The sequence below is a fragment of the Oreochromis aureus genome, linkage group 6 (genome assembly GCF_013358895.1).
Source record: "Oreochromis aureus strain Israel breed Guangdong linkage group 6, ZZ_aureus, whole genome shotgun sequence".
NCBI lineage: Eukaryota > Metazoa > Chordata > Actinopteri > Cichliformes > Cichlidae > Oreochromis > Oreochromis aureus.
The window spans coordinates 4859969-5004147 of NC_052947.1; the positions used below are offsets into that span (position 1 = coordinate 4859969).

The 144179-nt window shown below is 39.0% G+C and overlaps 5 protein-coding genes and 1 pseudogene across 13 annotated transcripts in view; 2 read left to right on the forward strand and 4 right to left on the reverse strand.

Annotated features, from left to right (window-relative positions):
• The window catches only part of LOC116321324 (equilibrative nucleoside transporter 2-like), an 8024-nt gene extending 6700 nt beyond the window's left edge, over positions 1–1324 (reverse strand). The window contains exon 1 of one of the 2 annotated variants that reach the window (XM_039612975.1): positions 1045–1324. The gene's annotated coding sequence lies outside the window, so the exon portion shown is untranslated. The remainder of the gene's footprint in view (positions 1–1044) is intronic. The other variant, XM_039612974.1, reaches the window with a different exon arrangement.
• Positions 1325–4582: 3258 nt separating this feature from the next.
• LOC116324284 (E3 ubiquitin-protein ligase pellino homolog 1-like) lies at positions 4583–42068 on the forward strand. 2 transcript variants are annotated; one of them, XM_031745230.2, is made up of 7 exons: positions 4583–4787; positions 31206–31366; positions 36866–36995; positions 37567–37668; positions 40176–40373; positions 40456–40644; positions 40999–42068. In XM_031745230.2, the coding sequence occupies exons 2-7, from the start codon at positions 31281–31283 to the stop codon at positions 41575–41577; spliced, it is 1284 nt and encodes a 427-aa protein (XP_031601090.1). In that variant the 5' UTR covers positions 4583–4787; positions 31206–31280; the 3' UTR covers positions 41578–42068. The 2 variants fall into 2 exon arrangements, with proteins under 2 accessions (XP_031601090.1, XP_039469793.1); XM_039613859.1 differs by lacking the exon at positions 4583–4787 and adding an exon at positions 22076–22128.
• On the reverse strand, positions 30478–30596 carry LOC116330659 (annotated as a pseudogene).
• A 9574-nt stretch (positions 42069–51642) lies between the features above and the next one.
• vps54 (VPS54 subunit of GARP complex) lies at positions 51643–76544 on the forward strand. Of its 5 annotated transcripts, none has more exons than XR_005613416.1 (24): positions 52277–52483; positions 56320–56494; positions 57054–57295; positions 60244–60328; positions 62033–62067; positions 62897–63028; positions 67653–68038; positions 68176–68302; positions 68845–68952; positions 69071–69126; positions 69281–69377; positions 69556–69911; positions 70713–70842; positions 70938–71119; positions 71372–71484; positions 72243–72306; positions 72483–72588; positions 72799–72886; positions 73000–73121; positions 73287–73367; positions 73848–73955; positions 74032–74126; positions 74691–75979; positions 76214–76544. XR_005613416.1 is itself a non-coding variant. In XM_031747891.2 (23 exons), the coding sequence occupies exons 2-23, from the start codon at positions 56350–56352 to the stop codon at positions 74794–74796; spliced, it is 2964 nt and encodes a 987-aa protein (XP_031603751.1). In that variant the 5' UTR covers positions 51643–51776; positions 56320–56349; the 3' UTR covers positions 74797–76544. The 5 variants fall into 5 exon arrangements, 3 of the variants coding, with proteins under 3 accessions (XP_031603751.1, XP_031605228.1, XP_031602963.1); XR_004200000.2 differs by having other exon boundaries at positions 74691–74977; positions 75795–76544; XM_031747891.2 differs by lacking the exon at positions 52277–52483 and adding an exon at positions 51643–51776 and having other exon boundaries at positions 74691–76544.
• A 1596-nt stretch (positions 76545–78140) lies between these two features.
• On the reverse strand, positions 78141–103599 carry LOC116328329 (UTP--glucose-1-phosphate uridylyltransferase-like). 3 transcript variants are annotated; one of them, XM_031751208.2, is made up of 10 exons: positions 103393–103599; positions 100446–100561; positions 98684–98791; positions 88692–88877; positions 88422–88555; positions 87176–87473; positions 86891–87088; positions 85674–85916; positions 85168–85272; positions 78141–78520 (listed from the first exon to the last, which is right to left on the reverse strand). In XM_031751208.2, exons 2-10 carry the CDS (start codon positions 100542–100544, stop codon positions 78413–78415), a joined length of 1479 nt encoding a protein of 492 aa, XP_031607068.1. In that variant the 5' UTR covers positions 100545–100561; positions 103393–103599; the 3' UTR covers positions 78141–78412. The 3 variants fall into 3 exon arrangements, with proteins under 3 accessions (XP_031607068.1, XP_031606321.1, XP_039469612.1); XM_031750461.2 differs by lacking the exon at positions 103393–103599 and adding an exon at positions 101253–101423; XM_039613678.1 differs by lacking the exons at positions 100446–100561; positions 103393–103599 and adding an exon at positions 99655–99741.
• A 1287-nt stretch (positions 103600–104886) lies between these two features.
• LOC116329828 (malate dehydrogenase, cytoplasmic) lies at positions 104887–114733 on the reverse strand. The gene is made up of 9 exons (XM_031752307.2): positions 114579–114733; positions 113412–113510; positions 111926–112022; positions 110132–110307; positions 109196–109318; positions 108329–108505; positions 108132–108245; positions 106243–106332; positions 104887–105319 (listed from the first exon to the last, which is right to left on the reverse strand). The coding sequence occupies exons 1-9, from the start codon at positions 114579–114581 to the stop codon at positions 105197–105199; spliced, it is 1002 nt and encodes a 333-aa protein (XP_031608167.1). The 5' UTR covers positions 114582–114733; the 3' UTR covers positions 104887–105196.
• Positions 114734–144179: the final 29446 nt, after the last annotated feature.

The window sequence follows — 144179 nt, forward strand, 5'->3', positions numbered from 1 at the left end:
AGTTTTTTGCAGTGACTTTTATATATCCTTTATTTATCCAGTTAAAAAAAATCTCGTTGACATTAAAAATGTATTTTTTTAAGAGTAATCTGGCCAAGAGTACAGCAACAAATATAACAATAGTTCTGTAAACATATTTTAAGTGGACAAAAAGGACGGGATTGGTTAAGTACAATAAGACAGAGTTATAAGGATACTTGAAAAACAGGTAATTTATAAATTTTATATATAACCCTCTCGTAAACCCTGTTCACCGAAGTCTATTTACCAACATACGTTAAGATATTACACATAAAAAAAACACACGGAAACATTGGAAATCAGTTTTTGGCAGGCGAACACTTTTTGGCACGACACCTGTCCGCGCTAGGGGCTGAACCATTTGTTAATGATGGAGGGGTGGGGGATAACACTATGCAATATATTTAGTTTTAGAATTTATATTTAGTGTTAACTGTAGTTAATGCTATCTTATTTTAATAAACAACACTGTCATATGCAAAACTAGGGTGGCAAGACATCATTTTTGTGTGGCACATGCCACCCCATGCCGCAGGGTTTGTACTCAACTATCTGAGACTGGCTGTGAGTCATCGACCTGCATCATTAATAAGCATTAACGTCACATCTCCACATGTTGTCTTATCACGTTATTCTACTGTATTTCTTAATCTACGGCAAGGAACATAATACATGTTCAACGGATTAAAGCATATTGCTGTTTTTAAAAACAACTGCCTGACTAAAGACTCAAACCGTGAAACTTCAGAGGATGGAACATTAAAGTGATATTAACTTTAAATAAATATATATGTGTCTCGTTATTCTAGCGACGGAAGTTGTGTTTGAGTTTAATTAATCCAAATTTTAATTGTTTCGATGAATTTAAATTTACCCAGCAAGTTGAACGACGAGTAAATGATACATTAAGTAATAAAAAGTACACGTGTTCCGATTCTTTATGCGATATAAACCACACCGACAATTAACATCCAAACGCCATAAGCAAGCTAATAAAAACAAAGCACTCGAGTCTGAGCTGACCTGCGAGTCGAAAAACGTCTTCTTCTGGTTATCCCTGGATGAATGAATGAAAACGCGGTCAAGAAGCTGGGTGTGGGAAAACGTGCCGCCAAAAGCGTTAGAACAAGGAAATGCGGAAACATGATGTGTCGGAACTGAAGAATCATATTGTCGCATTATGACTTGAAACGTCGAATTAGTTCGAGTGCTTCCCCCGCTTCCAACCCACTCAAGGATTGTGCTAATTAGTCTAAGGATTGTAACATGCAGTCCTATTAAGCATTCTCATTAAGTTCTTCTTCTTTTAACGAGAACTTGGCAGAGATGATGAGCCCCTTAGATTGGTGAGAAACCAGAAGATACAAATATGGAATGACATTTAGGTTATAACAAATGCGCGAGCAAAATAATAATAATAATAATAATGATCTGAGCAAATAATTTCATTTCACAGGCGCAATTAAATTCCTCGCGCCTAAATTCAACAACGTATGAAGTTATGTGGAGGCGGAGCCCAAAGTAAGACGGGGTCCTTATGTGATTGCTTACTTTGATGGACACTTTTGGTTATTGGCTTAATCTGAGTTACTCTTATGCAGCAAAAGAAGCGCTGTTTTAAACCGTACTTGTTTACAATTTGAAAAATAAAGTTTGCCAAATTAATTATCAACAGTTATTGCTTGCTGTGCAGCAGTGGAAATACACATAACTGTCACTGGATTACTTTAATGCTGAAGAACCAGAGGCATGTTTTATAGGATCTGCAGTGCTGTCCCATTAATCTGCTGTACAGTATTGCACAGCTTCTATGATTTAAAAGAAGAACTCATAACGAGGACCAGGAAAGGAAGAGTGCATCAGAATCTGGCAATTATACATTTGGCCAAAATCCAGACAGTTAAACCAGCCAGTAGAAAGTTGCTCAGTCTGCATCAACAGTGAATTTTGGAGGTGGGAACATGATGGTGTGTGTCTGTTTTTCAGCATATGGTACTGGCACACTTCAAATAATTGAAGGAAGGATGAATGGAAAAACGTACCAAAACATTCTTGATAAAAATCTGCTGCCAGATGATGCCATGGTGCATTTCTTTCAAGTTCATCCCAAAATGTGTTATATTTTTAAAGGAAGTACTGTCAAGAGAAATTGAACCACACACTTGAGTTGGTTAGAAATATGGTGTAGTATAATATTATATAATAAGCTCAAGTCATTCATATCCAGTTATTTACAAAGCAATAGCTATTATTCATTTCCTACTCCTGCATGAGGTTTTTGTAATCAAAGAAAACATCAGTCATGCTATCCTTATGTGATTTTCACAGCACCACAATGTTTTAAGGATGCTTAAAAAGAGCAAAAGAAATAAAAATGTTATTACAATTATCTGTCAGTTGTTTAAATAGAAGTGGAAAAAGCAGAAGAAGACGAAAGTAAAGATCAAAGCTGCTAATGACACCCACCACAGTCATGTCATCAGTGAACTTGATGATGTGGTTCTAACTGTGCATTGCTGCACAGTCGTGAGTCAGCAGAGTGAACAGCAGTGGGCTGAGCACACAGCCCTGAGGGGCTCCAGTGCTCAGTGTGGTGGTGTTGAGATGCTGTTACCGATCTGGACTGTCTGAGGTCTCGCCGTCAGAAAGTCCAGGAGTGGGGGTGGACTTCCTCACCAACACATCATTCTGAGCGTCAAACCGTGGATAGAAGTTGTTCAGTGCATCTGGTAGGGAGGCGTCACCCTGGCAGGCAGGTGTCGTCTTTCTGTAGTTGGTGATGGCATGGATGCCATGCCACATGCGCTGCATGTTGCCAGGTTGAGTTGAGCATATAGCATATAAAAATGTATAGCATATAAAATTCATATCTAAAGATTATCAGCCTTGTCTTCAATCAGATGATTTAGACCTTGACAGGCTGAACTGTGACGTCAGAGTTTAATCTTCCTCCATAGACTAAACATTGAATTCAGTCTCCTGCAATTCAGTGTTTAGTCTACACAGTGGCACACTGCAGTTAGTAATGTCTGACATGACTGTTAGTGTATGCTATTGTTCCCGTTGTTTGGGAAACGCTTTCCACCTTGGGATCCTAAATACAAATAAAAAAAAAAGGCTGTAAAAATCAGATCAAATACTCTCAGTAAAGGAACATGACTCATTTTCCAGGAACTAAGATCACTTCAAAGTTGGACAGTGCTCTTCTTCCATTACCAGCACAGCACAGCGTTTTACCTTAACCGGAAATAACGCTTCTAGGCAAGAGCCTTGTTACAGCTGTTCTGTTTATCCAGTACTTGTTATTTTTGTCTGTTATCTGTCTCTATGTGTTAGCCTGCCTCAAACTGGCATAAGAAAATAGACGGGTCGATGTTTTACATATAATATCTGATTTAAATTGTGTTGTGACATGACTGGAAAAAAAAAAAAAAAATCAACACTATTTACATAAAAAAAACTACCAAGCTAACTTTTTGAAGTACATTTAAGAACAGGATGAAGCTTGGACCTCTACATCTTTGGGGACGGTTAATCAAAATGAACCAGTTGGTAACTCACTCTTGTCTTTCAAAAGTCTGAGCAGCAGCCTAATGTACCAAAATGCATAACAGACACGTCGGGGTTTAAACAGACATTATTAACATTTTACATACATATTATCCGCCTAGCTTACTCATTTCCGGCGATTAAGGACCCTGGAATGTACTTGACACGTATTTTGCTCACTACCGACTTCTTGGCTTTAAATATATTATCTCATGCGCAGGATGTTTTATGCTTGTGTGCTGTCATCTGTGCTATGTGGTTTACATTCTTCTATAGTTACATTTCCTGTCTTTCATATTTATATTTTAATTGATTGTTACTAAACCATTGCCCCCAGGATTAATAAGTATTCAGATTCTGATTCAGATTTTGATTTGAATTTAGCTGAAAGACCTAATGTGAGGAAACTTTTGACTAACTAAAGAGAATGTCTTATTGGGGTAACAGCTGCAGCAAGTCATAAACTTAGGTTTATGACAATCATAGTTGTTTGTGCACGGCTACACACGCAGACCACAGAGAAAACTGGAAGTACAGGTTTTGTATTTTCATAGTAAAACAAGTGTTAATGGTGCAAACATTTCAGCATCTCAAATAACCAGGTTCTCTTAAGTAACTATGAGGAAAAACTAAAAACTAAAAGTAGACATGAAAATCATTTTAGTTAACTAAAATAAAAATAAAAACTGGAAAAAAAATCTATGCGTTAGCCCTGCGACAGTCTGGCGAACTGTTCAGGGTGTACCCCGCTTCTTGCCTAAGAGAGCTGGAATAGCAACCCTTAATAACAGAATGGATGGATGGACAAAAACTGAATCAATTTAATAAACTTAGAAAACTAAAGAAATGTATATGTATATGTAATTTCGAGTTTATAAGACAAACTAATGGCATTTACTTCAGCTTGAAAACAATTTGGTATTTGAGTAAGTATTGAGTATTTTGGTATTCAAGTAAGTTACGTTGTTTTACTCTGAAATGTGAACCGGAAATCAGTAGCCTTGATCGCTAAGAGGCACAGTTGAGTTTGAAAACGGAGAAGCCAGCGTTCGCTCAGTGTGGGTTTGTTAGGAACTATATCGATAAAACGTCGCCGAACACCTGGTAAAAACTGAAGTAACTTTGACATTTTATGGTCTGAAACGGCTAACAGCGTTTGTTCCCTGGAACAAAGACATCCGGGACATTCGACTGCTTTAAGACGAACAGTAACTTCGGTGAGTTAATTGTCTAAGGAGTTGATTCTTTTCGTCATTGTTACCGCCACTAACGCCGACTAAGTCTTCTGCAGTCAGTGTTAACCTTATGCTAAATAAGTACCTAATGAACTAACACATTATCTCCTTTTTCTCAAGTTTTACGATCGAAAAATGCTAACTAGCTACGAGTTACCGTAATGACGTTATATAGGGCAACAACAGTGTACCCAATTTCTTAAGCCATTCAAGGTTTAGGTTTAGGTGTAAGCGCTAAATAACCATATACGCGTTTATTTTTTCACTGACAAAATCCCAAACACAATTTTTTTGGGGGGGTTTCTCGTGAAAATGTGTGAGTTTGGGTTAACGTAAATCAAATTTTATCGACGCTTTTTTATGGTCGTATATGGTATTAAATTTCGTAATAAATTACGGTGACACGTCTTTTTCGTAGTGACTTGTAAAGTGGAGTTGTTCTATGCATGTCATAAACGACTCTGAAGTGTCTGCAGACTCCAGTTACATAGCTTCTTTTCTTTAATAGTGTGTCGTACTGATTTGTCCACAATAGAGTGGCCACAAATAGAACTCCAGATATTTAATTAAAATGTACACACAACACTGCTATATTCTACAGCTCATTGAATTCAGGATTTGAAGTTATTATTTACATCAGGTAAAAAAGGTAGTGTGTGTATATTTAGTGTCTTAAACAGGGCTCTGTCCGTGGTGGTACTCCGTCCTGTCCTGTAGCCCAGCTGGCCTCCTTTGTCCTGGCCACACAGACTGATTAGCATTCACCATCCTACCAGAGCATCTGTCTCCACAGACACTGCTTTTGTTCCCCATTTAAATTTTGAAACTTTGTCCTTTTTGTCCAACTGTCCCCTCATATTAAAAGCCTACAGATGTGTCAGCCCATCTTCAAAGACGAATGTTGATCTAAAGCCTGGAAAGTTTTGAGTTCTACACTGTAAAATCTAATTAGTTCCCAGAACTCAAAAAAATTATGGAAACTCATTGCCTCAAAAAAATTGAGTAAAGCTTAGCTAAAAATGACTAAGTTAGGACAACTTATTTACTTTGAGTACTGTGTACAAGCTCATTTGTTCCCAGAACTCAAAAAAATTGGATCAAGTTTACGTAAGATGACCAAGTTAGGGCAACTTACTCATTTTGAGTACACTGTACAGCCTTGTTAGTTCCCAGAACTCAAAAAAATTATGGAAACTTGTTGCCTCAAAAAAACTAAGTAAAGCTTACTTAAGATGACTGTTAGGACAACTTATACATTGCAAGTCTGCAGTATTAACAATAACTTGATATTTCTGACTGTACAATACTAATTGTTTACCTACTGACAAACATGTTAAGTTCAACTAAATGAAAAAACAATTTGTGGTAACCTGAATATGATTAAAAATAATTAACAACAATTTTTGTAATGATGTTAAAATCAGCCCAACTTTTATTTTCAAACACAACAAAGTACAACAGCCAACATACTCAAGGCTCGCAAAATTTCAAAATCTCTGGTAGCCCTTCGGGCAGGCCCTCTTCAGTTTTTGGTAGCCCAAAATAAATTTAAGTAGCCCGAATAAAAAAGAGAGCAATTTTTTAATGTTTTGTTTCCTTTACAATATTATACATTAAAGTATAATATTGTAAAGGAAACAAAAATTAATCAGAAAGTTGTTAAAATACAAATCACAACTGTATAAAAATCACAGTCATCAACTCAAATACTTTGTTCTAATTGAACAGAAATTTCTATGAACTTGTAAGAACTGTGTAGAACATGAATCAGTCTGTGTCAGATCCTGAATCTGAAATTTCCACTGAAGTCAAGGGTAAGGGGTAAGTGGAACCAAGATCTAGGCCATTTGCTTTTTGAAGTTTGCAAAGACTGCTAAATTTTGACAATGGTAGTTCACTCTTTGCAACATAGTACGCTTTTGAAAGATTTTTCAGGACTTCTGCTTGTGCTTGGTTTATTTTTAGTATGTTTTTTGCAATTGCTGTTTGTTCTGGGAAAGATATTGCAGACTGAGCAATAATGCATTTCTTGCATTTCTCATGGGTTCTGATGGGGTCTTTCTTAAAATTACTGGTCCCAGTTACAAAGGCGCTTGTCGACTCAAATGAAATGAAACTCACAACACACCTGGCAGAACATCATGTTATTTAGCTCGTCATATTCCAGCCACAGAAATTCTTTTGTCCATGAAACCAAAAAAGCTGAGCTTTCTTTTTGCCTCATAGTCTGATTTGTCATAACTTTTCCGTTTTGTGGTCGGCTTTTATTTGGCTGCCCCTCTTCACCCTGACCTGTCTTATTTGGCTCAGCAGAACTAAAATACCGGCGTAAATCCTGCTGCTTTTACACACGTACTTACATAACGGTCAGCGATTCTCTGCGCAATCAACCTCTCACATGTTTAAGCTTGCTGTGGGAGATTTCACTTGTCACGTTTGAATAGTAGCTAATAAGTGATAAGACGATGTCAGAGGAATTGGTGCGCAATTAATCGTCACTCACCAATCAGTGCTGCCGCTCTCTATACACCGTTCGCGCGATCGCAAAGTGAAAGTGAAAGCAAAAAACAAGCACAAATTCAAACGCGATTTCAATATGTCACATATTGGCAGTGGCTCATCGATGCCGATGACATAATTACTCAGCTACATTTTCGAAAGAATGCAAAAGCATTGACACATATTTTCCCTTCCTATGATAGCCCGACGGGCAGGGCTGAGATAGATTTTGGTAGCCCGACTGGAAAAATCGCTAGCCCCGGGACGTCGGGCTAGCGATTTTGCGAGCCCTGATACTGGACACTGTTCTGCTGAACAACAAACAATTATATTGCCATCACTGTTATAATCTTACGATGAAACAAAGTCTCAGATGTAATTATTCTGAAAATAAGTTTAGGTCTACCACAGTTTGTTTTGTACTTACATTACTTATATAATCAAAATAAAATATTTATTGTTCTGTCACAAGTGCAGTCTCTAATTTAAACAACACATTTGTTTTCCATTCCAACACATGAGCTGGAATGCTGTATTATTTTAAGGATGCTTGTTTCCAGTCCAGGCATTACTGCCTGAATGACTGTCATGGATCGAGGTGATCCAAATGTAGGTGCAGAAGAAAGTCTTTAACTTCCCTTAAGTACAGTGGCAGTGGATGTGGGTTGGAGATGCAATGAGCTTGAACCTCCAGGCGACCATCTTCACTGACCACACCATCTGTGACGGAGGACTCATCTCTCCTGTTGTCCTGCAAGCAAACAATCATATTTTTGGAACATGAACTTAATTGCTTTCTTAAAACATTTTTTTTCTGCATTTGGTATAAAACAGACTCCAATTTAGACAATCTCAGGCTCCCTCCCACCGGAGAGGTGACATTCAATGTCCCAAATTGTCAGTCTGGATAGCCCTGACCACCACCCAACACACAATAATGTCATGAAAGCATCATTTTAAAAAAGGGCTATGCAAACATGGCAAATAACTTTCATTCTAATGATGTGCAAAATGATTTTGGGCACAAAACAGATTTTGCTGTTAGAAAACTTGCAGACTTCACTATATACAGTGTAGACCCTCTAAACTAAGTTTGGGGGATGTGATCTTTCAAGAAATGCAGACCAAACTGTTGTTGTTTGTTTACTTACACAGCATGTCTTGTAGAATTAACTGTGGTCACCAGCAACAGCATAGTGCAGTCATATCTCAAGTCTAATAACAGAAGACAGGAAAAGATCAGTAAAGAAACAACTTCCCAAACCAAAGCACAAATAAAACAATAAGTAAAACAGGCTGATCTAAAGTATGATTAAAGTTCAGCCTGATTAATATAAATGTCACTGACAGTTGCTAATATATTGGAAAACCAAAACACTTACCACTGAGTTGATGTCTTTCTGTCCAACAACAGGAGTGCTGGTCCCGAGCCTCAAAGACAGTAAGAAGCAAGCAGAGGGAGAAAAAACAGAACATTTTTCAGAAACTGATTTGATCTTTAATGGCTGTGCAATCATTGTAACATAGAGTTTGCTTATGTTGTTAAATAAAGGCTAGATTTGACATTAATAGATGCCACAGATGTTCTAAACCTGCCACAAAGCATGAAAAAAAAAAAAAATAGACGTCTCCGAAAACGTCGGAGCATTTTTGCAAATATGTGATGTCTTGATAAATCGAGCAGATATTTGAAATTTACACAGCTACATTCTCGCCTGAAAATATCTTAAAAGTTTATTTTGTGACCCAGAAAAAGTAATAAGTTTTTCAGCGGCGCCTCCGCCATTGCAGCGCTTACAAAGTGCGCACAGGCTCCGACAACCGTGGCCGACAAATGCGATCCTCCTTTTCCCCAGATTACCCTTTCTGGGTCACAAAATAACCTTTTTAAGATATTTTCAGGCGACAATGTAGCTATGTAATGCTCAAATATCTACTTAATTTATCAAAATATCACATATTTGCAAAAGTGCTTCCACGCTGGAGAGCTCTGTTATCCACCCCCACATCCCACACCTACCCCACCCCTAACGGCTGCACCTCCCGAAGAATTTTGTCTGGGCTCTTATCTCACTGATTTATTTCAAACAATCAACAGAAAATTTCACCACATAGTTTTATGTAAGGTTTTTAAGGCTGTGGTGTTAATTTTTGAGTAACATGAGCCCAGCGGCAGCAGCAACGCTAGGCTAACACTAACTACCTAGCAAGATTTTAAACCTGGTGCTAAACTAAGAGAAGCCACAAAATCAGTTTGAATAACAGTAAACATTTACTCACCAAGTCAGTGTATCAGGTAAAGATCCACAGCAATGACAACAATAATATCTTGAACTGACGCTTCTCCAGGTTTGCTCAACATATTCCATAAAAAATGCACCGTGAACATGCGGACTGATCCGCGAGGGAGGAGGACGGTAGTCACGTGACATTTTCAAAACACATCTTTCATCCTTCCGCCCTGACAAGCAAAACTTCCAGCTTACTTAGTTTTTCTAAGTTAAGACAACTCAAATAAATGGAGTTTATCAGCGTTTTTGCATTAAAAGTACTGGTAACTTATTTAAATTGAGTTCTAATAACAAATTGATAAAATTGAGTCCAGCCTATTTAATATTTTTAATTAAACACAATATTACATTTTACAGTGTAGGTGAGAGTTGCACAAGAGGATAAACAGAAGTGATGCTTACAGTTTATGTAAATTGAGATATTTTATTATCAGAATATCACCATTTATAGCTGATTTACATACTTTAACGTTTCTGTGGCTGTTGTTCAAACTGGTATTCACAAACAAAAGAGCAGAAAAATTATGATATTAATCCTGAGGACGAATCTGTGAGAGAACTCTGAAATGCTAAGGATGGTAGTTGTCCCAACTTTGTCACCAGAGAGCCAATCAACACCCAGATAATGAAACAGAAAAGCCATGTCTTTGACTTTCTACCACTAGAGTGAGGAGATCTCTGAAAATGTTGACTTTATTTTTGGCCAGTCCCCACTTTTTCACACCCCTCTTAGGTATATGCAGAACATGCCTGCTCGTGTTCTGGAGGCACCTCTGCGGTATGTGTGTGGAGTGGGAGGTATTTCTTCTTCAGAGGTTATGTGGAATCATTACAGGGTGTTATAGGTCTTGTACCTTGTAGCTGGTCTGGTTTGGTAAAAATCCAACACCTCCGCCCTCCTGTTATTTCTTTAACATTACTGTACATCAGAGCTTATCCTGTTGTGTCCATCTTTTGCTAACTAACTTGTATAGTACCCACAAGTCTTGGCTGACATTTCCTTTGAGCTTTAGGTTAGGATAACTTAATCTTTCATTTCAGCTCAATAATAGTTACAGATCTCAGAGGTTTAGAAATACTGGTTGGATGTTTCTTTCTGAATTTTAACATAGATCTATATCTTCAACTTTTTTCCAAGTAAACTCATAATTTTCTAGCATAGTTCAAAATTTCAAATAGATTTATTTTTAGAGTTTCATCATATACATGTAAGCCATAGAAGGGCTCCAACTCTCATAGCCATGATAGTTCTTTGCACTTTAGGATTGTCTTAATCCTAATAAAGGTTTTATCCCATGCTGGCATTCTGGCCTGGCTAAATAAGTGTGAGCCATCTGTGATTGGTGAATATTCTGCAGTTTTGTGGACTGTAAACACCTTACTTTCACAGTTCACAGTAATGAAACAATATAGTGGTCAGATAGAGGTACCCGTTTGTGTCAGGTGTTATTCTGTTGTCTTCTGTTTTTTTTCATAGTGGATAATGAAAAAAAGTGACTAACAGCTCAATGTACAGTGCTGTGGAAAAGTATTTTCCCTGTTTATGATGTCTTTCTTTTTTATTTTTGGACTTTTTGGCACATGATGTAAAATAATAAACAAAGATGGCATGAGAATTACAAATTGCAATTTGTAAATCATGATTTTATTTATTAATGGTCAGAGGGCCCGGTGGCGCCAGTGTTCGGCAGCCTCGCCTCTGTCAGTGCGCCCCAGGGTGGCTGTGGCTACAATGTAGCTTGCCATCACCAGTGTGTGAATGTGTGTGTGAATGGGTGGATGTCTGGATATGTAAAGCGCTTTGGGGTCCATAGGGACTAGTAAGGCGCTATATAAATACAGGCCATTTACCATTTACCATTCAATGGGGGGAAAAAAGGCTGTTTAGACATACCTGGCCCGATTTGAAAATGAATTTCCACCTGAACCTGCTGGTGTGGCACTTTTGAAACCAAGAACTGCAAATGTTTGCATGGGTCTTTCACATCACTGTAGAGGAAGTGTTGTTAGTTCAAACCCAGTTGAAATGGAATGTTAACTTTCCAAAAAGTTCACCTTCTGCCTCCTCAGTCTACAGGCTATTTTCTGCTTTGGTTATCATTAAGATGTTTTTTTGGCAAATGTGACATGACCCTTTTGTACTTGTACTCTCCTATAGATTAGGGCTGTTCGATATAACGATATATATCGGATGACGATATAAAAACGTCGATCGTTTAATTTTACGCAATCGTTTGTTTTGTGGTGACGCAAAATAAACTGTTTACGGCAATATTTTTTCATCGTTTTGATGGTCACTGTAGTGGCTATATTAATTTCTTAAAGTTCTCTCGTTCTCCTATATTTTATATAACCACACTATGGACGGACAAGCGCCTGTTTTTATGCGTTGTCGTTAGCAACAACGACGGTAACAGCATCGCGTGTTCGCTTGTTTGTGTTCCACATAAACCTTTCACAATAAAGTTCAAGATCCTGTTGAGACTTTTCAAAATAAACTGAATCACGTGAAAGAGCAGATTATTTACGGATGAGAAGTAAAAAAGAGCCGCCAGGTGTTAAAAAAGAAACCTTAGACTCAAACGTTAGAACAGGCTTTTCCCCGCAGCACGCCGTGTAATAAATATTCACAAAGAAAACGGCGGCCGTTACAACCTATGTCTAAAAATGTATCGTTTCATGCATCGATTAAAACACTCGACTCCAGCTACATGATGCGCAGCTGGAAACACTTCCCGCAAGACGAGCTGCCCGAGATTCACAGAATTTACAGAAAATGTTACGTTTTTGTGATTTATATCGTTATCGGACGATAGAATTCTTATATCGGGATATGAGATTTTGGTCATTTCGCACAGCCCTACTATAGATGTTATTTTTTTGTTGCCTGCATTTCTTTAGATGATGTTCTGGTTTCTTCTTTGACCTCCTGGGATGAGTTGTCAATGAATGTTTTGAGTGTTTTTGGTAGGCCCGGTACTCCTGGGAAGGTTCCCCACTGTTGGAAGTTTTCTCTGTTTGTGGGAAATGGCTTACACCATGGATCAATGGAATCTTAAAGCCTTAGAAATAGTTGGTAAACCTTTTCTGGCTGGTGGATGTCAGTGACTGTGTTTGTTTCTTTAGACTGTGAGATGTTGCTTTTTGAAGTCTTTTTAGTCTACTCCACTTTGTAGGACAGATTCTATTTAAGTGATATCTTAATTTAACAGATCTGGCAGTAATCTGGCCCACATGTGGCTAGTGGAACTGAGCTTGACTTTCCAAAAAAAGTATGTTTAATCGCAGATAATTTATAATTTGTCTTGTAAACATATATTTATTGAATTTTGTATTTATAAACATCCAACACTTTAAACACCTTGAACATATGGCAGTAAGAAAGCACTAAGAACACAAGACATTCAAAAAAAAAAAAATATATATATATATATATATATACTGTATATATTAATTGGGGTGCAACGATATTCGTATTGATATTGAACCGTTCGATACAGTGCTTTCGGTTCGGTACGCATATGTATCGAACAATACAACATTTTTTATTTATTTTATCAACTTTTCTTCTGACGATGCTGTCTGTGTTGAGCGCTCAGTGGATCTGCGTTCGACTACTCCACCTAGGCTGCACTGTCAAGTGCAGATCCACTGAGCGCAGTGCAAGCTAGCAAGACAGAAGCTAAGCTCGTAGCAACATGGCAACTGCCTCAACACTACCCGAAATTGAACCTCCCCCACCCTCATTCAGATCTGGCGTTGGGAACTATCTTGGTTTTCATGTGAAGCATGACCCTGATGGTAAGCGCGTCATGGACAAAAGTAAAACAGTATGTCGGATGTGCCACGCAATGCTCAATTTGTGGGAACTAGTGCGTTAGCGCAGTTAGCTTGTTAACGTGTTGACACCGTCCAGCCCCAAGCACGGGGCGGTCCGCGGTAACTTGTTAACGGAGATTTGCCGCGTTATGGCGTTAATGTCATTTTAACGAGATTAACGCTGACAGCACTAGTGGGAACACAACGAATATGACTGCACATTTACGCCAACATCATCCTACTGCAAAGACAAGTGGAAGCAGCCAAAAACAACTACTGCTACAAACTTTACCCGAGTCATTTAGACAGCCGTTAGCACATGATTCTCCTTATGGGGACCTGATATGTTTAATATGCTGCTGAGAATATACCCCAGAAGAAGCGTATAGTATAGCTTTTATTTTGGAAAGAGCCATTTCTCTGTAATAAACTCTCTTTTCCAAAGATGAGTGATTTCTCGATCAGATAGATTTATTTATTTTTTTGTTGTTTCAGCAACATTAAATTTAAAAACTGTACTTTTGAGTTAAAATATATATTTATAATTTTAATAAATGATAAATTAAAAAGGCATGAACATTTTTTTGTATCGAAAAAATATCGAACCGTGTCACCAAAGTATTGAACCGAACCGAACCGTGAATTTTGTGTATCGTTGCACCCCTAATATTAATAATACTAAGGGAAATTTTAAAAATATAAAATAAAATACAAAAAAAAGAGTACAGGATAGTCTGCACTGTATACATTCGTAAATTTAGTATTTAGCATATTTTCATTACATTATTTTCTCACCAGTTCCTCAACGTCCCCAGTCTTAAACAAGGACAGCTCCTCATATTTTGCTTTGTCTTGAATCGTCTTTAATAACCTCTCTCTTTAGTTCTCCAATTTTAGAGTCCAATTCATTCATTGTCTGAATTTATTAAATTTAGAACTGGTGAAGCTTATCATTTGTTCTCTAATATATGCTTTAAATGCTTCCCATCTGGTGGTTGCATTTGTTTGATTTTTATTTATTGAGAAGTAGAGATCAATGTGTTCTCCTAGGAATTTTATAAAGTCAGAATCTTGTAACCATTTAGGGTGTAAACGCCAGTTAAAACAGTGTCTGTTCACTTGTACAACATTATAAAATAGCGAGACTGGGGCATGATCTGACAGAACAATACTATCATAAATACAGTCAGTTACACTAGGTAACAAAGATGAGGAAATAAGGAAATAATCTATTCGAGAGTGGGTTTTAAAAGTTGAAGAGTAGCATGAGTATTCCCTTTTGGTAGGATTTTGAGTCCTCCAGGGGTCACAGAGATTCAAATCTTTTATATATTGAAGTAGTTTCTTTCTTGTTTGAGAATGTGAGGTATCTGTCCCTGACGAGCGAGCAATCTTTGTGTCTAAGGTACAATTTAAGTCACCTGCCAATATTATCTTACCAGGAAGGATGGCCAATAACAAAAACAAATTCTCAAAGAGCAATGGGTTGTCATCATTGGGGCCGTAGAAATTAAACAAATTTATATTTTCTTTCAAGAAGGTACCCTGGACCACCAAAAATCTAAGCACTCTTTCATAAATGGTGTTATTTACCTGAAAGGGCACTGAGTTATGAATTAACACCATAACCCCTCTAGAATGAGAGAGGAAACAGGACGCTAGTACTTTGCCTGGCCATCTCCTTTGTACTTTCACCAAGTCGTTTCTGAGTAGATGGGTCTCCTGGATAAAAAAAACAATTGAGGACTTCAGATGCTTAAGCCTGGTAATAACCTGCTTTAGCTTAGTCAATTTTACCATCCCCCCTTTACCATTGTATCACTTAGTATCTTTTTTTTTTTTTTTTTTTCCCCTTTTTAAAGTTGAGAGAGATGTTTTTGATTTCCTATGTGTGTTACATAGGGGAAGCACCAGTAAAAAGCAACATCTTTTGAGAAGTATTGAAAAAACAAACAAAAAACTGAAAATCTGCCATAAACAAATCCCCTTAGCTGTCACCCTGAACCAGACAGCCCTCCCTCCCTCTCCCTGACTTTCGGGTGGAGTTACGTGCACACACCGATCCAGTGTAAATAAGGGAGCAGTTAGACCAAACAATCTTAAAAGAACAAAATATAACTAACAAATTCCATATGTCTCCCGGCGATAGTAAATATTTTCACGAACATGTGTATATCTGAAATGTTCATTAGAGTCTCTCCTGCAGCTTATAACACAAGTGAAGAACCCATTACTTCTGGGGACAAAAGAGCCAAAAAAAACCCCACCACCACCACCACCACCAACAACAACAACAACAACAAAAAAAAGGGCATAGAAAAGTCACGTGCCAACCGAATAGTGAAGTCCCAAACCCTCAGCAAATATGTTATTGGCTCATAATCCCCATGATAAGCAATTTTAGCTGATACTGATGGATATTCAAGAAGATTTTAAGCCTTGGACAAACTTCTCAGCCTCTGCTGGGGTTTCAAACTCGCGTATCTGTCTGTCAGACGGCACTCGGAGCTTGGCTGGATAAAGTATTCCGTAGCGTATGTTCATCAATCTCAGCTGTTGTTTTACCCTGTTGAAACACCTCCTTCTCCGGTGTAGCTCTGCCGATAGATCTGGGAAAAACAAAATCTCCCTGCCGCCACAGATAACTTTGCCTTTGACCCTGGCTGCTCACATCACTCGGACTTTATCCTGAAAGTTTAAAAACTTTGCGATGAGGACTCGCGGAGTGTTGGGTCGATTCGGATGTGTCCTGCTGGGCAGCCTGTGTGCTCTTTCAATGTAGAGTGGCGTTGGAAATGTTTCAGGTCCCAGCGCCTCAGGGAGCCGTCTTACAGGAAAGCCACCACATCATTTCCTTCCATTTTCTCCGGCATGTTAACTAGTCGCAAGTTGGATCGGCGAGAGCAGTTTTCGAGCTCGTCGTGTTTATTTGTGAGGAGAGATACTTGTTTAACAAGCGCATCAGACTTGTTTTTCTCTGAGTTAACGGTGTCTTCTACGTTGCTAATTTGCACTTCTGCTTCATCCATGCATGCCGAGAAGTCCTGCACGTCCCTCTTAACGTCCTGTATGGCTTTCAGCACCACATCAATTTTTGTGGAAAAGTCATTCCTGATCTCGTTGAGAATCTGAATCACATCCATGTTGTGGGCCTTTCCAGTATTCTCGCCTACGCGTGGCTCAAGACAAGCATCATCTGCTGAGTTAGCTTGACTACTAGCATACGATACGTCGTCGTCCTCATTTGGAGAAGGGTTAGTTTTAACTTTATTTAGTGCCTTCTTCGCTGGTATATTTTTGCGTGAAATTATACTAAATGGCCACAGGTGGTAAATTTTACTGTTCGTGGCGTAAAAGTATAATTCTAAGGATTTTACACCAGGAGCTCACCAAAAGCCGTATGTTCAGTTCAGCGCCATAGCCGTGCCCCGATAATTTATAATTTAATTCGGTGGCTATTTGTTTTTTTTTCCCCCCTCAGTAAATGAATGATTTTGTGTTTATTCAGGTTGTCTTTGTCTCATATTAAAATATGTTTGATATTTGAAAAATATGCATAATAACAACAATGATGATGATGATGATAATAATAATCATGATAATAATAATAATAATCATAATCATAATAATAATAATAATGATCATAATAATAATAGTAGTAGTAGTAGTAATAAAGATTTTGTGGCAGTTTTTTTTTTTTTTTTGTTTTTTTTTTTCAGCTACAATTTTGATCTTCAAGATGAAATAAATGAATGAAATACCCATGGCTTTTAAAAATGTATATGATTAACTAGGAATAATCAACTGCATCTCCATAGTGTGAGATTAGCGTTTATATTGAGGCATGGAGGGTTATGACTTCAAGCCTTAGCAAAAGTCTTACAGCAAGAGTAACTGAACAACACCCTGAGAATACATCTGCTAATACTAGAGCAATTTACTGACGTCAAGCATCGTAAACTTTTAATCTGTCCACTAAGTAGAGTACCTCACATTAGAGACGTGGCACTTGTTAATATAAATGTGATCGAGAGTTTTCGTGTCGCAGATAAGACTGAAGGAGATAAGTTCAAGTTAGTCTGGGGTTTTTGGGGGGGTTCTTGGCTTCAGTTGAGCCTGACATTGGCTATCCTTGAAATCTGACCTTACAAGACTGGTTATTAGCTCAGTTGAAGCAGTTCAAATGGGTTTCAGATCCTGAAGAAAATGGGCAGCATTTCCTGCTCTGAAAAGGTGGAGGTGTGTCCACTGAAAGTACACAGTGCATATAAACATGAACTAGGTTAGGCATTGCAGGTGTTAATAATTTATGTACCCCAACGTTGTCTCATCATTTTTAGCATAATGAGGTAGGGATCCACCCATCCGATACTTGGATCAGATGTTGGTCTTATTCCCATTGTAAAAGCTGGATTGGAACGACTTTTTAATGTCGTTAATGGTGCATTAAACAGCATGAAATGTTATTATATGTGATAGTAATGTTATTTCAATTCATTTGTCACTTGGCGGCTTCAGCTCACAGATAATGTGTGTGAGGACAAACCAGCAGTAAACAGAAGAGAGTCACCGTGGTGAAATAAAACTAGTGCAGGTAAAGGTTAATTACATGACTGCATGTTTTTCTTTGGTCCAGCTATTATTTATTTTATAATAATTACCAATTCAGGAAAAGGTATATTCAGCATATTTATTCTATATCATGTATGTATATGTCTATGTACCTTATCTCTCTGGGTGCGCCAGTCTCAACAAAACTTTGCCTGAAAATTGTTCCATACAGTGAGTATGAGCATCTGTGATTTTCAAAAAGATTTTTTATGAATCTCAATACTTTGGATTTTCATATGTTAATTTTGTCATCCTCCTGCAAATGTGATGTTATGTTCTCCATTTGTATTTGTTTCACATTCTACCTTGGCTGTGCGTAATGTAACGGTCACCAGTATTTGTATCTGCAGTGGAATATTGTTTGACACCAAATGCAGAAATAAGAATTTGGGAAAGTACGCATGCTAGTACCTTTAATTGCTCTAAACAGTTTGTCATTAATAACAATAAGAGCTGGACCTTGTACTGTGACTGCAGTTGTTAACAGCCTTCCTTCATTCCCATGTGGGAAAAAACTGGGGAAATTTGTATTTTTGATGTATATTATTTAAGGTTGGGCGATATGTAAAATTTTTCCAACTGACATTTGTCAGTCCAATAACCGACAATAGGCAATATATTTGCGCAGGTGACTTTTTGATGGGCGGAGCCATATAATCATGCACCGACTGATCTGCACGTTTAGAATTTATAAGTTTTGTTTGGAGGGAATATTTTACTTTCTTTTCTTGTTTGTTTCAGTATTAACATAGCTACTTTTTGGATTATTCACTTATGTATTTATTTGAGATGCGCTAAATCGCACAAAAGCCTTAACTTTACGTCTGAGATTTTTCTTTTATGTTTGCTGGAAGAGACATTTTGATTTTTAAGGTACTTTTTGTTAAATTTTGTATTTGTTGTTTAAGACAGATGAACGCTGAAATGGCATGTAAACACGGTTATAGTGGAAAAAAGAAGCCAGTTTCACTTTGTTTCCCTCCCCACCATTGTGTGTGGGTTTTAAAAAAAAAAAAAAAAAAAAAAAAATTTAAATAAAGTATTTTTTTTATTTTATTTAAAATATATTTTTAAAATAATAAAAAAAAGTTATTTTAAATAAAATATTTTTTTCTGAACATAGGCTTCTGCCTTTCTCTCTGTTATGAGTTTGAGTAAATGAGCTGCATTTGCGTGAAGAGAGCAGTGTTAAAACAGCGCTATTATTTTTTTTTTTTTTTTTTTCTGTTGACTGCTTCTCTTAGCATTAACCAACATATTAGCAAACTTAGGCATGGGCAAATAAATAAAGAAATCACTCCTGTAAAAGCGATCAGTCTATTGTCGATGGTCAACCATCATCCAACCGCCAACCTTAATGTTATTGTCTTGCTGTTACTGCTGAGTTTCTTGACTAAAAAAAGTTAAGAAAGCAGCAGACAATGTAGTTTGCAGTCAGGTATTCAGCTGATACCCATCCACTTAAGTTAACTAATTATGGTACACTAAACATTAGTAGTCTTTTATAAGAGGCTGATGTTGATAAGCTAAAGTAACAACGCTTCCATCAAATGACATCAAGGCTGAATCGTCACCGTGCCAGTGGTGAGAAACAGCTGCCCAAACTAGGAGCCGTGACTCTATTTGAGCTTTGTGTTGCTGAGCCTGATTACAAATTGAGAGATGGGTCACAAAGGCGGGATACAAACAGCTCTGAGTTGCAGTGTGAACAGAGCATCTACAGTTAAGCCCATAATTATTCATACCCCTGCCAAATTTTGACTTAAAGTTACTTTTATTCAACTAGCAAGTTATTTTGTGACTGGAAATGACACAGGCGTCTCCCAAAAGATAATAAGATGATGTACAAGACGCATCATTGTGGAAAAAAAAATATTTCACAGCTTTTATTTACATTTGAGCAAAAAGTATCATGTCCAGAATTATTCATACCCTTCACAAACTGTCACAGTCTCTGGGAAAATCCAAAGTTCCATACCATTCCAAATAGTCAAAGCTGTTCTAAAGCATCCTAATTACCCTGATTAATTGGGAATAGCTGTTTTAATCAACTCAACAGGTGAAAAACAGCAGCTCTCTGCAGGTGGTTTGTGGACAGTCATGGCTAAGACATAGGAACTCAGTGAGGTGGTTTGTGGACAGTCATGGCTAAGACAAAGGAACTCAGTGAGGACCTGCGGCTGCGCATTGTGGCTGCTCACAAGTGAGGAAAGGGCTACAAGGCCATATCCAAATGTTTTCAAGTTCCAGTAGCTACAGTGAAAAGTATTATTAAAAAATACAAGATGTTCCGCACTGTGGAAAATCTCAGAGGACGTTGTCGGAAGCCAAAAGTGAAACCTGTGCTGGCCAGGAGAATAGTGAGAGAGGTGAAAAAGAATCCAAGGATCACCACCAAGGCCATTCTGGTGAATCTGGGCTCTGCTGGTGGCAATGTCTCAAGGCAGACAGTCCAATGGACACTGCACACTGCTGGCTTCCATGGATGCAGAACAAGGAAAACGCCACTTCTCCAGATAAGGCACGCAAAAGCTTGTTTGGCCTTTGCAAATGCTCATCTGGACAAAGAAGAAGGTTTCTGGTCTTCAGTGTTATGGTCAGATGAAACAAAAATTGAATTATTTGGTCACAATGATGTTTCCTTCATTTGGCGTAAAAAGAGGAGAAGCCTTCAACCCAAAGAACACCATCCCCACTGTCAAACATGGTGGTGGGAACCTAATGCTTTGGGGGTGTTTTTTAGCCAATGGACCATGGAACCTAATCACAGTAAACAGCACCATGAAAAAAGAGCAATGCATGAAGATTCTCAACGACAACATCAGGCAGTCTGCAGAAAAACTTGGCCTTGGGAACCAGTGGACATTTTAGCACGACAATGACCCAAAACATACAGCAAAAGTGGTGAAGAAATGGTTAGCAGACAACAACATTAACGTTTTGCAGTGGCTTAGGCAGAGTCCTGACTTGAATCCAATTGAGAATCTGTGGAGGGAGCCAAAGATCAGGGTGATGGCAAGAAGACCCTCCAACCTGAAAGATTTGGAGCTCATTGCTAAAGATGAATGGGCAAAAATGCCTGTGGAGACATGCAAAAAGCTGGTCTGCAATTATAGGAAGTGTTTGATTGCTGTAATAGCCAATAAAGGCTTTTCTATTGATTATTGAGAAGGGTATGAATAATTCTGGACATGATACTTTTTGCTAAAATATAAATAAAACCTGAGAAATATTTTTTTCCACAATGATGCCTCTTGTACATCGTCTTATTATCTTTGGGGAGACACCTGTGTCATTTCTGCTCAAAAAAGAACTTGCTTGTTGAACAAAAGTAACTTTAAGTCAAAATTTGGCAGGGGTATGAATAATTATGGGCTTTATTGTATGTCAGAATCGACATTGCTGTCAGAAGAGGGAAAAGATGCACAAGAGAACAGTTGTTAAAGAGGAGTGAAGTCCCTTTAGAAGTCAACCTTGTTATCTGGTGTCAATTTACAGATAGTGACTGTGTGTCTCTGTGACCCTGCAGTTCACTGAAATAAACTTTGGCCATTTTTGGCATGTCATGAGAACATCGCTTTGTTGTAAATGCACTGAAACCACATTACCTCTTAAGCTTTCCAGTCAGCTGCAGGGGAGATCCTCCAAGGTTTATCTTTAATTAATTCACAGTAAATTTTAGCCATAGGATGTTTTGAAAATGAAGTCAGAAATTGAAAGCTGTTTGTCTATATAATTCTTATAGCAATGAACTTGGAAACCGTGTAATGTAAAATAATTATTACAATGTTACAGATTTGTTCAGAATAATTTGTATGTTGATAATTTTTCTGCTTCACAACATAATTTCTTTTGCAAGTGCTGCATCTTGAAGAAGTGACATATGTGCTTACTTGTAGGAAGCAACAGATTAATTCAGTTCATTTAATGCATTTTCCTTTTAAGGTAAACCTGAGATAGATCCATACAGTGAGGACATTTGGTGATAGTATACAGAAAATCAATTATTCTAAGTGATTAACCTTATGTGTCCAGACAGGAATGGTCTCTGATGAAGATGATGTGAACCAGACGCTATGAACTTCAGTGAGCAGATGCAACAGGTGTTACAGATCTATAGTTTAAGGGTCAGAATTTTTTATTCAACAATTTTATTAAATATAAAATTCCAAGTAGATGTCATCTTGGCATGACTGCAGTAGAAAACACAAGTTACGGCTGCATCATTAAATATACTGGTCTGTGGTATCTTCAGCTGACCCTGTCCTTGTCCACAATTGAGATTCAGCCATAGCTAGTGTCAGCCTTCAGGGGTGTGTTTCAAGATAGGCAGGTGGCGTACTACACCTATCATTAAAGCTCTAGTTGATAATTAATTGTAGATGTAGAAACGTACCGGTGCATGTGTTTATCCTGGATTAGCAGGTACTGGGCATGTTGAATGATATTTGCAAATAAGAATCAGTAAATAATACCATTTACGGATGTATGTAATTTTTAATATTTTTGTTTAATTATTATTATTATTATTAATAATAATACATTATTATTTATTTATGCAAAATTGTTTTAGATTATCTTACCTAACAGTATTTAAAGTAGGCTGATTATTAAAATTTGCTTTAGTGAAAATGCGTAAGGTAACTGTTTTGTTTTAAAGTTCATGGATTCTTAAAAACTTGAAGAGCATGAGGACACCTGAGTGGGGAAAAACAACTCAAAAAGCTCTGATACTGCAGAAAACACATGAAAGGCTTCTGGGTGTGAAGTATGTGCTAAAATGAAAGGCTGACAGGAAGCAAGAAATAGCACAGCTTTTCAGTGCACGCTAACACAGAATAGTGCTTATCACCATCGACATATCTTCATCTAGAAGCGAAATGCCACATCCTAACAGCTTTTAATACATTTTCTGCTAAGTTGCTTTGATACCAGCTTATCTTGATAGTGTCTTGATATACTGCTTGTTTCCCGTCACTCAGCTGTATCATGCTTTTATCTGTGGTATTAAGAGGAAACATGCCGTAAAGGCTTCAGTTTGTCCTGCCTGGAATAATGATTATGCTGGATGATGTTTGCCAAACTTAACTGTTACTCCTACCTTCTTTCTTCTTGTGCTCTGAGGCCTGATCTGAACTTATCGGCTGTAGACAACTCTGCTTTGTAATGTACTTCTAAATATAAATAATGGTGAACGTTACAGAAATTTTAGTGTTTTGCTCATAAGCTTAAAAGGTCAACAACAGTCTTCTCCACTAAACATTTAGCTAATCATTTTAGTCTATACCACAAATATGTAACCAGTTTCCCCCACAGCCAAAAGATCAGGGTTTAACAGCCATTTGTATGCTTTACTGCTGGGTGCAGAGAGAACAATCATGGAAGAGGAGAAGCTTCAGCTTCACCGTAAGCTATGGGCGTCACCTACACTACTGCTGTATTGTCAACCTTTGTGTTGAGGTAAAAATGGAAGCTGAATCTTCTAAAACCTTTAATCTACACACGTGTATTTTTTACATTCTTGACTCATTCAGTATTTGTATTGTTACTTTTATGGAGAAAACTGTTCAATGCAGTGAGACAGAGATATCAGTTCTGGATGGGGTGTAACGAAGATGCATCATAAATTAATGTCTTAATAACTGAGCTGGTCAGGTAAAATGTCAAAGATGAGTTTAATGTAGCAGTAATATACTTATTTTCTCAACGCTGAGTTGTTTTTTCCCTGTTCTTGGGTGATGTCGAAAAATGTGATTATAGGAAAACGCTGTCATGGCCAGTCGGCTTGCATTCCACAACTTTTACTGGTCCATCAGCTATGCTGAACTTGTCCTTCTTAGCCTGTTACTATAGCCACCACTCATTGATAGTTTTTCTTCTTGCACTCCTTAAAACTTGATTTAAGAAATATTTTTTTTAAAAACACCCCTTTTTAAAAATTGCATTTTTTTAAAAAAAAGCATTGCTTAAAATGGTATTTTCAGAACATTAGCAATGTCGAACAAAGAGCAGAATAATACCTGAATCTGTGATGGTGATCTATTCAATTCAATTCCGTTTTATTTATATATAGCGCCAAATCACAACAACAGTCGCCTCAATGCGCTTTATATTGTACAGTAGATTCTACAATAATAGATACAGAGAAAAAACCCAACAATCATATGACCCCCTATGAGCAAGCACTTTGGTGACAGCGGGAAGGAAAAACTCCTTTTAACAGGAAGAAACCTCCAGCAGAACCAGGCTCAGAGAGGGGCGGCCATCTGCTGCAACCGGTTGGGGTGAGAGAAGGAAGACGGAATGAGACATGCTGTGGAAGAGAGACAGAGATTAATAGCAGGTACAAGTCAATGGAGAGAGGTCTTATTAACACATACTGAGTGAGAAAGGTGACTGGAAAGGAAGAACTCTATGCATCATGGGAATCCCCCGGTAGCCAATGCCTATTGCAGCATAACTAAGGGATGATTTAGGGTCACCTGGTCCAGCCCTAACTATATGCTTTAGCAAAAAGGAAAGTTTTAAGCCTAATCTTAAAAGTAGAGAGAGTGTCTGTCTCCCAAATCCAAACAGGAAGCTGGTTCCACAGAAGAGGGACCTGAAAACTGAAGGCTCTCCCTCCCATTCTACTTTTAAATACTCTAGGAACAACAAGTAGGCCTGCAGTGCGAGAGCGAAGTGCTCTAATAGGGTGATATGGTACTACAAGGTCATTAAGATAAGATGGGGCCTGATTATTAAAGACCTTGTATGTGAGGAGCAGGATTTTGAATTCAATTCTGGATTTAACAGGAAGCCAATGAAGGGAAGCCAAAACAGGAGAAATATGCTCTCTCTTTCGAGACCCTGTCAGTACTCTTGCTGCAGCATTTTGGATTAATTGAAGGCTTTTCACAGAGTTTTTAGGACTTCCTGATAATAATGAATTACAGTACTCCAGTCTAGGGATGGGTATCGTTTAGGTTTTATTCGATACCAGTGCCAAACTGGTACTTTTGAAATGGTGCCGGTGCTTAAACTGTGCTCGAACCGGTGCTTAAACAATGGAAAAAACACAAACTTTGTCCAAAAACCTCTCATGTTTAGCTGTTTTCCACTTTTTCTTTGGTCATTTTAGCCTTTTTGGCCAGGGTGAAGGGAGTATCTGCCATCAAACAAGAAGACAGCCGCATGTAACTACGATGGTGTTTGCTAGTTCACCTTACATGCATTAATTTAATAACGTGGTTAGCCTACTCAACGTAAATTACACACGAACAACATTAAGCTACTCACCCAGAGAAGAACGGCTGCTGCTACCATCATCATCCGTCATCATTTTTGCTACACTGGCAGGGCTAGGGCCAGGACTCCGGGTTCTTGGGGGATGTTGCTAACTCCAGGTCCGATAACAGGCACCACACCCACAGTAGATGTGCTCTGTGTGGGGTCTTGCAGCAAGCTATCAAATACGGTGCATTTCTCGGCTTTTAAAAAAATGCTATGCGTCACCAGGTGTTTCATTAGATTTGAGGTGTTACCTCCTTTGCACAGTATCACCTTAAAGCACTTGTTGCAGGCTGCTGAGTTTGCATCTTTTGCTGTGAAGTACAGCCAGAGTTTTGACCGCTTCGCCTTGGGCATTTTTAATCTGTAGCTCTGCTCTAAAACAACGTACATACCTGGGCCCGCCTACTATCCTTGGAAAGGTAAAATGATTGGCTAGAATCCAAAGTGTATGACATCTCAGGGGAAAAAAAGCACCGAAATAAAGCACTGAAATGTGCGCTGCTTTTCGGTCTGGTTACTACCGTTTATGTCAGAACCGGTACCCATCCCTAGTCCAGTCTGGAAGTAAGAAATGCATGAACTAGTTTTTCAGCGTCACTCTGAGACAGGATATTTCTAATTTTAGAGATGTTGCGCAAATAGAAGAAATCAGTCTTACATATCTGTTTAATATGTGCATTGAAGGACATGTCTTGGTCAAAAATGACTCCAAGGTTCCTCACAGTGTTACTGGAGGCCAAGGTAATGCCATCCAGAGTAAGAATCTGCTTAGATACCATATTTCTAAGATTTTCAGGGCCGAGTACAGTAACCTCAGTTTTATCTGAATTAAGAAGCAGAAAGTTAGCGGCCATACAGGTCTTTATGTCTTTAAGACATTCCTGCAGTTTAACTAATTGGTGTGTGTTATCTGGCTTCTTGGACAGATAGAGTTGGGTGTCATCTGCATAGCAGTGAAAATGTATACTATGTCTTCTGATGATACTGCCTAAGGGAAGCATGCATAATGTAGACAGAATTGGTCCTAGCACTGAACCCCGTGGAACACCATAGTTGACCTTAGTGTGTGAAGAGGACTCTCCATTTACATGTACAAATTGGATTCTATCAGATAGATATGATACAAACCACTGCAGCACAGTGCCTGTAATACCTACAGCGTGCTCTAATCACGGTAATAGAATATTATGGTCAACAGTAGAGCTGGGCGATAGAACGATAACGATATGTATTGCGAAATAACTTTTTCTCGATAGAAAAATTTAACTATTGCGATAGGCCTCATCTCTCTTGTCCTCTTAAAAGAAAAAAAAAGAACAGCCAATCCAAATTAAGTAGCGCAGAGCCGAACCAATCACAGCCGCAGCGTCACATCACGTGACTTGTTACGTGCAGCACAAGTGCCAAGGCGCACATGTGTATTTGTTTGGGAAGCAGCCAGCCGGGCTGCCCAGGTAATGGAGGAAATGAGTGTGCCGACTAGAGAAAAATCAACCGAGAGCGTGAGCGAAGGTTACTGAAGAAAAAACAGATGATGGTTCCAATGCCGGAAAGATTGTTGAACGGAATGGCCATAGAAGTTCCATAGTGTGAAGGTATTTCGGCTATTTCAAGTCTGACAAAAAACAGAGTAGCGCGCACTGTAAATTGTGCCGAAAGCAAGTCTGGAAATACAATAAAGCGGTGCATGCTCAATCTCTGACTGAAAGTGCTAATTCGTCATTCGGCTTTTGTCAGACTAAAGTAACTGTTAAAACTGTTTGAAAAGCTAAGCTATACAACAAGGAGAGATTGAGAATTTCCTTTTAGTTCTCAGCTTATTTGATATTGACAAAAGTTAGTCAATTTTGTCTGTTCTTCTGTAAAACAAACTAAGATTTATTTTTAGAATTAAAATTTTGTTTCTAAGTGGAATTGACAATTTAGTAGTCTGTTTTGTTTTTTCTGTTTTGAAACTTAAACGCTTTAGCGGCTGCCTTTTGTGTAGTTTGCAATATTTGCCTTTATTTATCTGAAACTGAAGTCTCATGTTCCTTAAGTACATCTACCCTGTTGAACTTATTATGGGAAATAAATATTTAAATCAAAACAAGCTGCTGATTATTTCACATTTTACTTGTGAGCAACGGCACATTTAAATCTTACAAATAGTTATTTGGCTTATATCGTGATATATATCGTTATCGCCTGAAATGAAAAAAACGTATCGTGATATGAAAAAATCTTATATTGCCCAGCTCTAGTCAACAGTATCGAACGCTGCCAGAGCACGATCTGATATCCTCATGTTGGTGTTGTTCCCACATCATCATAATAAATGTTGTTCCAGGTTCAACATTGCAACTGACCAATCACATTGGTCAGTTGCGGGTTTTTTTGGGGGGGAAAAAAAACGCCTTAAACAAAAAATCTACTTAACTTGCGAGAAACTGCCGATCCAGCAATTTGAATTCTTTGCATTTCAGGATACTGTTCTTTAATAAACAGTAAGCATTATACATATTGGAATATACATTGGAATTTAATAAATGAATGAATCGCTTGGCTTGCAAAAGTATTACGTCACAACAATGTGATTGGTCAGTTGCAATGTTGAACCTGGAACAACATTTATTATGATGATGTGGGAACAACACCAACACAAGGATATCAGACCATCCCACTGCCAGAGGCCATAAGACGATCATTTGTAACCTTCACTAAAGCTGTTTCTGTGCTGTGATGAGCTCTGAAGCCTGACTGAAACTCTTCAAATAAGCCATTCCTCTCCAGATGATCTGTTAGCTGTTTGACAACCACTCTTTCAAGGATTTTTGAAATGAAAGGAAGGTTGGAGATTGGCCTATAATTAGCTAAGACAGCTGGGTCTAGAGATGCTTTTTAAGTAAAGATTTAACTACTGCCAGCTTGAAGGCCTGTGGTACATAGCCGATTATTAGAGATGGGTTGATCAGATTTAAGATTGAAGCATTCATTAATGGCAGGACTTCTTTGAGCAGTCTTGTAGGAATGGGGTCTAAAAGACACGTTGATAGTTTGGAGGAAGCAATTATTGAAGTTAACTCAGAAAGATCAATTGGAGAAAAAGAGTCTAAATGAATATCAATGGTACTAAAAGTAGCTGTAGATAATATTACATCTGTGAGATGATTATTGGTAATTTTTTCTCTAATGATTAAAATTTTATTTGTCAAGAAGTTCATGAAGTCATTACTAGTTAACATTAAAGGAATGGTTGGCTCAACAGTGCTCTGACTTTTTGTCAGCCTGGCTACAGTGCTGAAGAGAAACCTAGGGTTGTTCTTATTTTCTTCAATCAGTGACGAATAGTAAAATGTTCTGTAGTGATGTGTCAGTCGCGAACGAAACGGCTCTTAGACCCCACTCTTTGAAGTGAACGACGCGAGCCGGCTCCTTATTGGGAGCCATGGGGTTTTTTTTGGTTTTTTTTCTTTCTCTCACCCACTCTCGCACATTTTTTCCGCTTCACTCCGCACGCAAGCCTTGTGCTTTGTGCTGGGAAAAGGGGGCAGGGGCGGTAGTTACACTCGCAGTAGCACAGGAACAGAGCAGGAGGGAAAGAGAGAGAAAGAGAGCCAGGGATGACAACGTCACATTAGAAAGGTATAGTAATCATCCACAACTATTTTCAGTTGCGGATGATAAAGGATTGAGAAAGTTTATTCATGCAGGCCTATATGACAGAGAATGTGCATCTTCTTTTTGTTTTCATATTTTAATTTATATTTAATTGTGTTGTGGTTTGCAGTGTTTTGTGTTGTTTTACTTTAAATTTGTTTAAAAGGAAAAAGCTGAAAATTTAAATAGTTAAAAGTTAAAATGTAAATAGTTGTTTTTTTTGTATTATATGATTTATTTATTACATTTTATGTGGAGTGAATAAATAAAAGTATATTTACGGTGGCCCCTAGAGACAAAGCACATACAAACTCCAAAACACGTACAAACCCCGACGCACGTACAAACTCCAAAACACATACAAAACACAACGGAAGTGCTCCAGGATGCTAGGGGCAGTGTTGAGCTTTTGTTACCTAGTGGCTACACAAGCCAAGAAGTACCAACGACTGGATTTGGTGTGTGGTAGTAACAAGTAAATTAACATTTTTTTTTTAAATTATTTGAATATATATGAGTGCTTGGCTTCTCTCACCCCAACCGGTCCAACCATAAAAGTCACTTATTAATAAATAGCTGAAAAGAACATGTGCAAGAAGGGTGTAGCTGTTGCAGTAAACAGTGTGTTAAGTGGATGAATTGTACAGGGAGATGGCCACAGGCAGGAATGATTTCCTGTGTCGTTCAGTGGTGCTTTTCGGTAATCTCAGTCTCTCACTGAACGTGCTCCTGTGACTGACTAGCATGTCATGGAGTGGGTGGGAGGTGTTATCCAACATTGTCTTTATCTTGGACAACATCCGCCTCTCCGACACCACCTTGAGGGAGTCCACCTCCATCCCCACAACATTACTGGCCTTACGAATCAGTTTATCGAGTCTGTTGACATCTGCGACCTCAAAAAATAGAGACGACTCTGGCCCTTTCTGTAAAGTGCTGTGGTGTTTTCAGCCCAGTCCAGTTTATTGTCAATGTGTACTCCAAGGTATTTATAGTCCTCCACAATGTTAACACTGACCCCCTGGATTGAAACAGGGGTCAAGTGTTTCCTGGTCTGGTATATATTTATATATAAACGTATATAAATAAAACCACGTTGTTTTTTTTTGTTTTTTTTTTTCTACATTAGTAATTCCTTTTGTGCATAATTTTATATTGTTGTTAATAATAAATCAATTAAAGCAACAAAACAACCTGAAGAGCCGGTTGGGAGCCGAAAGAGCCGGCTCTTTTTAGTGAGCCGAGCCGAAAGAGCCGGTTCTCTAAAAAGAGCCGGAAATCCTATCACTAATGTTCTGGGTTTGTGGAGGGCTTTCTTATAGAGCAACAAACTATTTCTCCAGGCTAACTGATCATCTTCTAAATTTGTGACACGCCATTTCCTCTCCAGCTTACGAGTTATCTGCTTTAAGCTACGTGTTTGAGAATTATACCACGAAGTCAAGTACTTCTGATTTGAGGCCTTAGTTTTCACAGGAGCTACAGTATCCAGAGTCGTACGTAGTGAGGAGGTAAAATTATTAACAAGATAATCGACCTCAAGCTTACAGCACCTGGTATTCCCAGGCGGGCTCCCATCCAAGAAATAACCAAGCCCAACTTTGCTTAGCTTCCGAGATCAGACGAGATCGGCCATGCTCAGGGTGGTATGGCCGTAAGCCACACTGTTTCCATAAACTGGAATATTAACTCTAGGGATTGCGCTCAAAGAAAAAAATCGGGGGTCCTTCAGCATACCCACATCTGTGTGACAACCAGTCGAGATCAGTGTAGTATTTGTCATAATTGTGTAACACGCAGATTTAGATGATGATGATGATGTGTCCTCTTTGGCCTTTTGACATCAGAGCTGGGATTCTGAATAAAGGCTCAGCTTGTTAAGTGTTTTCTGTTCTTCTGTTTTTTTGTTTATTTCATAGTACAAAAGAACATAACATCAGTTCTGGTGTGTTTCTGAGTGAGTCAGCCTTCGCAGATAAAATGGACCCTGCATTACCCCAACAACATTCACTAGATTTGAATGGATACATTGTGTGCCACTGTTGCTCCCAGTACAAAGACACTGGGTGTATTGTAGCAATGAATAGGATTGTGTTGAAGCCTTTAGGCATTCGTATAAACACACACAAAGGTTTTTAAAGTGAATATTCAGTGATGGATGTTTTTCATTATTTTTCTTTAAAACCTCATGAAATGTCCAACAGAATCATGAAAACTTTTGATGATTTTATATGCAAGAATATAAACCTTGGTCTGATTGTGTCTGCAGGTGGTGGGCTGTGTGCCTCTTTCAGTGGAGAATCTCTGATGGTACTTAGCCTGCCTTCTTCAGAAACCTGCACAGATGTTTTCGCTGGGTCAGGAAAACATCTCCACCCACCCTATGTCCACCAAAGGACCTGTCAAATATGGGGAGCTCATCGTTCTGGGGTAAGAGGTTAATTACTGAGTTCACATACATTCATAAGTCATCAAAGCAGAACTTCTTCAGACCATTTTTTTTTCTTTAAAATCTTTTTTTAAACTGTTGAATGTATAGGAAATAAGCCGTTTTTGATCAATTCTTGTACCTTCCAGGAAGGGAAAAAAAATTACTATTATTTTACCCACAGGCACACATAAAACTTCCTTCAGGTAAGAAATCAATGATGGTGAAAACACAAAGTGTTCTTTGGCTTAACAAGAGGAAGCCCTTTCTTACATTTTTTTTTAACAGGGGGATTTAGTTGTAAGGAGGGATTGCATTTGAGTTCTGTTGTCTCATGCATAATAAATATGAATTTCTTCCGCCAGAGGTAAGATAAAGAACAACTGACACGGCAGGAATCAACATCCGCGTATTTGTTTTTTGTCAAAGGGAAAAGTGGTTAATGCAGACACTGTGTACGCACAGTCATTCTTAACCCACAGACAACAGAGGCAAACTCATTCTAAACCCACAGAGTAAAAGTCCTTCAGGTGGAAAGATGGGGTACTGTCATCACCCTGCCAGGCGGGTGGCGTGGGCACCTAAGTTTGTGAATGCGATAACTCGAGATCAAAGCAACGTAGGAGCTTCAAATTGATACCAGAGGCACATCTACAAAAAATCTGGGACAAGTTTGAATCTCAGTGACCTCAATCTCAAGGTCAGAGTAAGTTTTCTGAAAATCTTGTGAATATGATAACTTGAGAACAAGGCGACATAGGTTTTTGAAATTAATACTATAGGTGTGTCTACTAGAAAGCTGTTCTATACAGTGGATGTAGAAAAAGGAGTTGAAAATGCATAACTGATAGGGGACTTTTAATATGGACTAAAACTAAATGTTTTCAATAAATGTCACGCCCACTCATTTACATGTAAAAGACTCTGGCCTCCTCCCACAATCCAAAGACATCTAATGTTAGCTTAATGTTTTATTTTTAATTGGGTTTAGGCATGAATGTGTTTGTCATTAATGACAGTAAAATCTTGGAAAAGGAAGACGGGATACATCCTTAATTTTGTTTGCACTTATTAAAAAAAAGTTTAGTGCCTGCAAGCTGCAATCACTTATACAACTTTCTTCAATATTTTGTCTATATTTTTATAAATATCATAATCACAAACTTCCATGATATATCATGATAAACTTTTGAGGCCATCTCGACCATTTGTAGCTGTTCTGGTGTAACCCTTCGTTACACCAGTGGCTCATAGGTGATTATAAACTGTAGAGTACTGGTGTAACCACAGCCAAACAACTGCGAGCTGAAAATCCGTCAGTGGAAAAACATGGTAAAAGTCTCTTTAAAATCCCTTTTAATTTCTAAAATGTACGTTGTAATTCTAAATCAAATGGTAAAACAGCTGGATATTGCAGACATATTTTTGATGTCATCAAAACCATTTTTGAGTTTGATAACCGATCCTTAAATATGGTTGTAATATTCAACTTCTTTAGCTGTAGTATAAAGTGCACAATGTTTTGCCATTGTGCTGTTGTTGATCTAAAAGGGCCTTTAAGTTTATAAGCTTCACTGTTTTAGGTAAGAAGTTTACTAAACTTGGGTTGGTTAAAGCAAGTCTCTTTATTTTAACGTGCCTTGTAGTGTGAGAAATTCAGTTGGGTGCTGCATGACTAAAGCTTAAACCCAGTCCAGTGTGTTGGGAAACTCAACTGCAGCCATTAAATGCTGCCGACTTCCTGACTAAAGGCCATTCACTGTGCACACAAGAGTGAGCCTGCAGTTCAGGGAGGTCGGGTCAGGAACGTGGTGGCTGCTGTGGTTTTAGCCCTTTTGTTTGCTTTTGTATTATTGTGACCACACGTGGAATTAAACAGTCTGGATTGCCCTGCAACTGGCAATTACACTAGTCAAAAGATTTAATTAGAAAGATCCACATAGTTTGTGAAAACATACATTGTAGCGTGGTTCATAGAGTGGAGCCACAGCGGAACTGGGGTGGCTAGTGTTTGTCTAAGAAAAAGGTGGCTGGTACTTCATCTCAAACGCAGGAAGTTTGTATTATCCAGTGAAAGAATGGCTTGTCTCAACTGTTTACTTGACCTGCAGCTAGCAGCAGCCTGACTCTGAAGATAACTTCAGTTAAACTGACTCTTATTGGAGCCCCCATAACAATCAGGATTGTGTTTTCAAATGTTAAACAGATCAGGACGACAGCAGTGCTGTCATTGTTTTGTTTTTCTGTTTTTTGTTAATTTTCAAAACATGATAGTTTGCTTTTAAAAAACAAACACATTTAATGGCATCCTAATGGCTCAGTTGGATAACCTATAAATCTCTTAACCACAGCATCCTGCTTTTAATTCTGGACTGAAACCGTAGTTACTTTTTTGCTCCCTCCCTCAAAGCTTCCTGTCTGCAGTGAAAGCTGTGGAAGGAATGTTTGGGCAATATCTCTGTTTGTCTTTTTACCTACACTACAGAGAAACGGCCTCGGTGTGTTTAGCCAACACAAACTAGCAGAGAAAACTGAAAGTAAAGCTGCTAGGGTTGTCAGGCATAAATTTCTCTTAGGTGGTTCCTTGTTGTTGGTAAGGCTGCAACAGTTTGTCTGGGAAATTCAGAGAAGTTTTGTTTTATTTGTTTTTCTATTGCATGCAGACCTGGGATCTGCAGGTTTAGCTAACAACTCTGAGTTTGTTAACCATGAGTTGAGGGACGCTTTGGGTCTTCTTTTCCAAAAAGTGAGTTAACTTCAACTCCAACTCACTTACTGAGCACTTTCACACTCATCATAAATAAGGTGGAAACAGCAGTTTTGTTACAGATGTATATCAGCTCAGAATAAAAACTATAGTCTTCATCTTTCTAACTCTGTGACTCTGGCTGACCGTCTAAGAGCTGCATTTTTGTCCACAGTTTCTTCGTACTGCAAACATGACTGTGTGTCACTTTATCAAACACTGTTTAAATAAAGCTTTAGCCAAAGAACACATTGTTGTGTTGTAATCAGTCACACGGAAAGATGGCTGTCATCTTGGAGATGATGTGAAGAGTCTGAAATTTAAGACTTAAACTGTATTAAATGCATTTCAAAGAGAGCTTTAATTGCAGCTGCAGAGTCCGTCTTCTGAATATGTCATGTTAAAATTTGTTCATAGATTGAAATTTAGTCAAATTATGTCAAACAATATTTTGTGCGGTACAGTGTCGTGAGATTCAGAGTCTGAATTTCAATTTTTTCACTTAAAAGTGGGACATGGTGGGCCAATTCTGAACCTGATCCACCCGAGGGTCTCATAATGAAGAGAGTGGAGTCCACTTGCAAGGCAGGATGGATCCAAAACTGATCACTGATTTAGACCCAGTTCCAGGCAGGTTAAGATTGGATCAGATTAGACATGGTTACATTGGCGAACATTAAAGCAGAGATTTTAAGAAATTGGAGTAAATGTTCTTTTGGTTTACATTTTTACTGAATATGTCTGTGTACGTCTTCAGTCATCCAGGTCATGGTAGTCTAAGAAGCTTGGAAAGAAAGCGACTGGACTTCTTGAAGTTTCTTGAAAACGATTCACCTCTAATCTGAGAGGCTTCTTCAGTTGTAAAACCAAATAGTGGAGATTCCCAGGTATTTAAACCCTAGTGTTAGTTTTCCCTTAAGAGGGCACTATTGATCATGTGCTTCATCACATGAGCCAAGGTGTGAAAAAAGGTGTGAGTTAGGGCTGTGCGATATGACCAAAATCTCATATCCCGATATTAAGACATCTATCGTCCGATAACGATATAAATCACAAAAATGTAACACTTTCTGTAAATTCTGTGAATGTCGGGCAGCTCGACTTGCGTGAAGCGTTTCCAGCTGGGCGTCGCGTACCTGGAGTCGAGTGTTTTAACTGATGCATGAAACGATACATTTTTAGACATAGGTTGTAACGGCCGCCGTTTTCTTTGTGAGTATTTATTACACAGCGTGCTGCGGGGAAAAAAGCCTGTTCTAACGTTTGAGTCTAAGGTTTATTTTTAGCACCTGGCGGCTCTTTTTGCTTCTCATCCGTAAATACTCTGCATCTTTCACGTGATTCAGTTTATTTTGAAAAGTCTCAACAGGATCTTGAGCTTTATTGTGAAAGGTTTATGTGGAAAATAAACAAGCGGACACTAGGTGGTTTTACCCTCGTTGTTGCTAACGACAATGCTTAAAAACAAACGCTTGTCTGTTGGTAGTGTGGTTATATTAAATATAAGAGAAAGAGAGAACTTTAGGAAATTAATATAGCCACTACAGTGACCATCAAAATAATGAAAAAATATTGCCGTAAACAGTTTATTTTGCGACACCACGAAACAAACGATAGCGTAAAATGAAACGATAGACGTTTTTATATCGTCATCCGATATATATCGTTATATCGAACAGCCCTAGTGTGAGTCATTATCAGCAGAGGTTTCAAGTAAAACCATTCAAGTAAAACATGACAGTATGTCATGTGAAATCCACATGTTGTTCTGTGCGTTTATGGAGCAGCTGTTTGGTTTCTCCAGTGTAGAGGTCTGAGCACTCCTCACTGCACTACACAGCATACATTACATTGTTTAGTTTGTGTGTGGGAGTCTCGTCCTTGGAATGAACCAGTTTTTGTCTGAGGGTGTGGTGGGGTTTGAAGTCATGCTTGGAGAAAATTCTCTGATAAACCTGCTACATAAGGGATGGCAATGTTGTTCTGTTTGTCATTCGGTTTATCCCTAGTTGGTGTCTGACCTTCTTTCCTGTGTATCTTTGGTTGATTTAATGAAGGCTCAGTTGGGATAACCACGTTTAAATCTTTAAAGCTTTCTTTAAATCTGTGTTTTCCTAAAATAAATAAATAAATAAATTAGATGGAAACTTTTATTCAGACAGTGGCCTAAGTTAATTACAACTACTCCTTTCTCCTTCCTGTTGTATAAGTTAAATATCATGATTAGCAGTGACACATTACTGTAGCTCAGCAGGTAGAGCAGGTCCTCTACTAGTCTGGAGGTGTGCGGTTTGATCCCTGGTTGCGCCAGTCTGCATACCAGATATCCTTACTAACCCCAAGCTGCTCTTCGATACATCCATCAGTGTGTGAATGTTAGAAAGCAATGAAGCATACAAAAAAGTGCTTGTGCAAATGAGTGAACAAGGCATGTTGAATAATGCACTTTGAGTGCTCAGGTAGAGTAGAAATTTCCTCAGTCTAGTGGATTAAAATGGAGGCACTGCTCTCTCCATTCCCAGGTTGATTCCTAGTATTTGGAGCACCACTGACACTTTCTTTCCTTACTCACTGCTTAACTCTAGATGAACATACTCTGAGTTGATTTAAATGCTGAGCTCCCAGGAGATGATTTTCTGATTTGCTGTTGTCTTTGTTTCATTCATTCATAGTAATTTATTATTCAAATTAAAATGCCTTTTGAAATGCAGCTGACCATAAGGCAGTTTTGCTCATCGTTATCCTCTGTGTTCAGGTGTAATGGGTCTCTACCCTGTGGAGACAAGGGGAGGCGGAAAAGCCGCTTCGCTTTGTGTCGCAGAAACAAGGCCAACGGTGTGAAACCGAGCACTGTCCACATGTCATGCACACCTCAAGCTGCCAAGGTGAGAGCTCAACACAAATTAAAGTGGCACATTTCTGGTGTATTCTAATCTAAATATGACAGAGTGTGAGGAAACTACAATGAATATGGAACGCATATTTAGCTCTTTTAATCAGTTCTATCTTAAAGGTCTGCAGGTTAAATATGATGCTCTAAATCAGGGGTCCCCAATCTCAGTCCACGAGGGCCGGTGTCCCTGCAGGTTTTAGATGTGTCCTTTATCCACCACAGCTGATTTAAATGGATAAATTACCTTCTCAACATGTCTTGAAGTTCTCCAGAGGCCTGGTAATGAGCTAATCATGTGATTCAGGTGTGTTGACCCAGGGTGAGATCTAAAACCTGCAGGGACACCGGCCCTCGTGGACTGAGATTGGGGACCCCTGCTCTAAATGGAACATACCCTTAATAGGATTTAACTAAAACATCTTGAATTTGTTACCAGTTTCAAAATACTCTTCCTGACATACTTCCTCCATCAGTATTAACATCCCCGCGATTGCTGTAGAAGAAATTCTTTCATGTCTTAAACACACTAACAGAGCTTCTTCTTTCCTGTTTGTTTTGTTAAGGCCGTCAGCAACAAGGAGCAACACAGTATTTCATACACACTGTCTCGCGCACAGACAGTGGTGGTGGAGTACACTCATGACAGCAACACAGACATGTTCCAGGTGTGTAGTTTGAAAAGCACTTTACTCTTCAGACTTAAAAAAAGATCCAGACATAATTGAAAGTTTTTTCGATTCTATTCAAGTTCCATCTATCAATATAGAACACAAAGTATTGTTAGAACAACCAATACCATTAAGGGAGATAAATCGGGCTATTCAAAGTATGCAGTGCTCAAAAAGCCCCGGTCCAGATGGGTATAGTGCTGAATTTTACAAGACCTTTAGCGAACAGATTTCACCCGTGCTTTTGGAGGTATATAACGAAGCTTTAACTAAAGGATGCTTACCTTCAACCATGTGTGATACCACTATCTCTTTAATCCACAAGCCTGGTAAGGATCCTTTGGAACCTGGTTCGTACAGACCAATAAGTCTATTGAACGTAGATAATAAAATAATGGCAAAAATTCTGGCTATGCGATTAGAGATAGTTCTCCCAACAGTTGTGTCAGAGGACCAAACAGGATTTGTAAAAAAAATAGTTATTTTTTAATATTAGAAGGGTATTCAATGTTATATATACACATAATACTTACGATCAATCTGAAATACTACTCTCACTAGATGCGGAGAAGGCCTTTGACAGGGTCGAGTGGGATTTCCTCTTCTCGACCCTGTCAAAGTTTGGCATAGGCCCTAATTATATTTCCCTTGTTAAGCTGCTTTACACAAAACCTCAGACCTTTGTTAACACAAATAATATAACTTCTAGTCCTTTCTTCCTCCACCGCTCTACAAGACAAGGGTGCCCTCTGTCCCCATTGCTATTTGCACTTGTCATAGAACCTCTCCCAATTCAATTACGCTCTGCAAAGGATTATAAAGGAATAAGGAGATTTGGTGTAGAACATAAGGTGTCTCTCTTTGCAGACGATTTGTTGCTATATATCACTGACCCTACTAAATCATTGCCAAAAATTATGACAATTTTAACTGAATTTGGGAAAATTTCTGGATACAAAATCAACCTAACAAAAAGCATATTGTTTCCTATTAGTTCTTCAGAAAAGTTAGATAGCGCTACATTGACTTCGTTTCCTTTTACCATCTCAAATACTTTCAAATATCTTGGAATAAATGTAACCCGTGAATTCTCTGGCCTTTTCAAACATAATTTTATTAATTTATACTATCAAACTGAACAGAACTTGGAAAGACTGTTTAAACTGCCCATCTCGCTTGCTGGCCGAATAAATATCATTAGGATGAGCACATTACCCAGATTTTTATTTTTGTACAATGTATCCCAATATTGATTACAAAAACTTTTTTCAAGAAAATAGACCAGTTAATTTCTCAGTTTATCTGGAATAAGAAGACACCCAGAATAAAAAAATAAATAAAAAAAGACATTTCTCCAAAGACCCAAGATTACAGGAGGAATGGGGGAGCTATTTCCAGGATCTACAACTAACTTTCGCAAATAGACAGTACAACTATATTAGACCACTTGAGAAACGCTTGGAGTGAGGAACTGGGTACTAACATCACTGAAGATCAATGGACTAAAGCACAAGAACTGGTTCACTCCACTTCTGTCTGCTGCAGGCACAGACTACTACAATTTAAGGTCCTGCATAGGCTCCATTTGTCTAAACTGAAGGTTTCAAGGATGTTTCCAGGGGCGGATTCAAGATGTGATCATGTGGCCAGAATTCTGCCTCATTGTCACATATGTTTTGGACATGTCCCAACATCGCCACCTACTGGTCGAAAATATTTAAAACATTGTCTGACATTTTTTTAAAAACAGCTCCCCCCAGACCCAGTAATGGCACGTTTTGGTGTAGCTACAGTTAAAGACTTAAATAACAAACAAATTAATGTTTTGAGTTTTATAACATTGCTTGCAAGACGCCTTATACTTCTAAACTGGAAAAATAAAGCCCCCCCAACTCACTCTGCTTTGTTAAGAGACACAATGTATCATTTACAGTTGGAGAAAATTAAGTTTTCATTGAGAGATAATGTTAAATGGTTTTACCTAATTTGGCAACCCTTTATAGATTACTTTAATAAGTAAACTGGGAGGGATGGCCTCCTCCCATATCTGTTCCAAGTTTATATATATTGGTCTGGGCAGGTATATTGTTCTTTTTCTTTTTTTTCTCTCTCTCTCTCTCTCTTGCTCCTTTTTCTTTCCCCTCCTTTGTATATACTCATTTAGGTATATAATATGTATGTATAGACATAGATATGTGATTGTTTATATAATGGTAATTATATTTTATGTATGTTTCATGTTAATAAGAAAACTAATAAAAAGATTTTAAAAAAGAAAAAAAAAGAAAAGCATACACCCTACATGGATGTGAAACCTTTTGATTTTCAGTATTATCTTTTTAGGTCAAAGTGAACTTGTCCTGGATGAGTGACATTGTTACATGTCAGTTTTCTTTATTAAAGTGGTGTCTACCACAAAATATGTTCTGTAGGTTCTGTAGGTAGCATAATGAACACCACTGAAAACAATCAAGATATGAGCACTTGTTTCTGTGTAATTACAGATTGGCCGTTCTACAGAGAGTCCCATTGACTTTGTGGTTACGGATACTGTGCCTGGAGGTCAGAACCAAGTTGACAGTCAGACACTTCAGAGCACCATCTCCCGCTTTGCCTGCCGCATCATCTGCCAAAGAAACCCACCTTACTCTGCACGGATTTATGCCGCAGGCTTTGACACGTCGAAAAACATCTTCCTTGGGGTAGAATGCACAAACTGCTCATTACCTGTGATAACATTTCTTCAGTTTGAATGTGCTAAAAATACATTTGACCTCTTCATAGGAGAAGGCAGCCAAGTGGAGAATGCAGGATGGGCAGATGGATGCACTGACGACAAATGGAGTTCTCGTGATGCATCCTCGCCACGGCTTCTGCCAGGACTCCAAACCTGGTCAGTGGAGGGAAATCTCAGTTTGTGGGAATGTTTTTACACTGCGGGAGACCAGATCAGCTCAGCAGAGGGGGAATATGGTGAGCGACTCCTGTTTTCTCTCACACACCACACAAACACACACAGTTGTGTTTTCATATCCTCGTGGGGACATCTAATTGATGTGGTTTCCCTAGCTGCTTACCCTAATCCTAACCTAATTGTAACCCTGACACTAAAACCACATTTTGAGACTCAAAAATGTCTTCAAACATGTGGGGAAGGGGAATTTGTCCCCATAAGGGCTGTTGGTCCCCACAAGTATAGTAAACTTACAATTTTTGGTCCCCGCAAAGATATGTAAACCTGTTACACACAGACATGCGCAAGGCTCAGGTCATTAATCCCAGGTGTATGTCCATATTTTCCTTATTTTTTTATTTGTCCCCCCCAAGGTGGAATCTGAGTCCAACGAGCTGGTGGATGGGTCTCTTATCGACCTGTGTGGTGCCACCCTGCTGTGGCGCACAGCCGAAGGACTGTCCCTCACTCCCACAGTCAAACACCTGGAGGCCCTGCGGCAGGAGCTGAATGCCGGGCGGCCACAGTGTCCCGTGGGCTTCAACACACTGGCCTTCCCCAGCCTGCGTCGCAAGGACGTCCTGGATGAGAAGCAGCCATGGGCATATCTGCGCTGCGGCCATGTGCATGGCTACCATGGCTGGGGAGGGCGCCGTGATCCTGAGGTCGAAGCAGAGTGTCAGGAGCGAGAGTGCCCTATGTGCCGTGCGAGGGGCCCTTATGTGCCACTGTGGCTTGGCTGCGAGCCGGGCTTCTACGTAGATGCGGAGTCCCCTACCCACGCCTTTGTCCCCTGTGGCCATGTTTGTTCAGAAAAAACAACTGTGTACTGGAGTCAGATCCCGCTGCCACATGGCACACATGCCTTCCATGCCGCCTGCCCATTCTGCATCCAGCCGCTGAGTGGGGAGACCGGCTGTGTCAAACTGATCTTCCAAAGCCCGCTGGATTAGGAACGACTCTTGACTCTTTATTTGAAGCCTTAATCAACAAAAGAGGGATGCAACTATTTACAGTTTGGAAATTTTCATAACTTAATTTAACTTAATTTAGTGTGATTTTTAAAAGTGCATTTATTGGGTTGATTCTTACCTTTTATACAGGTATATGGTTCAGGCACCAAAAAGGTGAAGGTTCTTCCCCAGATACAGCTGTCTGGAAAAGCTGTGATGATCTTTAACTTACTTACACTTAATTTATTCTTTTACCTTTTTTATGTAATGTTGTCCTATGAGTCAGTGCAACATTTCCCTGCATCTCTCTATAGCTGATTACTATCTCGTGCTGCCTTAAGGAGCTGATAACAAGATCCAGTTAAGAGGTGTGTGCAGATGTTGGTCTGGAAGCTTTTTCAGGGGAAACACTGGATTTTAGATTTTTTTTTTTTTTTTTTTTTTTTCTTGGAGTGTAAGAATAATTTTTTGATTGTTTTTTTTTTTTTTTTAAACTCCAAAATCAAGTGACCTCTATTTTTTTTTTTTTTTTTGTTTGAATGCAAACTCTGAACCCAAGCTACCAAAACTGTATCTGGGAAACTTTTTAAGCTGCTCTCCTGTGACTTGAAACATCTATAAGTTTATACATTTTTCAACTAAAGAGATGAATGACTTCAAATCAGCGATCATTGTTTTAACACATTTTTTTACAAGCAATAAGCGGGTAATGTAACTATTTCTTTACAGACCCAGGTAGCTCAGCAGTTCTGTATTCAGCATTTGTCCAATATCTTGAGGCCAAACCTGTCACTTTAAATTCATCATGTACTTCATATTTTCTTAATTATGTTTTATTCTGATTGTAAAGACTCTTGGACCTCTTTCTTGTACCCTTCTCTAAACTTTAGCTTTGTCCCTGATGAGTTTTAAGAAATACTATCCAAGTATTTTTATTGTTATTTTTTGTTTTGACTCATCGTGCAAGCCTTTAACAGCATCATCAACCAAGAACCTGATGTGAAAGCATCAAAGCTGATGCTGATAAGTTCAGTCTGACTCATTTCCTGTGAACCAGGTGTTCATTATATTTTGTCACTAGCCTGTTTTTTAAAGTGTGTCACCTTCTTGGTTATGCAGTCATGCTGTACACTTTTCTTTTCTTTTCTTTTCTTTTCTTTTTTTTTTTTTTTTTTATACCGATAGCAAACAATAAAAACAAGGCTGAAATTTATGTGACTGTTTGTTTACACTGTACATATACAACCAGAGTATTCATATAAGAGTAGTGGAAGTTAGACTCATTTAAAATCTATCTATATATCAAGATATAGAAATATATATACACACTGCTCAAAAAAAAATTGAGAACGTTGAAAATGAATCATGCTGAGTGCTGTACTGATATGGACTGGACAATGTGTTTGGAGCCAAAGGGATGTCATTTAGCCCAAACTGGAAAAGTACAGGGAGTGCAGAATTATTAGGCAAATGAGTATTTTGTCCACATCATCCTCTTCATGCATGTTGTCTTACTCCAAGCTGTATAGGCTCGAAAGCCTACTACCAATTAAGCATATTAGGTGATGTGCATCTCTGTAATGAGAAGGGGTGTGGTCTAATGACATCAACACCCTATATCAGGTGTGCAGAATTATTAGGCAACTTCCTTTCCTTTGGCAAAATGGGTCAAAAGAAGGACTTGACAGGCTCAGAAAAGTCAAAAATAGTGAGATATCTTGCAGAGGGATGCAGCAGTCTTAAAATTGCAAAGCTTCTGAAGCGTGATCATCAAACAATCAAGCGTTTCATTCAAAATAGTCAACAGGGTCGCAAAGAAGCGTGTGGAAAACCAAGGCGCAAAATAACTGCCCATGAACTGAGAAAAGTCAAGCGTGCAGCTGCCAAGATGCGACTTGCCACCAGTTTGGCCATATTTCAGAGCTGCAACATCACTGGAGTGCCCAAAAGCACAAGGTGTGCAATACTCAGAGACATGGCCAAGGTAAGAAAGGCTGAAAGACGACCACCACTGAACAAGACACACAAGCTGAAACGTCAAGACTGGGCCAAGAAATATCTCAAGACTGATTTTTCTAAGGTTTTATGGACTGATGAAATGAGAGTGAGTCTTGATGGGCCAGATGGATGGGCCCGTGGCTGGATTGGTAAGGGCAGAGAGCTCCAGTCCGACTCAGACGCCAGCAAGGTGGAGGTGGAGTACTGGTTTGGGCTGGTATCATCAAAGATGAGCTTGTGGGCCTTTTCGGGTTGAGGATGGAGTCAAGCTCAACTCCCAGTCCTACTGCCAGTTTCTGGAAGACACCTTCTTCAAGCAGTGGTACAGGAAGAAGTCTGCATCCTTCAAGAAAAACATGATTTTCATGCAGGACAATGCTCATCACACGCGTCCAAGTACTCCACAGCGTGGCTGGCAAGAAAGGGTATAAAGAAGAAAAACTAATGACATGGCCTCCTTGTTCACCTGATCTGAACCCCATTGAGAACCTGTGGTCCATCATCAAATGTGAGATTTACAAGGAGGGGAAACAGTACACCTCTCTGAACAGTGTCTGGGAGGCTGTGGTTGCTGCTGCACGCAATGTTGATGGTGAACAGATCAAAACACTGACAGAATCCATGGATGGCAGGCTTTTGAGTGTCCTTGCAAAAAAGGTGGCTATATTGGTCGCTGATTTGTTTTTGTTTTGTTTTTGAATGTCAGAAATGTATATTTGTGAATGTGGAGATGTTATATTGGTTTCACTGGTAAAATAAATAATTGAAATGGGTATATATTTGTTTTTGTTAAGTTGCCTAATAATTATGCACAGTAATAGTCACCTGCACACACAGATATCCCCTAAAATAGCTAAAACTGAAAACAAACTAAAACTACTTCCAAAAACATTCAGCTTTGATATTGATGAGTTTTTTGGGTTCATTGAGAACATGGTTGTTGTTCAATAATAAAATTATTCCTCAAAAATACAACTTGCCTAATAATTCTGCACTCCCTGTACAGCTGATGGAAGGCAGCTGGATCAAGATTGGTAAACGTGCATAAACTCATTTTCAAGTACAAGTCACATCTTTGGATTCATACTGAACATTTACACTTTGTATTTTGAATATGATCCGACTCCAGTTCACTGGTCTTTACTGATTTAGTCAAGTGAATTCAAGAAGATATAACCAGTTGTTCGGTAAGCTATATGGGTCATGGGTAAAATTCATTGACTATATCTAATCAACATCACTACCTTGAATTAATGTCCGCTACCCTTGTAACCCATTAATAATGAATATCACACCTTGTCTTGCACCAGTCCAGTGCATTACTGTAAACTTTACCACAGTTTAGCCTGCACTAAGGTGTACTGAAGCGTCTAGTATTTTCATTCAACCTCTGAATAACATAAAATTATTATAATTACATTTTTTTCTAAAACATTTCACAATATGAAAATATAAATTTAGCAACATATCTGGTCCTATTTTCCTCCTCTCACCCAACCGGTCACGGCAGATGACTGCCCCTCCCTGAGCCTAGTTCTGCTGGAGGTTTTTTCTTGTTAAAAGGGAGTTTTTTCCTCCCCACTGTTGCCAAAGCTTTGTCCATATGGGGTCACATGATTGTGGGGTTTTCTCTGTTGTATTATTGTAAAGTCTACCTTACAATATAAAGCGCCTTGAGGCGACTGCTGCTGTGATTGGCGCTGTATAAATAAAATTGAATTGAATCTTGGGTAGATCCAACATCCTAAAATGAATAAGGGCATTACCAGCGAGAAATAAATTAGTTAGCATTGTTGTATCACAGCAGGAAGGTTCTGAGTTCAGTTCCACCATCATGCTATGCATGTTCTCCCCGTGTTTGCGTGGGTTCTATCCGCGTACTCCGGCTTCCTCCCACAGTCCAAAGACATGCAGTTAGTGGGGTTAGGTTAAATTGCCCATAGGTGACATTGTGAGGTTGTCTATCTCTCTTCGTTAACCCTGTTAGACTGGTGACCTGTCCAGGCTGTAAGCTGGCTCTCGACAGCTGGGATAGGCTCTACCGTGACACCGTTTAAATATATCGTTTTCAGTAAACCACTTTGAAATTATTTTAGCTTTGCGGCATGGCGAGATCCTGCTGAAAGTAGCCATCAAAAGATGGGGACACTGTGGTCATAAGAAGACGGAAAGTTCAATAACAGTACTCTTGTAGGTTATTTCATTGAAATGATGCAGTTGCATAGGGTTGCCAACTCCCTGAAAAATAAATAAGGGACACCTCGTGGCCAGGGCCAGTGTTCCAGATCAACTGGCGTTTAGATCAACTGGCGTTGGTCGAACAGATGTGTGGCAGTCTTGCGTTTCAGGAACTGCTACCGACAAACCAGCAAAAAAACCCGCCAAATGTGTCATCTGTGATACTTGTGAGGTTATCTCAAACACACTCCGTCAGTCTTGATGCCGTTGAACAACAAAATGTTTAAAAATGTCGCGAGTTTACCTGGTGATATCCTCATGCGCGACGCGATCGCGAAAACAGCAAACAATTAACACCACGCCGGTGTTGTTCACAGGACAGCGAGAGTAAACGATCGGGAGACTCTTGTCGTCGTTATCGTCCCCCTCGCACGTTTTATTTCTCCGGGTTCAGCGTTTTTGCTTCACAACTAAAGCGTGCAGTTTACTTTGTGTGCACTAACATGGACTCGAGTCAACCAGCGCCACCTCTGGCCAAGTGCCACAGCCTACAGCCAGATCAACTTGTGACACACATCTGCACCACGTTTGAATTCGTTTCATGCACAACACATTTGTACCTTTCACTTGTGTCTGTTTGTGCGTCATGCAAATAAACCTTTGAAAAGAATGAAATGATATCATATATTTATTGTGGCCTACATTTGTACAAAATTCCAAATTATATACACAAAGTCATAGGAATCACCACTCCAATCGGTCATCATGATTTTAATATTCTCTTTTCCCCTAACAATGAAATACGCCTTGGACAAATATGACACATCAATAGTTCATTAGTGTTGTCACATCACATCCTGTAAGCATCTTCTGGCTGTGTCTTTTCTCTGGAAATGAATATTTCCAGCCAATATAGGCAATCCATCAACATGGCTGGAGAGTTGGTAGTTATATAAGTGTGGTTAATCTAATGAACATTTGTAAGGTGATGACAGTTACTGTGAATTCACACCAGATACACAGTGATTAGTAATAAACAGAACCAGTGAGAGTGAGTGGATTTAAGAAAGTCATGACTTTCTTAAGTGACTCAGGTGTGTCGATTGGTTTGTCTTCTGTTTTTGAGACTGGAGGAGACGTAGAAATCTTTTGTTTTAAATCTAAGTTAGGAAGATTCCTGTTTTAAAACAAGCACTTTTTGTGAGAAATGCAAGAAGTACATCTGCAGAAAGCACACAGTTACATTCTGTCCATCATGTGGACAAAATTGAAAATGTTGAACATTGAAAAACTGAGAACGTTGGGCAAGTTCAAAAGAAATATGTTTGTAAGAACAAAAAACCTTTACCAAATTGTTCCTAAAATAGTTATGGAAAGTCTAACTGTTGTATGTCTGTGTTCTACATGTTTATCTAATGGAAAATAAAGTTGCTATTGTCATATTGCAGTTTCTTGACAATTCTGAGTGGATTTACACAGTATGGGTCAAAATGACCCGCAACAAAATCAATGTCATTTTTTTGTTTTTCAACATAATACAAGGGTTAATTTCCAAAACGTGCATATGATCTTCAATTTGTAGCAGATCCACTATCACATAGCGGCTGGAGCAGTCTCCAATGGAGGTCAGTCCACTGCTGCCACCTGTGGCCAAATACCATAGCCTACTACTAGATTAACTTGTGACACATCTGCACCTGCTGCTATGATCACATTGAGTAGAGGCTGAGTGGCTGCACTTACCCCTGGTACATCCAAATCTACCCACAAACATGTTGGAAGATGCAATCCCAGCAATGTGGATTGTGAACACTAAAAACAATCAGTAAGCAAAGACAACAGGGATCAATTTTTTCTGTTTATTTAGCACCCACAACATTTGTAGTCGCCTTCTGCACAGGGGAAGTCCACACACACTGTGTGGTACCACTTTCCACAGAAGGTGCATTCAATCTGCAAGATTGAATGAGATTGTCAGGGTCATTGTCTGACTGTTTATTACTAATCACCTGCTGTACATTCACAGTAACTGCCATCTCCTTACAAATGTTCATTAGATTAACCACACTTATATAACTACCAACTCTCCAGCCATGTTGATGGATTGCCTATATTGGCTGGAAATATTCATTTCCAGAGAAAAGACACAGCCAGAAGATGCTTACAGGATGTGATGTGACAACACTAATGAACTATTGATGTGTCATATTTGTCCAAGGCGTATTTCATTGTTATGGGAAAAGAGAATATTAAAATCATGATGACCGATTGGAGTGGTGATTCCTATGACTTTGTGTATATAATTTGGAATTTTGTACAAATGTAGGCCACAATAAATATATGATATCATTTCATTCTTTTCAAAGGTTTATTTGCATGACGCACAAACAGACACAAGTGAAAGGTACAAATGTGTTGTGCATGAAACGAATTCAAACGTGGTGCAGATGTGTGTCACAAGTTGATCTGGCTGTAGGCTGTGGCACTTGGCCAGAGGTGGCGCTGGTTGACTCGAGTCCATGTTAGTGCACACAAAGTAAACTGCACGCTTTAGTTGTGAAGCAAAAACGCTGAACCCGGAGAAATAAAACGTGCGAGGGGGACGATAACGACGACAAGAGTCTCCCGATCGTTTACTCTTGCTGTCCTGTGAACAACACCGGCGTGGTGTTAATTGTTTGCTGTTTTCGCGATCGCGTCGCGCATGAGGATATCACCAGGTAAACTCGCGACATTTTTAAACATTTTGTTGTTCAACGGCATCAAGACTGACGGAGTGTGTTTGAGATAACCTCACAAGTGTCACAGATGACACATTTGGCGTTTTTTTTTTGCTGGTTTGTCGGTAGCAGCTCCTGAAACACAAGACTGCCACACATCTGTTCGACCAACGCCAGTTGATCTAAACGCCAGTTGATCTGGAACACCGGGCGACCCAGTTGTCTTCACCGTTCCCAGTGTGGTGAATTTTGTAGCTCTTTTTTTTGTGTGTGAAATTATTTTTTTTAACCATTTGACTTGAATTTGATTTAAGTAGATGTATATTCTTTGTGATATGAACACATGGGAAACAAATGATCATTTAGCCATTTATTTTTAGCTCAAAATGACAACATTAACACAATAAAACAGGTCTCTTTCTTAAACAGAAGCCTGTCATGCTTAACTTTTGAGAATATAAGTAAATCTTTCTTTAAAAGAACTCTGTCCTGCTTAACTTAAAATTATATAAATTAATAGAAAACAATAGAACGAAAAACATTCTTGTAACAGTGCACATATAGTGCTTTTAGTGCAATTGGCTTCAGTTGAGGTATTATTTCAGCTTTTCTAATGCTAATCAGCTGCTGCCGTTTGTAAACCCACTTGTTCCCATGATTACGCATCATAACTCATCATCATTATTCATCTATGTATTACTTTTATGTATTAGTCATCTATTTGTTGTAATCATCTATCCCTGCAGTTGTTTATTACACAAAATAAATTATATTATCACACTTCTGGCCACATAGCGCTGATATTCACTGCACATGCCCATATTAACCTTAACCAGAGGGTTTAAAAAAAACAAACCAGTGTTTACATACCATATCTGCTTCTGCCGTGGCCTGGTGGACAAAAAATTGGTTAAGGGTTCCCCGAACTTTCACGCCCCTCATGTTCTTCATGTGCCCACCATTAGAAGCATGCCTATGGAAAAAGTGCGCCGGCACACAGTGCAGTGCGCTTTATAGGTGTTATCGTGCATTTTTCCAGCCAGGTGTTTTCCTTTTCCCATTCCTCCCAGTACTTTTGCAGCCTTTTTTTTCTTTCTCTGAGGGGAACAAACATTGCTGGTCTAATGCTGGGCTTAAGCTGGGCATACACTGTGCGATTTTTCCAGTCAGCTTCAGCTCAAACTGCACGATTGACTCGCAGGGGTTAGAAGTTCGCAGGTCACGATGCAGAGTCTATACGGCCCGATGCTCTGATGCGACCTGAGTGCTCACACTGTGCGTCCATAAAAATGAAGGTTATAACAGAAAATCTGTCGCTCGCTCTCCCTCTCTGTCTTTCACTCACACAGACTCACGCCACCACCATCAACTTTGCTAAATTGCTGTGTGAGGACTCAGGTCGCATCAGAGCAACCGGTATAGTGTGAGACCTTGCATCGTGACCTATGAACTTATAACCCCTGCGAGTCGATTGTGCAGTTTGAGCAGGAGCTGAATAACGTGACTGAAAAAAATCGCACAGTGTATGCCCAGGTGTACTGTCGTCCGAGACTTGCACCTAGTGATGGGTCCAGCAACACTGACGCACCGACGCATGTATCAAGCTCACCTAGCGAAGCCTGTATCGGTGCGTGCGTCGCTTTAAGAAAAAGTCACGTGATCGATACAGCTGCTGTATCGCTCATTGCCAACGCGCCAAACTGTGGCCGTTTATCAATGCCCAAGTACGCGAGTACGTACTCGCGTGCTCGGTGAGTACGTACCCGCCGAGAACGCACGGGAGTACGTACCCGCCGAGAACGCGAGCACGGACTCGTGGGCCGTCTCTCAATTCTCAAGTACGCGAGCACGGACTCGTGATTTGTACCAGCGTACGTGATGATGTCACAGGTCCCGAGTTTTTACTGCCGTCCCCTCCTAATTTAACTGTGAGTAACATGTTATGAAGCTTAACTTTAATCACAGCCAAACTGGTTTACTCAGGAACAAATAAAACACTGAAATAAACCAAACATTAACATTTAGAAGTGATCTACGTGACTTATATATCATTTTTAACCTCAGTAGTGAAACCTCTATTAATAAAAATAGTGTACATGTACATACGTGTACATACCTTAATAAAAACAAGCAGGTGAGATGTTAGAACGCTTTTATTTCTATTCTAGTGGACACTCAATACTATAGACAGCTGCTGGAGTTTCTTTAACCTGAGTAGTGAGAAGTCCGCGAGCGGGCGGGGAGGGGAGGGGTGGGGGACGATGTGCCGGGAGTCCGCTGTTGAGTTTTGGACGAAATGCATTCTGGGATATATAGCTGTCCCAAGTCTACACCGATGCATGCTCGATAAAATGGGCGGATCGAGAACACATCCGGGACTTTTTCGCGTTCTCGGCGTGATGCGTACTTCGAATTGGAACAGTACTTGGTCTCCGACTGATGACGTATCACGAGTACACGAGAACGCAAGTACGCACAAGTACGCATATTGATAAACGCCCTGTGTCTAAAAGGTACCGCATCCGCATCTGCCAACGGAATGAGGCCACCAAAGACCCCCACAAAATTACTCTCGCAAAGATAAATAAAAATACACATCTCTCCATAACAAAATGGAGCCCGAAAGAAAAAGAAATGTTTCTGCTGTGTGGGATCATTTTTAACTTTTAACTGCAAATAGTTCGTCTGTCTTTGTTTCAGTGTAATCTATCAGAATAGGAAAACCAGCAATGTGACTTGCAGTGTAAATTATTTATTTCATTTTGTGCAGGTTAAATGTTGCATCTGTTCTGTGGAGCTTTCTTACACAAACAAAAGCACCTCCCCAGTGTTTAGGCATTACAGAGACAAACATGAAAATGAGGAGACAAACACACCGAGAATGAACACAGGTAGGCCTATATTGACACTGAACAGCTTTATCATCATTTTTTTATTTTTTTAATATGTGTTATATTATTTTCAAATCAAGCATCTAGGAAGACTGTTCTGGGCCAGGCAGTCCTGAATTTTATTATAAAGGACTGTCAACCCCTTAGTATTGTCCGAGTCTCAAGTAAGTTGCCTGCAATGATATTTAAGGTCCAGCAGGTGTCAGTATGGAGCAAAACAGCAACACTGTGTCGACACAGTATCGATACAGTTTGGGGAATGTGCTGAAACGCTTCACGAGGCCTCATCTATCCATCACTACTTGCACCGCAGTGTCAGCGTTTGTTTCCCTGTTGGCCATGCTTCTTGTTGTGGTCATCTGTTGCCTTCCGGTATTTTCTCCGCAAGCGACCTTTCCTCGACCAATGAGAGGTAATCTGAATTGTCATAAGTGTGCTGTCAGCTCATTGGTCACAAAGCAGGAGAGGGGCTGGGAATTATGTTTTCAAACAAAGCGTTAATTCCATTAAAAGTTATAGACTACTTTTGATTCTCACTGTATTACGGGACAAAGTGCGTCCCTTTTCAGCTCAATACGGGACGTGTACTTTTGTTTCTAAATACGGGACGATTCCGTTTTTCAAGGGACGGTTGGCAACCCTAGTTTTGCAGTTTCGTTAAACCCTGCTTCAAAATCACTTAAATCACCTTTCGTTACCCGTTCTGATACTCAATTTGAACAGCAGTTCGTCTTGACAATGTCTACATGACAAAATGCTGAGTTGCTGCTATATTAGATCTGCTATATTTATATTTATATTTAACAGTTTAACAGCTGTATCTAAAAAAAAGTGGCCGGTGAGTGCGCACTTTGTTGTCTCTTGTATATGGACCAATAACATTGATACGGACCGATTCAGCTTTAGTTAGCAGGGGGCAGCAGCGAGCTTTCAAGACTGAAACTTGCAATAAGGCAAATAAAGAACCTGACGTTGATGTTCGTTCCTCTTTCCGGCAGTGCATGATGGTCCGTATACCGGTATTAACTGCTGTGAGTCCTGTTGTTTTCCCCTCGTTTCCTTTAGTGCTACTGTGATTATGAAGAAAAGACACACCGTCCGCTTTATTTTACATGACAGGTAGGTGTCCAAATGAAGCCTCTCGGTCCCCTGTCATTCCTGGCTTTCTTTGGTGTTTTTATGTCGCCTTTTGGGGTAGCTGTATCCGGCTAACTTGCTAACATTGGCCAGTCTACGTGTAACTGCCGTTGACAACATTAGCTGTAGCGTTAGCTCTAGCATGTAGCTAAGGCCGCGAATATTCTGCGCCACATCAGCCACTGACAACAAAACTGCAATTAGTTTTGTGTGTTTCATGTTGCTGTTAGGCATTGACTTCACTGTCAGCATGAACGGTTGTAATGCAAACACCTGCTGGCAATGCGTGCACTGTAGCTAGGCTAAGGCTAGCTGCATAGCTTCTGTTACATCTACTTGTCCCGATGGGAGGCACAGCAACGATGACAGCCGAAAGCATAAACATTTTAATATCAAACATTAAATCAGTACAAGTGACAGCTGTTTTTTCTCAGCTCAAAAATAATCACGAGATGTGTTATTCGGTGAGGAAATTTACGGCCATGTTTATTTCTTGGCACTTGGCATTTCCGGAATATATTAGGGTTGCTGATTTACATTATAAGGCAACGTTTATGCCTGAAAATAATCAGTTCTCGCTGAGTAGACTATAATGTGATGGAAACAAGTGGAATCGAGTTCAGTACAGCGGCTGCCCTTGGTATTGTACTTTCACTTTTGCTGATACTGAGATAAGGATTAAAAGATCGATTAATTAATAAGATCCTAATATATGATGGCGCACAGTTTTTTGTTTAACAAGTATTCCTTGAAAAAAGAAAAATTACTGATTATTCAGGCCTTAACATGTCAACATAGAAATATAACTGAGCTTTTATGATCTTAGCAAGAACATCTCTGTGCAGTTATGCTCCTGTTTTACTGTAATTTGCTGAGGTTTTATTGGTTTTGAGTATTTTACAACGGTTGTCTACGAGGGGCAAATGAAAATAAATGAGGAAGGTGTTATAAGCTGCTCGTGCTTGTTTTTTTGTTTTTTTTTCTTTTATGGTTGGGATTCAGTGTTACTGCTTGACATGTCTTATATGTCATATAGTGAAGAACTAGCCAGTTTATATACCTGATGTACCTGCATAAATAAATTCAAATGATACTTATTTTAATCTCTGGCAAACCATATTACTGCCATTCCTTCAAAGCAGTCTGTCTTCAAAAAGATGAATCGGACAATCATTCCTATTTTTAGCTCCATGCAGTTGCAGTGGGTGGTAGAAAATTGACGGACCAAGGATCCGAGATGGTTGTGAGAGCTTGAATCTGTGACAAGTCTGAAGTTTTATGTGTTAAGATGGTTCTTAATATTTTGAAAACATTTTTTAAAATGTAAAACCAATATGAAGGAGCCAAAAACAGTTCTGATAATAATGGGGAGCGCGCAGATCTATAATCCTCTCATTTGTGTGATGGGATTAACAGCAGAGGGTCATACACCTCCACAGTTTGAGCAGTCAGATTACAACTGACTGTTAGCACAGCCACATATCATTGGTTTACAGCTGCCATTTAACCAGCAGTTTTCTTTCAGTTGTTAACCACCAGGGCTGTAAAATGGAGCCAAGATAAAACTCTAAAAATGCAGTTCTTCCATGGCCATGTGAGCTTTGGTCCAAAAGACAGTAATGTAACTCATGTTAAAATGTCTGCTTCTACAGCAGTTAAAGCATTTTACAGGGTGGTACACAAAACCTTTTGACCCTATAGGTAGTTTCTCCTTGTATAACAATTGTAAGACAGCCGAAAAGCAGCACAAGTCTATTGGCTCAGGCAGGTGGAGCTAGGTACTTTTTCCAGTTGAATCAGCAGAGCATCAAATATGAAACGTGGTCAAAGTTCAGATGTATTTTGTGTTTGATCAGGTGTTGCCGCCTTGGTCAGCTTTTTGTCAGCTTGCATTTTGCGCTACAGATGCTGCAGAAAATGTCTGCATCAACTTTTAAAGAATTTAAGCACACCTGAGCGCACTTTCAACACGTTGCAGATGTATGTAAGCTTACTGACTGGAGGTTGATAGAACTCTTTTTAGATTTAATGCAGCACTGTTGAAAGCTGCACCAGTCAATACTCTACAGCTGCAGCAAGGGGTCGCTATAGCAGGTAGCTCAACATATTTTATTGAATTTTTTTTGTACTGGATGTTCTTCCTGACGCAACCATTAAGAGGTTTGTGTCTTGTCCCATGATCAAACTTGGGATCTTTTGCTGGTTAGATGAATGTGTAAAAGACTTTATGGCAAAACTAAAGGAACACCAACACATTACACATACAAGAGCTGCTCAGCCATTGAAACCCATGCTACTCAGCATTTACTGAGTCAGCAGAAGATTGGCAACTTTTACACATTATGCACTTCAACACTTAGCAATCACAGTATAACTTTATACAGTCTGCTACTTTGAGGCTGAGCTGCTGTGATTCCTAAACGCTTCCACTTTGCAATAACATCCCCTACAATACCCCCACAGTTGATCATATCTAGGAGGGAAGACTTAGACTAGGATGCCTCCTCTTGCAGTACCACACTTGAATTTTCTGAGCTTGTTAGAGTGATTCATTCTTTCACAAAAGTTTGTAAAGGCAGACTGTGGCAATGGGTCTAAAAACACTCAAATTCAAAGGTTAATTAGATTCAGCCACCAATAATTTTTTTTTAATGTATTGTTGCTGTCACGAATGGCGTTCAACAGAAGGGGAAGACTTGATACTAAAAGCTGCCAATTTCAAGAAATCATCATTTTGAAACCACAAACCTGCAGCGAGAGAGACGGGGAGAAGAGACTTCAGAAAGTCCCTGACTTGATACAGCTCATGCACCTACAGCAAAATATCTTAACCTAGACTAAATCTAATAGAGATGAAGCTGTAAAGGCAAGTTTGATCACAGCAAGGAAGAGTGAAGGAGCTAAAGAGGATTATCCGAAAAACTACAAAGTTTATTTGGAGTTTCCCAAGAAATTTCCCTTGTCAGGTCTGTAAAATAGGAAGAAATGTCTATAAGAAAAATTAGAGAAAGAAAGAAAATTAAAAATTAGTTTGTTTGATCAAATGCTCCAAACTACATTCAGGTGTTTTATATTCAGTCTTGTGAAAGTTAGCTGCACTGTAGCTGTTTTTGGGCCATTTTTGGTAAATACTTCAAAACCTCATGAAGAACAAAGTAAATTAAAAACATATAAAAAATCTCAGTCAAGCCCTAGAGAAACATAATACCTGCTATAGCGACTCCTGTTTGCTCGGTGAACATATCTATCAGCAATATTAAGTTACAGGTGGTTGATTTTATGCACACAAATTCAGTATAGACTGAATAAATTAGTTTGAATGAGAATGTAGAAAAGTGGGTTTAAATGATGGTTTGTTTTGTTTTATATTTTTACATCTGATGATGTACACTTTATATGTTACTCGTAGAGCTCCATTACACTTGGGTAAACCACACCATTGCAATAGGTGACATGTAATTTCATTACCACCAAACAGCACATTTGTATTTTTTAACACCAAGTGAGGAACCATCCACTACTAACAGTGGTTCCCAAAGACTCACTATTACTATTTATTAAAAAAAAACCTCAATGCGCTGTGACTTTATGAAATTATTGAGGCTTTCACCCCCCCAGAACAAACTATATACTTTTAACATCGTACAAGATTACGATGTTAAAAGCGAAAACATCTGTGACTCTTTACAGATTGGGCAAAGTAAGAGAGCTGGACCACATAGCTTGTTTGGAACTTTGCTGATTTGGAGTTGATAGTGCTGGTTATGATTTCTCTATCTAATGCTAGCCCTGTTTTCATCATTTGTTTATTTTTCTAGCTAGCCTGCTGGGAGGCACGTCCCAATGACATGGCCTCCAGTCACAGCTCCTCCCCAGTGCCTCGTCCCAGCAGCGGAGGCCGAGATGGGATCTATCACAAGGAACGAGATCCTTCTCCACCTCGCTACCGGCATATCCGCTCCTTGCCTGACGTCTGCCCGAAGGAGCCTACTGGTAGAAAGAATGACTGACTTCAGTGTAATGGCATGCATAGGCATCATTTTTAGCAGTAGAACATAACCAGGAAGTATACATATTTTGCAGTTAGACAGTGAAAATTGTCTATAAAAGGTGTTGAAAATCTAGATGTTCATCTATACATCTGAGCTAAGGGTCATCAGTCATTTAAAGTTTACATACAAGCATAAACAGTGATGATAATATTTTTTTTAAGTATATATTTTTATTTACATACTGGCTCTCTAAAGCCCACTCTTTCTTTCACATTGTCATATTGAACACAAATGAACTTTAAATAGACAAATTTGTGACATTGCAGGAGAAAACAGCATCTTGCAGTTTTTATCTAAATATATTGTGCATTGATTTACTGCTGTGCTTGTGATGTTGCTGTTTGTTGCATTCACCTGGGCCACCTAAGCACAGCTGTGATTGAAGTTCAGGAACATGGAAACAAAACCAAGAAACCATGGCAGGCCAAATGCTTAAATTATGAGTTGTTGTTCTCTGCAGAAAATGAAAGCACTGGCTTTATTTCTATGTGGTCCTGCAGGTGAGGGGCAGGGCCTGTGTAATGGCCCATCTGTGGTGGCGGAGCACGACCGATGGACAGTTTATAGCTCGAAGGTCAACCTCCCCGCTGCACTGAATGACCCTCGGCTCGCCAAAAGGGAATCTGACTTTTTCACTAAAACGTGGGGGCTGGACTTCACAGAGACGGAGGTGATGCCCTCATTTTGCCTCCCCAACATCACCAAGGAGCACTTTGAGCCCTACCTGCAAGAGATGACTCAGGTAATACCTAGAGCAAATTATTAAGAGCATTTATGATTTGTTGACAAGTCCACAGATGTGTGTGGAGTCAATGTTAAAGATGCTATTAGGATATTTTTGTTCTTGAGAAGGTCTTGATGCATAAGGTTGGGAAAACCTGCAGTCAGCCAAGACTGAAGAAGTCACTTAGATGAGTGACGAAACGTTTCTCCTTGTGAAAACCCTAGAATCAAACTTTTGGGGTTCCTGAGAAAGATTCTAAATTTCTCTTGTTTTGGGTGTGTCGAAAATCTGAGGCAGTTTCACCTTGTAGACTCTTTCGTTTTTTTGTTCAGGACATGTAAAGTAGAAGTCTTGAAATGCATCTGTTAACTAAGAACTTGTCTAGTTTAAGAAATCTTGGGTTATTTCAAATTTAACTTGCATATAGCCTCATCTGTGAGGTTTTTACGTTTAAAGCCTGCTTTTGAATGTGTGTTCTGGCTATGCCACTTTCATTATACTTATTATGGTCTTATATTACATGGATCTTGTGCAAACAATGCAACTGTGATATTCCTGTCTCCCGCTGACGAGCAGCTGCTGTTTAGTCCCACCATTTAGAACAAAGGTGGCATTATAGAAGAAGAAAATGTCCGAATAAAGCTGGACCTGAACTGCTTTTTTTTTTTTTTTTAAATCTCAGGAATTCAAACAGCCTGAATAGTGGAGACATTTGCATTTCTTATCAGAGTTTACTAAATTAAAAAGCAATAGAAGTACTGATGCCAAAAGTGTTGTGATGGAAAGATATGTCTAAGTCTGTATGTTAAATATGTGATTTTCACTTTAACCAGTCAGAGGTTTTCATGTTGATTTTTCTTTTTTTTTTTTTCTTGTACATGAACTCATTTGTTGACAGAGTTACTTATCAGAATGGTTGTGTTACTCTGGCATTTGGCTGAGATTTGCTGTTCTTGTTTTGCTTCACAGTTAAGCTACATTAGTTCTAACTGATAGCTTCTACTAGGGCTGTGCGATATGACCAAAATCTCATATCCCGATATTAAGACATCTATCGTCCGATAACGATATAAATCACAAAAATGTAACATTTTCTGTAAATTCTGTGAATGTCGGGCAGCTCGACTTGCGTGAAGCGTTTCCAGCTGGGCGTCGCGTACCTGGAGTCGAGTGTTTTAACTGATGCATGAAACGACATAGGTTGTAACGGCCGCCGTTTTCTTTGTGAGTATTTATTACACAGCGTGCTGCGGGGAAAAGCCTGTTCTAACGTTTGAGTCTAAGGTTTATTTTTTAGCACCTGGCGGCTCTTTTTTGCTTCTCATCCGTAAATACTCTGCATCTTTCACGTGATTCAGTTTATTTTGAAAAGTCTCAACAGGATCTTGAGCTTTATTGTGAAAGGTTTATGTGGAAAATAAACAAGCGGACACGAGGTGGTTTTACCCTCGTTGTTGCTAACGACAATGCTTAAAAACAAACGCTTGTCTGTCGGTAGTGTGGTTATATTAAATATAAGAGAAAGAGAGAACTTTAGGAAATTAATATAGCCACTACAGTGACCATCAAAATAATGAAAAAATATTGCCGTAAACAGTTTATTTTGCGACACCACGAAACAAACGATAGCGTAAAATGAAACGATAGACGTTTTTATATCGTCATCCGATATATATCGTTATATCGAACAGCCCTAGCTTCTACTGGAGGAAACATGACAACTGCAGTTATGTATAGATATGAACAGTAACATACATGGTTACTGATAGTAATTTATTTTTTAATAGTAAAGTAGGGTTTGATTTACAGAAGTTAACTGGTAACCAAGGCAAATCCAGAGAGTAAAAATGGTATATTGAGATAGTCTTACGTTCATCATTAACCCAGCCCCAGTGAGGAATGTCTTTGTGTTTAAGACAGCAGCTGTACGTTTGTATTCAAGATTCAAAGTTTTAAAGGGAGTCCAGTCTCGATACAGTACAAACACACCTTAATGTATTTGCTATAACTTTCCTTTACTGGCTGTCATGTTTCAAGTAGAATAGATGTCTTGAAATGCAGCTGATGCTTTAATGTTGTCAACAAACATTCTACAAACAATTAAAATAATGAAAATAATATACAATAGGTTTTAAAGTTCTTATGTGTTTTTAAATTCTTAAATTGTCTTGGCCTGTGCTACTTTAAAAAAAAAAATGCCTCAAGTGGCAAAAAAAGTTCTTACAGAAAGTTTCTGTTCCTCATTTAGTCTTTTATTACCTTATTTGTGGAGCGATCGTGGCACAAGAGTTGTCAGTTCTTCTTGTAATCGGAAAGTTGCTGGTTCGAGCCCCGGCTCCGACAGTCTCGGTCGTTGTGTCCTTGGGCAAGACACTTTACCCGTTGTCTACTGGTGGTGGTCAGAGGGCCTGGTGGTGCCAGTGTCTGGCAGCCTCGCCTCTGTCAGTGTGCCCCAGAGCAGCTGTGGCTACAATGTAGCTTGCCATCACCAGTGTGTGAATGTGTGTGTGAATGGGTGGATGACTGAATGTAGTGTAAAGCGCTTTGGGGTCTTTAGGGACTAAGTAAGGCGCTATACAAATACAGGCCATTTACCATTTATTTCACGTAGCTCTGAACTGTACCGAGTGAGGTGAGATTGAGGTGTAACATCTCTTGCACTTCAACCAGTGCATTTCTGTTCTTGTAAGAGTCACCTAGTTTTTAGAAATGTTATTGTAGCTTTGTTTTCATTTCCTCCTCCAGGTTTCACAATGCATCTGATTTCTTGTTCAGTGTGTTGCTTTGTTCTTCTCTAATGACCCACAACTGTTACCTTTGTTAGTTTGTATCATCAAACTTGACTTCTGTGATTCACTCAAGCCTTTTTTTTCCTGCTGTGTAACAATCATGTCAGCTTTACAGAGAGAGGGCTGGGCCAAAAATCAATCCAACTTCCTTTTTGGATTTCATGATTTCATTTTTAGAGGGAACGAATCCACGAACGTTGCAAGACGATCTGCCCCAACAAAGATGATGTCGACGCTGTCTCTAGTATCACCACCAACCACGGTATGAATTATTAACCAGCTGCTGCAGGATTCTCTGACTGCCTGTATCCTCTTTTCTTGATAAGATTGGCAGCACACAATGACTTCAGATGCAAATATGCAGGCTCCTGTGTATGCATTATACACTGTCTGACTATACCACACATTAAGAGTGTGTGAGCATAGTTTGGTCCTGACCCTTGGCTCTAATAGATTTAAGCGTTTTTACAGTTTAACACACAGGTTTTATTATCTTTCTTTTGATTTGCTTCTAAAACAATATTTTGTGTTTAATGCACATTTCAGAATTTGATTTGATAATCACATTTCTCTGCTTGCTGCACTTTTCACGAGTTTCCTATCTTTTTATTTTTATTGTTTAGTTTGTACAGAGCACACTCTAGTGCAGGGGTCGGCAACCCGCGGCTCTGTAGTCCTTATAGTGCGGCTCCGCGTGGTTTGGGAAAATAAATTAGAAGTATTTCGCTGAAGTGTATTTTATTTATGTTAGTTCTTTTAAACTTGTAGTTCTAAATTGGAAGATTATTGTGATATTGAAATATAAATATAAAATTATATTCTATTATTTTTTTCCTCGCTCAATATAAGCGTCACACTCGCGGAAGCCGGTATTCCTGCCGAAACGCCGTGCATTTATCGAGACTTTCAACCCCAGGTAGGCCAATTATGGATCTTCGGATCCACATTATGTCAGCAGCTCCACCATGAACTATGTTAAAGACAAACACCGCTCACGCCTCACAGACGACAGATGACAGCTTACAGTCCTGCGTAAACTGACTTCGCACAGCACCGATTAGCAGACGCTGTGCGCAGAGGTTCAGGAGCAGAAGTCTCATTGTAAACATACCACGGCAGACCCGACGATGTTTGCATGAACGCTTTTTCAGCATCTCTTTACTGACCACTTTTCACGCACGGTTGCTGTGCGCGCCAGCCGGCTGTAACCGCAGCTCACAGCCCGACACACACCACCAACAACAACAGCAGAGAGAGCACAGACTTTAAGGCAACGAGGCGTGATTGCGGGTGCCGCTCAGGTGCGTCCGCCTCCCCTGCAGCGGCGCTGCAGACCATGCCCCCGCCGCACGCATTAACCAGGTAAAATACATATTTAGGCAGAATTTTGCAAATATCTATTTTTCATTTTTCAGCAGCATAGTGCTTTTTTACCAATTATTTTTTAAAAGTCAGGTCAATGCTCCAAAAGCGATATAAGGGAGGCGGCTCACAACAGTTTTTGTTTGCTACATGGATCATTTTAGTTCAGGTTGGTGTCTTTGCTTTTGTTATATTTCTTTAAGAGTTCAAAATGTGTTGATTACATAAATATAATTTAATTTTCTCTGTAGCACTTCAAGGATTTCATAAGCAACACATCTTAGTTGTTCACACAAAGGTAAAAAACAATATATACAGTGTTATCTTCATTTTAGATGTCAAAAAGTATTTGCGGCTCCCAGTGTTTTCTTTTGCGTGGAAACCGGGTCCAAATGGCTCTTTAGGTGTAAAAGGTTGCAGACCCCTGCTCTAGTGTCAGTCTTAGAAACTAAACTTTATTAATCTGACCATATTTTGTCTCATTAGTAATAATTGTGACAAATGCATACCTTTTAATTAGCTGAGCAATACAAAAGGATATTCTGACTCTTAAACATAACTACTGTAACTGATAGTGATTTAGAGCTTTTGTTGCTTATTCCAGACAAATCCAGAGCTGAGCTGGAGCAAGTCCCAAAGGTAATTATGCAAACATGCATTATATTCTTTTCTGATTCTCTTTGGATTTCTCTTTCCCTTTAACTTTGACAGTGTGGTCAATGCTCTAATGCGGTTCAGATGTATTATTTTAGCTGTGGAGTCAGTACCCCCCCCCCACATAATGCAATTCCGTGAACAGCACAACTGGTTTAGGAGTTATTTGCTGTATATGTGTGTTATGGCTGTTAAGGCTTAAAGCAGGGGTGCCCAATCCCAGTCCTTGAGAGCTACTGTCCTGCAGCCTTTAGACCAGGGGTGCCCAATCCCAGTCCTCGAGAGCTACTGTCCTGCAGCTTTTAGATGCATCCATACTCAAACATAGATGAATCAAATGGTTGGATTACCTCTTCAGCATGCCATCAAGTTTGGCAATCAAACCATTTGATTCAGCTGTGTTGGAGTAGGGATACATCTAAAAGCTGCAGGATAGTAGCTCTCGAGGACTGGGATTGGGCACCCCTGCTTTAGACGCATCCTTGTTCTGACACACCTGAATCAAATGATTGGCTTGTTATCAGGCCTTTGCCAAACTTGATGGCATGCTGAAGAGGTAATCCAACCATTTGATTCATCTATGTTTGAGTATGGATGCATCTAAAAGCTGCAGGACAGTAGCTCTCGAGGACTGGAGTTGGACACCGCTGGCTTAAAGGAACAAGCACCTTTCCCTCAAACACATTGTGACTCTTTTGACATTTGCAACTAAGCATGTCTCATTTATTAGCTTAGACATGATAGTGACACTATTGTGACAACAGGCTCCAGAGTGACCTTGCTGCTCCACTCTCACTGTGCTTTATATTGTCAGATTTTCATGAAGCCTGACTTTGCTCTTGAGGACCCAGCTACCTTCAACATGGTCCTTCCCTGGTCACACTTTAACAATGCTGGGGGGAAGAGCAGCAGAGACGTGGCTTCTTCCAAACTGCTCCAGGAAAAGGTAAATTCTCATCAACACATTCAGATCACCCAGAGAGGGCGATCTGTAGATCGAGAGTAAACCTGGACTGATGTGTTTTCAAAGTGTTCCTTTGAAACCATCTTGGTAACACCTCAAGGCAGTTATATAGAATGGTCCTTTGAAAACACATCAGATCACAATGGAGAAAAGCATTATGCTGAATATCTGTACTGATATGGACTGGGAAATGTATAAGGAATAAAGGATGCCATTGTTTGATGGGAATGAAAATGATCAACCTGCAGACGGCTGAATTTAGGAAATCACTGAAAAATTCGCTGAAAATCAAAAAGTGCTGCAGCAAGCTAGTTTCATTCTATTTCCATTTCAACTCAACTCAAAATTGTACTCAGTAGTTTGTATGGCCCCGACATGCTTGTATGCATGTTTGACAGTGTTGGGCCATGCTTCAAATGAGACAAAGAATCGTGTCTTGAGGGTCTCCTCGCATGTCTGGACCAGGGCATCACTGAGATCCTGGACAGGCTGTTGTGTCAGCATTGGATAGACAGAAACATAATAGATTTAGGCACACTCATGAAGTTTGTGTCTGATTGTTTGCTCAGAGACATTCATACTGGTGGCCTGCTGGAGGTCATTTTGTAGCTCTTGCAGTGCTCATGCTCTTCCTCCTTTCACAAAGGAGCAGATATTGGTCCTGCTGATGGGTTAAGGGCTTACCCTGCCCAGCTCTCCTACCTGTCTCCTGGACGCTCCTCCATGCTCTGTGTTGCAAATGTTCAGGCAATGGAATGTATTGATGTACTGGAAGAGTTGGACTACCTGTGCAACCTCTTTATGGTGTGGGTACTCCCTCATGCTACCAGCAGTGATGCTGACCCTATCCAAATGCAAAACTAGTGAAAGAAAACAGTCAGAAAAGACTGAAAAAACATTCATATTTTGTCTCCACTGACTTTCAGCTTATATTACAGACATGGTGCTCCTGCCCCCTGGTGTTTGTATTGAATTTTACACATCCACAAACACAGTGGTTTTGACTCTGACACTGGCATGTCTATCTGCTATTTTCTGCTTTTCTCAGTTTTACAAGAAAGACACGTGGCACTCCAGGAAATTCTGTAATGGCACAGGTGATACAAGTATAACATCCAGGGAGCAAAATATCGTTCAATCTTTATTTTAGGGAAAGCTAGCAGGAGTTGTAGACTCACCGGTCCAGTCACTTTTGATGAGGAGTGAAATTAAAGTTACTATAAGCTAGAGCTGGGCGATATAAGATTTTTTCATATCACGATATGTTTTTTTCATTTCAGGCGATAACGATATATATCACGATATAAGCCAAATAACTATATTTGTAAGATTTAAATGTGCCGTTGCTCACAAGTAAAATGTGAAATAATTAGCAGCTTGTTTTAATTAAAATATTTATTTCCCATAATAAGTTCAACAGGGTAGATGTACTTAAGGAACATGAGACTTCAGTTTCAGATAAAGCCAAATATTGTAAACTACACAAAAGGCAGCCGCTAAAGCGTTTAAGTTTCAAAATAGAACAAACAAAACAGACCACTAAATTGTCAATTCCACTTAGAAACAAAATTTTAAGTTTTTTAAGTCTAAAAATAAATCTTAGGTCGTTTTACAGAAGAACAGACAAAATTGACTAACTTTTGTCAATATCAAATAAACTGAGAACTAAAGGGAAATTCTCAGGCTACGTCCACACGTACACGGGTATTTTTGAAAACGGAGATTTTCCGTTGTCGTTTTAAAAATAATCCGTCCACACGTAAACTTATGAAATGAAGGAAAACGCTGCTAGGAACATGCCAAAACAACAGGTGGCGATATATTCCTAACCGTGTAGAAATGTTGGCCAATCATAAGTCTAGAAGCCTCGGTAGGAAATAGTAAACAAAGATGGGGCATAGAAACAGAACCGAGTCGTATGTGTGGAGGGACAGTAACTATGTGTGTATATGTAAGCATTTAAACACCGCAGAGAGTACAATTAACAGTATTGTAGAAATTCATTTCACCGAAACAAAAGGTGCAAACGCATAGAAAAATCTGCGTTTTCAAAAATACCCTGGTACGTGTGGACGTAGCATCAATCTCTCCTTGTTGTATAGCTTAGCTTTTCAAACAGTTTTAACAGTTACTTTAGTCTGACAAAAGCCGAATGACGAATTAGCGCTTTCAGTCAGAGATTGAGCATGCACCGCTTTATTGTATATCCAGACTTGCTTTCGGCACAATTTACAGTCTTGCTACTCTGTTTTTGTCAGACTTGAAATAGCGAAATACCTTCACACTCTGGAACTTCTGTGGCCCTTCCGTTTGACAATCTCTCCGGCATTGGAACCATCATCTGTTTTTCTTGATAACCTTCGCTCACGCTCTCGGTTGATTTTTCTGTAGTCGGCAAACTCATTTCCTTCATTACCGGGCAGCCCGGCTGCAAAAACAAATACACATGTGCGCCTTGGCGCTTGTGCTGTACGTAACAAGTCATGTGACGTGACGCTGCGGCTGTGATTGGTTCGGCTCTGCGCTACTTAATTTGGATTGGCTGTTCTTTTTTTTTTTAAGAGGACAAGAGAGATGAGGTCTATCGCAATAGTTTAATTTTTCTATCGAGAAAAAGTTATTTCGCAATACATATCGTTATCGTTTTATCGCCCAGCTCTACTATAAGCCAACTACCTTGAGGTTTTAGCAAGATGGTTTTTAAAAGGTCAGTGGTTGGTGTTGACTGGAGAGGTTAAGAAAAATGATGGATGGATAATTGTAATTTATTGTGTGGATGCCCTAAAAGGGCTTCCACACTATTGAGTTCCTGTTTCTCTTTATTCTTTATTCCACTATTTACTAGTTGCTTCCGTACGTTTTTCGGCACTTAACTACTCCCACAGTTTTTATCCGATTTTCACCATTCAAATCTTAAAAAATTCTGCTCTTTCTGCTCTTTCCGGCTATGACTTTTGGTGCTCATAACTTCTATACTTTCTGAGATATTGGGCGTTTATCAATATGCGTACTTGTGCGTACTTGCGTTCTCGTGTACTCGTGAAACGTCATCAGTCGGAGACCAAGTACTGTTCAATTGAAATGCGCATCACGCCGAGCGAAAAAAAAGTCCCGGATGTGTTCTCGATCCGCCCATTTTATCGAGCATGCATCGGTGTAGACTTGGGACAGCTAAATATCCCAGAATGCATTTCGTCCAAAACTCAACAGCGGACTCCCGGCACATCGTCCCCCCCCCGCTCGCGGACTTGAGAATTGAGAAACATCCCACGAGTCCGTGCTCGCGTTCTCGGCAGGTACGTACTCCCGTGCGTTCTCGGCGGGTACGTACTCACCGAGAACGCGAGTACGTACTCGCGTACTTGGGCATTGATAAACGGCCAAAGAATTTTTTTTGCAATATGTTTTGCCCATTTCTGCCATATTATAGATGGCCTCACTGATTTTCCTTGCCGGGTTGACCTGTGTTTTAGCTCAGTGAGATGAGCATCCGTTCTCAGACTGGGAGGCCCGGGTTCAAATCCCGCTTATGGCAAAATTTCTTTCAGTTAACAGTTAAACTTTTTTAACTCTTTTTAACACAAATTTCAGCTTTTTCACCCCTTTTCAGCAGAATTTTCAGTTTTTTCACCCCTTCTCAGCACAAATACCAGCTTTTTCAGCTGTTTTCAGCAAAAACCTCTTTTCAGCAGAATTCTGCTCATTGACCTCTTTTCGGCAGAAGTTCTGCTGATTGAACTCTTTTCAGCAGAATTTTCAGAATTTTCACTTCTTTTCAGCTCAAATTCTGCTTATTCACCTCTTCTGCAAAATTTTCAGCCTTTTCACCTCTTATTAGCACAAATCTCAGCTGTTTTCAGAAAAAACTTTTGAGGAGAAATTCTGCTGATTCATCTCTTTTCAGTGGAACTTTCTGCTTCTTTATCTCTTTTCAGCAGAAATTCTGCTCATTCACCTCTTTTCTGCAAAGTGTTCAGCCTTTTCACCTCTTATCAGCACAATTCTCAGCCGCTTCTGCTCATTTCAGCAAAATTGTCAGTCTCTCCACCTTTTCTTTGTGAGAGTGACTTTGGCTCAGTGAGATGAGTAGCTACCTTGAGACCAGGAGGGCCAGGTTTGAATCCTGCTCAGGGCTGTTTTTTTTTTTCACCACCATACAACTTTTTGCAACTTTTCATCTTTTTCAGCTTTTCAGCAGACAGCTTCAGCGTTAAGGCATCCACACAGCATTTTCGCAGGAAATGCAAATTTTTCTAGTTTATAATTGTATTTGATGCACTTGATCTAAACACTGAAATTAGACGTCTGTTGTTATATATTTAAGGATGAAATGCATATTGTTATTGTTCAGTGAAGTTATCTGAAGATATTCAAAACTTTTGACAAGTAGAATATAACCGCAGTGGAGGTTTAGTATTGATCATTGTGTCATGTGATTAACTGCTTACAGTTAACAGAATCCTAATGGATTCTTCCAACTCTTCCAGTACATCAATAGTATAGTTGTTAATTTGCACTTTTGTGCTCATCAGTCATTAGTTTAGATCAGTTAAACCAGAAACCTTCATATGTAGAAGTTAATCACATGATGTTCTTTTTCCTCCAGCTCAGCCACTACCTAGATGTGGTGGAGGTGAGCATTGCTCGACAGATCTCGCTGCGTTCCGAAGCTTTTTTCCACGCTATGTCGTCACAGCATGAGCTGCAGGACCAGCTGCAGGAGACGCAGCATGCCGTGGCCGTCCTTCGGGGCCGTACAGCTGCCATGGACCGGGTCATGTGCCAGGGACCTCTCCAGGCTCTCCGCACCGCCCTGACTCGCAACAACTGCGTGAAGCTGCACAACAAGCTGAAGCTGATGGCCGCAGTGCATCAGACACAGCCCACTGTACAGCTGCTGCTCTCCACCTCTGAGTTTGTTGGAGCACTGGAACTTATCGCCACCACTAAGGAGGTGCTCCAGCAAGAGCTGCAAGGAATTCACAGCTTCAGGTGAGAGTGTGTTTACTGGATCAGTTTTGACTAGGATAGTTTTTGTCGTGATGTCTGAAATTGATGTTCTACATGCAGTCAACAGAGCAGCTGTATCCTATTATATTGCTGTACAATGCTGTGTTTGCATCTCTCAGACATCTGGGCTCCCAGCTGTGCGAGCTAGAGAAGCTGATTGATAAGATGATGGTGGAGGACTTCAGTATGTACGCTCACAGTGACCTGAACCGCAGCCTGAGAGATGAGCCACAGGTTCTGGAGAAGGTCTGAACGATCACCTTCAACACAAAGGGTCTAATAGATTTCAGAATGGTCATGTTTAGAAGAAGACTGACAACGAGCACTGTTGGGGAATGTGCGGTTGTCATTTACTTTTGCATACATCTCTGTATACATGATAAATATAAGTATTCATGCTACATCTACACACACAAAACATCAACGTTTCTGTTCCTGTCATCAGTGTGATGCTTAATATTGAAAGACTAAATTATATTTCTTTATCATTTTGAATGTGCTTTTGCTTTTAGTTTCAGTTACATCAAACAAAATGTAGAATCTGATTCTAAGTAATGTAACTGGTGGCAGCAAGTCATTATTATAGTCTGACAGAAACAATTATATACAGCTGTGTAGCTCTGCTCATGCTCAGTATCAGTATTAGTTTTTAATCTTTAAATGTGATTAGGTGATTGAATTCTTCTGTTTCATATTAAATTCATCTCAGCTTTCTGAAACCCTGCTGCCTGGTCATGTCAGTGTTTTAGGACTCTGTATTTTCTGGTGCGTTTGTCTGTGGATTTTAGGAGCGTCTGGAGTCGCTGGTGTTCGGCCTGCTGCGACAGCGGAAGCTGGATTTCCTGGATATTTACAGTGATGAGATGATCATAGCGGCCAAGGCAATCGTCTCTCAGGTGTGACTCCTGACTCCACCTGACACAGTCCAGTCTTTATCGGTTTCTAAGGGCTGCATTAAATATCAGCGATCCAGCTGCGATTTATCATGTAATAGAAACCTTTTTGTGTTTCCAGTGTGTGGCAGATAGTATTGTGCAGATAGAAGAAATTGATGTTGAAGTCGTTGTTAAGTAAGTTGGAACAATGTGATTAATACCACTGGTTGTATTAAAGCATTTTATGGAATGTTTAATGAGCACATTGACTTTGTAAACAAGGAAAACATCAGTCCAAGTTGAACCTCATGGAGACTTGCTGTACATGTGTGCGTTTGTGTTTCTCAAGGCTTGCTGACCAAATGCGTCTGATGACATTCCCTCAGTGGTTTGAGCTGCTGAAAAATGTCTTTGAGAGCTTTCTTTTCTTCCTGCAGAGAATTAAGGTTAGTCAAAACACCACCTGGTACAGAGCTCCTATGTTTAGTCTGCTAGACTTCAGAAGATGGTTCACACATCACAAACATTATCCAACATTTGATGCAGGTAAAAATATTCTTCCTGTGTAAATTGAACAAACTTAATCTAATTGTACCCCTTATTACCCAACCGCCTGTTTGCTAGGCCACTATGAATGTGATCAGGAATGTGGTTCTAGAGGTTCTGGACTCAAACCAGAAAACCCGTCTACTGGACGACTCCTGTTCAGAACCATCTGGCCAAGAGGTTTCTCAAGTCCCATCACTCCTGCAGGGAGAAGCTGAGCTGGCCTACCTGACCCATGAAGGTCTGTTCATCAGCGATGCTTTGAATGAGGCCCAGCAGCAGCAACAGCAGGAGCAGAAACAACAGCGAGTAGTGCCGGCAGCCCAAGATCAGAGCTCTGCAGCAGGATTTAGGAGCCAGCAGGGCCGGGTGGAGACTGCCAGTAGTGACTCTGGGGCCACAGAAATGTCTGCCAGCAGAGAGCAGAGCTTCGTGTATGTCACTCTTAAGTTTTTCTTCTTTCTTTTTTTTTTTTTTTGGAAATCAAAAATATCATGGTCATTGCAGTCCCGTTGCTCCATAGCCACTAACTGACATCTGACTAAATGGCTGTTGCATTTTCCTTTTTTTGCAATTCAGCTCTTCTTATTTACTGAAAACAGCATCAAACCATAAAGTAACAGTTTTGTTCAAAGGTCTTGAGCCTTCCAACGAGACAGATTTTCTTGCAATTAAAGTTGTCTTGAGCAGTAGTTCTCCAGGCTTTCTGAAGGAGCTTTTCTTTAGACATTGGCTGCTTTTTCACTCTTTTTCAGTTCGGCTCCTGTACAGAATACTTTGAGAAAAACACTTTTAGTTTGTGAGTTTGTAACATTGACCTGTGAATTATTCAAGCATAAAAAAGGGATGAACTAGTGTTATGACTGCATTTTAGATACTTTGTTACTGGTCGCCTATCACTAAAACACAGGATGCTCTCATTTCTTTAGTTGATTCTACAAAAATGGCAAACACGCATAACTTACACAAGAACTGGACTTGAAAATCAGTGGCAGCAGATCTTACGGAGTGATGTGGACTGTAGTGGCTTATAATCTCCTGTAGTTCTCTATTAAATGTAGAGACTGGCTCTCTTAAAACAAAAATAGAAGTGTTGTTGCCCAAGATAAAGTACAAAAATTATTTAACCAAAAGTGAAAATAACAGAGGAATTAAAGCTGTGAAACCTGCATTTATTATCTGTTGGAGGTGACTCTTTTCTTCAGCCTGTTAACAGTGAGTGTGTTTGTGTTCAGGCCTGGTGAGATCATGATGCCCACAGACTTTGAGCTGAACCTTGTGATAAACAACCTCCAGGAGCTCATGTACACGGCTTCCGACATCAGCCATGACCGCTGCGTCAAAGTGCTCACAGCCAGAGCCAAGGTACGGTGTACAGGTGTCTGTATTTGAGGTTTTCTATGGAAAAGGATAAACCTGAAAATGTAATTGAAGTGTGTGTTTGTGTTCATGTTTAACAGGATGGATCTCTGGAGCGTCTGACCTCAGCGGAGTTCGTTTGTCTTTCACAGGCAGTGGAGGGATTTGTCAGGGACACAGAGGAGGTCTGTGGCAGGCGAAGCGTTTCCCTGAGGGGCGCGTTGCAGAGCCAGGCCAACCGCTTCGTCCACCGCTTCCACGAAGAACGCAAGACCAAACTCAGGTAACCTGCAGTACCATTGTTTTCAGGATTAGGTGGTTTGCTTTTAAATATGATAACTGTTTGTGTGAGTGAGTGGGTGAAGATTTAGTTTCATGATTGAATTTGAATGTGTATCTGGTTCATATTCTTCCCAAGAGAGAATTTCCCCTTGGGGATTAATAAAGTATCTATCTATCTATCTATCTAGCTAAACAGTCTTACTCCTGTAATGTAGCAGTGTAGGTGCTGAAGTTTGTTTTTGTGCCCCTGCAGCCTGCTGTTGGATAATGAGCGCTGGAAGCAGGCAGAGGTTCCTGCTGAGTTTCAGGATCTGGTGAACTCCATTGCTAATGGTAGAATATCACTACCAGAGCGCAAAATCCCAGGTATCAGACTCCACCGTCTGAAAAGCCTCATTAACCTGGTTTTATTTGTAATTTCTGTAGTTTTAGTTATACAGTTCTGAAATGTTTTGACTACTTACAGAGTAACCTACGCACACATTGCATATATATGCTGACTTTGGATGTAAAATAAGAAAATGGGTAAAGAAGTAAAGGTTCACAGTTCAGTCCAGTCAAGGAGTTTATAAGACCCCAAAACATTAGAGAGAAAATTCCAACAATCAGACAGTCCCCTATAAGCAGCACTTGGCAACAGTAGGCAGAAAGAACTCCCTGAGAAGCAGTCATCTGATGAGACCTGTTGGGTGAGGGTTGGGCAATTGATTTTTCTAACGGACCACATGAAGCAGAATTTATGTTAAAGTGCAGTTGTGCATCTGCTTTGCGTTGCTTGTGCTGTTCTTGGTCTATCAGCAGGCGCAGAGAAGAGCGAACTTGTAACATACAAAGAGTTGTAGTGAAACAGAGTGTTAAAAACAATGAAACCTGTTCACCGCAGCAGCAGTCTCCCCCTCCTCCAGTTTGAACAGAAACATGTATGCAGACAGACTTAAATTACACTTAAGATGCTGGGAGTAGAGCAGAACTGCTCAGTGTTGTTGTTAGAGGCTCCAGGTGCTTGGAGATTTCCAGTGATGCACTGAGGCTTGGTTCCACAGCTTGCATACAGTGTAACAGAAAAACATCACAGCACAAGAAGAACAGCTTTATTATTTGTAACATTCGTTTTCACATTCCAGGTCCTGATGACAGGAAACCTACAGAGTTTCTGCTTGTCAACGGGCAGAAATATGCAGTTGTTGGGTAGGTGTAAACACTGGTGAAGTGAAATCACATATTTCATGATTTTAAATATTATTCTGATGTCCTCACATTGAAAACAGCTGTCATTAAAGTTGGAAGTTACACAAAGCAAATGTTTTTTAAATGTGAACATTTAATTTTAAAAGATTTTCTGAGTAGCCTTTGTGTTCCTTCAGAACGGTTCTGCTGCTGATCCGGATCTTTTTAGAATACTGCCAGTGTGTCAATGATATCCCATCCATCTCTACAGACATGCTGACGCGTCTGGCAGACCTCCTCAAGGTCAGAAACCCCAACAGCACTCAAATCACACGATCCTACGTTAGTTCAGCCTGTTGTAGTTAGTAAACAGGAAAAGACTTTGTTGCTTAGAGACAGTTTGATTACGACACTGAAATATTTACATTTGACACAGCCCTGAGCTGCTGGTATGCTAGCCTTAGGTTTATAGTGGTGGTGTTTACTGAATTTTCTTGGATTGTCTTTGTGCAGCACTTCAACTCTCGGAGCTGCCAGCTGGTTCTGGGAGCCGGAGCTTTGCAGATCGTTGGCCTCAAGACCATCACCACCAGAAACCTTGGTATATAACACCTGCTACACACACTACTTACAAGTAGACCTGTTTTTTCAGTATGTGAAGCAACTTTTAATAGTTGAGAATGTTGATTTTACTGTTAACTGTGTGTGTTGTAGCATTAGCTTCACGCTGTCTGCAGCTGGTGGTTCACTACATTCCCATCATCAGAGCTCATTTTGAGACCAAACTGCAGCCCAAACAGTTCAGTGTTCTCAGACACTTTGATCACATCACCAAGGTAACACTCAGCATGAGCACTTTAAGTGTGGCCTCTTGACTTCCTGGCTAAATAAAGGTTTAGGAGAGGAGTTTAAAAAAAAAAATAAAATAATGTCATGACAAAATCTCCAAAGATTTCAGCTCGATGCTAGTTGTGTTGCTGAGGCTGTTTGTTGTGTTGCAGGACTACAACGATCACATAGCAGAGATCTCTGCTAAGCTGGTGGCCATCATGGACAGTCTGTTTGAGAAGGTTCTATCAAAGGTAAGATGAGGGCAGGGTTTTAGAACACTTTGTGAATGGTTTTCAGTTTTACGCAAACATAAAAATAATCTCTATTTACAGAGGACTTTCAATTGCAATGAGATTCAGGCAGTTGGCCACTGTGTAGGCCTAATTATTTCCACAGTTGTGTTAATCCCTTTTTTTTTTTTCTTTTTTTTTTTTTTACTGTAATAATAGTATTGAATTAATGTAGACTTAATAGAATCATTGCTATTAGATAATAAAACAAGCAAATAACCATTAATCTAACCTACTAAATTATACTTGCACTGTATACCTGATCGTCAGGTATTCTTTTCTGTCGTTTATTAGTACAGAATTTATGACTTTATGACATGTGTAATGCACTTTCTCAGAATATTTCAGCTCTGTGTATTTTAAATTGTTTCCCACTTTATCCAGCTGTGTTCCAAATGTGCACAGAATCACATGACCTTAGCCGTATCCTTTTGTCCTCAGTATGAAGTGAAGGCTCCGATGCCCTCAGCCTGCTTCAGAAATATCTGTAAGCAGATGGCAAAGATGCACGAAGCCATTTATGAACTTTTACCTGAAGAACAGACACAGGTGAGATCGCTTTCTGTATTCTCTACACAGTGTCTGTGACAGCTTGTTGAGCAGAGACTTGTGTATCCATGCACAGATGCTGTTTTTGAGGATCAATGCCAGTTTCAAAATGCATCTGAAGAGGCAGCTGGCTCGGCTCGGGGTTATTAATGATGGAGGACCGCAGCATGGGTAAGTGTGCAGCACTGCCCTGAAAACCAGCTAATGATTGGAGTATGTTGATATGACAGAGCAGCACTTCCTGCTTCGCTCTGAAGAGAAGTAACCCCTCTTTTCCCTGTCAGTGTTCCCCGTTGTTTCACATTTTATTGAAAGAGAATTATAAACATTACATGAATACTTGACATGTATTTATATCTGCTCATAAGTAATATTAAGGTACTAGAATTGTACTTACCAAACCTGACACACAAATTTAGAGTTCCACTTCTGTGAATTAGTTCTGGAATTAACGGAGGTGAGAGGTGTGTGTGTGTTTGTCAGTGACAGCTGCCACGGTGCCAAAGTCATTACTGCTAGGCTGTAAACGGGTATCATTGGAGTCATTAGTGACTGACTCACTTTTGGAGCCAGCCAAAAATATTATAAATATTTGCAATTTTTAAAAGTTGTAATAGAAAAGCCTTTATTTCATTGCTACATCATTCAAAACTGCTTTTTGTCAGAGCATAGCTGTTCCCCATCCTTCGTGTCTTTGATACTTTCAAAGCTGTAAGGTGTGGCTCGTGTTTGCAGGCTGGTGGTGGTAGACGTGGCGTTCTACACAGAGAACGTCCAGGGGTTGAAGAGCCTCGAGAGGCTCGACCTGAACATGGTTGAGGTCTGGGAGCACAAGAGGTGATGGAGGATGGAATCCGGATCTCCAGAACTGACCTTACCTCAGCAATTGTGGGAGCCTGACCCCCGGGGGCCGATGGTGGGCTGGCTGAGGCTGGAAGAGGCCCAAAGGGACCAAAAATGCAAGTTGGAAGAGCAGCAGCATACCGGTGCTTCAGAGACTGTCCAGAAACACACAGCGCCTGGTGAAAAACTGTTGCAACCACATCGCAGTGTGTGCAATTCAATAGAAAATGAAAAAGTAAATTATTACTGTTTTAGTGGGAGGGCAGGATGTGGATTATTCTTAAGAAATTTGGGGGTAATTTATTTTTCTTTCTCCTGAAACATTCTATACTGTGTTAGGCTTTTTCCTCCAGCAGTCTGCATTGCTGGAGCTGGATTTTTATCAACACTGCATGCTCGGCAGATTACCTTTTTGCATACTTGGAGAGCTTGGGAGGGGTCATTCTTATCGCTCAAAATCAACAGGATTCCTGTTCCATGTTAACACTTTTCCAGTCCTCTTTGATCAGCTGCTTTTGGGTTTATTTGCTTGCTTTTTTGTACTCCAAAAAAATAATAATAACAGTAGCTGAGTGAAAGGTTTAACTTCAGTATGTGGACATAGTGAAAAGATTCACTTCGAAAGGTTTAACTTCCCCCTTAGAACAGTTTGGTCATGCAGTTTCTTCAGCCCAGTCAGATCCTGGTCATTGTGATGATTGACAGTGGCACAGAACTTGCTAAACTGATGCAGAGAGTTTGCAGGATGTGAAGCATGAATATCAGCTGTTAACTTTTGCATCTTCCAATCTGTGTGAGCTGTTAGTTTTCTGCGAAGATGGAAGAGAAAATCTGATTAAACCTGCAAAGTATCATCCAGAATACCTTCTTCTGATGCTGCAATATTGTATCACAACTCCCCACAGGGGTAAAAGTAACAAGTGCTTACAGCTCTGCCCTCCTTCTGCTAGCAGAGTTTTCTTCATGACATCAGATTTTCTCTTCCTGACTGTTCAGCTGCCGAGAGCTCCTGTCACACGAAGCAAACAACCTGTCCAGATGCAGTCACAGATCAGTCTCTGCAGCAGTAAGAACACTACAGGCTGACAGGCTGCTGTTTGGAACCATTCGACTCCCAAATGCAAATATTCATCTACTCTCCTAGTCTGTGTGATGGCTTTTGTAAGCAGCTTGTTTCCAAGGTAAATCTCCTGTTATGAAAGTAATGAGCTGGCATTGCAATAATTTGCCCTTCTGAAATGATTGATTAATCTAACATGTGCAGCCATAGTCGTTCTTAACTCCCACACTAATCAGAAGGCATAAATGGTGTACATATGGTGACGAGCAGTTGGATTAATGTGATGTGACTGCAGCGGTCAGCATCAGGCTCGGCAGAGAACAGAAGCATTAACGATCATCACTGTCTGCTTCAGAAGTGCCTACTTTGGATCGACTATCAGAGACGACACATCTGAGCTCTCCACTACAGTGTGCCTACCATACCACTGTGTGTGTGTGTGTGTGTGTGTGTGTGTGTGTGTGTGTGTGTGTGTGTGTGTGTGTGTGTGTGTGTGTGTGTGTGTGTGTGTGTGTGTGTGTGTGTGTGTGTGTGTGTGTGTGTGTGTGTGTGTGTGTGTGTGTGTGTGTGTGTGTGTGAGAAACTGTGTGAGAGGGGTTTTGGGGTTTTGATGAGCATGTGTGTATGAGTCCAAATGAATTTGTTTCCTTCAAACCTGCTGTGAATAAAACAGGATGATGGAGCGACCTATTGTCAGTCTGTTCATCTGTTGCACATTGTCATCTTCAGAGCTCTAGCATACTTCCTGTCTGAGCCTCATAAAACATGTTAAGGCAAATGTAAGAGTGTTATTGTTTCCAGTTAGCCAGTGTTACTACATCGGTCTATTCTGCACAGTTCTAGCTGTATTCATTTTCTTAAAACTCACATCAAACACTTCCTGTGAGGCAGCAGCAGTCTGCTCTTTGGCTTGAAACCACTTAAGTTTTTTAAAAATTAGATTTTCGACCCTTTCTATCACTTTCCAAATCGATATGAAAGATTTTACATGAAGTATTTGATTCAAGCGGAGTTACTGAAGTAAGGATAGAGAACACTTAAAACTAATGGTTTGACAATGCTGGATGTACTAGATCTTTCTCACATCGGCTTTTTGGATCATGTATCGCCTGCTTTCACTGAAGTAAGCTTTAAGCTACAGTTACTCTAGACGGAGAGAATGACAATGACTAAAAAGAGACATGAAAGGTTTGTCAGATCCATGGTTGATGGAACAGCCAAAAACATCACAAGGATATTACTTGAAATATTACTATTACTTGATAACTAAAGAAAAAAAAAAAAAACAGCATCAAGAACTCCTACCAATGAGCTAGAACAGGCCAGCCTAAACGACAGCACAAAACTCTAGCCGTGGCACCACAAGGACCAGAGGCAGGAGTCAACCACAGCCAACAAGACTGAGATTCTCCAACTGTGACTCATACACTGAAAGGCACAATCAAGTGACTAAGATGGTGTACAGGAACATCTGTGGACTGGAAGTCCCAAGCCCTGATGGGAGACCGCACCAAAGGTGATTGAGAACAGCAGGGTTAGGGTCCTGTGACAATTTGAGTTCCAAGCAGCTTTTTGCCAACCAACTAGAGATGGTAGTGGCTGACAGGGAGGAGAAGACTGCTGAGATTGCCACAGCAACATCAGGAAGAAAGAACATGGAAAAAAAAAGACAAGTACCAGGAGCTGAAGAGAGCTGGAGCAGATGAAGTGATCCCAGTGGGTAGGAAACTGGAGGAGCAGCTCAAGCAGATTCCAGCAAGGGGGACTGGTGTATGTTTGTTTATTTATTAGAACAGAACAGAGTTGCCACAGATGCCCCAAATTAACAATATTAATAATTACCAAAGTCACTAGTTATGTGCAAGCTCTGAATGACAAAATGTAGACCGAAAAAAAGCACTTTATTATTTATTCTAGTTACTTTTTGATTTGGGTATAAAAACCTGAATTCTAGTATATATGAATCTCTCTTCTGACCATTTAACACTGTGCTCTGTGATGAAATTAACATTTCTGAGTTTTGTGTGGAGGATCATCACTAGTGATCCAATCTGAGTCTGCAACTAAGATCAAACAGGTTTTTAAGTCCCCAAAGGCCGAGTGTCAGGTGTCGAGCAAGACCAGGAGCATCATTTTTCACTGATCTTTTATATGGGTGCAATAAGGAATTGACAGTTTTATCACTTTATATGTTAATGGGGTTACAGCTCTTAATGCTCATAAAAAAAACAAAGTAAATAAAGAATGAGTCCAACTTTTCCACAAAATACAGGAAGCTCTGCTGACCTGTACTGCACTTTTTTATTGACACAAGAAAACAGATGACCACAGTGAGCCATACTTTACAGTGATTGTCTGCAGTAATAGCAAATTTGGAAAATTTGGAAGCAGGGTGAGTTTGACCTCTGACCTTTTCAGGCTGACTTTACACTGGCTTAACTGTTTAATACAAAAGCTGTAACAACCCTGCTGTTCATCAGTGGGCAGAAGAACAGAATCTCTTAAAAGTCATCTTTAAGATCCAAATGGCTTTGAGCATTTTTCCCAGAAGGCCTCAATGGTCAAGGATCCGCAGATTTCCTGAAACAATCTTGTTCTCCAGCATTGCTCCAGCAGGAATATCTATCCGGTCACCATGATTAGCTATGATGATGACAGTACCCTGATGAATGGAAAGATCAACGAGTGAAAAACTGACAGAAATGTCACGTGTTCTTGCAACCTCTGTTTGACATCAAAGGTTACTGTTAAAAATTATAGTTGAGTAGCCCTGACTGGTGACCAGTCCAGGGTGTATCCTGCCTCCCGCCCTGTGGCAGCTGGGATAAGCTCCATGAATATTGTTGAGTCTGGCTGTGATGGCTGCACTTACAGCCACACAGTGGTAATATCCACCATCTTAGTGTAGAGGCTTATAAGTAACATTGCATTCACATTTGTCTTTCTTTAAATATAGGAATTAATTTACAGGACAATAAATAACTGGTTTCGGTTTAGAGTTAATTCACATATCCACATAACACTGCATTCTAAAATAAGTGCGCACATTTTAGTTTACACTGTTATGTATGATTAATCTTTTGTTTTCTGAGTTACCTTAGTTGCAGCTGCTCCAGTCCCTTGATTGAGGAGCCAAGAGGTGGAAAAGGGGCGGAGCGAGCTTTGATGGAAGACTGCTAATTGGTTCATTCCATAACTTGGGACCATGGGGGGGGGAATTGGAGTTCATTATGTTTGGTTTAGTTAGGTTTTGTGTGTTTTACCCCTTCTTGTGTTTTTTGTGGGCTGATCAGCCACTATTTAAGTTTCCCCTTTGTCTCTTAAGTTAGGTCAGTTTGAGTTATCAGTAGTGTTGTCAATTTTGAGTAGAGTTCTGTTATTTTGACCTCTTTTATGGGCCCAAGATTTTGATTCTTTTTGCATGATTTAACCAATTATGTTTTTTGGGTTAAATAAAAAATCATTTTTTTGGACTTTAACCTGTGCCTAAGTTTCCTTCACTGCTCGGTCCATCACAAGTGGTGTCAGGAGTGGGATCAGCAGTTGAAGGCACAGGATTTTTTTCTTTTTTTTTCCCCTCTTCACTTATCAAGCCATGCACAGAATGGGAAGGAGTGGCAGAGGAGCAAAAGGAGATTGTCAAAACCAGCCAGTTGGAGTGGTAGAGCAAGAAGAAGGAGGAGAGGAAAATGGAGCCTCTGGAGGGGTGGATAGCACTGAGAGCCAAGGTAAGGAGCCGACAATGTCAGAACTGATTTCCATCCTTCGTTCTCATATGGGTCAGCAGGAGGCCGAGGAAGCAAGAAGAAGGGAGGAGTTTACCCGCCAGGAACAGCGCTTTAAAGCACTGCAACATCAGTTTCAGCTGTTGCAGGTAGAAGTGCAAGCTCGTACCTCCCCGGTCCCTGAGCCTCAAATGGAGAAACCTCAACAACCAGAGGCAGAGTCCTTTGAAGAGGAGGATCCTCCCTGTGCTGGCTCCAGTAATGAGCAAATACATCCTCAATCAGGTCAGTCTTGTTTTCATGAACCCAGGCTGGAAAAATTGACAGAAGAGGATGATATTGAACATTTTTTAACAACATTTGAACACATGGCTGTAGTTTGCCGGTGGCAAAAAATGGACTGGGTTTTTCATCTGATTCCTTTACTCACTGGCAAAGCAAGAGGTGCATATGTTCATATGGATGACTCTCTAGATTATGACAAAGTTAAAGCAGCTATCCTTCAAAAATATGACATTAATCCTGAGACATATAGACTGAGATTCCGTTCACTGGAGGTAAAACCTGATGAGAATCCAAAAGAACTATATGCAAGATTGAAAGAGTTATACGAGAAGTGGGTAAAGCCAAAAGGAAAAACGGTGCATGAGGTTGGTGAAATATTAATTTTAGAACAATACTTGAGAATGTTGTCTCCTGAGTTACAGATATGGATTAAAGAACGCAATCCAAACTCTGCTGCGGCGGCTGCAGAACTGGCTGATGTGTTTGTGGCGGCACGGAGAAAAGGACAGCCATGGAGCCACACAGCATGGAAAATGAGAGATGTTTCAAAATCTGTACCTCACTACCAGAAAGCAGGGGTGAGTAAACCTCCAAAAAGCCAGTCTGTCAATATGCCGTCAAGACCTCCACCCAAGACTGTGATTTGTTATTTGTGTGGAATGGAGGGCCACACAAAACCGATGTGCCCGAAGAATTCTACAAAAATAACTCAGATGTGTTTTGTGCCCCGACAAAGTGTGGAACCTAAAGTGGAGTTTGAGAATGGTTTCAAAATGACCTTAGTTGAGGTTGATGGGAAACCATTAAAGGCCCTTGTTGACTCAGGAAGTACTCAGACTCTTGTGCACCGAGACTTTGTTCCTGCAAATAAAGTTAATAATGTGGAGACAATCCCTGTTTGCTGCATTCATGGAGATGAGAGGTCATATCCAACAGCAGATCTGTACATCAAGGTACAAGGACAAACCTATATTCTAAATATCGGTGTTGCAGAGAATCTGCCGTTTCCAGTAGTGCTGGGTCGAGATCTGCCTGTGTTGTTTGACTTGCTGAATCCTAGTCATACATGCAATGTTGCAGTAACAAGAGCTCAAGCTAAGAAGAAAGAGGAATCCCTACACCCACTCCGTGCCTTGCCCTTCTATGATGTGGACATAGAGACTGCACCCGGGAAGTCTCGTAAGTCACGTAGACAGAGAAGGCAAGAGAAGTTTCTACATAACGCTGTTCGAGCAGCTCATAGCACAGAGCCTGAGTTACCTTTGGGTTTTAAAATCCCTGCTAATATTATTGAAATGCAACATGACGATCCATCTCTAACATCTCTGTTCCAGAAAGCTGCAGAGAGGAACCAAGGAACTAAGCAAGATCTGAACAGCAAGGGGGAGTTTCTGCTGAAGGATGGCATTCTGTATTGTCAGCAGGGTTCAGCATTACAGTTGGTGGTTCCTAGAGCAGTTCAGAAGGTGGTGCTCTCCTTGGGACACTCCATTCCATGGGCTGGCCACTTGGGAAAGCACAAAACCATGGCCCGCATTAAAAACTATTTTCATTGGCCTGGAATGTGCTCAGATGTGACACTGTTCTGTAAAAGCTGCCCTCAGTGCCAGAAGTCTTCTCTTAAAATCCCCTCCAGAGCTCCTCTCCAGTCTCTACCAATTATCAGCACTCCATTTGAACGGCTAGGAATGGACATTGTTGGTCCTCTAGAAAGAAGCAAGGCAGGCAACCATTACATGCTTGTTGTGACAGATTACGCTACAAAATATCCGGAGGTCTTTCCTTTGAGATCAATAAAAGCCAAAGCAGTCGCCCTCTGTCTCATACAGTTCTTCTCAAGGGTTGGTTTTCCTCGTGAGATTCTTACTGACCGTGGCACTAACTTTATGTCCACTTTGTTGAAGCAGGTGTACCAGCTCCTTGGGATTAAGAGCCTGAGGACAACGCCATACCATCCTCAGACAGATGGCCTAACAGAGCGCTTCAATCAGACCCTGAAACAAATGTTACGTAAATTTGTCAATGAAACTGGTACAGACTGGGATCGGTGGCTGCCCTACCTCCTCTTTGCATATAGAGAAGTACCCCAGGCCTCTACAGGTTTTTCACCTTTTGAATTATTGTATGGCCATGAGGTACGAGGCCCCTTGTCTCTTCTGAGGGAGACTTGGGAGGGTGACCAAGAAAGATCACAGGCTGTCAATGTTGTCTCTTATGTTGTCCAGATGCGGGAACGGTTGGAGAAGATGACGGAGCTGGCCCAAGCCCACAAAGCAGAAGCACAGCAGCACCAGAAGGCCTGGTACGACCAGTCAGCTCGGCAAAGATCCTTCAGTCCTGGTCAGAAGGTGCTGGTGCTTCTTCCAAGTGATGACAGTAAGCTGTTAGCAAAGTGGCAAGGGCCATATGAGATCCAAAAGAAACTTGGGCAAACAACCTATAAGGTTGCTATTCTAGATCAGTCCCGCTCCAGCAGAGTACTGCACATTAACCTGCTTAAGGAATGGGTGGAGAGACCAAAAGCAGATGTCTTTCTGATCCGGGAGGTTTCGGAGGAGGAGGAAGTGGACGATCAGTATCTGCCAAAACCCACTCCTCAGGACCTGGATCTCAACCATCTTCCTGAGGAAAGACAGGCTCAGGTGAGAAACCTGTGTAAATTAGATGTGTTCAGCGAAAATCCTGGTAGAACGGACATTGTGGAACATGACATTGTGTTGAAAGATGGCGCTTCTGTGAGGAGAATGAGTTAAAGGATACCTGAGCGTCTACTGATCCCGTTGAAAGAGGAGATCGACCTGATGTTGTCAGTAGGAATCATTGAAGCCTCAAAGAGTGAGTGGTGCCACCCAGTGGTCCTGGTGCCAAAGAAGGATGGCAGTATCCGTTTCTGCATAGACTTCAGGTACCTGAATGCAATATCACAATTTGATTCATATCCAACTCCCCGCATTGATGACATGGTTGAGCGCCTTGGGAAGGCCAGATACCTGACAACAATAGACCTCTGCAAGGGTTATTGGCAGGTACCACTGACTGAGCGCTCAAAAGAGCTGACTGCTTTCCGGACCCCGTGGGGCTTGTTCCAGTTTAAAGTCATGCCCTTTGGACTGCATGGTGCCCCAGCAACATTCCAGAGACTGATGGACCAGGTACTGTCTGACATGTCTGATTTTGCTGCAGCCTACCTTGATGACATAGTGATTTTCAGTTCTACCTGGGAAGAACATCTGCAACACCTGGAGAAGGTATTGGGGCGTCTTCAGTCTGCAGGGTTGACTGTTAATCCAGCTAAGTGTGCCATTGCCAAGGCTGAAACTGAGTACCTTGGGTTTGTGATTGGAAATGGAGTAATAAAACCTCAAGTCAATAAGGTCACCGCCATAGAATCCTGTCCCTTGCCAGAGACCAGAAAACAGCTGAGATCGTTTTTAGGTATGGCAGGATTCTATCATCGGTTTATCCCTCATTTCTCCACCAGGGCAGCTCTTCTGACGGATCTGACTGGTGCCCGAAGTCCCAATAAGATCACCTGGACAGAGGAGGCTAAGATGGCTTTTCAGGACCTACGACAATCTGAGTAAGAGCCCAGTCTTGCACAGCCCTGATTTTGAGAGAAATTTCATTCTTCAGACTGATGCCTCAGAGAGAGGATTGGGAGCTGTTCTGTTACAGGGACCGCCTGGAGAGCGTCATCCAGTGGCCTTCATCAGCCGCAAGCTGTTTCCAAGGGAAGTGCGATACTCGACCATCGAGAAGGAGGGACTTGCCATCAAATGGGCCCTGGACTCCTTTAGGTATTATCTTCTCGGACAGGAGTTCATATTGGAAACAGACCACAAGGCTCTTCAATGGATAGAGAGAATGAAGGACACAAATGAAAGGATCACGCGATGGTACCTTGCAATCCAGCCATTCCGCTTCATCATCAACCACATCCCCGGCAAAGATAACTGCACTGCAGACTGTCTCTCTCGCTGTCCCAGGGAGAGATCTGAAGAGGGGGAGTGTGTGATGGCTGCACTTACAGCCACACAGTGGTAATATCCACCATCTTAGTGTAGAGGCTTATAAGTAACATTGCATTCACATTTGTCTTTTTTTAAATATAGGAATTAATTTACAGGACAATAAATAACTGGTTTCGGTTTAGAGTTAATTCACATATCCACATAACACTGCATTCTAAAATAAGTGCGCACATTTTAGTTTACACTGTTATGTATGATTAATCTTTGTTTTCTGAGTTACCTTAGTTGCAGCTGCTCCAGTCCCTTGATTGAGGAGCCAAGAGGTGGAAAAGGGCGGAGCGAGCTTTGATGGAAGACTGCTAATTGGTTCATTCCATAACTTGGGACCATGGGGGGGGGAATTGGAGTTCATTATGTTTGGTTTAGTTAGGTTTTGTGTGTTTTACCCCTTCTTGTGTTTTTTGTGGGCTGATCAGCCACTATTTAAGTTTCCCCTTTGTCTCTTAAGTTAGGTCAGTTTGAGTTATCAGTAGTGTTGTCAATTTTGAGTAGAGTTCTGTTATTTTGACCTCTTTTATGGGCCCAAGATTTTGATTCTTTTTGCATGATTTAACCAATTATGTTTTTTGGGTTAAATAAAAAATCATTTTTTTGGACTTTAACCTGTGCTTAAGTTTCCTTCACTGCTTGGTCCATCACACTGGCTAAAAATCTTTAAGTTGGTCTTTCTTTGAGCAAACATGTTAAAAGGTGAACTAAACATTCTTTGTATGCACTACCTATTTGCTCTAAATTTCAATCAATATGTTCACAATGGTTATTCAAGTTAAAAAGTGAGGGAGCTGCTCGTTATTATGTCTTTCTATCTAACATGGAACATAAATGAAATGTTTAATCTGGTCTGCATAGTAATAATCCTCAAAATTGGGTGGGGCCGCCCCCATTTCCTTGGAGAGTTGCAGTGTTTTAAAATTTAACTCTGAGTTTCTTTCCCTGCAAAATAAATCTCAAAATGATCTCATTCAAATCATAAAATAGTTGCAATGGAATTTCTGTTGGGATTGGCTGGAATAAAAAGATCAAGGAAAGATTTTAATTTTATAAATTCATATCGAAGGACGTTTCTTTTGGCAAATACATTCCTAAATATCTCAAAGTTCAGTTAAGGTGGAATTCCTTTCTAATTTCTGGAACAGTACTGTAGGCCCGAATAAGGCTTGATGTTAATTCAATTCAGAGAGCTGAAATAATACTCTGTAGAAGTATTCGATTTAAGCCTATAGGTGGAGCTGTTCAACTGCACCTCAGTTATTGGAGCCGTTGCTTACTTTGAGAGAGACGTTCTTCCCGAAGGTGACGTCTCCAGACACAGTGAGATGATCAAGCTCCAACATGTCAGGGATGTTTTCAAATCTTGCCAGAAACTCCTGAACCTGTGGAGCAAAAAAAAAAAATCCCATCAAGCAACACTGATTTTATTATTTAGGGTCTCTAACATAACTTAAAACACCTTAAGATGACTGTTCAGATTTGGCACTATTTAAATAAAACTTCATTTAAACTGAAATGTTTGAAGAATTGCAACATGGTCCTACTTTCTCACTACGCTGAACAGCAAACAGGTCTGGCGTATCGTGATGTTGTAGCTGAAAACATTATCTTTCCATTTCCTGAGAATTGATTTTTTTTCCTTTAGTTAACTTGTAGTTAGATTTAATTAGAAATATAAAGCGATTAAACCTGTCAATTCCTTATTGCACCCAATGATAAAGTACAGAAGCTGAGAGAGGCTTGGATTGAGAGTACAGATGATGCTTTCTGGGTGGCAGCTGACCTTTGTGAAGGAGCTGCCCAGTTTGACATGAGGCGTGGTCAGAAACTCTCTCTTCTTGCTCATGGTGAGAGAGCCGGCGTCCAGGGTGTACAGATTGGACATCACCAGCAGCAGGTCAGATGATGTCTTTACGGGCAGGAAGCGGCTACGGGGCACGTTCACACCCATGGCATTGTTAAAGCTTTTGATGGCAGCACCCACAGCTGTCTCTAGCTGGATGACATTCAGCCCACCATCCAGGGTCTACAGAGAGATGGAGGGCTTCAATCAATAGGAGGAAAAACCTGACAGTTTCAGCAGGCTCATAATCAAATTTGTTCATTCTACTCCTCATAGTTCACTCATCTTAGTGGGGTACTAATACACTTAGATAAGGAGTGGAATGAACAAATTTTTTGAACATAGGACTTTACACAAGTCCTGTGTTCAAAAATAGCTTTCAAAATAAACCAAATCTATTGACAAAATGTGCAGAAAAAACTGCTCATAGATTTCTGCTCATAGCAGTTTTTTCTGCTCACAACAAAACTGCTCATAACAGTTCATACCAATTTGTATCCTAAGACAACATATTAACAGTATTCGTCTCAGAAAAGATAAAGCCTCTTGAGAAAATGGAAGCAGGGCTAAAAAGAAAAAGTAAAAGACAAGCAGCACACACCCAAAACATTTTAACACTGCCCCTGAAACTTTTCAGACATTACTTGAAGTACCTTTAAAATATCGCTTTTATATCACAACATCAGAGACCACAAAAGCTCAAGACTCTGATTATAAGGTTTTTAAAGGTACATTCCTTAAGAATTTTGTTGTACTTTGATTCTTATATATCAGTTTTCAGATAAAAATGTGACATTACAAGTTACAAACTTTGCAGCCTCTAGGAGCAACTTTTATGTTCTACATTTAGTTCTGAGTTTTACATTCAACTCTTTTTCCTCCCAACACCAAGTGGTGCCTCTTTGTTGGATGGTTGTATTTAAGAAGGATCTGAGAATTGTTGCTTAGTCATAAGGCAGGTGTTTTTGTTTTTTTTTAAAGTTATCCATGAAAAGGGAATCACAGTGTCACTCATGTCAGGCACACTGGATTCCTTTGGCTGAGGTCAGTGGTAATGTTTTTGCAGTGGTAGCTCCCGTGCTTCTTGAAAGGCCTCATTTCTACAAATGAGTCTAACAGCAAAATGTTAAACAAAAAGATTTCCACAGAAGGATTACCTTTGGATTGACGATGATCTCCAGGTCCATGGAGTTCTTCTCTTGCAACCTCTTGATGGCGGGCAGAGAGATCCACAAATTGTTGGTGTTGAAGATCTTGAACTTGGTAACAGACTTAAATTCGTCAACGTGGGCCTTAGGGACCTGTGCGATCTCCAGCAGCCTCAGATGATCCTCATACTGGATCAGAGTACCACCCTGGACAGAAGGGAGACAGGCTGTACAAGCCGAGCCACACTTTCTTCAGCCTGGATCAGATCACCATGAGGGAGATACTAAACATACCTTGACGTCGGCTCTGGTCTTGTCTGTGACCTCCATGATGAACTCGCAGCGTTTGTCGGCCGGCTGGCTCATCAGATGGTTGAGGATGAACAGGTCAACTGTGGCTCCCAGGTTGTCGATGTTGGAAACAAAGATGTACTCTTTCCCTTCAGCAATGAGTTTGTCCAGGAGCCCGGAGTTGTGGAAGCTGGCGTAGATGTCTCCGTGCCCTGGCGGGTACCAGGCCTCGGCATTTTCGCCACTGGTGCCCATGCTCTTAGCAATCGGCAGGAGGGACTCCTTGTTGATCCTCGGATACCTATTAAGAAAATAAAGAGTCCCTCATTTAGACTATAAAGAACTGAAGATCTCTCTATTCCAAGAGAAGTGAAGGAAAATCAGATGGTGGAGAAAAGAAATTTACCCTCAAAGCAACTTTGACAATTTTACTTTTTCATTTTGGAAAGCAGATGTAAACAATGGCCCTCGTCTAATAACAGTTTTTACACACAAATCTGTGTGCACAAACGTTTAATGCTCAAATCACTGACTTCTAAACTATATTTTTCTATATTTTGTGTACTTTTGTACTGTTTACTACCAAATCAGAGAAGACAGCATAGCTCTATATATGTTCAGAATCTGGAAATGTTTTTTCACATCATCATAAAAATTTGTAGTGCATACTGATGCATACATGCCTGTTCTTCTTTATAGCTGATGTAGTGTGCTTCAAATCAAGAGACATTTCAAGTCTTCTAAAAACTTGCTTTTCTTATTTTTTCTTATAGTCTTTGTCCTAAAGCCTAATCTGACTGTTTCGCTCTGGAGTCAAATCACTGGATTGTACTTTGTGATGAGTCCTCTGTGTTTGCTCTTGTGAAGTCTTCTTTTCAATGCAGACCTGAATAACAACATCAGGTCTGATGGACAGTGATCTTGTCTTTACTTGGCTGGATGTTCTGAATGGATCCAGCAATCATCCAGCATTGTTGTCTTCCTTCCAGGTTTTGTTTTTTTAAGAATGTACCAAAGATTATTAGTCCACTGCTAATGTTCCAGGTTTCCTTTTAATGGGTTTATTATAGTTTTACTGCTTACCACTTTAACAGTGACATATTTAACTTCCATCTGTCTCGGTTTCCATCCAACAAAAAAATAATGAACCATTTCTTTAATCACCTCTGGCTTTTTATACATATTTTATACATAACAGATTTTGTTCACAGACTCTCCATGTGTGTCTGTGTGCGCGCGCGCACTGTACCTGCTCTGATTGAAAGTGTGGATTTTGACTTGGTGGTGTTTGTATTTCTGCAGGATCTTCTTTGTATCCTCGTCGGTGTTGAAGGAGTTCATGAGTACAAGCGGCACATCAGCATTAAAGGTTTTGTTTAGATGCTGAAAACACAAATTTATATAGCACCGTGTTAGAACAACAATTGCCTCAAGGTAGTTCAACAGAGGCAAAAACAGGACCCTGGACTCATCCTGATCGTCAGAGGTTAAGATGTGCAGTGTTTTTCTGCATTCTTACCTCAATTTGTTTCACCGTCAAGTCCAAGAAGGTGTTCTCATTGCGGACACTGATCAGACTCTTTGGGCCCTTGCAGCCCATGCTGGTTCCTAGACCGCCATTTAGTTTAACCACAGCAAGTTTGTTGAGACTGACAGCGATGTTGTCAGGTAGTCCCCTCGCCTTGATCCTGTCATAGGGCTGGATCTGAGCAAAAACCCACAAATGAGTAAGATGAGAGTTAAAAGTCCAGGAAGAGTAGAGCTTTTTTTTATACTGCAAAACAAAACAGTGAAGAGGCTCAAGTTAAGGTCAAGGTGAGATTGAACAAACAGTTCAGTTTGTTTTACATGTATGTCATCAGGATGTTATGCAACAATACAACCAGGCTTTAGTCTGATAAGGACAGACAACCAGACTCAACATAGCTAACAGCACTGCAAGTTACACAGTGAAACCCATCAGTGCTATATATTTTTTTCATTTCAAAGCTGCTATGTCACCACCAGAAATGGGCAGTAACGCATTAAAAGTAGTGTGTTACTGTAATCTGATTACTTTTCTCAAGTAACGACTAAAGTAAGGGATTACTATTGCAAACAGTAATCAGATTACTGTACTTTCCTGTAAGCACGCTGCGTTACTGCGTTACTAAACCATGATTTTGTTTGCGAGAGTGTCTTATGACAATGACGTACGAGCGAGCGACGTCCGTGGCAGCAACAGACGTGTGCAGATCAACAATGGATAATATGAGTAATATATTATGAGATATATATTATAATATGAGAGAGTATGATCATGCAGCATTTAAAGCTTGGAAGTACTGACATTACTTTGAGTTTGATTCCGTAAAAAGTAACAAAAACATTAGCGTCCGCTGTACACTCTGTGTGGGAAGAAAACTTCTTTCTACAAAAATTCAACTTCAAATCTGAGCAAGCACCGCGCACGCTGCCACAGGAATGTGAAATTTACAGAGAAACCCCGGGATCCCCCCGCTGACATGGCTGCTGCACCACCGGGCAAACCTCCACCTGCCCTACTCCTGCTAAACAGGTGAAAATAGATTTAAGAGTGACAGGACTTAGTGCCACTGAGTCTTTGATTTCATTTATTTATTTTGCTGTGTTTTACTTGCATATATTTGAAAGAGTGAGTGTAAACACAAAACATTATTTTATTTTATATGCTGGAATATGCAGAAAATAGTTCTCCAAAAGTTGAATCTGTTCATCTGGACGTAGAAACGTCCAGTTTCGTCACTCATCCAAGTGACTTCTTCAGTCTCAGCTGACTGCAGGTTTCCCCAATCTTATAAACAGTACATTTGCATAATGACTGAAACCAGCCCACTGAAGGAACAATGGGCTGGGAGGTCAGTTCCTTAATCTTAATTATGTAAATTCTCATGACCACTGACCAAAACCCACTGATCAATGGCCATGACTACCATTCACAGAGAGGTGGGGAATGGCTGCAATCACAGCATTGTAAGATGGCGAAAGATGTACCCTTAGGCCCCCTCCTCGATTCAGAGATGGCCTTTCCCTTTGTGAATGGTACTCATGGCCATTGATCAGTGGTCTTTGATCAGTGGGTTTTGGTCAGTGATTGTTGATCAGTGGTCATGAGAATTTGCATAATTGTGATTAAGGAACTGACCTCCCAGCCCATTGTTCCTTCAGTGGGCTGGTTTCAGTCATTATGCAAATGTACTGTTTATAAGATTGGGGAAACCTGCAGTCAGCTGAGACTGAAGAAGTCACTTGGATGAGTGACGAAACGTTTCTCCCACAAAACGCTACGTCCAGATGAACAGATTCAACTTTTGGAGATTTACTTTCCTGGATGATTGAGAATGCATCAAGATGCAGAAAATAGGTTTAAATGTTAAACAAATTTCTTCAAGTTAAATACTGTTGCATATAATTTAATTTTTGCTTGATGCAATGTGCATAGAGTTGAAAGATTAAACCTAAAAAAATGTTTTAAAAAGAGACTTTTTCATTTGATTCAATTTTATATGATGGATTATGCAGAAATAATAGAATTGGGCTGAAAGGTCTGTTGCTTTATTACGTATTCAGGTTGTGTATCATGTTTTTAAAAAGTAACTTTTGAAAATAAGTGATCAGTAAAGTAACAGGATTCCTTTCTTGGAGAAGTAATCTGTAACTAATTACTATTTGAAGTAACTTGACCAACACTGCTGACTACTGCAGACTGGGAGATATTTTGACCTAGTTGTCCAGCTATCACAATTTGCCCCCCTTTTAACTCGCTCAAATCCTCACGCTTGCCCATTTTTCAGGCTTCTACCAGATTAACTTTAAGGTAGACTTGTAGTCAAGACCGCCTAAACCAGGGGTCGGCAACCCGCGGCTCCGGAGCCGCATGCGGCTCTTTAGTCCTTGTAGTGCGGCTCCGCGTGGTTTGGGCAAATAAATTAGAAGTATTTAGCTGAAGTGTATTTTATTTATGTTAGTTCTTTTTAACTCGTAGTTCTAAATTGGAAGATTATTGTGATATTGAAATATAAAATAAAATTATATTCTATTATTTTTCATCGCTCAAAATAAGCGTCACACTCGCGGAAGCCCGTGTACTAGCCGAAACGCCGTGCATTTATCGAGACTTTCAACCCCAGGTAGGCCAATTACGGATCTTCGGATCCACATTATGTCAGCAGCTGTTCTCCACCGTGAACTATGTTAAAGACAAACACCGTGAGTAAACTGACTTCGTATAGCCCCGATTTGTGGACTGTGCGCAGAGGTTCAGGAGCAGAAGTCCCATTGTAAACAAATCACGGCAGACCCGACGATGTTTCCATGAGCATGCTTTTGAGCATCTCTTTATTGAGCACTTTTCACACACGGTTGCTGTACGCATACAGCCGGCTGTTGCTTTTCAGCTCACAGCCCGACATACACCACCAACAACACAACAGCACAGATACCGCAGACGTAAAGGCGGCGAGGTGTGATTGCGGGTGTTGCTCAGGTGCGTCCGCCTCCCCTGCAGCGGCGCTGCAAACCACGCCCCGCCGCATGCATTAACCAGGTAAAATACATATTTAGGCAGAATTTTGCAGCATAGAGCTTTTCTCCAATTATTTTTTAAGAGTCAGGTCAAGGCTCAAAAAACCCAAAGGCGATATAAGGGTGGCGGCTGACAACAGTTTTTGTTTGCTACATGGATCATTTTAGTTCAGCTGGGTGTCTTTCCTTTTGTTATATTTCTTTAAGAGTTCAAAATGTGTTAATTACATAAATAAAATGTAATTTTCTCTGTAGCACTTCATGGATTTCATAAGCAACACACCTTAGTTGTTCACACAAAGCACAAAGGTAAAAACAATATATACAGTGTTATCTTCATTTTAGATGTCAAAAGTATTTATGGCTCCCAGTGTTTTCTTTTGCGTGGAAACCGGGTCCAAGTGGCTCTTTGGGTGTAAAAGGTTGCAGACCCCTGGCCTAAACCAAGACCAAGACAATACCAAGACCAGAGGGTATCGAGACCAAGACAAGACCAAGACCAAAACCAAGACAGACTGAGTCAAGACCAAGACAAAGTCGAGACGAGACCAAGACAGAGACTGAGACAAAAAAGTCTTTAAACTGCAGCCAGATGGTGCTTCGTTTACGGGTGTCAGGCATATTTATGTGTTTTTGCGATGCACTCGCACAGCCCTCCTCACTGCTGTCTACTGTCTCACTCACTTACTGAGAGGACAGACGCACGCTCCACTTGACTGTCGCGTCTCTCACCCTCTCTGTTTTTCACATAATGATATTATCCTATATCCTCACATGTGATTGGTCACAATATGGAGGGATTGGAGCATAGCTGAGCCACTGTCTGAGAGCTGAGCAGCGAAAGGAAATTAAGTGAGGAGCCGCTTCTCGCTCAATGGGAGTCGACTCTTCTGATTCACCACAAAGCACTCTCTAAGCACGGCTCTTAGAGCTGATGCTTTTGCGCATGACACATTATCGAACGTTACGTTGTGTGTCATTAATACTGTTGACTCCAAATCTCCCAACCACTATGTCGATCAGAGACAGCAAGACCGAGACAGCGAGACCAAGACAAGACCGAGGGATCCGATACCAAGACAAGACCAAGACCACGTAAAAGTGGTCTTGAGACCAAGACCGGTCTTGAGACATCCAACTCTACTTTAAGGACAAAATTTTCACTTGTTCCCAAACATACCACATCCGTATTAGGAATATTTGCTTGCAGATATTACACAGAACCAAGAGTAATAAAAGACTGTTTGAAACTGTGATCAGAGCAATGTGAAGCTTGAGCTTTTAGCTCACAGGTATTACCTCACTATTTGAAACACTGACCATGTTTGTAACAGCATATATATCCATTACAGATAATAAGGAAAAACATAACACTTCCACATTCATGAGATAATGTTAATGTATATTTTTATAGAGAGATGTTTCTGTGGTACAAATGTCTACAGTAAGACCATTACCTTGAACCGTTTTTATATTCAGACAAATATGCACACAAATATGCATACCCAGCTACAAATATATGTGTAGCTGGGTATTAGTAAGTCTAAATGGGAACATGGACAAATAAACTAAATGTGCATATATGTATATCCATATAATTTCTAGTAAGAATGAAATAAAAATGTGTAGGAAAACCAATTTGGGTTCTTTTAATTAATCTCTTCTCCTGTGAATCAATGATTAATTTGGAATGAGTGGTGTTTTTTTAGCTTCCAAATGGTGCATGCCAGATAAAGCCTGCTAGATCTATACTGAGTGAAACTGTAGTCTACAGTTATGGTCAGGGGGAGTATTCTATTTTAAGGTTTTACTTGGATGTTTGTAGTTCCATTATTAAACAGTAACTTTTTCCAAAACAGATAACCTCCAGTAACTGGAATGGGTAGAGTTACTTTTGGAAGTGCAACCTTCTGACTTTTCCAACCTCATGACACAGAGTGACACACAGAAAGGACACATGTATTTATGGTCACACTACACACCATATCAAAGCTGTATTTCTGCCTGTGCTTTTATAAACAACTATTCAACAACAGAGCAACTGTTAAATATAAAGCAAGTCACACTGTAACAAACACTGGAACATCTTGTATTGCTTTTCTCTTCATGCTTTGTGACGTTTGCTCTGTGACCTCAGTAAAGTCTTTCCTCACACGTTTGTGGATGTATTGGAGAGCAACTTGGGTTTAGTGTCTTGCTCAAGGATATTTGGCATGCAGACTGCAGCAGCTGGGAACTGACCTACAAACTGTCTGATTAATAGAGAACCTGCTCTGCCTGTTGAGCTACAGGAGGCCAAAACAAGTGGCTACAGGAGGCCAAAACAAGTGGACAGCTCCACAGCCACCAGTGCAGTTTAGTTTCTTATGGGAAAAATGAATAATATCCACAATTCCTGTAATATTCCTTTGAGATATCCACAGCTCATCATGACTGTAAATATATTAGTGTTTGTTTCAACTCTGGAAAATATTCAGTTGAAGACATTCAGAGGCTCTCTTTGTGAAATAAACTGACACATGAAAATTTGAGGATCGTTTCATGGACAATGTCAAAAACTGTGTAAATAAAGGATTTAAAACCTCTATCACATTGTCTTGATGCATGCTCAATCACCCAGGTAAGGAAATCCCAGAAAGTCGATGCTGTATATATAAAGGCCAATACAGTGTCTCATTTTCTCTGAACTGCCCTCACGACGACAGCGGTGTTTTGAGGGACAGGGTGATTAAGGTTAGAAGGGGAGTGCGAGTGGAAGATGTGTGGGTGCTCAGCAGTGTTCAGACAAACACCAGTGTTTCCCAACTCTCACTGTCCTAAAACGACACTCTGAAATGCTCCAGTAGTCAGGCTATTCTTAGTCCTAACCTTCACTTGGCTGATATTTTTGGGAACACCATAGGCAGGAACTGAACATGTGTCTGAAATGTCACCATGCTGACAAATAGTTGGCTTTGCCCTGAGTGTTCGCTATCCTCAGATCTGGTTGCAGTAGCTTGTTTTTGAAGTATGACACCCGTTCCCACAGTGGTGTAGGAGAGTCAGGAGAGTGCATGTTAACCTTAGCATAAAGACTGGACTTAGGTAAGTAAGTAAGTGCTAGCCTCACTCAGTTACAAGTTATTAAGTAAACATGTACTCTAATAATATGATTACCAGAGATGGGCAGTAACGCGTTACTTGTAACGCGTTACTGTAATCCAATTACTTTTTTCAAGTAACGAGTAATGTAAGGGATTACCATTGCAAAAACGGTAATTAGATTACCGTTACTTTCCGTAGGAACGCTGCGTTACTGCGTTACTAAAACCGTGAGTTTTTGCGAGAATGTCTCATGACAGTGACGTGGCGAGTGCGACGTTTGTGACAACAGCTGTCTGCAGATCAACAATGGATAATATATCGAGTGCGGGAGAGAGTATGAGCGTGCAGCATTTAAAGCGTGGAAGTACTGACCTTATTTTGAGTTTGATTCCATAAAAAGTGACAAAAACATTAGTGTCCGTTGTGCGTGGGAAGAAAACTTCTTTTACAGCGAAAAAACCCCCTAAACTTCCAAGCAAGCACCAAATGCGCTCGACTGTAATGGGAAATTCACAGAGAAACTCATGCGAGTCTTCAACTGACCGCTGCGGCACACCTGCACCAGGGCAAACCTCCGCCTAAACCTCCTGCTTTACAGGTGAAAATAGAGCAACTAGTCTTTGACTTTATTTATTTTCTGCTGTGTTTTACTTGCATCTATTTGAAAGAGTGAGTGTAAACACAAAAAAAAAAATATTTTATTTTATGTGCTGGAATGTACAGAAAATAGGTTTAAATGTTAAACAAATTTCTTCCAGTCAGAGAATGTTGCATATAATTTAAGTTAAAAGATTAAAACTAATAAAACACGTTTTAAAAAGAGACTTTTCCATTTGATTACATTTTGTATGATGGATTATGCAGAAAAAGTAGAATTGGGCTGAAAGATCTATCGCTTTATTACCTATTCAGGTTGTAAATTGTGTTTTTAAAAAGTAACTAAGTAACTAAGTAATTAATTACTTTTGAAAATAAGTAATCAGTAAAGTAACGGGATTACTTTTGGGGGGAAGTAATCAGTAATTAGTAACTGATTACTTTTTTCAAGTAACTTGACCAACACTGATGATTACTCATCTTTAAAATGTTCATTTTTGAATTCGCCTTTTAAAACGCTGCCTGTTTATTTTTTTAAACTTTGAATGTAATTTATCTGAAGGATAAATTAACACATGAAAGAAATTGGTGTTTGGAATAAAGCACAGTGTAGATGGTGTTAGCAGCCATGGAGCCCATCACCACGCTGGCTGCAAACTCAGGTACTTAAGGTCTACAGGAGCAGATGGGACAGGACATCTCTACATGAATTGAATTGAATTAATGATTAAGCTGAACTATGCAGTAAGTGAGTTTGCTTTTTAGGGGCAGATTAAAAGTGCATTGCTTAATTTAATTAAACACTGAACAAATAAAATTAGAAGTCTTAAAAAATGTTGAATTCTTAATTTAAAAGCTAAGTTCAGCTTCAGAGTGTCTTTTCAAAGACTGTTCAAAGTTGCAGTTGATTTAAGAATGGATGCTGCTCCTGCACATACTGTATAACATGTATACAGCTATAAGACATAAACTGAAGCAGTTAGAAAATATTTTGAAAAATACATTTGCCCATCTGTAGATTATGTAATTATTCCCTTACAGTTTAAGCTGTGCAGCTGTGGATTGTTAGCAGGTCCCAACTGTCAGGTTTTTCTTACATACAGTGGCTTGCAAAAGTATTCAGCCCCCTTGAACTTTCCCACATTTTGTCACATTACAGCCACAAACATGAATCAATTTTATTGGAATTCCACGTGAAAGACCAATACAAAGTGGTGTACACGTGAGAAGTGGAACGAAAATCATACATGATTCCAAACATTTTTTACAAATAAATAACTGCAAAGTGGGGTGTGAGTAATTATTCAGCCCCCTTTGGTCTGAGTGCAGTCAGTTGCCCATAGACATTGCCTGATGAGTGCTAATGACTAAATAGAGTGCACCTGTGTGTAATCTAATGTCATTACAAATACAGCTGCTCTGTGACGGCCTCAGAGGTTGTCTAAGAGAATATTGGGAGCAACAACACCATGAAATCCAAAGAACACGCCAGACAGGTCAGGGATAAAGTTATTGAGAAATTTAAAGCAGGCTTAGGCTACAAAAAGATTTCCCAAGCCTTGAACATCCCACGGAGCACTGTTCAAGCCATCATTCAGAAATGGAAGGAGTATGGCACAACTGTAAACCTCCCAAGACAAGGCCGTCCACCTAAACTCACAGGCCGAACAAGGAGAGCGCTGATCAGAAATGCAGCCAAGAGGCCCATGGTGACTCTGGACGAGCTGCAGAGATCTACAGCTCAGGTGGGGGAACCTGTCCATAGGACAACTATTCGTCGTGCACTGCACAAAGTTGGCCTTTATGGAAGAGTGGCAAGAAGAAAGCCATTGTTGAAAGTCCCGTTTGCAGTTTGCCACAAGCCATGTGGGGGACACAGGTGGAAGAAGGTGCTTTGGTCAGATGAGACCAAAATGCAAAACGCTATGTGTGGCGGAAAACTAACACTGCACATCACTCTGAACACACCATCCCCACTGTCAAATATGGTGGTGGCAGCATCATGCTCTGGGGGTGCTTCTCTTCAGCAGGGACAGGGAAGCTGGTCAGAGTTGATGGGAAGATGGATGGAGCCAAATACAGGGCAATCTTGGAAGCAAACCTCTTGGAGTCTGCAAAGGACTTGAGACTGGGGCGGAGGTTCACCTTCCAGCAGGACCCTAAACATAAAGCCAGGGCAACAATGGAATGGTTTAAAACAAAACATATCCATGTGTTAGAATGGCCCAGTCAAAGTCCAGATCTAAATCCAATCGAGAATCTGTGGCAAGATCTGAAAACTGCTGTTCACAAACGCTGTCCATCTAATCTGACTGAGCTGGAGCTGTTTTGCACAGAAGAATGGGCAAGAATTTCAGTCTCTAGATGTGCAAAGCTGGTAGAGACATACCCTAAAAGACTGGCAGCTGTAATTGCAGCAAAAGGTGGTTCTACAAAGTATTGACTCAGAGGGATGAATAATTACGCACACCCCACTTTTCAGTTATTTATTTGTAAAAAATGTTAGGAATCATGTATGATTTTCGTTCCACTTCTCTTGTGTACACCACTTTGTATTGGTCTTTCACCTGGAATTCCAATAAAATGGATTCATGTTTGTGGCTGTAATGTGACAAAATGTGGAAAAGTTCAAGGGGGCTGAATACTTTTGCAAGCCACTGTATTTCTGTTGCTCTCAGATGGATTATATTCTAGCTTACTTTTATTTAGTATATTTTAGTATATTCCACAAAATTTAATATATATGGTTGTAAAAATGGTAAATGGCCTGTATTTGTATAGCGCTTTACTAGTCCCTAAGGACCCCAAAGCGCTTTACACATTCAGTCATCCACCCATTCACACACTGGTGATGGCAAGCTACATTGTAGCCACAGCCACCCTGGGGTGCACTGACAGAGGCGAGGCTGCCGGACCCTGGCGCCACCGGGCCCTCTGACCACCACCAGTAGGCAGCGGGTGAAGTGTCTTGCCCAAGGACACAACGACCGAGACTGTCGGAGCCAGGGCTCGAACCGGCAACCTTCCGATTACAAGACAAACTGCCAACTCTTGAGCTACGATCGCCCCTTGTCACTGAGGTGCCCCTCTTATCAAACTGTACATCCTTATTTTCTCTGTAGAGGATGCACAGACAGTGAGGGTATGCAACTATCAATCTGTGTACTTGCGCTTTAGACAGAAGATTTAAAGCACATACGACAATATGACAATCTGAACATGAGCACAGAGCACTGGAACGTGAAAACTCAACCTGTGTTAACCAGAAACACATTATCTTGTGCTCACCAACTCCTCCGGTGGCCGGTTGATCTTGGCCCAGTCCACTGAAGGCCCTTTGACTTGCAGGAATCTGTGGAAGAGCTTCTTGAAACCATCAAAATCTTTTCTGGAGATCTGAAACAGAAGAAGTCAAATATCAAAACTCACTGATTAGGAATCTATGTTTAACATCTATATTTTGCATATATCTAGAGTTATTTTTCACTGGCTTTCAAACTACCTTGCCTACATTAAATAAATCAATACAAAATAAGCTTTAGAAACAGTCAGTTGGAGGCCAGAAAGGTTGGCTATACATCAATAAAAGCTTCAAACTAAAAATACAAAGGTGATTTTATTTACAAACATTTTGTTTTCGTCAGCTAATCATATTAAAGCTGTAATCTGCAGGTTGGTTTACATGTCTACCCTGGTTTCTTAAAGTGCACCCCTAATAATATTTTATGTAGCATAACAAGGACAAAGTGGACTGCATACTGTGGTATAGTAGTGTAGAACAAGAGCAAGGGACGTCTTTAGAATTTCAACTTCTTATGTGATCATAGCAGATGAAAGCTTCATAACTTGGATGAACACAGCTGGTTTCAAGAAATCAAATGGCTATTTCACTTTAAACCAGCACAAAAACATAATCAACATAGACCATGAACAACCACCTCATTAAAAGACAAACTGAAAACATTTCAACTAGGGGAAGTGGCCCTGAACTTTGAGACCTCACATACAAACACAAAGTTCATGTGTGAAAATAGGTTAGAAGTATCTAAAGTGTGCTTTTTCACTTAATCATATATGCTTGCTTCATAAATTAGCACCTAGTCATCAAAACAGGTTTATAAGCTATCAATTAATGTTATATCATGTTAAGAGAAAAAGAGCAACATTGCCTTCATTCATCCTTCAGAATGACAGCTACACCATATTAAAATCTTCATAATGTCTGAGGCTGATTACTGAAGCAGGTATGTTTCATTTACCTCTGGGTTGTTCACCTCAGGTTCCCCCATCAGGCCAAATTTCTCCCAACAAAATCTACGTGCTCAGATGAACGTAGTGGACTCTCTGTACACAATAATGTACAAATATTTGTTCTACATATATAACAGATCAATGAGTCCATGGCATCTGTCACCCCGTGTGTCCCCCCAAAACTACAGGAATGTAAAAGGAAAATTACAAATTTAACAAAAGTAGCGAATCAGATGCTGTCTTATGCTACAGTACGAACACCGCATCCTTCAAAGACCATATCGCTTCAGAGCTAAATCTGAAAAAAAATGACACTTACTAGTAAAAACCAAACGGTTAATGGCAAAAAAGCTGATGACGCTTTGTGTCATTACAACTTGCGCTCCAACTCGGTGACAACCCTGTGATATAACCATAATTTTCATTTAACAAAACGATAAGAAAGCAGATGATAAAAGCTCGAAGGATGTGAAGAACAAACATAAAAAAAACTTACATATGGCCAGTTGCCAGTCTGTGTACAGTAAAAGTAATGGGTATGTGTTACCTTATTTGACATATGCATGTTTCCTCTCACATATTAACTGCAATTAGGTAAATGAAACCTCAATTAACAAAACTGTAGGGGGAAAAAATAGCATTAAATTACGAAAAAGCTTTTCCGGGGATGCACAAGATAATCCTATGCAGAAAAATCCCACGTTTACTCCTGTCCTGTGATGCTTGAGAGGATTTTCCAGAGTTTCAGAGCATTTGTGGGGATGTTTGGAGGGTGCAGCAGAGCCAAAGCCGTTCCCACCTCTGCTTCAGCTTTGTTGGTTGTGGTGAGCAGAGCCTCCAGCTCACGGTGCATCGAATCCTCATGTTGCTGACGGAGCTTCTCCTCAAACTCTGTCATTGCTCTCCGAGTCAGATCTGTAAGCACACACATGGATCGTCTTCATTTAATTTAACTGTAGATGTGTTGCTCAAAGATTAAATACACAGGCTGTTACTGGTTTCCAAATATATTTTAGAAAAACAGCCACAGTTAAAGGAACAATTTTAATCTGTGAATTGGAATTTATTCTTTACAGCGTTCTTAGGTGCCAGCTGCAACTTGTCAGAATTTTAATATTCCTTTTGCTAATTTCTCTGTTCTTTTATTTCTCTTTCAGCTACATAAATTTAAAAAGTGCTTTAAAAATATAACACTTTAAAGCTCAGGTTTGACAGGAATTGTAATTCTGGAATTAAGCGCTTGTACTTTATCCTTAATACATCAAATATTAGGTCACACATTAAGCTTGGGAACAAATAATTAACTACCTAAGAAAAAAAAAGTTAGTGCACTGCAAACCAATCAGCAGAAACTCAATTTTAAAACAGTACGAGGTCCTTTTATATCAGTGTTTGTGTCAATACTAAAGTCTGACTTTCAGGATGTCTGAGGACGTGGTGGAGTCTTCAAGTCGTGTGTCAGGAGGCTTTTTTACCCCCCTGGTAATCTTGGTGGCTAGGAGTTTAAGCAAAAACCTGAAAATCTATTGACACCAACAACACTAATGTCTGAGAGAACAGACTTGCACTCAGAAAGTCCATCCTGTCAACCAAGATGCAAACTTACCAGCTACAGTCAGAGACATTTTAACAGTGGTGGCAAGATCAGCAGAAACGAAGCAGCTGGCAGCTTTTGGTGGCAGGTATGTCAGCTCACAGTGAAAAATGGTCCCAAAGAAAAACAAGGTGAGCAGCTGTCAGAGAACAACACACATACTCCTCATCCTCAGCTCAGAGGAAGCTCACAGAGCCACTGCTGTGACCCCAAGCTTAATTCAAGGCCTGCCCCCAACCCGACACACCAATCACAAGCTGCCAGGGGGTTTGTCACAAGGTGCTGTCTACCGTTGAACATTCAGTTAATCAGTTCTTTAAGAAACAGAATACAGATTTTATTGGATCAGCCTTATTAAATGTGAGAATGCTTTGCCTTTTTATGTCTTGCATTACAGAAAAAAATCGGATTTCTAGATTTCGGGACTGTCATTAGAAGTAAATAAAATATATGATGACAGAAACTTGACCTATTAAGGTTTGGTTTTTTTTAAATGCAACTTTATATTAAAAAATAAAAACTATCCAAAATATCCATTAAAGTAGCAAAGTCCTTAAAACCTTGAGGTAGATCTGGCTGACAAACCAGAGGCAGGATTGCTCATACTGTAACAACTTCCTCAGTCACAGAGTAGGTCCACCCTAAAATATATTGTTTATTCGTCTATTTTACTCTACAGTATTCTGCAAATGTTTTAAGTCGCCACTCATTTCTTCATATCTACCTCCTGAGGATTCCCACCCCATCATTCTACTTTGATGAGTCTCTCAAGCTTCTGCAGATTTGATGATCTTCAGTTCACAGCCTTTCAGTGGGATGTCCAGGTTGGTCAATAATATTTACTTTGGACTTTTCCATGTAGATCTTCACCAGAGATGATGTATGTTATGGGTTGTTGTTTTGAAAGACACAGCGGTAACCTAGATCTAATTTTGCTGCTGAACGCTTGAGGTTTCTTTTAAATTTCTTCACATCCTTTCTTTATGATTCCTTTCACAATACTCCCAACATAGTGTTTCACTGAGAGGATGGTGTTCTTTGGGCTGTATGCCTGTCCTTTCTTTTTCTAAACATAAGAAGTGTCTCTATGGCCAAAGAGCTTCAGTTTAATGTCATCTGACCAAAGGATGGGCTTCCAGTATGCATAATCTTTCTCCAGGTTGTCCTGAGCTTGAACATATTGCTTGTGCAGAAGTGGAGTTTTTCTTGGTGTGTAAACTTGCAAAGTTGTGCAAGGTACTGGTGTTGGCTTTCTTTAAGACTACAATTTCTGACTGGGAAGTCAGTCATTACTGTCTTCGTAGTGGTTCTGGAGTCTTGAGTCACTTCTCTCACTAGTTTTCTTTTCAGCATGTTTGAAATCATCCACTTTTCATCTCTGCCAGGCTTTTTCTATACTGTGTACAGAAAAACGTCTAAAATGGGTTTTTTTGGTATGTTTTCTCAAGTGACAAACCCTTGCTGAAGCTTTTATACCGTGTGTTAATTGGAAGTTATCCTTCACCTTGAACTCAATTTTACATGCTTTGAGCATTACAGAGATAAAGTATTTCATTGCACAGCTGTACTTCATGCTAGTTCAGTTTTTCAGGGGGCTAATATTGTTGACCATTCTTTTTTTTTTCTTAAGTTATTCTACTTTATTGTGTGCAAACAAATAATTTATGCTTTCCAAAATATTTAAAAAAAAATCTATTCACTTTTTTTTTTTTTTTTTAAATGTGAGGTGTTGCTATATTTCTTCCAACCATTTAGTTGGTTTTCCAAGTTATCAGTGGTTTGTTGCTGAAATCACCTGCATTTAAAGTGACCTGATCTTTACACTGCTGTTTAAAGGTCAAATGTTGAGATTCCACCCCAGCTGGCACAATGTAAAGGCACGTATCATTGCACCACAAAGAAAAAACTACAACGTTTGCTTAAAATTTATAAAGGCTATCAGCTCGAGATTGTTGTGTGGCTATTTGGCTGTGGGGTGTGTGAAGACAGTGGTGAAACGTTTCTGTTTATCGCGCACACAGGGCAGAAGCAGTTTCGTGCCAGCAGTTTCATGTTTGAGTGCTTTTCAGTTTTCATTTACGCTTCTCCAAACACTTGTTTTGACCAACGTTTCGTGCAAAGCAGCCACAGCTCTTACTGAGCTCTTACTCACCTGAACACAGTGTCAAAGTAACGGAAGAGCCTCAAAGCACACCCGAGAACAACACGGACAACTTCAGACGGGGATCGAGTAGGGCTCAGACCGGGGAGTTAATTTTAATTTAAAAACAAATAACGTTAAAAGGTGTCAACACGATGAAATGTCATCATCCTGCCTTTAGCTTGTAGCTGACAGCAGCCACAACCAACTCCGTGCAGCGCGAGCTCACGGGATGGTAAGTGACGTAACGGTGCGCCATTTAATGCCAAGTGGTGATTGGCTAAAAACGCCTGTCAATCGAAGCAGGCGGCCATAGTTTCAACTGCGATACTGCTGGCCATTAACCCTTCTTCTGTAGAGCTGCAAAACGCTACAAATAAAACCCCAAACCCTGTTAACACCTGTTTAACACGTCCCCAAGCCCCCCAAAATTGTCACATCTAAAACTTTTAAGCCGTTTGCTGCAGGTTTTATCCTCATTTCTTTATATTATTTATTTATGGTTATAACGGGAGGAATGCTTGTTTTTAAAAGGAGCTGGTGGATATTTAAATTTATCCATTTATCTGTCTCTCTATCTTTTGTATACCAGTGCTTAATTTTACAAAAACAAAACAAAAACAGCTTTAGTATAACTGCCATTTATTCTTTTGAAGTTAACTAGCTTTCATTATTGATCTCCTGTTTCCACATCTTACTCTGGTTTTATTTGTATTGTATTCATTTCTATTAAAAGAAAAAAAAGAAAAAGAAATCTTCTCTTGGTTCTATCCTAATTATTTCTCAAGGTGAACTCCACCTAGTGTGTATCTGTCAGTCTTTCAGAATACTACAATTTTCATTCTATTGTTGATAAAAAGAGGTTTAATTTATATAAACACTGGTAATACAACTGAAACCCTATAGTTACCTGTTGATTTAGTTACAAACAGCAAGTCTGACTATAAATTAATAACTGAATGGGACGCAACACACCAAAAAATCCTCAGCTGTCTATGTACAGATTAATACTGCCCTCTTGTGGTTAATAGTCTTTTACTGCAAGCGTCTGGAGGATTTAATAGAAATCATAGGTATCATCACCACCCGGGTTGAGCTTTGTTCTGCCTTCTGAGGTTTTCAGAATGGTAAAACACCACACTATGCAGTGTCTACCTTAATTATAAGGTAGACACTGTATACACAGTACCAGATTCACTGGCTAAAATGTTATAATATTGGTGCTCATTTCCAGCACATCACTTCAAGTTGATTTACAAGATTGAGATACAGAAAAGATATCAATAATATTTTAAAATAAAACTTAAAAAAGTTGTGCTGCATATAATGTCCCCTATACTGCATTCATGTGTCTTTCAGACTGTATTCTGACAGTGGACCACCTATCATAACAGATCTAGTAGGGTATGATAGTTTAGCCCAAGTCTTTAAAGAAATGTTTAAAACCTGTATTGTATGCACAGCTGTTAGACTCCTAAACATCAAAGAAGCACAAGTGAGGCCTGATTTGGTCTGTCGGTTTCTTGCTTTATTGGTGACATGTTCCGTTACAGTTTCTGGACAGCTACTGTGTGTTATCTACCACCACAGACATTTTTCAGTGTCTTGAAGATGTAGGAGGCCAGGCTATGTTCATTAAACAGGTTTTCTGAAAACCTGAAGTGGCCAAGTGACACACACTCACTCACACGCATAAACACATACACACAGAGGTGACATGCGGGCGCCAGCTTGGACGGTTTATTATGGTGGAATCTCAGAGCCGAGAGCAGCGCGCCTTTGGGGGAACTAAGTTCTGGACACCGGGGCGTGACAGTCACTGGGAGAGGAAATCCAGGGCAGTGTCTCGCTCCTCCACCAGCTCTGCCGCTGTGGCGTCCATCTTGGCTCGGGAAAAGTCATTGATGGGAAGGCCATCGACCACTTTCCAGGTCGAGTTCTGTGGATAGAGAGAGAAGAGTCAACGGTCGAGCTATGAGATTTATTGCATTTTGTCCAAACTCTGTCAAATTTTGCATGAGCTTCAACTAAGCCTGTCAGCAAAAGAGCATTGTTGTTACACTGTTATTGTTACTGTGTGACAAACATCAACTAAAACCATGAAGTGACTTACATGTGACTAACCTACAGTATTGGACACTAATGTTGTGTATCTTATACAATATCTGGGAGACGAGTACATGCTTTATATACAAGTACCAGTTATAATGCCGACTAAATTTACATGAATGTGATAAGGGGCACACGTTCATTTTACAGCGATCAAGTAATTAGGCAAGCTAGCCAACCAGCACCACACTTTAATCTGATTTTGGTTAAGCATTGGGTAACATTAGCCAGAAGACAGTCACATTTGATCACGAAAACCAAAAGATCCGTTCATTGAGATAAATGTTCTGTATATGTCCACTGCAGTATTCTGCTGTTTGACAGGCTTTAGTATTTAAAGCGTGTTTCTTTTTTTTAGCTGATGTTAGCTAACATCAGCTTATTTGCTAATGCTGACAAACTGCTTGATGAACAGGGGGAAAAAAAAAAAAAAATACACCCACAACAACCTTAAAGACTTTGGACCATGTTCATTTTCTGAACTAATGGAGGCAGAAGTGTGCAGGTGGACATGCTGTTGAGAAGGCAAATAGGTTTGCTACAGATTTATAAGCACTAACATTGTTTATTTAACTTAACATAAGGACCATAAAGCAGCAGGCGTGTGGGAATGATCTGCAGTAAAAGAAATCAATGCATATGTAGACAAATGTATGTAACCTGTATATAAACCTGCCCAACACAAGAACCTGGACAGATTTTGAACAGTCACTTCCTAATGTGGACCTATTTTAAAGTCCAGCATATACTCACCTTGATTTGGACTGGGAAAGAGTAGATAAGGTCCTCTGGGATGTTGTACGAGTTTCCAGAAGCATAGACACCCATGGAGACAAATTCACCCTGAAGACAGGTAACAGCTTCAATCAGTTTGCATCAATAACATGTAAGCAGAAATACAGGGAGTGCAGAATTATTAGGGAAGTTGTATTTTTGAGGAATAATTTTATTATTGAACAACAACCATGTTCTCAATGAACCCAAAAAACTCATTAATATCAAAGCTGAATGTCTTTGGAAGTAGTTTTTAGTTTGTTTCTAGTTTTAGCTATTTTAGGGGGATATCTGTGTGTGCAGGTGACTATTACTGTGCATAATTATTAGGCAACTTAACAAAAAACAAATATATACCCATTTCAATTATTTATTTTTACCAGTGAAACCAATATAACATCTCCACATTCACAAATATACATTTCTGACATTCAAAAACAAAACAAAAACAAATCAGCGACCAATATAGCCACCTTTCTTTGCAAGGACACTCAAAAGCCTGCCATCCATGGATTCTGTCAGTGTTTTGATCTGTTCACCATCAACATTAGTGCAGCAGCAACCACAGCCTCCCAGACACTGTTCAGAGAGGTGTACTGTTTCCCCTCCTTGTAAATCTCACATTTGATGATGGACCACAGGTTCTCAATGGGGTTCAGATCAGGTGAACAAGGAGGCCATGTCATTGGTTTTTCTTCTTTTATACCCTTTCTTGCCAGCCACGCTGTGGAGTACTTGGACGCGCGTGTGATGGAGCATTGTCCTGCATGAAAATCATGTTTTTCTTGAAGGATGCAGACTTCTTCCTGTACCACTGCTTGAAGAAGGTGTCTTCCAGAAACTGGCAGTAGGACTGGGAGTTGAGCTTGACTCCATCCTCAACCCGAAAAGGCCCCACAAGCTCATCTTTGATGATACCAGTCCAAACCAGTACTCCACCTCAACCTTGCTGGCGTCTGAGTCGGACTGGAGCTCTCTGCCCTTTACCAATCCAGCCACGGGCCCATCAAGACTCACTCTCATTTCATCAGTCCATAAAACCTTAGAAAAATCAGTCTTGAGATATTTCTTGGCCCAGTCTTGACGTTTCAGCTTATGTGTCTTGTTCAGTGGTGGTCGTCTTTCAGCCTTTCTTACCTTGGCCATGTCTCTGAGTATTGTACACCTTGTGCTTTTGGGCACTCCAGTGATGTTGCAGCTCTGAAATATGGCCAAACTGGTGGCAAGTGGTATCTTGGCAGCTGCACGCTTGACTTTTCTCAGTTCATGGGCAGTTATTTTGCGCCTTGGTTTTTCCACACGCTTCTTGCGACCCTGTTGACTATTTTGAATGAAACGCTTGATTGTTCGATGATCACGCTTCAGAAGCTTTGCAATTTTAAGACTGCTGCATCCCTCTGCAAGATATCTCACTATTTTTGACTTTTCTGAGCCTGTCAAGTCCTTCTTTTGACCCATTTTGCCAAAGGAAAGGAAGTTGCCTAATAATTCTGCACACCTGATATAGGGTGTTGATGTCATTAGACCACACCCCTTCTCATTACAGAGATGCACATCACCTAATATGCTTAATTGGTAGTAGGCTTTCGAGCCTATACAGCTTGGAGTAAGACAACATGCATGAAGAGGATGATGTGGACAAAATACTCATTTGCCTAATAATTCTGCACTCCCTGTATACAAACAAAGACTGCAAACCCAGCAACTTGTCTGGAAAAAAAACAAGAAAAGAAAAAGCTTTTTTGATGTAATCTTACATGTCTAAAGATGAGTACTTACCTTTCTGACCATCGGGATTCTTATTACTGTCAAACACTAAAAAAATAAAATAAAACTGAGCTGGCATTAATCTCTGTATCCACACTGACCTCCTTGGTGCCAAACCAGATGTCCCTCATGTGGTCACAGATGGCCTTGGCTGCAGACATGGCACTGGACAGCTTCCTGGCCTTGATGACAGCAGCACCACGCTGCTGCACTGTCTGCAAGATAAAGAGGAGAAGGTTTCACATTAGAACAAAGTTTCTGTCTGTTTGTTATGTTTGGCATGGAGTCAATAACTCACAGAGATGAAGTCTCCTCTGAGCCAGGCATCGTCCTTGATGGCTTGGTAGGCTTCCGTCTCGGCCCCCTGGAGGTTGACCTTAGCGTGGTGGACATCGGGGTACTGGGTGGAGGAGTGGTTGCCCCAGATGATGACGTTCTTCACTTGGTCAGAGGACACGCCACAGCGCATCGCCACCTTCAGGAGAGAATACAACAACAAAAACAGAAGTAGTATTTTAAAATAGTAACCATGATATGTCAACACTATAATTAATGGTGCGTTTATTATTCGATGTAAAATCTTTTATCAATATAAGGAAAAAACCCCCAAACAAATTGTTACTGGGGAACTCCCCTGAAATCTTCGTTTACAAAGTATATTTTTTCATCTAACAGAACACAGAATCTAACCAAAGGAAAGTTTTAGCACCTGAAAAAAAAAAAAAAACACTTTGTGGAACTAAATGTTCTGGGCACTTGTTTGTGTGTGATATTGTTCAGCTGTCTTTGCAAAGACAAATGTCAGTTTTAGATCTTAATGTACATCACAATATTATAATACGGTTTACTCATTGACACCAAAAAAACAAAACAAGTTTAAAGCATGTCCAGACATCTTTAGGGCAGAGATGAACTACAGTCACGTCAGATAGGATTTTATGCATTACTATAGTTCAATGTAATTTTACAATTCAAAACAATTTGATGACGACAACTCTCGTCAGCTTGATTTAATAGTTTCTCACAGAAACTGTCCCAACAGGATGAGTGTTTAACTGCCTCAGTGATGTGTGGTCAACAGCTGGTTGGAGATGTGAGCAGGTCGTCCTGTATTATACAAATGTATATTGTAAACAAAACAATAGTAAATTGTAAACACATGTACCTGGGAGCAGGCTCTGTTGTGGTCCAGTCGGGTCAGGCAGGAGAAGTTCTCTTTAGGGATGGATGGAGCGGACTTGGAGGCGATCAGACAGTTGGTGTTTGCAGGGTTTCCAACCACCAAAACCTGTCAGGGTGAGATTCAAACATATCTATCAGACACACAGAGTCTGAGACAATTTCCTGAATTTGCTTTGTTTGCAGTAAGCAAATGAACAACTGGCAAAACAGAGCCCTTCTTCTAGTCACAGGGTGAGCAGAATTTAGAAGATGCTCAAAGCCAATCTTCTGTTATCCTGAAAATACACATTTATTAAAAAAATTAAAACTTTTAAACTAATGGAGTAATCAAAAATGTAACGTCAATGTTTACAGTAAAGAACGGCACTAGCGATTTAGCTCTACACTGGTAGTGACCAGCGTTTGTAGCTGCTCTGTTAAAAGTTATTTCTAAGCAGGGGGGGTTCTTATGGCCCATGGCGCTCTGTTTCATAAAAAAGCTGAGACATGAATCACATGAATAAAATTTAGCTCTCTTGACAAAAAGGGCTTAAAACACAAATATTCTTCTCCCCTTTGTAAAAAGAATTCTGGCATGAACATAAAAAATGTTTTGTTGGAGAATGAAAGATTTTTGAAGACAAAGGACTCGGGTTCACCCGACTAATCCTCACTGAATTAGACATTTTAAGATTAGTCACAGTACAAAATGCAAGTTCAACAAAACACACTTGGAACCTTTGGAGACCTGCAGTTCTTCTCCACATTTGAGCTTCTGCAGCAGCATGCTGTGTGACGTTCAGCAGAGAAACATGGTTTTGACACGTGAAAGACTTTTTCTAGATAAGCACTTTCACTTCCTGTGTTCATCGGCTGCAACTGGCTTATTAAGTCACAGATTTTCAACCAAATATCTGAAAATAATATAACCCCAAAGCACCTTGACGGTCTTCTTGGCATACTTGTCCAGGGCAGCTCCTTGCGTTTTGAAGATGGCCACGTTGGCCTTGAGCAGGTCCTTCCTCTCCATGCCCTCCTTTCTGGGCATTGAACCCACCAAGATGGCGGCGTCAATGTCCTTGAAAGCCACTTCTACCTTGTCAGTGGGGATGACCTCTGTTGGAGACGATGCACATTAGCTGTTGTAATTGGGACTTAAATATTCCAATATTTTGACAACATTTTGTTTTTGTCTGCACACCCCAAGCACAATCCTGTCAGAAGTTTTTCATTCTGTGTTTATCATTACACTGCACCATGAGCTATCGGAACAAAGGGGACCCTGCAGGAACATAATGATAAGAAAAAGTAAATACATGGACTGATAAGACCCACACTGATTTTTAAAACCAGCATCTGTGTACCCAGACACTCTCCCTGCAAGTGTAACTTTGCCTTTAAATATAAATTTGAGATTTATTTCCCCCAATTTAACTTTTTTTTTTTTTTTTTTTTTTTAACAACACCCTTGTTGCCTTTACTCTGGCTTTTAGGACATTTCAGGGCCTGGAGACATGATGGTGATCAGCTAACTGGGGTATAATCATAATTCATGGTGTAAATTATGACTGTCCTTATACATTCTGTGATCACATGACCTGAAGACAAAGCCTGTCACTTCAACTCAAGACAAAAAGCCCAACTCAGACATTTAATTTTTTTTTTTAAAGTTCTGACTAAAAATAGCGAGTACTTTAATAAAAATTACAGAAGCTTGGCATCTCAAAGATACGTAGGGAATAGATGATTGGCATGCCTACTATGCGATTTTTTTTGTTCTTAGTTTGTGTATAACTTTGGACAGTAGTATTTGTTTTTTTAATGACAAAACCAGTGTGATATTTTATTTTAAAAAAATGATCATTTCCCAAGTAAAGATGGTCCTCAATACGGTCACATTAACCTTCTCACAATTTTTACTCCAATAAAAGGTCATTGTTATTGAGTGATTGAGTCCACCTTCCACATGAATATCTGCAGCCTTGGCTGATTCTGCCTTTGCCGATAAGATGTGCTTGATGTCTGATGTTAGACGTAAGCTCGCTGCTATCAGCCTGGACTTCAATCGGGGTTCATCTCTACTCCATTCATATTTGTCCCACCACTGCTCTGATTGGCTGCTGTGGTGCCTGAACCAGCAGCCAACCAAAAACCATACTTTAGACACTCCTCCAAAGAGCAGCAGCAGTAGACAGAGAAGGCTTCTGCCCACAGTTTATGAAGGGCGCGCGCGCGCACACACACACACACACACACACACACACACACACACACACACACACACACACACACACACACACACACACACACACACACACACACACACACACACACACAGAAATAGTGTGTGTACTGCAATCCAGATGGAGCACAACAAGCATCTGTGGCTGTATCTGGCCGCTGACTTCTTAAAATCTCCATCCTTCTATCCACTTGAGCTTAAAATGAGCAATAAACAGCTTTTGAACAATGCTGTTTATTTAACAATGCTAAGATAATAGGGTGGTTTCTGATTCAAAATAATTTCAAAATAATAATTTCAAAATAATTTCACCATCATAGCAAAAGCTCTGCAGAATATTTCTCAACATCTCCTAAGGCAGGAAACACCTTTTAAGATTCCAGAAAATAAACAAGCAGTTATTTTTGTAATTAAATGGCTAGTTTAGATCCAACTGATTGAGAAGATTCACCATGAATTCTTGCCATGCACAGGCACACGGTGTGGGCTTACCCTTCAGCAGGGGAAGGGCGCAGTCCTGCAGCTCCATGACGACTCCATCAAGCACTGGCAGCATGGGGGGGATGTCCAGGAGGATCAAGATGATTGGCTGAGAACACAACATGGTGACATCAGAGTAAGACAACTTGAATTATGGTGTTCAATGTGCATCATACAAGTTCAAACTAAACACTTTATTGTAATTGATATAAAACAAACAAACAAACAAACAAAAAAACCCCAAACTTTTGACTGATTTATTTGTAAGCGAAACAGGGTTTATGCATGAAAAACACTGATGTGGCTTAAAATTAGATTTTGCTCGTGGTGACATTAGCCGTTTTGCTAGTGGCTAAATCTAGGGACAGATAGATACTTGGGGAAATCTATGGTTAACATCAGCCGGGCATCTACAGAATTATTTCGTACTTTGTCTTTCGTCTGGCTAACACTGGCTAATTCTAGCATGTCCTCTAATGTGTAAGCTCTTTCTAGTGAAAATTCTATCTTGGAATAGACAGGATCAGTAATTTATCCAAACTCCCTGTGCTGTCCAGTATCTTGGCAGACAAAAGCAAACTTAAGTCACTTAATAATGCTTTGATAAGGTTATGCAGAGCTCATTTTATAAATGTTGGGAAAAATGTGCAAAACACTCAGTGCAGCATGTTTGAGTATGAGCAAGATTATTATTTTTTGTAATTAAGGTGAATATAGCATGAAAGTGAAATGATTTGGGACAGATTAGCTCCTTTCTACACCTCGTACAAAGACCTTTCAATGCATTTCCCGGTGTCACCTCCCACATAGAGTGACTCATTAAGGTCATGTTTTAAACTGCAATACTGGCATGGAATCAGGTTTCAGATGCAATCACTAAAGCAGAACCTGTTGTTCCAAAACTTGTTCTTCCAAACCTTAACAAGGGATTGTGTGAAGTTTTCCGAAGCTTTTCTCTAATGCCTTCCTAAATCCATATTAGTTATTAAAGCTCTGTTATTTTATTCTTGTACACTAATAGCATACCTTTACATGATTCCGAGTTTAATACTCTTACATTGGCTTCATCTTCTAAAACAAGCTGTTTTAGCCCTCCCACTTAGAGACCACACTCTCTTTAAGTCAACTTTCTTCAAATGGCTGCACTCATCAAACATAAGAGTGAACAGCAAGTGGGAGGGGCTTTTGTGCTTACAGGAAGCACTGTGTAAATGAGATGTCCATATCAGTGAAAGAGCGTTTAGAGCAGCCTGAGCTTTAGGCTCACAGAGATTACTTGTTCATAAAGAGGCCTTTTATTTGAAAACTTTGTTCACCTCTCCTTTTTCTCTACAGTCTCTCACAGATCAGAACTCCATTAAGTATCCCTGAATTAAGGCATGTTCATTACTCATGGTACTTCCATTATATAACAGTCCCAGTCAGAGATTGGGATCTGGGAGAAGGGGACTCTGCTGCTTCTGAACATTATGTAATCAAAGCTCCGAATGAATCTCACCTGGTCCTTCCCGAACACATCTCCTTTGGCGATGCTGTACAGCAGGGAGTAGGCAATCTGGCCAGCAGCGCCGGTCACCAGAACACGGATTGGTTCAGCCTGTGTAGACAGAAACATTAGTGTCACTGACCCAGTTAAACAACTGAGGCAGGAAATGAAGGAGCAGTAACTGTCATTGCTGGCTCACTGGCTGTGACTTTTCTTTCTAGTTGAAAAGCACATATGTATAACAAACCAAATCTTTACATTGAGGACAGTGATGTCTTCCTCATAGACAAAACTTTACAACAAAGCCCGTTATGAAAATTAGGACAAACAGAATGATCTAATATTCTTGCATAATAGCAAGAGTAGCAAAATTATTGTTTATTTTCTGTGAGCACTTGCTATCTCTGTCTCATTGTGCATGCATGAAATTCAAAAAGCACTGGACAGACATACTTAAGTATATACAAGAATGAAAGGAATTCCTTTCAGTATATACAAGGATGAAAGGAATTCCTTTCATCCTTGTATAACTTCGTACTCACTTTAATGAGAAATAATCAATGAAATGGGAATGGGCGAATTGCATACAGTGTTAACGTGCATTTTAAACACAAAATAAACTGCAGACAAGTATGTTCAGATCCCGCCTTGCATCATATTCTAACTGGGCGGTTTGTAGGAGAGATTTCAATCTGATAGAGCTCCTGTTGTGATTGGTTACCCTAACAAATTGAAAGAAAAGGCCGCTGATGTCATTTGACGCCGATGCCACGCCACCGCCCGCCTCCCGTTCATATTAAAATGGAGGTTTTAATGTACAGTGAACCAGCGACTGTTAAACAGTACAGCGGTGCACTAACCCGCAACAGACCGTTGCTGTATTACATCTTCCGTATTTTCGATAACGCATCTCCTTCCTACGCCACAGCCTGCGCGTGTCTGCTCTGACCTTGGGTCTCGTACGAACACAAAGATAACCTTTATTAAAAACTCGTAACACTATCAGCATTAAGTGAGATGAAACAATTACTCTGCCGCCTTCTTGCCAATGTCAATGTTAACGATTAGTGCATCATTAAATAAACCGTTTTTTCTAACCAAGATAAACGGTATTACGATATTCGACGTCTAATTTAGATAGTTAATATCAACCAACGAGGTCAAAATATTCTAGCTTACCATTTTAACTAGCGAATGTAGATGGGTTTGCTGTGCGGTGCCTAATCCCCCTGTCAGAGTCGGACTGGACTGCAGGGTCACCTCTAGCCTTGTGTTGCAAGTCAGGCGGCGAACCGACTCTTCACACTCACCATGGGATTTGTAGTCCTTTTTAACATTAATTCAGGTGTTTTGACACAACCGAGAATACAGAAAAGAACCCATTCTCCCACAATGCATCACTCTGGTGAAACCGCGCCCCATTGTTCTGAATATGGTGGATGAGTTTCTGAAAAGCGTCCTTTTTAACAGAGCATCTATAAACTGTATGTTGTCGACATCTTGTGGTCGGCAGCGGAACATCATCATTTGTTTCGCAAAATGACAGCTTTGAAACTCAAGAACGGCATTATTTACACTTGAAGAAGTATGTTTAAGGCCCTCTCTATGGAACGTTTTAAGAATAAGCAATCTAAAAAACGAAAACACTAATGGAATAACATAACAATGGGAATATGGGGACTCAGCACTGACCCATTGCAACCTCTTCATGAGACAGACAGTCTTGAAAATCTCAACATGAACCCATGTGAATGGAACCCCATAAACTTTTCTGCCCCCAAAACTACCTAAATATATGAAGAAGTGGATGAATTCCCTTAAAAATTCTTAGAATGCTTCAATAGTCAATTAAGTATTCACAGAACTGAGGTGAAACAAACAAACACACACACACACACACACACACACACACACACACACACACATATAAATTCCCCTCTCGCTCCTGCAGGCAGTCTTTATTCTTAAAGCTGGGTCTTCTACCAGAGCTGGCAGCTTGAGGGTCCTGCACAGTATCTTAGCTGTTCCTAGGACTGCACTCTTCTGGACGGAGATCTCAGATGTTGTTCCTGGAATCTGCTGGAGCCACTCACCTAGCTTCGGGGTCACTGCACCAAGTGCTCCGATTACCACAGGGACCACTGTTACCTTCACCCTCCACATCTTCTCAAGCTCTTCTCTGAGCCAGTGGTACTTTTCCAGCTTCTTGTGTTCCTTGTTCCTGATGTTGCTGTCATTTGATATCGCTACGTCTATCACTACGGCCGTCTTCCTCTGCTTGTCCACCACTACTATGTCTGGTTGGTTAGCCATCACCATTTATGTCCATCTGTATCTGGAAGTCCCACAGGATCTTAGCTCAGTCATTCTCGACCACCCTAGGGGGTGTCTCCCATTTTGACCTCGGGACATCCAGGCCATGCTTGGCACAGATGTTTCTGTACACTATGCCGGCCACTTGGTTATGGTGTTCCATGTATGCCCTTGCCTGCTAGAATCTTGCACTCTGCTGTTATGTGCTGGGGGATCTTTACACAGCCTTCAATCTGGGGTCTTGCCTGGTTGTGATAGACCCCAGCCTCTAAGGATCTTGTACTTGGAGCTTGTTCCTGTGCTTCCATGATTAGAGCCTCTGTGCTGTCTTTCAATCCAGCTTTGTCAGCCTACTGGTAGGATTTCTAGATGTCAGTGGTACTGACACTCACTAGTCCCCCGGCCTCCTTCCTTCCGCTTAGCGTACAGTCTCAGAGCGCTGGACTTGGGATGAAATCCTCCATGCATGGTCAGGAGCTTCCTTGTCTTGATGTCAGTGGCTTCTATCTCCTCCTTTGGCCAAACTATTGCAGCAGGGTAAAAATTATTGCGTGTTGATAGCCCAGATCTTGTTCTCTTCATTCAGCTCACTGTTCAGGACTTGCCCGACCCTCTGCAGGAACTTAGTGGTTGCGGCTTTCCTAGCGGCCTCTGCGTAGTTCCCATTTGCCTGTGGGATTCCCATGTACTTGTAGCTGTCTTCGATGTCTGCAATGTTGCCTATGCAGAACAGCAGTGGGGACAGCACATCTCCTTGTTAGATCCTACACTTGATGGTGACTTGTGCTATGGGCTTGAAGTCGACCTCTATTGTTGTACTGTAATGTTATGAGATTGCATGTATGGTTGAGAGTTTAAGTGGGACACTAGTGTTTATTGATGATTTAACTGCTGATAGCAGTAGCAGGATCAATCTCAAGTGTACAGAATCTCTTCATTGTATCAGTGAGCCTTTTACATGAACCAAACCTTTTGGATCCTTAACATCCATGGAAAGTACTTCTGGAACTTCCTCAAAGGACTTGACAATTTTTTCATTAAATTCAAGATGAAGTTCATCATGCATTACACGACATTAAGTGTTTATAGATTAATGTCAAACCGTTTTCTTTTCCCGTTAATGAGTGAATATTTTGCAACTGTGTGAGGTGTCTGAATTTCTTATAGTTTGCATTTTAGAATTCAAATTCGTAAGAGTCTTTTCATTTCTTTATTTTTTTGTCGAAAAAAAAAAAAAAATCAAATCAGGCCAGCAAACAGGCATTATTGCACAGGGATTGGTATAATACAGGTTTATACTTCCGAATTAATTTTCTATAGTACTTTCAGGCTCAGAATCGGATATGAATAATGGAGTCATTTCAATGATTTCATGTTTACTTATTATTATTATTATTATTGTTATTTTTATAATTACAAAAATAAAAAAATAAAAACAAAATAATTTTTCAACTATGGGATAACGTATTTCTCATTCTCTCTGTAAGTCAGAAGCATAGTAGATGACACCTTTTGGCTAGCAACAATATTATAAATAGTAAATGCATTTTTGCTTTACTTATAATATCTCTCACTATTCACACCAAGCACATTTATTCTACATCTAAGTACTTGGAACCTATGTACTTTTAAAAGACCAGACTTTTCAGGCTCATCAGAACTCATGAGGTTCCCTTACTAACCTCCTCAAGAATCCCTGTTTATGGAATCCTGTAAAATGTTTCCTCTGGGATTTTTTTTCCCACTCCAAGACACCTATAACATCATGTAGGTTTTTTATTTTTATTTGCCACAAGTCTTTGCCTTTGAGACTTTTGTTTCAGTTGATTTGTATCCCCTTTAAAGCATCTAAAACTCTAAAGATTTCATTTCAAACTCTAAGCAGCAATATGCTTTCCCCCAAACAATGCCCCTACTGAATGATGCAGATAGTAGAAAAAGTCAGATCCTTTTACAGTAAGGTCTGAATTATTTTGATTGCTTTCAAGTCAGGGCCAAAAGTGAACAGTTACTTTTGGTGAGTTCACTTCATGCATTACAGGAAGCTAACATGATCAGCTGCTATCTTGTTAAGTTGCCAGTCAGCCTAGCAGGGGGTAAAGTTGCACTGAGCTGAGCTATCTAATCTGCTGATCTTTATAGAACAGAATGAGACAATGTTGTGGCACAACCAAGGTCACAAACAAGAGTCAGGAGGCTGAAGTGACCTGATAGCTTAGCGGTTAGAATGCATTTCACATGGAAAAAATAAAATACCTTCAAGCTGTGAGTCCCCTGTTTGTTGCAAGTCATTCCTCTTCCCTCATTCCACTGTAACTATCCAATGATGCCAAAAATTATTTTTTTTTAATGTACTTTCTCTATGCATCCTTTCCCATTGCTCATCGAAGCTTAAACTATAAAGGAAATCCAAATTTAACAACAAAATGTAGCCTTTTAAAAATATTTAACCACAGTTATACTGATAGTTTCACTGATAAATAGAGGGATATAGTGGTAAGGTATGTTTTTAAATAGAGTGTTTTTTTTTGGCTTTAAATGGGTGTCAATCATAATCAGGGACTGCAAATATCCAATCTGAAAAAGAACTAGAAAGTGCATTTTCTGAAGAAACTGCAGTGTGAATGCTTGAATCTGAATGTATGCACTGAAATGAATTAATTGCTGAATTTTAAGTTAAAAATGTTGAATGAGATGAAAAATACAGAAATTTTCACCTGAAAACAAAAGTGCTGAACTGCTAAAAGCTGACAAGCACACAGAAGAAGGTGGAAAATAGCTGAAAATGTTTTAAATATAAATCAGAAAAACCTAAGAAATGAGAAAAGAAAATTTAGAGTCAAAAAACATCTGAATGAATATTAAAAGTTCATATTCTTTGAATAACTGAATGACTAAAATGTGATCCCTCCACTTCGATGCACACAGTTTAAAACGTTTGTATCTATGAGCTTTGAAAGACATGGTGCTGGACAGAGAACAACGATGGCGACGTTTTGAGGGTAAAATGATGGCTGTAGAGCAAACACTGTGGACACAGCAGCAGTTGAAAGAGAAGTGTTTAAGATGAATCTTGGCAGAGTGAGAGAGAGCTCGTTAAGCAGGCAGGTGTGAGCCTGGTTGCTATAGTGACCGCACCCAATGGCTCCATACACACGCACACACATGCACCTCACTTTTGCTGCTTAAAATGAACAGAAAAGTCAGGCCGAAACAAATCCTTCCCAAATTAAAAGTACAGGTCCTATTGACGAAATTCTTTCACCGTGAGCGGCAGCAATGTCTAGTGTACTGAATTCTCAGTTTTCATGCCTGTGGAGTTTATTATATGGACGTGGTGACAGTGTAAAAACACCATGCTCTTCTGATTTTCAAACGAACCTTCTGAGCCATTTTAACATTAGAGTCTATGGAGGAGTTGGAGGGAGGAGGCTGTGCTTTGGTGACATTTATGAAAGAACCATAACACCTATTACAATAATAAACACATTGGATGAAAGAGGACAGCGATGGCTACGTTTTGAGGGTAAAATCATACCTGTAGAGCAAACGCCGCGGACACAGCAGCAGTTTTAAAAAAGATTTTAAGATTAATTTTTTCGCTCCTCTCACTCTAGCAGTTGAGCTGTCTCACTCTAGCCCCAACATTCCGTCCCATACACACCTATTATAAACTCTGAAACGGCTGAAAAAACAGCATGAAACTTAAACTGGAACTGAAGAAAAAGTATAATAGATATTGAAAAGATAAATACAAGTTGAATAGTTGAATGTCTTGTCTTCGTTTTAAAGTTTGAATGGTGGCTCTATGTCAACGTATGTGGAAGTAGTAAGAGTTTAAAAATGAGTAAGTTGAAGGAGAATTTGAAGGGTCTCCCCATTGAAATACATGGGAAATTTTTGTTGAAAAAAGTTGAATAAAATTAAAAATATAAATGTTAAAAATGAGAAAAATAGAAGCACACCATTCCAAAAGAAGAGGAATCTAACGGTGTTTGAATGGTTTTTCTAAGTTGAACGGTTTTGAAGGAGTTAGATGCCAAAAAACGTACGGAATATATAACTAGAAAGTGCATTTTCTGAAGAAACTGCAGTGTGAATGCTTGAATCTGAATATATGCGCTGAAAAGAATTAATTGCTGAATTTTAAGTTAAAAATGTTGAATGAGATGAAAAATACAGAAATTTTCACCTGAAAACAAAAGTGCTGAACTGCTAAAAGCTGACAAGCACAGAGAAGAAGTTGGAAAATAGCTGAAAATGTTTTAAATGTAAATTAGAAAAACCTAAGTAATGAGAAAAGAAAATTAAGAGTCAGAAAACATCTGAATGAATATTAAAAGTTCAAATTCTTTGAATCACTGAATGACTAAAATGTGATCCCTCCACTTGGATCCAAACAGTTTAAAAACTTTACATCTCTGAGCTTTGAAAGACACGGTGTTGGAAAGAAGAACGATGGCGACATTTTGAGGGTAAAATGATGGCTGTAGAGCAAACACTGTGGACACAGCAGCAGTTGAAAGAGAAGTGTTTAAGATGAATCTTGGCACAGTGAGAGAGAGAGCTCGTTAAGCAGGCAGGTGTGAGCCTGGTTGCTATAGTGACTGCACCCAATGGCTCCATACACACGCACACAGACATGCACCTCACTTTTGCTGCTTAAAATGAACAGAAAAGTCAGGTCGAAACAAATCGCTCCCAAATGAAAAGTACAGGTCCTATTGACAAAATTCTTTCACCGTGAGCGACAGCAATGTCCAGTCTACCTAATTCTCAGTTTTCATGCTTGTGGAGTTTATTATATGGACGTGGTGACAGTGTAAAGACAGCCTGTACTTCTGGTTTTCAAACGAACCTTCTGAGCCATTTTAACATTAGAGTCTATGGAAGAGTTGGAGGGAGGAGGCTGTGCATTGGTGACATTTATGAAAGAACCATAACACCTAGTACAATAGTAAACACATTGGATGAAAGAGGACAGCGATGGCTACGTTTTGAGGGTAAAATCATCCCTGTAGACCAAACACCGTGGACACAGCAGCAGTTTTAAAAAATATTTTCAGATTAATTTTTTTGCTCCTCTCACTCTAGCAGTTGAGCTGTCTCACTCTAGCCCCAACATTCCGTCCCATACACACCCATTATAAACTCTGAAACGGCTGAAAAACATCATGAAACTTAAACTGGAACTGAAGAAAAGTATAATAGATATTGAAAAGATAAATACAAGTTGAATAGTTGAATGTCTTGTCTTCGTTTTAAAGTTTGAATGATGGCTCTACGTCAATGTATGTGGAAGTAGATACAGTTTAAAGAGGAGTGAGTTGAAGGAGAATTTGAAGGGTCTCTCCATTGAAATACATGGGAAATTTTTGTTGAAAAAAGTTGAATAAAATTAAAAATATAAATGTTATGAATGAGAAAAATACAAGCAGTCATGTCCTAAAGAAGAGGAATCTAACGGTGTTTGAATGGTTTTTCTAAGTTGAACGGTTTTGAAGGAGATAGATGCACAAAAACGTACGGAATATGATATAATAATAATAATAATAACTAGAAAGTGCATTTTCTGAAGAAACTGCAGTGTGAATGCTTGAATCTGAATGTATGCACTGAAATGAATTAATTGCTGAATTTTAAGTCAAAAATGTTGAATGAAATGAAAAATACAGAAATTTGCACCTGAAAACAAAAGTGCTGAACTGCTAAAAGCTGACTGCTAAAAGAAGAAGAAGTTGGAAAATAGCTGAAAATGTTTTAAATGTAAATTAGAAAAACCTAAGTAATGAGAAAAGAAAATTTAGAGTCAGAAAACATCTGAATGAATATTAAAAGTTCATATTCTTTGAATCACTGAATGACTAGAATGTGATCCCTCCACTTCGATCCACACAGTTTAAAAAGTTTAAATCTCTGAGCTTTGAAAGACACGGTGTTGGAAAGAGAACAACGATGGCTTCGTTTTGAGGGTAAAATGATTGCTGTAGACCAAACACTGTGGACACAGCAGCAGTTGAAAGAGAAGTGTTTAAGACTAGAAATTGCATTTTCTGAAGAAACTGCAGTGTGAATGCTTGAATCTGAATGTATGCACTGAAATGAATTAATTGCTGAATTTAAGTTAAATATTTTGAATGAGATGAAAAATACAGAAATTTTCGCCTGAAAACAAAAGTGCTGAACTGCTAAAAGCTGACATCCACGCAGAAGAAGTTGGAAAATAATTGAAAATGTTTTAAATGGAAATTAGAAAAACCTAAGAAATGACAAAAGAAAATTTAAAGTCAGAAAACATCTGAATGAATATTAAAATTTCATATTCTTTAAATCACTGAATTACTAAAATGTGATACCTCCACTTGGATCTACACAGTTTAAAAAGTTTAAATGTCTGAGCTTTCAAAGTCACGTTGTTGCAAAGAGAACAACAATGGCGTCGTTTTGAGGGTAAAATGATGGCTGTAGAGCAAACACTGTGGACACAGCAGCAGTTTAAAGAGAAGTGTTTAAGATGAATCTTGGCACAGTGAGAGACAGAGCTCGTTAGGCAGGCAGGTGTGAGCCTGGTTGCTATAGTGACTGCACCCAATGGCTCCATACACACGCACACAGACATGCACCTCACTTTTGCTGCTTAAAATGAACAGAAAAGTCAGGTCGAAACAAATCGCTCCCAAATGAAAAGTACAGGTCCTATTGACGAAATTCTTTCACCGTGAGCGGCAGCAATGTCCAGTCTACCTAATTCTCAGTTTTCATGCCTGTGGAGTTTATTATATGGACGTGGTGACAGTGTAAAAACACCATGCTCTTCTGATTTTCAAACGAACCTTCTGAGCCATTTTAACATTAGAGTCTATGGAGGAGTTGGAGGGAGGAGGCTGTGCTTTGGTGACATTTATGAAAGAACCATAACACCTAGTACAATAGTAAACACATTGGATGAAAGAGGACAGCGATGGCTACGTTTTGAGGGTAAAATCATACCTGTAGAGCAAACGCTGTGGACACAGCAGCAGTTTTAAAAAATATTTTAAGATTAATTTTTCCGCTCCTCTCACTCTGGCAGTTGAGCTGTCTCACTCTAGCCCCAACATTCCGTCCCATACACACCATTATAAACTCTGAAACGGCTGAAAATCATCATGAAACTTAAACTGGAACTGAAGAAAAGTATAATAGATATTGAAAAGATAAATACAAGTTGAATAGTTGAATGTCTTGTCTTCGTTTTAAAGTTTGAATGGTGGATCTATGTCAACGTATGTGGAAGTACATACAGTTTAAAGAGGAGTAAGTTGAAGGAGAATTTGAAGGGCCTCCCCATTGAAATACATGGGAAATTTTTGTTGAAAAAAGTTGAATAATTTTAAAAATATAAATGTTATAAATGAGAAAAATACAAGCACACTTGTCCAAAAGAAGAGGAATCTAATGGTGTTTGAATGGTTTTTCTAAGTTGAACAGTTTTGAAGGAGATAGATGCACAAAAACGTACGGAATATGATATAATAATAATAATAATAATAAAGATTACAACAACAATACTGTGAATGCTTTTACAAGCATTCACACTAACTAGAAAGTGCATTTTCTGAAGAAACTGCAGTGTGAATGCTTGAATCTGAATGTATGCACTGAAATGAATTAATTGCTGAATTTAAGTTAAAAATTTTGAATGAGATGAAAAAAAAAAAGAATTTTTAACCTGAAAACAAAAGTGCTGAACTGCTAAAAGCTAACATCCACACAGAAGAAGTTGGAAAAGAGCTGAAAATGTTTAAAATGTAAATTAGAAAAACCTCAGTAATGAGAAAAGAAAATTTAGAGTCAGAAAACATCTGAATGAATATTAAAAGTTAATATTCTTTGAATCACTGAATGACTAGAATGTGATCCCTCCACTTGGATCCACACAGTTTAAAAAGTTTAAATCTCTGAGCTTTGAAAGACACTGTGTTGTAAAGAGAACAACGATGGCTTCGTTTTGAGGGTAAAATGATTGCTGTAGAGCAAACACTGTGGACACAGCAGCAGTTGAAAGAGAAGTGTTTAAGATGAATCTTGGCAGAGTGAGAGACAGAGCTCGTTAGGCAGGCAGGTGTGAGCCTGGTTGCTATAGTGACTGCACCCAATGCCTCCATACACACGCACACAGACATGCACCTCACTTTTGCTGCTTAAAATGAACAGAAAAGTCAGGTCGAAACAAATCGCTCCCAAATGAAAAGTACAGGTCCTATTGACAAAATTCTTTCACCGTGAGCGACAGCAATGTCCAGTCTACCAAATTCTCAGTTTTCATGCTTGTGGAGTTTATTATATGGACGTGGTGACAGTGTAAAGACAGCCTGTACTTCTGGTTTTCAAACGAACCTTCTGAGCCATTTTAACATTAGAGTCTATGGAGGAGTTGGAGGGAGGAGGCTGTGCATTGGTGACATTTATGAAAGAACCATAACACCTAGTACAATAGTAAACACATTGGATGAAAGAGGACAGCGATGGCTACGTTTTGAGGGTAAAATCATACCTGTAGACCAAACACCGTGGACACAGCAGCAGTTTTAAAAATATTTTCAGATTAATTTTTTGCTCCTCTCACTCTAGCAGTTCAGCTGTCTCACTCTAGCCCCAACATTCCGTCCCATACACACCATTATAAACTCTGAAACGGGTGAAAAACATCATGAAACTTAAACTGGAACTGAAGAAAAGTATAATAGATATTGAAAAGATAAATACAAGTTGAATAGTTGAATGTCTTGTCTTCGTTTTAAAGTTTGAATGGTGGTTCTATGTCAATGTATATGGAAGTAGATACAGTTTGAAAATGAGTAAGTTGAAGGAGAATTTGAAGGGTCTCCCCATTGAAATACATGGGAAATTTTTGTTGAATAAAGTTGAATAATTTTAAAAATATAAATGTTAAAAATGAGAAAAATAGAAGCAGTCGTGTCCAAAAGAAGAGGAATCTAACGGTGTTTGAATGGTTTTTCTAAGTTGAACGGTTTTGAAGGAGATAGACGGCGAAAAACGTACGGAAGAATAAAATATAATAATAAAGATTCGAAGAACAATACTGTGAATTCTTTTACAAGCATTCACACTAATAACTAGAAAAATTTGCATTTCCTGCGAAAATGCTGTGTGGATGCCAGAACGCTGAAGTTGCCTGCTGAAAATGACTGAAAAAGATGAAAAGCTGCAAAAATTGTATGGCGGTAAAGAAACTGAAAAATTATGCTGAAAACAAGTGAAAAAACAAACTTTTGCTGAAAAGAGGTGAAACGGCAAAGATTCTGCTTCAAAGGGGTACAGAAGTTCAAATTTCTACTGAAAAGAGGTGAAATGGTTTCCTCTGAAATGAGCAGAAGATACTGAGATTTGTATTGATAAGAGGTGAAAGGCTGAAAATTCTGCTTAAAATAGGTGAATCAGCAGAATTTCTACTGAAAAGAGGTAAAGAAGTAGAATGTTGCACTGAAAACAGGTGAATCAGCAGAATGTCTGCTAAAAAAGAGATTTCTGTTGAAAACACCTGAAAAAGCTGGGATTTGTGCTGAAAAGGGGTGAAAACACTCACAATTCTGCTGAAACGGGGTGAAGAAGAGGTGTTGGGCTGTTGAGAAGAGTTAAATAAGTTGAACTGATATGTTTGAGTACAAATACTATGATTTGGCAATAATACTGCGTTTAGCACAACTCCTGAGATTTGATTGAAATACTATGATTTAGAAGAAATATTATGACTTTGTACAAATACAATGTTTTGGCACAAATACTATGATTTGGCACAAATACTATTATTACCAGAAGTACAATGTTTCTGCAAAAATACTATGATTTTGCAGAAATACTATGCATTAGTAGTAATACTATAACATCACAGATATATGATGATTTTGCAGACAGTCTGGTTTTACACAAATACTATAATGTGGCAGTATACTATGTTTTAGCACAAATACTATGATTTGCTATAAATACTATGATTTGGCACATATACTATATTCAGCAGATATACTATAACAAAACAGAAAGTCTATAACTTAGTAGTAATGCTATAACATAATAGATATACTATGATTTTGCAGACAGTCTATTTTTTCCCACAACTAGCACAATATGGCAGAAATACTATGATTTGGCACAAGTACTATGATTTAGTACAAATACCATTATTTGGCAATAATACTGGGTTTTAGCACAACTACTGAGATTTGGGTGAAATACAATGATTTAGAAGAAATACTATGACTTTGTACAAATACAATGTTTTGGTTCGAATAATATGATTTGCAAAAAAATCTACGATTTCGCTCAAATACTATGAAATTGCAGAAATACTATGATTTTGAAGGAATACTATGATTTTGTAGAATTACTATGCCTTAGTAGTAATACTATAACATAACAGATATACTGTGATTTTGCAGACATAGTATGTTTTTGCACAAATACTACGATTTTGCTGAAATACTATGAAATTGCAGTAATACTATGATTTTGAAGGAATACTATGATTTGGTAGAAATACAATGCCTTAGTAGTAATACTATAGCATAGCAGATATACTGTGATTTTGCAGACATAGTATGTTTTTGCACAAATACTACGATTTTGCTCAAATACTATGAAATTGCAGTAATACTATGATTTTGAAGGAATTCTATGATTTGTTAGAAATACTATGCATTAGTAGTAATACTATAACATAACAGATATATGATGATTTTGCAGACATTCTGGTTTTACACAAATACTATAATGTGGCAGTATACTATGTGTTAGCACAAATACTATGATTTGCTATAAATACTATGATTTGGCACATATACTATATTCAGCAGAGATACTATAACAAAACAGAAAGTCTACGACTTAGTAGTAATACTATAACATAATAGATATACTATGATTTTGCAGACAGTCTATGTTTTTGCAACAACTAGCACAATGTGGCTGAAATACTGTGATTTGGCACAACTACTATGATTTAATACAAATACTCTTATTGGCAGAAATACTATGCCTTAGTAGTAATACTATAACATAACAGATATACTGTGATTTTGCAGACATAGTATGTTTTTTCACAAATACTACGATTTCGCTCAAATACTATGAAATTGCAGTAATACTATGATTTTGAAGAAATGCTATGATTTGGTAGAAATGCTATGGCTTAGTAGTAATACTATAACATATAACAGCACAAATACTCTAATTTGGCACAAATACCATGATTTGGCAAAAATATACCATGATTTGGCACAAATAACGATGATATGGCAGAAATACTATGATTGGGTACAAATACTATGAATAGGCACAAGCACTATGATTTAGCAGAAATACTATGTTTTAACATAACTAATATCTTTTGACAGAAATTTCTGCTAAAGGTACTAGTTCTGCTTTTAGCAGAAATACTGTAAAATACTATGATTCGGGATAAATACTATGATTTGGCAGATATACTGTAATCAGCACATATACTATAACATGACAGAAATTCCTCCACTTATTAGTAATACTATAACATAACAGAAATGTTATGTTTTGGCACAAAACCATGATTTGGCAAAAATACTATGATTTAGCAGAAATACTATGATTGAGCAGAAGTAGTAAGATGTAGTAGAAGTACGTTGATTTAACAGAAATACTATTATGGAGGAGTAATACTTTAACATGGGAGAAATATTGATACAGACACACAAACATACACATACACAGAGCGCAAAGTGTACAGGGCTGTTAAGAGTCTGGGCTTGGTATATCTAGGTCAGCTAAATTGGCTGCACCTGCTGTAATCAGATTTTGAAGGAATACTATACATAGGTAGAAATACTATGCCTTAGTAGTAATACTATAACATAACACATATACTGTGATTTAAGAGACAATATGTTTTTGCAAAAATAATACGATTTCGCTCAAATACTGTAAAATTGCAGTGATACTATTATTTTGAAGGAATACTATGATTTGGTAGAAATACTATGCCTTAGTAGTAATACTATAACATAACAGATATACTGTGGTTTAGCAGACATAGTATGTTTTGCAGAAATACTACGATTTTGCTCAAATACTATGAAATTGCAGTAATACTATGATTTTGAAGGAATACTATATATAGGTAGAAATACTATGCCTTAGTAGTAGTACATTAACATAACACATATACTGTGATTTAGCAGACAGTATGTTTTGCACAAATACTACGATTTTGCTCAAATACTCTGAAATTGCAGTGATACTCTGATTTTGAAGGAATACTACAATTTGGCAGAAATACTATGTTTGGGCACAAATACTATGATTTGCTATAAATACTATGATTTGGCACAAATACTATGATTTAGCAGAAATACTATGTTTTAACATAAATAATATCTTTTGACAGAAATTTCTGCTAAAGGTACTATTTCTGCTTTTAGCAGAAATACTGTAATTATGCATAAATACTATGATTTGGGATAAATACTATGATTTGGCAGATATATTGTATTCAGCAAATATACTATAACATTACAGACATTCCTCCAATTAGTAGTAATACTATAACATGAAATAAATATTATGGTTTTGCCCCAAAACCATGATTTGCTACAAACAACATGATTTTCAAAAATACTATGATTTAGCAGAAATACTATGATTGAGCAGAAGTACTAAGATGTAGTAGAAGTACTTTGATGTAGCACAAATACTATTATGGAGGAGTAATACTTTAACATGGGAGAGATATTGATACACACACACACATACACAGAGAGCAAAGTGTACAGGGGCTGTTAAGAGTCTGGGCTTGGTATATCTAGGTCAGCTAAATTGGCTGCACCTGCTGTAATCAGCACTTACACACACAGACACAGAGAGAGCTATGGGTTTCCTTCAGTGTATTTCTCACATTCAGGATTCCCCTCGAACAAATGGCCATAATTTCCTAACCGTAGGAGCTAGAGCGGTCATTCTGACACCGTTTGTTCAGAAGAGATGGGAAATCTGCAGGTCTTCATAATTCAGAGATAAAATATAAATTATTGAAGATATATGACTTGTAATACACTGTAACTGAGTAGAGGCAAAGCAAAACTGCCTTGACCTGCCCTCAAACAACGTTTTGTAACTCTAAATCTATATGGAGCATCAAAATCATTCTTTCACCGTAAGAAACAGCAGGCTTTGGTGAACAGTCATGGAAATTTTCAGGTCTCTGTTGAAATCCATCAAAAAGATCTGACGAGAGAAAAAAGTGCCTCATTTCCAGAGTTTGAAATCTGAACAGATCTGAGCGAGGACAAATTTCCTATTCTCAGACAAGTGTAATTCATGGCCAAACGGTAATAGGTGAGGAAGAAATTCTTGAATTGTGAGCATCAGGGATGTCTGAAGATATATTGGCACAAGCCTCATGTCTCAACTTTGTTTCGTTAAGGAGATATGACGATTTGAAAATGCCTCTCATTAGAGAAATCCAGCGCTGATTTTGAACAAACTCTCCATTGACTTTCTATGGAGAGTTTTGAGACTTTGTGTTGCTCTGAGGAGATTTGCAAAACATCTGTAAATCCCACAACAATGATAGTGACATTTTCTGAAAGCCAGCAAAAATACCTACGTTTTGATGTATAATTTGTGGGGTTGAGTGGAAATTGAGCGAATAGCAAGAAGTTGTTCGGACAAGAAGAAAAATTCAGAAATTTCCACTGTCCACTCTGAGTTAATTGCATAGCAACCATAACAACGCATGTATTTTCTGAAAAATCACAATTTTGCAACTGAAAACTTAAAGAGGTATAAAATTAAAATGGTAGAAGATCTGAAAAAGCTGAATCACTCAGGAATAGCCCACTAATCTGAGAACATTTTAAAGTTTGAATGGAGTTTCTAGGTGAAAGTATGACAAAGTAGTTAAGTTTCAAAAACAAGCAAGTTTTAGCAGAATTGTGGAAGTTTTCCATTCATTTCAATGGGACAAATTAAAGGAAAAAAGTGTAATATTTTAAAAAGTATAATAGTAATAAACACCAAAAGTCATAGCACACATTAGCAGAAAGAGCAGAACAGTTTAGAGTTTGAACTGAGAAAATCGGCTGAAAACTGAGAAAGTAGTTAGACGGCAAAAAACGTACGGAAGTCCCAAGAATAATAAAGAACTAGAAAAATTTGCATTTCCTGCGAAAATGCTGTGTGGATGCCTTAAACGCTGAAGCTGTCTGCTGAAAATGACTGAAAAAAGATGAAAAGCTGCAAAATTGTATGCAGTAAAGAAACTGAAAAATTCTGCTAAATACACGTGAAAAAACAGAAACTTTTGCTGAAAAGAGGTGGAAAGGCAATGATTCTGCTTAAAAGGTGTAAAGAAGTTCAAATTTGTACTGAAAAGAGGAGAGGTGAAAAGGTTTCTTCTGAAATGAGGAGAAGATACTGAGATTTGTACTGATAAAAATGACTGAAAAAGATGAAAAGCTGCAAAAATTGTATGGCAGTAAAGAAACTGAAAAATTCTGCTAAATACACGTGAAAAAACAGAAACTTTTGCTGAAAAGAGGTGGAAAGGCAATGATTCTGCTTAAAAGGTGTAAAGAAGTTCAAATTTGTACTGAAAAGAGGAGAGGTGAAAAGGTTTCTTCTGAAATGAGCAGAAGATACTGAGATTTGTACTGATAAGAGGTGAAAGGCTGAAAATTCTGCTTAAAATAGGTGAATCAGCAGAATTTCTACTGAAAAGAGGTAAAGAAGTAGTTGCACTGAAAAAAGGTGAATCAGCAGAATGTCTGCTGAAAAAGAGATTTCTGTTGAAAACACCTGAAAATCTGGGATTTGTGCTGAAAAGGGTGTGAAAAAACTCACAATTCTGCTGAAACGGGTGAAGAAGAGGTGTTTGGCTGTTGAGAAGAGTTAAATAAGTTGAACTGACAAATGCGATGATATGGCACGAATACTATGATTGGGTACAAATAGTATAATTTGGCACAAGTACTATGATTTAGTACAAATACTATGATTTGGCAGAAATAGTATGACTTGGCAATAATACTGAATTTTAGCACAACTACTGAGATTTGATTGAAATACTATGATTTAGAAAAGATGTTATAACTTTGTACAAATACACTGTTTTGGCACAAATAATATGATTTGGTTCAGATGCTATGATTTGAAACAAATACTATGATTTGGGAGAAATACTATTATTTAGTTGAAATACTATGATTTTCCAGAAATACTATGCCTTAGTAGTAATACTATAACATAACAGATATATGATGATTTTGCAGACATTCTGGTTTTACACAAATACTATAATGTGGCAGAAATACTATGTTTTAGCACAAATACTATGATTTGCTATAAATACTATGATTTGGCACATATACTATATTCAGCAGATATACTATAACAAAATAGAGAGTCTACGACTTAGTAATAATACTATAACATAATAGATATACTATGATTTTGCAGACAGTCTATGTTTTTGCACAACTAGCACAATGTGGCAGAAATACTATGATTTGGCACAAGTACTATGATTTAGTAGAAATACTCTTTTGGCACAAATACTATGTTTCAGTACAAATACTATGATTTGGCAATAATACTGCGTTTCAGCACAGCTACTGAGATTTGATTGAAATACTATGATTTAAAAGAAATACTATGATTTCGTTACAAATACTATGTTTTGGTTCTAAATACTATGATTTGCAAAAAATAGTATGATTTGCACAAGTACCATGATTTAGTACAAATACTACGAATTGGCAGAAATACTATGCCTTAGTAGTAATACTATAACATAACAGATATACTGTGGTTTAGCAGACATAGTATGTTTTTGCACAAATACTGTGATTTTGCTCAAATACTATGAAATTGCAGTAATACTTTGAGTTTGAAGGAATACTATATATAGGTAGAAATACTATGCCTTAGTAGTAATACTATAACATAACAGATATACTGTGATTTTGCAGACATAGAATTTTTTTGGACAAATACTACGATTTTGCTCAAATACTATGAAATTGCAGTAATACTGTGATTTTGAAGGAATACTATGATGTGGTTGAAATACTATGCCTTAGTAGTAATACTATAACATAACAGATATACTGTGATTCTGCAGACATAGTATGTTTTTGGACAAATACTACGACTTTGCTCAAATACTATGAAACTCCAGTAATACTATCATGTCGAAGGAATACTATGATGTGGTAGAAATACTATGCCTTAGTAGTAATACTATAACATAAAAGATATACTGTGATTTTGCAGACATAATATGTTTTTGCACAAATACTACGACTTTGCTCAAATACTATGAAATTGCAGTAATACTATGATTTTGAAGGAATACTATGATGTGGTAGAAATACTATGCCTTAGTAGTAATACTATAACATAACAGTTATACTGATTTTGCAGACACAGCATGTTTTTCCACAAATACTACGATTTTGCTCAAATACTATGAAACTACAGTAACACTATCATGTTGAAGGAATACTATGATTTGGTAGAAATACTATGCCTTAGTAATAATACTATAATATAACAGATATACTGTGATTTTGCAGACATAGTATGTTTTTGCACAAATACTACGATTTTGCTCAAATACTATGAAATTGCAGTAATACTATGATTTTGAAGGAATACTTTGATTTGGTAGAAATACTATGCCTTAGTAGTAATACTATAACATAACAGATATACTGTGATTTAGCAGACATAGTATGTTTTTGCACAAATACTACAATTTGGCAAGAAATACTATGTTTGGGCACAAATACTATGATTTGCTATAAATACTATGATTTGGCACATATACTATAATCAGCAGATATACTATAACATAACAGAAATTCTACGACTTAGTAGTAATACTATAACATAACAGAAATTTTAATTGGGCACAAATAACATGATTTGGCAAAAAAATACCATGATTTGGCACAAATACAATGATATGGCAGAAATACTATGATTGGGTACAAATACTATGATTTGGCACAAGTACTATGACTTAGTAGAAATACTATGATTTGGCACAAATACTATGATTTAGCAGAAATACTATGTTTTAACATATATAATATCTTTTGACAGAAATTTCTGCTAAAAGGTACTATTTCTGCTTTTTAGCAGAAATACTGTAATTTTGCACAAATACTATGATTTGGGATAAATACTATGATTTGGCAGATGTACTATATTCAGCACATATACTATAACATAACAGAAATACCTCCACCTACTAGTAATAGTATAACATATCAGAAATGTCATGATTTGACACAAAAACCATGATTTGGCACAAATACCATGATTTGGCAAAATACTATGATTACCCAGAATTACTATGATTGAGCAGAAGTACTAAGATGTAGTAGAAGTACTTTGATTTAGCAGAAATACTATTATGGAGGAGTAATACTTTAACATGGGAGAAATATTGATACACACACACACACACAGAGCCTAAAGGAACAGTGGCTGTTAAGAGTCTGGGCTTGGTATATCTAGGTCAGTTAAATTGGCTGCACCTGCTGTAATCAGCCCTTACACACACAGACACAGAGAGAAGTATGAGTCTTCTTCAGTGTATTTCTCACATTCAGGACTCCCCTTGAACAAATGGCCATAATTTCCTAACCGTAGGGGCTAGAACGGTCATTCTGACACCGTTTTGTTCAGAAGAGATGGGGGAATCTGCAGGTCTTCATAATTCAGAGATAAAATATAAATTATTGAAGATATATGACTTGTAATACACTGTAACTGAGTAGAGGCAAAGCAAAACTGCCTTGACTTGCCCTCAAACAACGTTTTGTAACTCTAAATCTATATGGAGCATCAAAATCATTCTTTCAGCGTAAGAAACAGCAGGCTTTGGTGAACAGTCATGGAAATTTTCAGGTCTCTGTGGAAATCCATCAAAAAGATATGACGAGAGAAAAAAGTGCCTCATTTCCAGAGTTTGAAATCTGAACAGATCTGAGCGAATGACGAATTTCCTACCCTCAAACAAGTGTAACTCATCTCAGAACGGTAATAGGTGAGAAAAACTTCTAGAATTGTGAGCATCAGGAGTGTCTGAAGATATATTTGCACAAGCCTCATGTCTCAACTTTGTTTCGTTAAGGAGATATGATGATTTGAAAATGCCTCTCATTAGAGAATTCCAGCGCTGATTTTGAAGAAACTCTCCATTGAGTTTCTATGGAGAGTTTTGAGACTTTGTGTTGCTCTGAGGAGATTTGCAAAAATCTGTAAGTCCCACAACAATGATAGTGACATTTTCTGAAAGCCAGCAAAAATACCTACGTTTTGATGTATAATTTGTGGGGCTTGAGTGGAAATTGAGCGAGTAGCAAGAAGTTGTTCAGACAAGTGGTGAAAATTCAGAAAGGACAAGTGCACACTCTGAGTTAATTGCATAGCAACCATAACAACGCATGTATTTTCTGAAAAATCACAATTTTGCAACTCAAAACTTAAAGAGGTATAAAATTAAAACGGTAGAAGATCTGAAAAAGCTGAATCAGACAGGAATAGCCCAATAATTTGAGAACATTTTAAAGTTTGAATGGAGTTTCTAGGTGAAAGTATGACAAAGTAGTTAACTTTCAAAAACAAGCAAGTTTTAGCAGAATTTCTGAAGATTTCCATTCATTTCAATGGGACAAATTAAAGGAAAAAAGTGTAATATTTTAAAAGTATAACAGTAATAAACACCAAAAGTCATAGCCTACGTCAGCAGAAAGAGCAGAACAGTATAGAGTTTGAACGGTGAAATCGGCTGAAAAAGCGGCTGAAGCAGCAACTAGTTAAAGTATAATAAAAATAAAGAGAAACAGGAAGCAACCAGAATAAAGTATAATAAAGAACCTGCTAAAATGAGCAGAAGCTGCTGAGAATTGTGCTGAGAAGAGGTGAAAAGGCTGAAAAATTTGCAGAAAAGAGGTAAATCAGCAAGAATTTCTGCAGAAAAGAGGCAAAGGAGCAGAAACTTTACTGAAAAGAGATGAATCAGCAGAGTTTGCTGAAAAGAGTTTTTTTCTGAAAACAGCCCAAAAATGGAATTTAAAGGAAAAGGGTGAAAGAAATGAAAATTTTGCTGAAAAGGGTGAAGAAGCTAAAGTACCAAATCAAAGTATTTGTGCCAAAACATAGTGTTTCTGCCATATTGTGGTATTTGTGCCACAAAAGTTACTACATTACAACATGAATACGGATTAAAGATGAAAGAAACTGGCAACAAATTCTCCACTACAAACCAGTCTGATACCACTTTTGCAGTGTTCACGCTTACTAAGGCACTCACCCAAAAGGTGCCACAAGAGGGCACTCCAACACAAGAGATGAGGTATGTACACTGATTTCTGCACTTAGTAACAGGCAGCTGTCCTACTTAGCCACTGACGTAATACTAATGTAAATTACAGTGTACAAAATAAACATTCACTGTGTTTTGGGAACAAATGGTTCTGCTCAAACCACTCAGAGTTGGCAGACACTATGATTTATCAGAGATACTATGGTTCTGCTAGAAATACTAAACAAGAATCTGAATACTATAATTAGAAAAGTACTTTAAGATCATAAAATATTTGCATGATTTAAAGGATTAGCAAATAAATGTTTTTAAGAAATAGTGTATATTTTGTAGTGAAAAACAACTTTGAAATAGTGGGATTGAACCCATGATTTGAGCTGCAGAACATAACAGAAATTCTACCACTTAGTAGTAATATTATAACATAAAAGACAGATTACTTGGGCAGTACTACTCCGTCATGAGTACTATGTTTTACAAGAAACGGTTTACTTCACAGATACTATGATTTGAAGACACTGAGATTTAGGAGAGATAATATGATTTGGCAAACAAACTAAACTTTGCTCAACATTATGTAATTGAGTATCCAGATCTGGTCCCAAATCTGGGACTCTCATGTCCATTTGACCTTAGAACTGGACAAGTAAGCTTCATCGAGAGAGGTGAAACGTCTTCAAGAAACTCAAAGAAGTTGAAACGCTTTTTCTTACAAATTTTTGACAGCCTGAGATTTCAGTGCACAAATTCATAGAAATTTGTAGGGGAATTGTCAGACCAGGAAACAAGCCCAGGCAAATAAAAATAACTGTAAACTGCCATAGCTATCGCTAACTAGCACATAACATACGCTGAAAGGTAACTAAAACCAATACACACAAGTAGCAGGGTAAACATCTTAAGCATGGAACATTAACTCACGTTGATGTGACACACACCATCCCCAACACATACAGGATGGGCTATTTGCAGAACGGACCCAGCAGCTCTCTCTCAATCAATTGCCCAGGAACCAAGGAAGACCATCTAGCTTCTGAAGTCCCATGAATTTTGCACTGCTCAGAGGCTGCTGGGTATAAAATAGCTCACAATAACACAGGTTTTCAGACAAGCACAAATACTATAACATAGCAGAAGTACTGTGATTTTGTTGAAATACTATGCTTTAGGACAAATACTATGATTTGGCAGAAACACTATGTTTTAGACATATACTAAGATTTGGCTCAAATACTATGGGATATAGCAGCAATACTATGTTTTGGCACAAAATACTATAATTGAATAAAGTACTTTAAGATAACAGAAATACTTATGATTTAGCAGAAATACAATGTTTTTGCAGAAACACTGTAATTTCACTCAAATACTTTGAAATAGCCGTAATACTATGATTTGGCAGAACACAACAGAAATTCTACGACTTAGTAGTAATACTATAACATAACAGAAATATTAATTGGGCACAAATTTATAATTTGGATGTTGTACCATGTTTTGGCAAAATCCCATAATTTGGCACAAATACTATGATTTGGCAGACACTATGATTTAGCAGAGATAATAGATTTGGCAGAAATATTAAACTTTACTAAAATACTATAATTGATTACTTTAAGATGAGAGAAATATAATGATTTAGCAGAAATAGCACAATGCTTTGCAGAAACACTGTAATTTCACCCAAATACTATGAAATAGCAGTAATACATTTATGATTTGCAGAAATACTATGTTTCAGCACAAATACTATGACAAAGCAGAAATACTATGACTTAGAAGTAATACTGTAACAAAAGGGATTCCTCAAAATACTAGAAATTGCAGTAGGGGAGACCGGGATAGTTGTAACGTAAAAGTTGTAACACTTCCAATTTCTCCAATCAGGGCTAAGTTTCAAATGATGTGATTCATCCTGTATGCCCAATTCAGTTCTGCTATCACATGTGAAAAACATCAGCACATTTTGTCAAACACAGACAATTTAATTTAAAAGTAATTTGTATGCCAAAAGTAAGTTTTTCTACTTTATTTCAATTCTAATAGCATTATCTGCTTTGCAGTTAAACTCATCAAACTTAAATTATGTTATTTGTATGTCTATGGGGATATATTCTGTGTAGGTCTCCTGTGTTAATGTTTTAGCCGATGGCTGTAATCTTAGCTAGTTCATGGCTATAGGAGTCTGGGTCAGTTGTAACAGCAACAGTCTGGGTTACTTAAATAATAATGCAGATGTTACAACTTACCACACTGTTACTTTAACTTATGTTAAACAAGTTGGGACAACGACATCAGCAGAGAGAGGTTCACTGGTCGCTTTGTGTATATGCGTGTTAATGCCATTGGTCAACACAACCACTGTTTGTGTTCCCACACATACATTATGCAGACCACTGTGTCAGAGATAGACCACTAGGAAGTATTGGTAGTGGAATTAAATCAGTGATGGTGCAAAAACAGATTTCTCATCTTCCTGAGAAGCACTTTGCAAACCACACCAAGGTAAAAAAGTAAAAGTAATGGAATTATGGATGTTGGTGCACAACCACATTTTTTTGCAGCTTTGTTGTTATGTTCAAAAGTTGGTGCAAGAGTTGTAGGTTATAATGGCCACTGAGCCAATGAGGCCAAACTCAAGGAAGACCAACCAAAATTAATGAAATATTCAGTTGCAGAAAATTCCATCATTTGTCTTTGGGGGGTTGAATATGTTCAAAAGCTAGATTTCTGCATTCTGTCACACACACACACACACACACACACACACACACACACACACACACACACACACACACATAGAAATATACATAATGGCTCTAAGTGTATTCATGTGTTGAATAAAAAGATTACATGTTAATGTTTTGTCAGTAATTTTATTTCATTGTGTTACATTTTACCCCAGGATATGTTACAACTAACCCAGACTGTGGGGTTAATTGTAACATTTCACCTTGTGTTTAAGACCATACCATGCAATGGGTAATTGTGTTGCAGAGAAAATAGCTGCACTATTTAATAGCAGAGACATGTAAATATTTAGCATTAAATTTTGAATCCACTACCTTAAACGAGCTCCAATTTACAGACAGAAATGTCAAAAATGTTACAACTATCCTGAGGTCTCCCTAATTCTATGATTTGGCAGAAATACTGTACTTTGTACAAATACAATGCTTTGGTACAAATACTATATTTTGATTTGAATACTATGATTTGGCACAAGTACCAAGATTTAGTACAAATACTACAAATATGCAGAAATACTGTGACTTAGTAGTAATACTTTTAACATAACAGATATACTGTGATTTAGCAGACATAGTATGTTTTTGCACATATACTACGATTTTGCTCAAATACTATGAAATTGCAGTAATACTATGATTTTGAAGGAATACCATGATTAGGTAGAAACATTTTGCCTTAGTAGTAATACTATGACATAACAGATATACTGTGATTTAACACAATTAACATGTTTTTGCCAATACTACGATATGAATTTGAAATACTATGAAATTGCAGTAATACTATGATTTTGAAGGAATACTTGATTTGGTAGAAACACTATGCCTTAGTACTAATACTATAACACACACAGATATACAGTGATTTTTAGCAGACATAGTATGTTTTTGCAACAAATACTACAATTTATTGAGAAATACTATGTTTGGGCACAAATACTATGATTTGCTATAAACACTATGATTTGCACATATACTACAATCAGCAGATATACATAACATAACAGAAATTCTACGACTTAGTAGTAATACTATAACATAACAGAAATTTAATTGGGCACAAATAATATGATCATCCCACAAATACAATGATTTGACAAAGAAATACCATGATTTGGCACAAATACAATGATATGGCAGAAATACTATGATTGGGTACAAATACACACATTTGGCACAAGTACTATGACTTAGTACAAATACTATGATTTGGCACAAATACTATGATTTAGCAGAAATACTATGTTTTAACATAAATAATATCTTTTGACAAACATTTCTGTTAAAGGTACTATTTCTGCTTTTTAGCAGAAATACTGCACTTTGCATAAATACTATGATTTGGGATAAATACTATGGATTTGGCAGATATACTATATTCAGCACATATACTATAACATAACAGAAATACCTCCACCTACTAGTAATACTATAACATATCAGAAACCATGATTTGGCACAAATACCATGATTTGGCAAAATACTATGATTACCCAGAATTACTATGATTGAGCAGAAGTACTAAGATGTAGTAGAAGTACTTTGATTTAGCAGAAATACTATCATGGAGGAGTAATACTTTTATCATGGGAGAAATATTGATACACACATACATACACAGAGCCTAAAGGAACAGTGGCTGTTAAGAGTCTGGGCTTGGTATATCTAGGTCAGTTAAATTGGCTGCACCTGCTGTAATCAGCCCTTACACACACAGACACAGAGAGAAGTGAGTTTTCTTCAGTATATTTCACATTCAGGACCCCCTCAAACAAATGGCCATAATTTCCTAACCGTAGGGGGCTAGAATGCTCATTCTGACAATCGCTTTGTTCAGAAGAGATGGGGAATCTGCAGGTCTTCATAATTCAGAGATAAAATATAAATTATTGAAGATATATGACTTGTAATACACAGTAACTGAGTAGAGGAAAGCAAAAACTGCCTTGACTTGCCCTCAAACAACGTTTTGTAACTCTAAATCTATATGGAGCATCAAAATCATTCTTTCACCGTAAGAAACAGCAGGCTTTGGTGAACAGTCATGGAAATTTTCAGGTCTCTGTGGAAATCCATCAAAAAGATATGACGAGAAAAAAGTGTCTCATTTCCAGAGTTTGAAATCTGAACAGATCTGAGCGAATCACTAATTTCCTACCCTCAAACAAGTGTAACTCATCTCAGAATGGTAATAGGTGAGCAAAAATTCTTGAATTGTGAGGATCAGGGATGTCTGAAGATATATTGGCACAAGCCTCATGTCTCAACTTTGTTTCGCTAAGAGATATGACAATTTGAAAATGCCTCTCATTAGAGAAATCCAGCTGATTTTGGAACAAACCTCCATTGACTTTCTATGGAGAGTTTTTGAGACTTTGTGTTGCTCTGGGGAGATTTGCAAAAATCTGTAAATCCCACAACAATGATAGTGACATTTTCTGAAAGCCAGCAAAAATACCACGGTTTGATGTACAATTTGTGGGGGTTGAGGAAATTGAGCGAGTAGCAAGAAGTTGTTCAGACATGAAGAGAAAATTCAGAATGGATGAGTGTACACTGTAATTTAATTGCATAGCAAACCATAACAACGATAGTATTTTCTGCAAAATCACAATTTTGCAACTGAAAACTTAAAGAGGTATAAGATTAAAACGGTAGAAGATCTGAAAAAAGCTGAATCAGACAGGAATAGCCCAATAATCTGAGAACATTTTAAAGTTTGAATGGAGTTTCTAGGTGAAAGTATGAGGAAGTAGTTAAGTTTCAAAAACAAGCAAGTTTTAGGAGAATTGTGAAGCTTCCCATTCATTTCAATGGGACAAATTAAAGGAAAAAAGTGTAATATTTTAAAAAGTATAATAGTAATAAACACCAAAAGATATAGCCGGAATTAGCAGAAATAGCAGAACAGTTTAGAGTTTGAACGGAGAAAATCGGGTGAAAACTGTGGGAGTAGATCCACATGCGAAAAACGACGGAAGCTGACAGGAATAATAAAAAGAATAAAGAGAAACAGGAACTCAATAGTGTGGAAGCCCTTGAGGGCATCCACACAATAAAGAGAAACAGGAACTCAATAGTGTGGAGTTTTAGGGCATCCACACAATAAAGAGAAACAGGAACTCAATAGTGTGAAGTTTTGAGGCATCCACACAATAAAGAACTAGAAAAATTTGCATTTCCTGCGAAAATGCAGTGTGATGCTTTAAAGCTGAAGCTGTATGCAAAAACTAGCTGAAAAGCTGAAAAGTTGCAGAAATTGTAAAATTTTGCAGAAGCAAAGGAACTTTGCTAGAATGTAATAACTTAGCAGAACTGCAATATCTTAGAGGAAACATAATACTTGGCAGAAATACAATAGCATAGCAGAACTTAGCAGAAATATTGCAACTTACCAGAAACATTATAACTTCTCAAAAATACAAGACTTTAGGAGAAATAGTATAAGATAACAGAAAGAATATATTTAGCCAGAAATACTTAAACATTATGGAAACACTATGATTTAGAAAAAATAGTACAACATAGCAGAAATACTGTGTTTTACCAGAGACACTGTGATGAACTATGTATATTGTAATTTTAAATTAAGACTATGTTTTAGCACAAATACTCTGGTTTAGCACAAATATTATAACATAGCAGAATACACTTATATAGCAGAAAAATGCTATGCTTGAAAGAAAAATATAATATAGTAGAAATACTATGATTTAGCACAAATAGTGTAATCAGCACATATACTGTAACAAGACAAAAATTCATTCACTTAGTAGTAATACTATAACATAAGACAAATGTTATGATTTGGCACAAAAACCAAGATTTAGCAGAAATACTATGATTGAGCAGAAGTACTAAGACGTAGTAAAAGTACTTTTGATTTAACAGAAATACAATTATGGAGCAGTAATACTTTAAAATGGGAGAAATATTGACACACACACACACAGAGCCTAAAGGGAAGAGTATTTGTGCCATGGAGTTAACAAGAATCTGAGGTCCATATTAGAAAAGCTGCTAAAATCATAAAAGTTTACAGAATACCGTAAAAGGCTTTCTCTCTCTTCTCTCTCTGTGTGTCTCTCACACACACACACACACACACACACACACGGCGAGAGAAGCAAGTTTCTAGGTCAGTCACAGCCTGGGAGCTGCTAAATTTGAATCCACCAATCAGAGAGGCTGTGTACTTTTTCCACAAAACAGGTGCACACACGCAGCACAGAGACAGGATTTTGTAGTCTATTTCTCATAGTGAGGACTTCTGAAACAAATGACCATAATTTCAACCGTAGGGGCTAGAATGGTCATTCTTACACCGCTTTTGTTCAGAAGAGATGGACAATTTATCATTAAAATATGGATTTTTAGAGATATATGACATGGATGACTTGTTGGATTAGAAGTCACAAAGGCCCCAATATGCAAATTTGAATGCCCCAACCCATTATATATGATTGGCTGGCTGGGAAGCAGTCCAGGCCCTGATATGTAAATTTGAATGTCTCATCCCTAAGATATGATTATTGGTTGGGAAGCCGCAGGGCCCTGATATGTAAATTTGAATGTCTCAGGCCTCACAGAGGATTGGCTGCCTGGGGACCTGGCAGTAATATATAGAAATAGTATGATTAAGCATAAATACTACATTTAGTAGAAATACTATGTTTTAGCACAAATCCTATAAAAGCAGAAATACTGTACTATGATTTGGTAGAAAACTATAATTAATCAGAAATACTATATTTGGCAGAAATACTATATTTTGCACAAATCTTATAAAAAGCAGAAATAGTATGATTTAGCACCAATAGTAATAACTTAAACAGAAAAATTGGAAAAGCAAATGGACAGCTGAAAAAATGCTGAACATGCTGAGGGTCCCTCAAATATACTTTGTTAAATGAAAAATCAGCAAAAAATATATAACAGCCACACAATCACAAATATGTACACATAAGGAAACACATGCACAGAGAGACACACACACAAGATCCAATTCAGTCAACCAGTCTAAATATATTGAATTTAAATCTACAATGAGATCATCCCATTAAAAGGCTCTCTCTCCTCTCTCTCTCTCTGTCACACACACACACACACACACACACACACACACACACACACACACACACACAGGAGAGAGAAGTAAGTTTTGCTCAGTCAAGCAGCCTGGGAGCTGCTGAATTTGAATCCACCAATCAGAGAGGCTTGCACTTTTCCCCGCCAAAAACAGGTGCAGCCGATTTTACACACTCAGCACAGAGAGAGACAGGATTTCTGCAGTGTATTTCTTATAGTGACAATCTCCTCAAACAAATGACCATAATTTCCAACTGTAGGGGGCTAGAATGGTCATTCTTACACCGCTTTGTTCAGAAGAGATGGGGGATCTTCAACTGTTGACAATTTATCATTAAAATATGAATTATTAAAGATATTTGACTTGTAATGCACCATAACTGAGTAGAGGCAAACAAAAACTGCCTTGACTTGCCCTCAAACAACGCTTTCTAACTCTAAATCTATTTGGAGTATCAATATCATTCTTTCACCGTAAGAGACAGCAGGCTTTGGTGAACAATCATGGAAATTTTCAGGTCTGTGTGGAACCATTAAAAAGATATGACGAGAGAAAAAGTGCCTCATTTCCAGAGTTTGAAATCTGAAGAAATCTGAGCGAAGGACCTAATTTCACCTCAAACAAGTCTAACTCATTTCAGAAAGGTAATAGGTGAGAAAAGAATTCTTGAATTGTGAGCGCCAGAGTGTCTGAAGACATATTGGCACAAGCCTCATGTCTTAACTTCTGGCTATGCTAAAGAGATATGACGATTTGAAAATGCCTCTCATTAGAGAAATCCAGCGGTGATTTTGAACAAGCTCCATTGACTTTCTATGGAGAGTTTCCAGACTTTGTGTTAGTCTGAGGAGATTTGCCAAAATTTATTATACAGAAATACTGTAATCAGCACATACTGTAACATGACAGAAATTCCTCCACTTAGTAGTAATACTATAACATAACACAAATATTATGATTTGGCAATAAAACCATGATTTGGCAAAATACTATGATTGAGCAGAAGTACTAAGATGTAGTAAAAGTACTTTGATTTAACAGAAATACAATTATGGAGGAGTAATACTTAAAAATGGGAGAAATATTGACACACACACACACACACAGAGCCTAAAGGGAACAGTATTTGTGCCATGGAGTGTTAACAAGAATCTGAGGTCCATATTAGAAAAGCTGCTAAAATCATAAAAGTTTGCAGAATTGTAATAAATGATGAATATGAATTACTTGTCTGTGATAGTGTAGTAAATTGTAGGTAAAAA

Coding starts and splice junctions, on each gene's coding strand:
- LOC116328329 (XM_031750461.2), bottom strand. Junction 87,474..88,421: donor CACACTTTCAATCAGAGCAG/GTACAGTGCGCG, acceptor TTTTCTTAATAG/GTATCCGAGGATCAACAAGG. Junction 78,521..85,167: donor GGAAGAACGTCTCTCTCAAA/GTAAGCAACGGC, acceptor TCCATTCATCAG/GGTACTGTCATCATCATAGC.
- LOC116324284 (XM_031745230.2), top strand. CDS start 31,281: ATGTTTTCGCTGGGTCAGGAAAACATCTCCACCCACCCTATGTCCACC. Junction 36,996..37,566: donor GCACACCTCAAGCTGCCAAG/GTGAGAGCTCAA, acceptor TGTTTTGTTAAG/GCCGTCAGCAACAAGGAGCA. Junction 37,669..40,175: donor GCAACACAGACATGTTCCAG/GTGTGTAGTTTG, acceptor GTGTAATTACAG/ATTGGCCGTTCTACAGAGAG.
- LOC116329828 (XM_031752307.2), bottom strand. Junction 108,506..109,195: donor ACAACAGAGCCTGCTCCCAG/GTACATGTGTTT, acceptor TCTCTCCTGAAG/GTGGCGATGCGCTGTGGCGT. Junction 108,246..108,328: donor TCAGAGGAGACTTCATCTCT/GTGAGTTATTGA, acceptor TTTATCTTGCAG/ACAGTGCAGCAGCGTGGTGC.
- vps54 (XM_031747891.2), top strand. CDS start 56,350: ATGGCCTCCAGTCACAGCTCCTCCCCAGTGCCTCGTCCCAGCAGCGGA. Junction 60,329..62,032: donor TAGTATCACCACCAACCACG/GTATGAATTATT, acceptor TGCTTATTCCAG/ACAAATCCAGAGCTGAGCTG. Junction 70,843..70,937: donor TGCTCACAGCCAGAGCCAAG/GTACGGTGTACA, acceptor CATGTTTAACAG/GATGGATCTCTGGAGCGTCT.